General features: G+C 42.1%; 2 protein-coding genes across 2 annotated transcripts; both read left to right on the top strand.

Moving 5' to 3' along the window:
* The first annotated feature begins 36,454 nt into the window (after positions 1-36,454).
* LOC308290583 (uncharacterized protein) lies at positions 36,455-121,661 on the top strand. Its single transcript, XM_080732487.1, has 10 exons — positions 36,455-36,540; positions 38,901-38,957; positions 39,900-39,956; positions 40,394-40,450; positions 108,997-109,059; positions 109,625-109,687; positions 111,588-111,656; positions 111,821-111,892; positions 114,624-114,704; positions 119,554-121,661. The coding sequence occupies exons 3-10, from the start codon at positions 39,902-39,904 to the stop codon at positions 120,267-120,269; spliced, it is 1,176 nt and encodes a 391-aa protein (XP_080588613.1). The 5' UTR covers positions 36,455-36,540; positions 38,901-38,957; positions 39,900-39,901; the 3' UTR covers positions 120,270-121,661.
* Positions 121,662-127,836: 6,175 nt separating this feature from the next.
* LOC308290584 (uncharacterized protein) lies at positions 127,837-144,049 on the top strand. The gene is made up of 8 exons (XM_080732488.1): positions 127,837-128,147; positions 130,448-130,550; positions 130,914-130,982; positions 131,345-131,401; positions 131,537-131,614; positions 131,768-131,836; positions 139,107-139,187; positions 141,752-144,049. Exons 2-8 carry the CDS (start codon positions 130,487-130,489, stop codon positions 142,363-142,365), a joined length of 1,032 nt encoding a protein of 343 aa, XP_080588614.1. The 5' UTR covers positions 127,837-128,147; positions 130,448-130,486; the 3' UTR covers positions 142,366-144,049.
* The last annotated feature ends 130 nt before the right edge of the window (positions 144,050-144,179 follow it).

Raw genomic sequence — 144,179 nt, 5'->3', positions numbered from 1 at the left:
GTTAGGATGTCATCGACATAGCTGTCATTGTGAAGTACTCCTCGCTCCTCTTCGAGGTGGGCAAAGAGAGGTAGGCTGGCTGTTTCTTGCATTGCGAGCTGTGCGATGCAGCCTGCTGGTTTATCACCAATGTTGACTCTGGTGATAGCGTACTCCTCCAACTCCTCTTCCTCTGAGTCTCGCCAGACGAACCTGTGGAGGTGCATCTCACGGTCTTCCAACCAAACAGAGTTGTACATTTTTCTGATGTCCCCTAAGGCAGCGTTGGTTCCCCCTCTGAACCTCAGGAGGACAGCACGTATCTGGTTTAGGACGTCTGGCCCCTTCATCAGCAGGTCGTTCATGCTGATGCCTCTGAACTTTTGACTGCTGTTCCAGACGAGTCTTACTGGGGTTGTTACAGAGTGTGGGTTTGGTGCTATAAGGTGACTCACAAACCATACTGGTCCCTTCCAGGTAATGATCTGCTCTTTAGTCAACTTGATTGCAGCTCCTCTTTTTACCATGTCATGCACTTGAGCTTTGTAGGCAGACTTCCACTCTGGTGCTTTGGCTAGCTGTTTCTCTGTCCTCAGGAATGTTGCTTCCACTGCTCCCCTGTTGTTCGGCAGTGAGGCTGGATCCTCTATCCAGGGATATTTTGCATGCCAATGTGGTTCTCCGCTGTGATCATCGCTCATGACGTAGGTGAGTCCTTCTTTCACCACCTCAAGCTCCCTTTCTTCTGCAAGGGTCATTTCTTTGCCACCGGGCTGGCAGTTTCCGCACCGGCAGCCACCGCATCTGGGCTCGCATGCGGCGCCAATGCTATCCCATTGCCACCACTCCAGGAAACTTTGTTTGCTGGTTGAAGCGGTTGATCCTTGTATTTCGAGTACTTCTTTGCTTGAGATGTCTTGTTCTGGACTGTATGTGAGCTCTTCATATTTCACAGCTGCTGCTCTCATTGATCTTGCAAAGTGCGTCTTTGACATGTGGGCTGTGACCTCAACCTCCTCGAACAGTTTGGGGTGGGTTCCTCCAACTGTTTTCCCGAGTGGTCCGTCCCACAGTACAAGATCCCCCACAACTCTGATTCTCTGAGGAGCTAGCCGGCCTTCTCTGTGGCTAATGAGAAGCTCCACTTCCTTGGGCCTCACAAGCTCATCAAGAGGTACATCTGAGAAGAATGGTTGCAGCTGTCCAGGTGTCACACTTTTGTGGACGTCTGCTATGCTGTCAAGCCCATAGCAAATCAATTGATGTGCTCTCAGTGTGCCCTTGGAGGTGGATACACGGATCTTGAGGAGATAGCGCTTTGTCCTTACTTGGACCTTCATTCCGGCTACTCCATGGACGACGAGCATGATGTCTTCACTCTTCAGATTCAGACGGCTTGCTGCTCTGTGAGTGATGTAATTGGTGTCAGATGCTAAGTCGATGAGTGTTCCGACTTTCTGTCCGGCATTGGCTGTGACAACGAGTAGCATCATGAGCACTGGAAACTCCTGCATTCCGCTTGTTTCAAGTAGACCTTGCTGGTCATTTGAGGTTGTGAAGACTCTGGAGGCAACGTTTGAGAACACCTCCCTGAACTGCTTTGCTAGGTCGGGTGGGAGACTTTTGATGAAATCCTCTTGACCCTCTGTGTACTTCTTTTTGCCTTTATCCTTTTCAGTTCTGTCAGACTTCTTTGACACAGATTTGGGACAGAGGTAGAAGTGATGCTCAGGAGCCTGCTCTTCCCTGCAGTCTTGGTTTTTGCATAGAAAGCCAGGTTTGCAAGATGAATGGTCGTCATGAACCCCAAGGCATCTTGTACACGCTCCCAACTTCTTTACTGAAGCCTTCCTTTCAGCTGCAGTCAGAGCCTTGAATTGCTTGCAGAAGTAGAGCTTTTTCTTGTGTTTAGCATCGCCGCAAACTACACAGCCTTGGTCATCAGCTGACTTTGTAGACTTGGTTCTTGCACTTTTCTGCTCAATTCTGTTTTCTCTCCAGCTTGGTTTACTTGGCTCCTCATCTCGTAGCTGCTCAAGCTCCTCGTAGATAGCCTCTTGCTGCTGGAGGAATGCCAAGAGATAGTCAAACCGTTTGTCTGGTGCTACTCCATTATTTGGGTCGGCTACATAGACAAGCCACTCTTTTTTGAGGGATTCAGGGAGTTTACTCTCGATTGATTTTGTCACAAGGGGATTTTTTATGGCGCCTGTGTCTCCGAGGTCACTCAGGTCCCAGAGTGCTTTCTCCACAGCTTGAATCAACTCCACAATTTTCCTTGGTTGACTACTTTTGACAGATGGCATCTTCTGTAGGTCTTCCACTATTTCAATGGCGATAGCCGTTCGATTGCCATAGCGGTTCTCCAAGACACGAAGAATATCTTCTGCAGTGTTATAGGTGTTAAGGCGAAAGTCTCTTTTGATCTTATCGTCAAGACTGTCGAGTAACTGGATCTTTTTCACTTCTTTGGAGCCGGTTGGTTCTCCTTGTTTTTGGAGCGACTCCCAGTCTCTTTTCCACCTGTGAAAATCACGCTTGTAGCCAGAGAATCTTGGGAGAGCTGTGGGTTTCAGCCTAATGGTTGGGGTAAAGCTGTGATTGCTAGCAGTGTTAGCTGTATTTTCTGGTGGTCCCGTTATGAACTCAGCCTTTCTAGAGACCAGCCTGGTTGACTGGTGTTCCAGCTCTTTCAACCGACTACGGAACTCTCGCTGGTCTTCCACTGGAACCCACTGCTGCCATTTGCAGTGCGCTTTCTTTGCGGACTCCATAAGTGACTTCAGATGAGTGAGCCTAAATTCATAGGCGTCAAGGTTGCTATCGGTATGTACTTTTCCAACACGATCAGCTTCAGCTTCTGCTAATTCTACAGCAGTGCACAGTTCATCTCCAAACTTTGTCCAGAGTGTTTTTCCAAGTAGCTCTCCAACTTCCTTCAGCTTTTCATCACAATCTTTTACGGTCTTTGCTATGTCAGCGTTTTGCTGTTCGGTCAGCTTAACTGACTCTCCTTCGCCCAGCTTTGTCTCCTCTTCTTCAATAACACCTGCCATGACTTCGTCATTGGTTTCCATGACTTTCTCGGCTTCAATGGTGATTTTACTGAAGCTATCTCGGAGCTGGTCTTCTGACATGCTGTCATGAGTTCTGATGATATTATTCCTTAGACGTGTGAAGGATTTCTTGGCTGCTGTCCGCTCACTTTTGAGCTGTTCAATGCTTTTAGCCATGTTGGATTTTTGCTTATATATTGACTGTGTCAATTCTTGTTTGGGTCCACTTGCTGCTGCAGGGTGGTTTTATTTCTTCCAGGTCACTGTTTTCACTGTTCCAGCTTACAGTCCTGGTTTTTCACTGTCAAGCTATCTTGTATTTGTGCAGCTTCCCTGCTTGAAAGGGATTGGTACAGACCATAGGAGGTTTTAACTGGGTTCCACTCATACAATGACCACACCGTTTTCCTTCTTTTACTCTTCTTTACTTTTCTTTTCGTAGGTTTACAGGTACAGGTGAGCAGTAGGTAGGTAGTGTGGGTAAGTAAGGTGTAAGGTGAAAAACCTTTAAAGAAAATAAGAAAGGACTACAGTAAATGCAATGCAGATGAAATAGAAATACATGCTTTTCATATATGCTTTTAAATACTGTTTTTACTTTCTTCATGAATTTGTTTTTAACTGTTTTTTAAATATATGAAGTCGTTTTTAACTTTTTAAATACCATGAATTAGTTGTAATTGTTTTAAAGATAAGCAGTCCCAATTGAAATGTAAATATAATAAACTTTAACTTTAGCAGCATTCAAGTCATCTTTATCAATCGACATATCAACTAAATAGATCCCATTTGTTTTCAAACAATCATGTTACTTGAACATCTAAACATCAAACAACAAACAATTGTCCATGAACTTGACCGCACGTTCCAACGTGCGCTACAACGGTTGCGCAAGAGTTTTACGATCCTTAAACAAACAAAGTCCGTCTCTCACCGGCCGTTTCTCCAGGCTTTTTATGGCTGCACCAGCGCTGCTTCATTCATGTTTTCCAGCGCAACTTTGCTGCTGCTGGACACGCTGTCTGCTTTGTTTGAAAATGGAGGTTACTGAAGGATTCTTCCCTTCTCCTTTCTGTCCTCTGGTGAGGTGACGTGCAATGACGCTGATTTGTCAGGTAACGCTTTGGGAAGGGATTCAGACAGCTGTCACTCACGCTCCCCGTATTAACCCCTTCATTCCCAGCAGGGATTGTCCAAGTTGACTTCACAATGATAATAATATTACATCCATCAACCCCGCTGCCTTCCAGTCACTCACCAGCTTACAGGAACTAAATCTAAAGAACAACCACATACACCAAATTACAGATATCATCACCATCTTAAAACTACCAAGCTTACAGGTGTTGAACATCACAGCTGGCGAGTCTTTTCAGTCAAAAGATCTGCCATTAAACATGACCTCTGAGCTCAGGGAGTTGAAAGTTAGTTCATGGGCGATGAAAAGGTTTAGCATCACTACAGCTGTATTTCCACATCTTACGTCAATCGACCTGTCAGGTTGTTGTTGTTGGTGGGAGTGGGACATACCAGACAAGTATTTTCTAATGAATATAACTACGGTGTCTTTTGGTGGTGGGTTGGTAGTGGTTGGTGGTGATTTTTATGACCAAATCAGAAACATCATACAGGCTCTACAGAACCTGGATTCACTGGAGAACCTACAGTTGCGTTTTATGGAAGATGGGTGGATAGACAGAGATCTCTTAAATATTGTCTGTAAAATACCCACACTGAGGGCACTCAGCCTAGTAGATTCAGAGGCAACCTAAATGAAATACTGTCACCTTGTACTCGGCTTACCAGTCTGGATCTATCAGATAATTCCCTGCATGAACTGTCAAATGGTTCAATAAAACAAATGAATCAACTGAGTCACCTGAATCTTCGTGTCAATTGGCTTTCCAAAGTGCCAGACGATGTTAAGTATCTCTCCTCAAATCCTTGACCTGAGTACCAATCGTATTAAGGATTTAAGCTGTTCAGACTTCTTAAATTTAACCAGACTCACAGACCTTCATCTAGATTACAACAACATCCGTGCACTTAAACCGTGTGTTTTTCAACATCTCAAAGAGCTGAAGGTTCTAACTCTGAATAAAAATTTCATTGAGACACTCAGCAAAGGGGTATTCATGAATCTGAAATCACTCAAGCACTTAGAATTCAGTTACATGGCTGCCTATCATCTATGGAACAGCAACTATTTGGTAGGACTAGATGAACTTGAAATGCTTAGTCTACATTTTAATAGAAAAACCTTAAAAATGACTTCTTCACCTCCCCATGACTTACAATGGCAAAACTATAATACCACTTTACTGCAGAGTCTGCAGAGCTTAACTGTACAATTCGATCCAAAATACTCTGATCCGTTTCATATCCATATCGTATGGGACATGCTCTCAGATATGAAACACTTGGAACATGTGTATGTTGTCCATTGTGAACAACCATACCCAGGCTCATTTAAACATGTACCACAGCTGAAGACTCTTTCCTTGATAAACTGTAAGCTGACGTCCCTGGATTTCCTGGCACAAGCCTATCTGCCTAGACTCTCCTGGCTGGACCTGAGCCACAATGATTTGACGGTGATCGATGTCTTTTTGTTCAGTTTTCTCCCTGCTCTCAAGTATATCAAAATGGATGACAACCCTTTTAATTGTTCTGATTGTGTAAATGCTGACTTTCAGCAGTGGATGCAGAATAAGCAAACACTGGTAGTTGACGCTCACCGCTACATTTGTGGCTTTCCTCCAGCTAAAAAGAGAACCAGATTTCTGGACATTGACTATCATTCCTGTTTGGTGGACACTAGCTTCACCTGCTTCATTTCCTCCACTTGTGTGATTGTGCTGACTCTGCTCACATCCTTCACCTACCACTTCCTGAGGTTGCATCTTCTCTATGCCTACTACCTCTTCCTGGCCTTACTTTATGATGCCAAGGAAAGAAAGAGGGGGTCTCCTCAGCGCTACGATGCCTTTGTCTCCTACAACGTTCACGATGAGCTCTGGGTTTGCAGAGAAATGCTTCCAGTTCTGGAGGGAGAGCAGGGCTGGAGACTCTGTCTGCACCATCGAGACTTCCTACCAGGTACAAACCTCTCTGTCTCTAAGTAATACCGTATTAATAAATGTCTCTTTGTGTCACTAACAGTTGTAAGCAGGTAGCAGTGGGGGGGCTGGAGGGGGCTTTAGCCCCCCCTGGTGAAGGCTTAGCACCCCCTAAGCCCCCCCCCCCCCCCCCCACCCCACCCCACCCCACACACCCAATTGAGATGAAAAACATTTAAAGCTATACTGTGTAAGTTGCTGAACTAGTGGTCCGTAGCGGTATTGCTTTTTTCGGACGTTTTTCGCCCGGAGTCGCCGCGGACCACCGCCGCGGACCACCGGAGCGGCACCGCAAACCACCGCGATCGATACGAATCCGTGGAGGGGTAGAACGTAATTTTCTGGCCAGGATTTGGGGATTAAGAGGTTAAGAATCCTTCACCATGGTACTGTAGCTACTTCCTGAAGAGACGGCAGATACGCTGTGATTGGCCGGTAGTGTATCATGTGTATATGATCCGCGATGTGATTGGCCAAAGTATACACAACGTATACAGATGATGCAGATGACGTAATTTTTCCGCGAAATGCGGTCCCCGGCCAGCATCATAGAAAACATATAAAGAGAAGGCTTTAGAAGCTGAAAATAACGGAGTGGGTGTTCTAAAACTTCGCGATTTAACAGTTAGGACAATTTTAAGATTTGTTTTATAAAAAAAGTTACATGGTATAACTTTAAGGAACAAATAAATTAAATATATATGAATATGTGAAAGACAATTGACTGATTTATATGTAAATCATACTATAAACTGTACTTTTTATGCTGGAAAGCATCTTCAGCCTCACAAAAACCCTATTTGATCACCTACAGTACTCAGACTTGGAGCTGAAAACTGCCACTGATCTGGCCTGTCCAGTTATCAATACTCTAAGCCAGAGAATCTTGTTTGTCGTATTAGTATTATTCATTATTGTTTGTTACCAAAATTCATTAGCCCCCGCTCTAAAAAAGCCAGCTCCCCCATAGCCCCCCCAGTCACCTCTCTCAGTCTGAAAAAAGTTGTCTTTAGTGGCATTAATATTAGTATGTGATCTATTATCTGTCTGTCAATAAGTGAAAAGGTTTTGAACGTGGTGTGAATAATGTTTGTATGTTTTTCTTTTCTCCAGGTAAACCCATCATAGAGAACATTGCAGATGCCATCTATGGCAGCAGAAAGACCATCTGTGTGATCAGCCATCATTACCTGGAGAGTGAATGGTGCTCCAGAGAGTTCCAGATGGCCAGGTGGGGGCGCCATTTATCTGATGTTTCACTGTACAATCCATGAAAACATAATGAGGGCCACATTTACACAACATAATTTGTTTATTATGCAGATTTAACTTATTTATTTATTTTTCTATTTAATGCATGGACAGGAAATATACCCTTTCAAACATTTATGTCACACTATACACTTTATTTAATGCAAATAAAGCATTAATTAATACATTAATAGTAATTTATAAAGCATGTATTGAAAATGAAGTGATTTTTTTTAATGCAAGTAGTAGTTTGTCTCATTGTAAATAAGTGTAAATGAAACTAGACTGAGTGTAACTGTCCTGTGGTCTCCTGTGTGCAGCTACCGTCTGTTTGATGAACAGAAGGATGTATTGATCCTGGTGTTTCTGGAAGACATTCCAGCCCACCAGTTGTCTCCCTACTATCACATGAGGAGGCTGATGAAGAGCCACACTTACCTGAGCTGGTCCCAGGCTGGACAGCAACCTGGACTGTTCTGGCAGAACCTACGCAGAGCTCTGGACACACCTCACACTGACCTGGACTTGAATCAATAATCTGCTATATGTCATTATGTTACGGTGAATGTGAATGAAAGTTGAATCTGGTGGGGAATTATAATTGATTTTTAAGGGGTAAATTGTCCTGACACAGGGATGGAGGAGCATTTGTTTCTTTGTTTGCTGTTAACAACTAACAGACAGACAGTTAGCTGTTACATTCTTTTATTTTTCATTCACAAACTTTTAAAGTGCTTTGTACGACTCGCCTCTTTACGTAATTATTTTGTTGTAGTTTTTTTTCTTTCTTTTTAATCCCTGTCTTTTTTTATTTATTTTTTATTTTATTTTTTTTCTATTGGATTTGATCATTTTGTTGTACTTTGTATTTCCTAGAAAAAGTGGATTAGTTCAAAGGTTGTTCTACTGAATACAACCTCTCACTCTCACTCATTTTATGATTTATTGATGAAATACATTATTGACTGAATTTGAATCATTGGATTAATTGACTGTTATTAAAGTAGCCTATATGTTTTAATCCCTTCTGGGAATGGAAACATATTGTATCATCATCCATCTTATTACTAATATTGTTAAATCATAACAAAACACTATATTAAACCTATTATTAAAATAAAAATTACATTGAAATATAATTTGAGTTTTATTTGAGCCTTTAAATGCTTCATTTATATCGAATTTTACTCTTATTCTGAAGAGATCGGCCACCGGAAGTCCTATTGCGCATAAATTATTCCCAATTCTATGGTTATTCCTGAGGTGTGTTCTTTTGGAAAATATAGAATATCCGGTGTTAGAGTAGGCAAATCTAAGACTTCCGGTTTGATTCATAATAAATGCGCTCGGACCAGTAAGCCAGCAGGCGCCTCTGTATGCGTGATTTGAGCCATTGTGTTCCAGTTGGCACTAAAACAGGCCGATGTGAAAACAACTATGAATGGAATTTACACCTGTGGTGTGGCAGAGGAGGTCTCCCTGAACGTGTGCGTGTGTCAAAAGTGAGACGTCTCCGTCTCCTGTCTCATCTCCACTTGAGTCTGTATAAATGGCACCTTTTTTACGTCTGGCCACACTGGACGGCCAGCAAATATTTACACCTCTGTGGTGTTAGAGGAGGTCTCCCCGAAGGCGTGTGAGTGTCAAAGGTTCCGACACAAAGAGAAATCTGCTGTCCAGCGCCCACTATGTCTGAAAATGGGACTTTTTGTATGTCTCGCTCTGACCGCACTGGACGGCCAGCAAATACTTTTTTTTAACACCTCTTCGGCTTAGCGGTGAGTGTGGTGTGGCAGAGGAGGTCACCCCGAAGGCATGCGTGTGTCAAAGTTCCAACACAAAGAGCCATCTGCTGTCCAGTGCCCACATGAGTCTGAAAATTGGAATTATTGTATGTCTGACCGCACTGGACGGCCAGCAAATATATTTTTTTACACCTCTCTGGCTTAGTGGAGAGTGTGGTGTGTTAGAGGAGGTCTCCCCGAACACGTGCATATGTCAAAAGTGGCGACACGAAGAGCCGTCTCCTGTGTCCAATTTGGCTATGCACTCCAGTGAAAATCTTTGTTATTAAAACTTTATTTTACACAAAAAAACTATTTTCGTTGTATAGCTTTAAATTAAATGCTTAATTTATATTTCTAATGTGCATATCATTATCATCATATCATACAAGTTAATCGTTTTTCAATGGCTTCAGGTGTACTCTAATTCTGAAGAGATTGACCACCGGAAGTCTTATATTTGCTAGCCTAGATTTGCTGACGGGACATAGCCTTAATCCTGATAGCTTCCCAGAGGCTACCAAAGCTAAAGCAACAGCTTAAACATCCACCACGGGTGTTAACGGGAGATAGAGTGAACTTAATACAGAACGTCTGTGTTATAACACTTATATAATTTGACGTGTAATTTGACGTGTACAAACCTCTGTGCAAAGAGCTACCGGCTGGCTCGTGTTGAAAACGGGAGGAATTTACACATCAAGTTCTTTTGTTGGCTAATGCTAATGCTAAACTAGATAAACAGGAGAGAGCCGAGCACTCAAGAACACAACGGAGGAGAGGGCGTGAAATCAAGGTACTTTAATCATGTTTACAAAACCATTTAAAAGACAACGTGTTTCTATTAACTTCATCAGGCCAGGTTTGCTAAGCTAGCTTCAGACTAGAGCAGGGTCTTCGACGTTTTCAGGCCAAGGACTAGCCGCAAATTGCAACACTAGATTTTTTATAATCGGATGAATCTAGGGTTGCAATACCTCCCATAGGGATCCAATGCATCAAAACAGTTTTTTGCTATCTGATTGTATTAAACGACTTCAAACTCAGCAATATTGCGGCTCTATGGAAAGCTTGGAATTTACTCTTGCTATTTGCAAAGTGTTTGTTTCTGAAAAATCCACCGTATAATTGTTATGATTTATTTTCTGTCAAGAAATCCGAGCAGACATGGTTTATTTTCTAAGTGTTGAACTTCGGAAGCGCTCGTCTTCTATAACGCCATGTCCCGCTGCTTCCTGCATAATGTATCATTTAGAACCAGGTGGTCACAGGACCGTTGAGGGATTTTCCACGAGCGCTTCCAAACTCCAGGACTTAGAAATAATTATCACCTGAACCAAATTTCTTGGATAGAAAGTAGCTCCTAACATGTCTACTGTGAATTTTTCTGAAACAAACACTTTGCAGATAGAAAGAGTAAATTCCAAGCTTTCCATAGAGCCACAATATTGCTGAGTTTGAAGTCGTTTAATACAATCAGATAGCAAAAAACTGTTTTGATGCATTGGATCCCTATGGGAGGTATTGCAACCCTAGATTCATCCGATTATAAAACATCTAGTGTTGCAATTTGCGGCTAGCCAAGGACCCCTTGGTTGAGAGAGAGATGAAGCAGGGACCCCCACACAACCTTTTCATAAATTCCATATAGCCCTAGTTTCATTGTTTGACAGCACAATCATCAGTGTATTTTGTATTCATGTCAATTTGTGTTTTCAGATATTTAACCACTTGAACCGTCAACATTTCACGTGACATTTCACTCTGTACTTAGTCTGCTCTTTTCCCCAAACCTCTTTGCCGAAAATAGCTGATCTACAAGCTCGCAAAACCTCGCTGCGTGAGGCGTTGTGAGCTTGTAGATCTGCTATTTTTGGCTATAGTTCTCAGAATTTGGACACTAGGGTTCAAGTGGTTAATATAAAAAGGGAGAAAAAATGTTCTATCACACAAAGATTTGGAGGACCCCTGGCTTGTAGTAACTCTGAGGACCCCTAGGCGGGTTGAAGACCCTTGGACTAGAGAATGAGATCCTTACCCACTTTAGGGTGTTACATTGTGTTTGTGTGCTTTTTATTATTATATGTAGTTAAACAGCCTAAGAGTATTGTGTAACTTGAACGTTGACCTGTAAGATGAGGATCATTTCAGTATTACAATTATGATGAACCAAGAACTGTGGTTACCTGAAAACAAGGGGAAAAAAAGAAAACCGGAACGCTTATTGTCTCCGCCAGGCGCCAGGCCAAAAGGCATAACCAAGTTATTCGGGTTTTCATTCTGAAACAACCCCACTAAAGCCCCGTTTTCACTGAGTCAAACTTCTGGAAGTTTTTTCCAAAATGACGGCAATTTTGAAATTCACGCCATGTGAAAACGGCCGCTTATTTTGTCTTCCGTGAGTTTTGGTGTCCCAAACGTGACGGGAAAATACCTAGTATTTTTTGATGAAAGTACTGGGAGGATAGAGATTTCCCCACAGTGAAAACGGCATACCGTGATTTTTACTTTTTTCGGACAAGCAGGTGCACGCAAGGAGCCAATATTAACAGTTAAAGCATTGTAATTGGGATTGAAAGCTTCAGAATCCATATGGCATTCGAATGTTATGTAAGCCTGCCAAACACAGAAGACAGACGTCTATTTCTTTCAACAATCTCCAGCCTATACGATACGGCCGCGGTGCTGAGAAATGCAAGCTTATTGCTAGATCAATTCATGGTTCAAAATTATTTGTAGGTTATTCTATTAATAGCCTATTTGTAATTAAGCTGTGTGGGTTTTGATACAAGTCCGCTCTGGAGACAGGAGTACAGGACGCGATGCGCTCGTAATGTGATGAAAGCTGGAATCTTTACCAACTCTTTTTACGGTGCTATAGCCTATTTTTTGTCTGATTGGGACGCAATGCGCTCATTTGGCCTATGCTGTGATGAAAGTTGGAAGCTACCAACTCAAAGAGCGGCATCATTAGTTAATAGTTTCTCGTCGTAAAGTGTTTTACTGAGCAGCGAGCGAGTGGATGACCAGCATCCATCGGTGACGCGTGAAGAAAAAAAACAAGCCCACAATCCCACATGTGCAACACGTTGCATAAAGCGATCCTTTCTGGGTTCACATGTGTTGTTTCATGAAGAATATTTCTTGTAACTTGTTAAATCCATTGGTGAGAGAGAAAAGGAGAGACGAACAGACGTGAGTCGCTGCTGCTTTAGCAAGCGACCAAGCGTCCAGACAGTGTGGTGCGCACTGGTTGCCATGTCTGCTAATTATAAGCGACTATGGTCTTGATTTCCGTAAAGTTGCTTGTATATATTGATCGTTTCTGGCTGCGTTTTATTTGTTGTGATCTTTTAGATCGGTAATTATCAAGTAGCTGATGTGGCGATGCTTATAGTTTTAAATTGCTTGTGTGGCCTAGATAATATCACTTTTTGGGGCTTATTTTCGTACACCTGGTTGCTTATTTCTCTCGCAAAGTCTGGCAACACGGACTTATACCGCGACAATGCTGTAGTGAAAACGAGGTATTTTATGGCTATGCCAGCATTTTTGCTCTTGTGAAAACACCCAAAAAACAAAACTCCCGGCAAGTTGAAAATGATTATGCTAATTATTTTGCAGGAAAAATTCCGGAACTGTAGTGAAAACATGCCTTTAGAGCACGTTTTCACAGAACCAAACTTCTGGAAGTTTTTTCAAAAGTTTTGAGCCCCGTTTTCACTGAGTCAAACTTCTGGAAGTTTTTTCCAAAATGACGGCAATTTTGAAATTCACGCCATGTGAAAACGGCCACTTATTTTGTCTTCCGTTAGTTTTGGACTCCAGAATTTGACGGCAAAATACCTAGTAATTTTTGCTGAAAGTACTGGGAGAATAGAAATTTCCCCACAGTGAAAACGGCATACCGTGATTTTTACTTTTTTCGGACAAGCAGGTGCACGCAAGGAGCCAATATTAACAGTTAAAGCATTGTAATTGGGATTGAAAGCTTCAGAATCCATATTGCATTCGAATGTTATGTAAGCCTGCCAAACACAGAAGACAGACGTCTATTTCTTTCTACAATCTCCAGCCTATACGGCCGCGGTGCTGAGAAATGCAAGCTTAATGCCAGATCAATTCATGGTTCAAAATTATTTGTAGGCTATTCTATAGCCTATTTGTAATTAAGCTGTGTGGGTTTTGATACAAGTCCGCTCTGGAGACAGGAGTACGGGACGCGATGCGCTCGTAATGTGATGAAAGCTGGAATCTTTACCAACTCTTTTTACGGTGCTATAGCCTATTTTTTGTCTGATTGGGACGCAATGCGCTCATTTGGCCTATGCTGTGATGAAAGTTGGAAGCTACCAACTCAAAGAGCGGCATCATTAGTTAATAGTTTCTCGTCGTAAAGTGTTTTACTGAGCAGCGAGCGAGTGGATGACCAGCATCCATCGGTGACGTGTGAAGAAAAAAAAACAAGCCCACAATCCCACATGTGCAACACATTGCATAAGCGATCCTTTCTGAACCTTATGTGACACATAAGGTTCACATGTGTTGTTTCATGAAGAATATTTCTTGTTAAATCCATTGGTGAGAGAGAAAAGGAGAGATGAACAGACGTGAGTCGCTGCTGCTTTAGCAAGCGACCAAGCGTCCAGACAGTGTGGTGCGCACTGGTTGCCATGTCTGCTAATTATAAGCGACTATGGTCTTGATTTCCGTAAAGTTGCTTGTATATATTGATCGTTTCTGGCTGCGTTTTATTTGTTGTGATCTTTTAGATCGGTAATTGTCAAGTAGCTGATGTGGCAATGCTTATAGTTTTAAATTGCTTGTGTGGCCTAGATAATTTCACTTTTTGGGGCTTATTTTCGTACACGTGTATTTTATGGCTATGCCAGCATTTTTGCTCATGTGAAAACACCCAAAAAACAAAACTCCCGGCAAGTTGAAAATGATTATGCTAATTATTTTGCAGGAAAAATTCCGGAACTGTAGTGAAAACATGCCTTTAAGGCATGTTTTCACTACAGTTAAATTATATTGATAGTTGCTGGTTGCATTTTATTTGTTGTGAGCTTGTAGATCGGCAATTCTCAAGTGGCTGATGTGGCGATGCGTATACTTTTAAAGTGCTTGTGTGGCCAAGATAATATCACTTTTTGGGGCTTATTTGTGGACACCTGGTTGCTTATTTCTCTTGCAAAATCTGGCAACACTGGTCTTAACTGCTATGACGTTCATGCCGCCACGATGGTTTAGTGAAAACGGTATCTTTACAGCTATACCAGCATTATTGCTGCCAATGAGGGCATGTGAAAACACATAAAATAAAATAAGAAATCCAGTACGTTATTCTGGTTTATGCTAATTTTATTTTGCAGGAAGAATTACGGGAACTGTAGTGAAAACATGCTCTTAGAAACATCCCCCCATTTAGAAACGGGGACTGAGCATTCACCAGTGTCGGCACTCGGCAGGTTAGCATTTCACCAGGTTAGCATTCACCAGGTTAGTTTTACTGAGGTTAGGGTAAGGGTCGATTCATACTCTAATAAGGAGCCAAGTTTATTTCAGCTCTGTAGAAAACATCTAATCTACAAGCTCACATTATAGACGTGCCACCTCTCTTTCTGCATGTATCACAGTCAGGGCCGGACTTACCATTGGGCAAGGGTGGGCACTGGGCACGTGCCCACTGCCCAGGGGCCTCGGGGGAAGAGGCCCCCCCGAAAAAAAAAATGTTTTTTTTTGTTCAAAAAATGTTTTTTTTTGTTCAAAATGTTTGTTTACATTTCAAGAAAACATAATGGCTGCTAGCTCATGAATGCCTGAACGGATTTCCATTCGGATTTTTTTGTTTGAAAGTGTGAACAGTGTGCACACACGTGATGCATATGATCTAGGCATGGGCGTGCATGATCCGTGCACTATGAATTACATGGAAGTCTAAGGAGAGGGAGGCGGTGTGGAACTTGGAAGCCATTTGAAAAGACCCTGAATTAGTTAATTTAACGATGACATTTTTAAATATTGCAATCCAAATAAAGTGATATTTGTGTTTAGTTACTGTACATTTTGTTTTATTATGGTAATAACATTGAGAGCTTCTGCTCTTCTGGCCGCACTGCATGTAGCTGCCCTGAAAGCTTAGTGCAGTCTAAAGCTCGCCCACTCTATGTATCCGGTACTTTCCACACACATAGGCTACACACATGCACACAAACCCCACTTCTGTATCGGCTTTAGACCCTTCCAATGAGCCAATGAGGATACACAGTCAGATTATGCACGGGCCGGTCCGGAGGTGAGGTCACGGTGTGGTCAGGTGGACCGGAGGTAGAATTTTTGCGCGCGCACAAGGGCCTCTTTATTTCCCCTTGCCCAGGGGCCTCATGTCTTATAAATCCGGGCCTGATCACAGTCACAACTCGTCAGGGACGTGACGTTTTGAGCTTGCAGATCGCCTCTAAACCATAGAGGTAATATATAGCTATAAACCTATCAACACAGAACACTAGTAAAGATATTATACTTATATTATTACACTTAAGTTGCTATATTAGTTTAGATAGTTTAATTCGTTTTTTAATGTATTGTGTAAGATAAACACTGTAAAGATGTATTATCAGTTAAACCTGGAACAGCTAAAAACTAATTTCACTACTGGTTCTCAACCAGGGGGTCCCCAGATAAATGATAGTTAGGAACCAAATAGAACTTTATGGGTCTGTAACTCGGTGAACAAATGGAACCAAATGGACCTGTTCGATTTGTACTCTAGTATTTTAACATTTAATATAAATTGGGGTCCCAGTGATATAAATATAATTAAATGGGTGTCTGTAGCCTAGTGTATTTAGAAATCCTAGTTCTAAGTTCAAACATTAGCCAAATTGTCAAATAAATATAAGAAATAGGCAAACATTTTGAAAATAGCCGATCTACAAGCTCACAGCGCTCGAAAACATTGTATTGAGGACTCATAAAACTTTTCTGGGACCCATTTGAATGACCACCTGTGGGTCCCGGGACCCATTACATTGAAAACCTAGTAACATCACTGAAAACACCCATTATTCTGGTGACTCATACTACCCTCCTGATACGTGAGCAGGCCGTGTTTTTTCGATAACATTTTTCATTTATGTTTAATAGTTTTGTTTTGTATTAAATGTTTCTCATTTTCCCAAAGAATTATTAAAAATAAATGAAAAAGGTTATTGAGAAAACAGCCTGCTCACGTATTGGGAGGGTAGTATGAGTCACCAGAAATAATAATGGGAGTTTTTAATGAATCTATCATGGTTAAAATGAAGTTTGAAGTTACAATGGGTGTGTATGTGGAGAGGCCCTGAGCCTTGGGGGGCATGCAGATAACATCAAATATCTAAATATTTAAAGGAGTAGTTCACCACTTTTCAACCTGTCTTCATATAATAGGTCCTCACTAATGTTCATGATAAAATATCACAATTTTTTTCTACTCAGTCCAAGTCTCCTAGGAGAGCTGTGGGAAGTTCAGAATCCATCGTCTTGTGACATCATCATTTTCCCAAAAAAAAATGTAATCAATATTTTTGAAAAAAATATTTAGATTTTTAATATCGCGAGAACAATGGCTTCCACTTTAAAATTGCAACTTTTCAGGAATAGAAAGCCTGCAGTTTCTATAAGCTGGGTTGGTAATCGATGATGTCACAAGACTATGGGTTTTTGACCAGCCCACAGCCCGCCTCTGAGAAAAGAAAAAAAAAGAAAAAAAGAAAAGCTATTTTTGAGTGAGGACCAATTATATGAACATAGGTTGAAAAGTGGTGGAGTGCCCCTTTAATGAAGTAAATTAAAAACTGTTCAGGGTGTTCATAAAAGCCTGATTAGATGATGTGGTGACCAAAGGTTTTTTTGAAAGTGGAATACCCCTTATTTTTTTGTATTTGTCGCATTCCTAAGACAAAAATTGCTTATAGTAAATTTACCCCCATTGATTCCGGATGGGGACCCAAATGCATTCGGGTCTCCATCCAGAATCAATGGGGGTACATTTATTGTAATCAAATTATTGTCTTAAAATATCCATGAATTCAAGTCTCCATGGCATGAGTAATAAATAAAGAGAAAGTCATTTTGGGGGTGAACTACTCCTTTAAGGTTAGGTTTAGGCGACACCTCCATTTAGAATAATGGACGTCAATTTCCACAACATGGACACGATCATGGCTTCCGGGGCTCTTCAAAATAAAGTGTTCAAGTGAATGGCGGCACTCTACAGCCAAATAATTACCAAAATAATTACAGCCCAAGTGTTAAAGGGGAAGTCCAGACCAAAACATACCCCCCCTAAGGCCGGATTTAGACTGCAGTCAAATCCAGACCAAATCCGATTTGGTTCTCAAATCTGATCTTTTGGCCTGACTTTTCACACTGCATTTGCAAGTGACACAGATCTGATCTGTGCGTTCTGACTGATTTTAACAGCGTCAGCCCAAAGCTGCCCTGCGTCTACATATCTGCTTTGGTTACCGTGGTAACGACGTTGGCGTCATGATGACGTCACGTCACAACGCTGACGCTAGTTGATCACGTGTTCAGGAAATGCGACATAACAGACAAGCGACAACAACAAAAACTTTTTCTGTCCTTTTCTTCATTCTTGTGTTTCGCCCTTCTCTCTGGTTGTATCTATTTAGCTCACGTGTTTGCCAGACCCATGAAATGGGTAGGCCTACATAAGCAAATGTCGGTCTGTTCTTTTTCTATATAAAGGGTATATATGATGATGACATGATGATGACATGCCTACAAAAGGCATGATGTCATAAATGATGATGACAGACAGGGGGTCTGGTACAACCAGGTTGACCTGGTCTAGTTTCTCTCTCCTCTCTTGTTTTTCTCATGTGCTCAGCGTGCTGTAATATGCGCTGTAATCAAATAGTAAATAATCGCGCTCTGTAATGACGTCGGCGCTCCGCGCTCGGGTTGCACAGCAAGTGACGCTTGGCCAGTTTGATGTGACTTGCATGTGACCTGCATATAACTCAATGGGGTGGATGTGGTTGCTGCTTTCAGACTGAGTCAGATGTCCTCAGATCCGATATGGATCGGATTTGAAACCACCTCTGGATGTGGTTTTTCACAATCGGATTTCATGTGACCTGCATGTGACCTGTCTAGATTTAGACTATTTAAAAAAAATCTGATTCCACTTTTGATGTGACTCAGATCTGATTCAGGCTAGATTTCAGTGGCAGTGTAAAGCCGGCCTCAATGTGCCTTTTTTTAATAGATGTTCCTACCTGGTTTGGTGGGTTTCTGTTATTGTTGCTCCTCATCTGAGTTTTGACCACCACTCCTCACAGCTAAAATGGGGCTGGTGTGGCTCCAAAGTAATTTTTGAGCGGTGGTCACACCATCTCCATAGCGTGGCCGTGTGTGTAGGTATGTTTGTATGTGGGTGGGTCTGTATGTAGCCTGAAGAATGTGGTGTAGTACCTTTTATGACCACACATGTTAAGGGAGGGGCGCTGTGTTCAGGCCAGGCCAGGCACACACACACACACGCGCACACACACACACACACACACACACACAGGGGGGAAGGGGGGAGGGGTGGTGGGTAAGAGGGTGCTGTTGAGACTAGCCGGGGGGGGGGGGCGGGGGCGGGGGGGAGGTGACAGAATTCATAGATCTAGAACACAGAATATGTACAGTACAGTACAGGGGGGGAGGGTTGGTGGGTAAACCACCGCTCAGTTCACACGGGTGTGATTTTTTTCTTTATGAATCGTATATTTACAAGACCACACGAAGTGTTGACAGTCCACCACATATTGACCCGGATGAGAAACGGGCTGGAAACGATGACGCTGTTTCCAAAGCAAGATCCTAGCCTTTTTTTTTTTTTTACCACGATGCCTTGTGTATATACTGGCTGTAATACTCGAGGACAAAGCCTTCTTTGCACTACAGAAGTTACGCTAAAGCGTAGTAATCGGAAATCTCACGATACGCTAGAATCTCGCCTAAGCTCTCTGGAAAGAGTAAACAGAGCTGTGTTCTCATGGATTACTGCAAGTGGGGGGCTAACAGCACTTTGCTGTGTCTCTTGGAACTATAAATAGACGATTCATAAAGAAAAAACTAACTTTGGAGGGTCAAAAATAAGCGCTTTTGGAAGAGTCGCACAAGCCCCATTTTAGCTGTGAGGAGGGGTCGGGAGATATCAGAATAGGGGCAATTATGACAGAAATCCACAAAACCGGGAACATTTATGAAAACATGCACACATGCACATTCAGGGGGGGATATGTTTTGGTCGGGATTTACCCTTTAGAGGCAGAAATAGCTTTATTGAGCATTACAGATGCCATTTTGCCCAATGGGAAAAAAGGGGCTATGTTCTTTTTTTTTAAGCTAACATCAATGTATAGTGTGGCAAAAAAAAAAGAAAAACGACTTGTATAATATTTAATAATATCATACACCAAAGCTCACACCACATGTTGTGAGCTTGCAGATCGGCTATTAGTTCTTTTAAATTGAAAGAGCTTTTGAAGTGGTCAAACCAGCAATACTGTGGAATACATGTTCAGAAGCATCTTCCCTAACACAAAAATGGTTTCAGAAATGTCATATAAGCAAAAAGTTAAAGGAAAGACCCATTCTGTGATTTCTACAACTGGTTGACTGTAGGTCGAACAACAGCAACATAGGTTTAGAAGGATAATCGCTAAACATCATTACATTTTCAGTCATGAGATGAGATTTTATTTTGCTTCAATCCACAAAGACGCAAGCTGTGGGTTGAAACACATTTGGATTAGCTGTTATTGTACCGTATGTAGACCGCTGCATTCATCATGAATGTGTTTTGTCATTTATAGCTCATGATGTCTTCATGTGATGACCTTGAGGAACCACAACCTCCACAACATGAGATGAGATCCAGTCTGGTCCAGACGGAACAACAACCTCCTCAACAGATAAAAGAGGAACAGGTAGGGGTGGGTGATAAATATCGTTGAGACGATACAATGTCTCCACAATATGCCTTTTCAGAGATATCTTATATATCGTGATACAATTGAGGGAGCCTTGTAAAAAAATCCTGTTTAATCGTTAATACAGAGATTCATTGCAGAATTCAATTTAAACCTGCATTTTGGTCTAAATCAGTAGTTCTCAAACTTTAAAATGTCAAGGTCTCCACTTAACTCTGACGGTATACAAATGAAACGGGTCCATTTGGTTTCATTTGTATTCTGTCAGAGTTAAATACTTGTAAAGTTCAATTTAGACCTCCCAAAAGGAACCCAGAGAGTCTAGTTCTTTTCAAGTGACTTGAAAAATAACCATAAAAACCAATGTGACAAAAGAATCGTGATAAAATCGTGTATCGTGATACAGCTTGGGAAAATATTGTGATATTGTATTTTTCCATATCGCCCACCCCTAGGAACAGGAGGACCTCCGTCAAAGACCAGAGGACGTTGGTGTGTCGGCGTTGAAAAGTGAAGATGGTATTGGTGAAAGCAGAGAGACAACAGAACCACAACCTCCACAGCAGATAAAAGAGGAACAGGAGGACCTCCATCAAAGACCAGAGGATGCTGGTGTGTCGGCGTTGAAAAGTCAAGATGATATTGATGAAAAGAGAGAGACAACAGAACCTCTACCTGGCACCTCAACTGAACACATGAAAACACGAGCTTATATAAAGTACTGGGTTCCATCACAACAGTCGACTGACCAGGTAAGCTACTCCAGTGGCTCTCAACCTGTGGGTCGGGACCCCCAAAGGGGTCACCGAATTATTTTGGGGGGTCCCGAGATGATTAACTCAATTTGCTAAATGATTTCCTCACTCAACTGTAAACAAACCAACGAAGTGTAGTGAGTGCCTAAACCCAACCCTAATCCTAATCCTAACCTCAGTAAAACTATGCCTAAACCCAACCCTAACCAGACCCGGTGCGCATTTCTGAACGCACCCTTTGATACACTCAGACTGAAACACCAGCAGAAAACACTCTCCCGTCAAGTCTGGAAACTATTTATATAACCACTCAATCAATGTGATTTTAAACGTGAGTTCACTCGCTAATCGATGCGTGCCACGAGTCCCTTTAGTTATCTGGGAAGGCGATCCGCTGGGCGGGTGATATATCCCGCAGCGACACAATTTATCTAATTGTCAGAATATTAAAAAAAATGTAAAAAAAAAAAAAAAAGGTTTGCCTGGATGTGTGTGTTTTGCTTACCAGGCTAGTGTTTTGCCACATTGTTGCTGCAAACTGAGGTAGGCTACTGTCTGCTTCAACTTGTGATCTTAGCTTTAATAGTCCTAACATACGATTTTACAATTCTTTGAGGTTTTGGTCAGTGAGACTGGAGTGAGAGTGAGGTTGGTGCGTGACAGCAGAAATACAGTGTGCCGTCATCTCGGTTTGTTCAGAATGCAGTCACGTTTCTATAGTAACCTGACACTGCACACGACGCGATACGTTGTGAGCTTGTAGACGAGCAGATCAAAGCTTGTAGTGTTGCAGACTAAACTGCAAGATTTCATAGATATATTCATGTGTTTTACAGCATTATCATCAGTGCAGTGTTGTGCCAATTAACTCATTTCTATTAATATGTTGAATGTGGACATTTAAAACCCCCAATGCTTAGTAGCCTAAACTTGACCTTTGGCTCTGTTTTTTTCCACTCAATATATCACCAAATATCTTTGCCAAAAATAGCAGATCTACAAACCCATGGTGAGCTACATGTGTATAAGTGTTTTCTCTGTTTAACACACTGCTGCTAAGCACCATGTGGATGTAGTCCACCCAAACCCTTGCTACAACCCTACCATATTTTTAAGATCCGAGTATTTGAATTGGCCAGACTCGGTGGACGGAGAGTGCCTTGAAATTCTAAAGCCACGTCCCATACACAAGATAAACTTGTTTGATAATGTGACGTGGTACCAAAAAAAGCTCATAGCTCATTAATGCGGCATTCCGACTGTCCCTTTACCATTACGGGGCGGCATAAATCATGGGTAGAGAAACCATTATTAGAGCATGAAGGGTTCCCAGTTCGAATCTGGGTTCCCCCTGAGTTAATGTCGAAGAATCCTTGAGCAAGACTCTGAACCCCTAGTTGCTCCCGGTGAGAAGGTTGGTGTCTTGCATGGTTTCCTCTGCCACCAGTGTATGAATGTGTGTGTGAATGGTTGAATGTAATGCGATGAATGTAATGCGATGCACAATCTATGTAAAGCGCCTTGGATAAAAGCGCTATATAAATGCACCATTTACCATTTACAGAGAGACGGGACATGCGCTGGGGGTGCCATAGGGGTGTCATTCGGTCTAGAACGTCCCCTTACTTTTCATGCTATCAACCTATTTTTTCAGCATTTTTTCCCCCCGACCGGTAGGAGTCTAGCGTTAGCCCTGCCCACCCCAACGTTTCCATTATCTTGCTAAATGGCTGCTTGAGGGAGCCCGACCTGGCGCACTACACCGTTTCCCATTGTGATGCGTGATTTTTGTCAAGTCAAGTCAATTTATTTATAAAGCACATTTAAAAACAACCAGGTTGACCAGCTCCGTGATGTAGGATGGTGCTAGTCCATTTAAGGCTTTAAAAACAAATACAAGGATTTGAATATCTTCCGAACCAGCCAATGGTGAGAGGCCAGTACCGGAGTAATGTGGTCCCGTCTACGGGTGCCAGTCAGACGCCTGAATATCCCTTAACATGACTAGGCTAGTTAGTTAATTAAATTCAGAGGACTCGTTAGTCATTGTCAAAAAGAAAATAGCAGTGAACTTCCGGGTTTGATGATTATGTCATGTGCATACCCTCTATTGAGAATGTAGGGCACACCCCCAGGCAGCTTACCCCTCCTCACAAGGAATGGCAGTGCACCAAAGCATTATGGTCATTCTAGTCAGCATTCCAGTCAAACCCTAGTCAAAAATAAAGATGCTGCAATATAGATTTTTCATCTTCGATACGATATATACAATATGAAAGCATCTAATTCGATACGATTCCGATACGGGATATAGCACATAATTTTAAGTCTTTCTATGATGTCTGAACACTTTTATAAATGTACTATTTATTTCTGATTTTGTAGTCTGGAATGTTAAAAAAGGGTATTTGTTTATAATTGTTCCACTAGTTTTACAATCTTTATGAAAATAGCCGATCTACAAGCCCACAACACCTTGTGGCATGACATGTTGAGAGCTTGTAAATCTGCTCCCTTTCCCTTATGACGTTTTTTCTTTCTTTTTTTTTCTCCGCCCCCTGGCCCCTGCTACACATGAAGCACACGCACGCACGCACAGCTGCTGTTGCTGCTAACGCTAACTTGATAGCTCTGCATGAGCGTCCCTGGCAACGTTTGTTGTTGGTCTTGGGAACCAGCGTGTGGTTGCGTCTTTTTTGCAAGTTTTGCACTGAGTTGCTGTTGGGTCTTCTTACTCTGCAAGCTTTGCTTTCTATCAGAGTTCACTCTGTTGTACTGCTGCTGCGGTTGTTGACTTGTGCGTGACCGTGGAGCAGACTCCTGGAATGGAGTGCTTATATCGGAGCGTTCTATCGGATGTTTTAGCTGAATTACGATATGATCCGATATACGTTTTTAGGCTCATATCGTGCCGATATGCGAGATAAATATCGTATCGCAGCATCCCTAGTCAAAAACACAGACTTCATTCTTTTTCTGGCCATAGCAAAATAGTAAAAGTGTTCCTACTGTTATCTACTACAGATACTATCACCATTGAACTGCCCCTTTAAAGGACCTACACCATGAATTTTCACTTTTTCTATTTTAAAACCTTTTTTGGGGGTCCCACTGGCACCTTCTATCATCACAAAGTCCTATTTCTGACCATTGTGTCTTTCTCTGTTTTTGGGAAGGCAGAGGTGAAAAGCTTTCCACGGGTTCTCAGAACAGTGCTCAGAACAGTGCTGTTCTGAGAGTTGATCCGTGTGACGTCACACGGATCCCCCCCCGCCCGTCGGGGTTTTTTTTTTTTTTTTTTAATTCAAAAAACTTTTTTTTTTTCAAAAAACTTTGAAAAAACTCCTCCGGGGAGGAGGGGAGGGGGAGGGGTGGAAAAACACCACTAGATGCGCCCCTGAGCAAACAGAGGCCGTTTTGGTATTGCGGCTGGAGAGCCTCATTATAGCACAGCTAGAGGAAAAAAAAGGAATGGTCAGAGTGTTTGTTGAGGGTTAAAACCTGTCTAAGACTCAATTTTGAGCATATATTTATACAAAAAATAGAGTTTTAAAAGCATGGTGTAGGCCAGTTCACAGCTGCGGTTCACAGCTGCCCAATGTGTCTTTTTTCACATGGAGAAGAAAAAACAACTAGATTAGGTTAGCATGTTCACACTGTCCACCTTTTGAAAAAGGCATCACATGTTCTTTAAAACAAATTTTCTTTTCTTTTCTTTTCTTTTTTTTTGCAGGTCATGGATTCATCTGGTTGTGACTCATCAGAGGGCAGTGTGTCTGAAGTTGATTCAGAAATTGAAGATCTTCCAGTAGATGGAGTAAAATCTTTCCAGTGTAAAGTCTGTAACAAGAATTTCAGCCATTCATCTAAACTGAAGGCACACCAGCGTATCCACACTGAGGAAAAACCTGTCCATTGTAAACTTTGTGACAAGAGTTTCCCTCATTCAACTAACCTGAAGAGGCACCAGCGACGTGTCCACTCTGGTGAAAAACCTTTCCGTTGTAACGATTGTGTAAAGAGTTTCCGTGCGTTAAGTAATCTAAAGGCACATGAGCGTATACACAATGGAGAAAAACCTTTCCACTGTACACTTTGTGACAAGACTTTCAGTCAGTTGGGTCACCTGAAGACACACCAGCTTGGCCACACTGGAGAAAAACCTTTCCTCTGTCAATATTGTGACACCAGTTTCAGACGGGCAGAATACCTGAAGCGCCACCTGCGTGTACACACTGGAGAAAAACCTTTCCACTGTGAACATTGTGACAAGGATTTCAGTTGTTCAGGTCACCTGAAGACGCACCAGCGTGTCCACACTGGAGAAAAACCTTTCCACTGTGAACATTGTGGTAAGAGCTTCAGTCAGTCAGGTCTCTTAAAATCACACCAGCGTGTCCACACTGGTGAAAAACCTTTCCAGTGTGAATATTGTGCGAAGAGTTTCAGTGAGTCAGGTGACCTGAAGAGACACCTACGTGTCCACAGTGGAGAAAAGCCTTTCCACTGTAAACATTGTGACAGGAGATTCGGTGACCTATGTAATCTAAAGGTACATGAGCGTATCCACACCGGAGAAAAACCTTTCAACTGTAAACTTTGTGCAAGGAATTTCAGTCAGTCAGCTAACCTGAAGAAACACATGCTTGTCCACACTGGAGAAAAACCTTTCCGCTGTAAACATTGTGACAAGAGTTTCAGTACGTCAAGTAATCTAAAGGCACATGAGCGTATACACACTGGAGAAAAACCTTTCCAGTGTAAACATTGTGATAAGAGTTTCAGTGATTCAGGTAATCTGAAGAAACACCAGCTTGTCCACACAAGGGAAAACTCAATGTTAACAGTGTGACAAAACTTTCCGTGATTTAAAGGAGGACTTTGCCACTTTTCAACCTATCGTCATATAATAGGACCTCACTAATGTTCATAATAAAATTGCAAAAAAGAAAAAAAATCCACTCTGTCCAAGTCTCTTAGGAGAGCTGTGGGAAGTTCAGAAATCCATAGTCTTGTGACATCATCGTTTGACATATTTTTTGAAACAATATTTTTTCAGGAATAGAAAGCCTGCATTTTCTATTAGCTTGGATTCCCCATTGATGATGTCACAAGACTATGGTCCATGGATGTCTGAACTTCCCACAGCTCTCCTAAGAGACTTTTTTTTTTTGTTTTGTTTTTTTTGCAATTTTATTATGAACATTAGTGAGGACCTATTATATGAAGATAGGTTGAAAAGTGGTGAAGTAATCCTTTAAGTGCTCTGAAATGAGTGCACCAATGGAGAAATAATGTAACAGCTATGTTGGCAGGGAGTTGGATAGACAAACAAACTAACATATTGTAGAGATTTATACTGATCCTGTCAACAGAGGCCCTCCATTAGGACTCTTTTGGAGACATTTACCTGATCCTTTGTTTTCTTCTGATACAACCTTATGTAGTGATGTGCGGAAGCGGGGATTGAACCTGAGGCTCCCACTTGCCAGACCAACACACAACCCATTAGGGCAGTTGTGCACTGGTCTTGGCTGTACTAACTATGGGGGCTACACATATATGCGTAATTTAGTTTTGGGTGTTAATGGTAAATGTTTATAATTTCCTTTTTTTTTTTTACCTAGATATTTCAAATGTTGTTGTTTTCAATCTATCTATACTGTCACCTGTCCATTGAGGTCCAAAATCAAGTTTCCTCACGCGATAAATGACCCTTTAAAGTTTAAACCATATTTCTTTTTTCAATGTATAATGTAAATTATTAAATACCAGTTAACTGAGCAGAAAAATATTGTGCATGTAATGATTATGAATTATGACAGTAATTGTTACACTTAAAGGGATATTTCACTTTCAAAAACACTTCCGGTCATTTTATCGTCTAATAAGGCTTTTGGGAACACCCTGCACAGTTTTTAATTTGCTTGATTCAATGTTTAGATATAATGTTATCAGGCCCTCTACCTCCAGGGCTTCTCCCCATACACACCCATTGTAACTTCAAACTCCATATTAACCATGATAGATTAATTAAAAACACCCATTATTTTTTTTGGTGACTCATACTACCCTCCTAATATGTGAGCAGGCTGTGTTTTTTTGATAACTTATTTCATAAATGTTTAATAATTTAATGTATTTAAAGTGAATAGCAAATTAAAGCCTATTGAACCACTCATAATCACCCATAGAATGCACACATGCCTACGTTACATTATTATGCTATAAATGAATCCTAATCAGGAAGGTGAAAGTTAAGTTAGTCCGGCAGACCCTGAGGTGGGGTGTGAAATTTGGTATGTTATATTCATGCATTCATGAAACCACCTTGTGATCAGCTGTCAGCATTGAGCAATTTCTTTTTTCAATAGGGGGTTTAGTCCAGGTAAACTAGCTCATTTTGGACCTAAAAATCAAAGTAATTATAACAGATTTATTTTTTCTTCACAGACCATTTCTATTAAGTCACCAGAACAACTAGTCGGGAGCCACAGGCCCAAAAGCTCAAAGAAAAGGGTTGAAAAAAAATAATAATAAAATAAAATAAAATAAAAACTCACATATGCTACTTAAAGCAGATTTTCTTTCTTTTTTTTAAATATTTTTCAATGGGAGTCGATGGGACAGTGAATATACAAATGGCCATAACTTTTTTTTTTAATGTTTCCGGCAGAGCAGGCCTCTCATTCTGTGTACCTTATTGACCAAATTAATAGAAAAAACTAAAATAAAAAGTATGTCATGACATCACAGGTCCTCTCAATTTTGCGCCTGTGGCTCCTTGACTAAACATACTAAAAAAAAAAGTATATGTTATCTTAATTCCTCAAAATGTATTTGGAAGTCAATTGAAATCTCAGGAATGAAAATTGGACTCAATATACATTTTTATGGCTTTTTGACAATCTATGGATATGTTGGATTGATGCAAATTAAACATAAATTATTTCTGCTTTCAGACATTCTCTCTGGGCAAGGGGCTTGTAATGAGTGGTCATTTCTGGTCCGTCCCCACGCAAAGCATTGCGTTGTGAGCTTGTAGATCGGCTACTTTTACTACTTCTTAAATGTTTGTTTTCCAATTTATGGAATTTATTTTATTTATGAATGAAATTACTTAGAAAAGTCATTGCTCTTTTTTTTTATTTTATTCATAAAAATCTTATTTTTGGGGGGAATGTTTTTTTTTGTTTTGAAATGCTATCTTTTTTTTTTAATAAATAATCAGTTTTTCAGAAAAAAATCCCCACTCCTCCTATGGGCTCTCCTCTGTTCCAACAAGACTGCCAGCCAAGTTGAGCCAACCTGTTGTACTAGAATGTTTGTGAGAAGTTTTTGATGATTTTTAAGTAGCCTTGCGTTTCGTGGGGGTGGGTATTCCTTATTCCTCATGTTCCTGGAAATCACCAATAAAGCAAAGAAAAAAAACATACCTGGGGTGACAGGGATTATTCAGTTCATGTCCCTGCTAATTCTTTATCTAAGTCTTATCCTTTTAACTATTCTCTAAGGTTTCTTTAGGTTCTCCAGGTTCTTGTGTTTACTTCTTATATTAAGTTTCTTTGGTTTATTGTTTTGATGCAATGCCCATCCTGAATTTACTGTCTTTTTAATAAAACCCAGAAAAAGGCTCACAATTCTTGTTGCTGGTGGTTCTTGGGAGCTGGAAAGAGAGGGGGTCCCACTTGTTGTGTTGCGCCTTAAGGTTCCCCTAGGCCGGGGCGTAACAGAAACAAACAAGAGGACAATATCTGACTACAAGTCTTAGGAAGTTATACTATTCGGCAACTAGCCTGTATTAAATTATAAACTAGAATGATCATAATTGGGGACTCCAGGATTAGTGTTGTTAAAACTATTCTAAGTAGACTGACTGTGTTGTCTGGATGTCACCACTGGAGGGCAGTGAAGCAATGCACTATAGGGGTCTTCAACGTTTTCAGGCCAAGGACCCCTTAGTTGAGAGAAAGAGATGAAGCAACCTTTTCAGAGATTCCAAATAGTTTCGTTTGACTGCACAATCATCAGTGTATTTTGGATTCATTTCAATTTGTTTTCAAATATTTAACCACTTTGAACTGTCAATACTTAATAAACTATAGACCTTTTACTCTGTACTTAGTCTGCTCCTTTTCCCTCTCTACACCAAACCTGCCAAGAATAGCTGATCTACAAGCTCACAATGCCTCACAGTGCGAGGCGTTGTGAGCTTGTAGATCTGCTATTTTTGGCTAGGACGACAACAAGGTAGCATATTATGATGCGTTATTTGAAGATTAACATGAATTAAATTATTGGTAAATTGTAAAGTGTTACCAAATTGTTAATACAATTTATAATCTACATCTGTCGCTGCGGCTGTAGCGTGGTCAAGTAGAGCGTGGTTCTCAACCAGTGGTCCGGGACTCCGGGGACCACCAGTGGTCTTTGAGGGAGTTCCAGGTGGTCCCATGCAGCTAAATGATGGTGAGATGGTAACCAAATGAACCCTTATTGTTATTATTTATTTTGCCAATTTGTTTAAGCTACCTGTGATGGTTATTATAGCCTATGATGCTGTAGGCCAATGCAGAAATATTTTGGGGTTGTTTGTATAATGTGTTGTTGGTATGTATATAGAGGGTATGCGCATGCATAAAGTGAATGGCAAATCGAGTGGCAAAGTGAGTTTAACATCATATAACGTAGTTTAATGCAATCTGATGGGACTTTTCTGTTTGGATGTATATGGGATGTCAATGCCAGAAAGTATGTTTTTTTGCCACTCAGTAGGCATTCCCACATAATTTCCAGCTATGATGATGATGTCATGCGTATACCCTCTATTCTTGCATGCAGCAATAAAACAAGGAGCTGGAGGGTATTCTAATTATAATTGCTGTCATGGTTGATTCTTCTGCTGCACTTTTCTTGACTTGTTTTCTCTTTCTATAATCTAAAATTAAATGTAGGCGAATGCACAGCACTCTGCCCTGTAGTTGCTCTCAATATTCACCGCAGTTAATTGCGACCGTAGGTCACAGTTTACTATCAGAACCGTCACAGCTTGACTATCCGTCCATCCGGATGGGTAACAGATCACTGTGACATCATAGTGATGTCAGATACTCAGAGCAGGGATCTCCATATATGGGCATAAAAGGGATTCTGTTGGGGATCTCCATATATGGGCATAAAAGGGATTGTATCCCAGATGATGCCCTGTTAGGAAAACCACAATAACATAATCTATATACGGCCAAGACAGATGGCCAAGACAGATGCCGCGACCTCGCCCTTTAGGGTGAGGTCGCTTTTCGCCTGTCTTACTGGTATTGGCCTATATGATTGCTGCTCTGTGGATTAATCATTGTAGTGTATGGCTTTTTCGATTGTGGGTCTGACCGACCCGCACCTGCAGGGCCCTTTTGATCTGATCAAATGTTGTCCCTGCCCGGGTTCAATCCTATCATACAGGTGAAAAGCCATTCATAGTGGGCTCAGAAAGTGGGTGGGGTCAGCAATGTGTTTATATATTGACGTTAGCTGGGACTGATCATTATTTCACTGGGTTACTTGCTTGCTTGTAACGTACTGTATGTGTTTAACGTATCATGGCGTTTTATGGCCAGCGTCACTGAGTCCAGAAATGGCCTTTCTCCAAAGTCACTGGCAAGCCTCATGGGACTCTCATTCAATCACAAGATGTCATCCAAGGGAAAGAGGTGGGTTATTACATCAGAACATACTTCTCCATTCATTCGAATATGGCATATTTCACCTAGCTTACAAGGGCAACATATATCACATAAAGGACAAATTGTACAGTAGATTTATCCGAGGCTAAGAGTGTGGGGACGTAGGGAGTAAAATGAAGAACACATTTGCATTTAGTGCTTACATCGAGGCAATGGAAAAAGCAGATCAAAGGTCTAGCTGGTAACCGAAGTGGAGTAGGGAGAAACAGAAGTGCTCAGACGGATCAAAAGTGAACAGCGCAAAAAAGAAAAACAGGCTGCATGAAGACGAGATTCAAACTCTGATGCTACTGAGGAGTATAGAAAGAAAGACACAGAAAGTAAAGTTCTAAAAGGGTTCATTCAATGTATTAAATTTAGACCCCTTAAGATTATAAGTTTTAATGAAGCAGGAGTGAGAATGTGGCACGATCTGAGTAAGCATGCATGGGATGCGATGGGGGGAATGATTAAGAGCAAAATAACACCTAAAATAATGTTGTACTATGAGATTGTTGTAAGTTCATCATCCGCTTCAACACCTGTAGCATTTATGATCAGCGACGTTCATACACAGCATGCTGTGGAGGAGCTCCTCACTGAATTGAGGTCTAGTGAGAGGGACATATTTGGTTGCAATACAACACCTGTTCAGATCAATAGTGACAGGTCCATAGTGCTTTTGCAAGCTGTTATGCATATACTCAATGGTGATAGCATGACAACATATTTGTTGCGCTGTTGGAGAATAGTGACAGGAATGGCAGATGGCAAAGATTTGAAATTCTGTACCATAAGGGCATGTAAGAGTCATTTGATGAAACAGGCTAGTCACATTTGCAGACAACAGTACATTTTTTAGTTTAGTTTATTTGATCACTCACATACATTTATCAGGTCATACATCCACTTATTCATTGTTACAGGTGATCAAAAGGAATAGGCTGAAGCTGAAAGCTTATGAATGCCTATCCTAGTATACATGGAGTAATTACAATGATTGGTTGTTGCAGTGTTTAAAATTTAAGGATACATCAGCCTATAGTAGATATGAGAAAAGAATGAAGAAAGAAAGATAGGAGGTATACATTAGCTATGTTTATCTTTAGCCTTTTACTTAATGCCAAAACACTAGAGCAAGCAAGTAATATACGGTATATATGCAGCGCTTATTGTACTTGGTAGCAAAAGGAACCCTGCAGTGAGGTGAAAGCTAGTCTTCTCAGCGGGGAAATCTCGCTTTTGCGAACGCCCATCATTTTGACCGGAGGGTTAGCGACTCACTCCACGGAGGTTAAGGTTAGGGTGAGGGTTAGAGTCAGGTGTCGAAAAGATGAACGTAGTAACAGCGAAACGCTCCCTTCTCAGCATCCAGTCTGAAACACAGAATCTGCCAGGAGGGAAGGAAGACCATGATCAACCAGACAGTCCACATGACATTGAGGATGATGATGCATTTGACTGTAAGCCCATTCCTTTAAGTACATCTCCCTTCAAAGACCATCAGTGGGCGTCACCCGACTAAACTCGGTTCCTCTGTGCTGCCAAGGAATATTTTAAGAAGGAATGGAAACACGTGACTACCGGGCATGCAACATGTCTGGCTATGAAGCTCACCATGGGTGCCAGAACTCGGACCGGAAGTGCGATAAAATACATGTCAGTGAAGCCACCGCAATTTTCCCAATGACCCTGAGCGCAACGGTGGGGGCCGATGGGCAATAGCCTTCCCACACTCCCCCGCACCCACCGTTATGCTCAGGGTCGTTGGGAAAACTGCGGTCGCGTCAGTGAATGGAGCTGGCTTGATCAGCTCATGAACAAACCTGGAACAAAAACTATTTATGAACGACTGAGACCTTTGTCATATAATCTGTTCAGGATTATAAAAGAAGACATCAAAGATATTTTTACAATCACTTGCTTTTCGATGTGCACAGTACATAACTAGAAGCAGTGCTCTTCCGAGCACAGGTCTCCACCAGGCCACACAAATCGGCCTGTTATAGCGCCACCATTAGGGCCATTTGAAAACTTTGGGGCAGAGGTTCTGAATTGGCATCCAGGGAGTGTGTGTGCTCATTTTGGCAGCGACCGGGCCAACGGCGCCGGAGATTAGCTGTACACAAACTGGGAGGACGAATCGGCCTGTTATAGCGCCACCATGAGGGCCATTTGAAAAATTTGGGGCAGAGGTTCTGAATTGGCATCCAGGGAGTGTGTGTGCTCATTTTGGCAGCGAACGGGCCAACGGCGCCGGAGATTAGCTGTACACAAACTCAGGACGAATGGGCCTGTTATAGCGCCACCATGAGGGCCATTTGAAAAATTTAGGGCAGAGGTTCTAGATTGGCATCCAGGGAATGTGTGTGCTCACTTTGGCAGCGACCGGGCCAACGGCGACTGAGATTAGCTGCACACAAACTGCGAGGACACACACACGGACGGACACACGGACACACGGACGGACGGACGCACGGACGGACGGACGGAGGGGAAAACATACTCTCCCCTCAGCCTTCGGCTGGTGGAGACAATGAAATAACAATAATAACAGTAAATAATAATCGTTTCTGTCTCCGAAGTATCGCGAGATTTGGTTCCCAGACAGGAAACGGTGGATAGTCTCGCGATACTTGGCACGTTTAGAAACATACTTTTTGCTCTTTATATACTGCTATAAAATGACACAGTGCACACATCGAAAATCCACACAGCACAAAAAAATGTGTGACATGCCTTCTTTTATTTTCCTGAGCTGAGTATGTTATAAAGGTCTCACTTTTTCATATTATAGTACTTGTTCATGAACTTCATGAGCTGCTGGGAGGCTGCTCCACAGTCTTCCACCGAACTTCCGGCTGCAGTTTGGCACCCATGGTGCGACGAATCTGCCGGTTGGAACTGCGAGATAGCGAAAGGGGCGTGGATGTCTTTACCTCTTATTTACCTTGGGTGCTGCCGAAATGTTGTGACCTCCCGACTTAATTTCGGTGCTCAGCGGTGTCTTCGGCTGTGAAGCCAAGGAAACAGCGGTCGTTTGGGAGGGAGACAAGCCGACTTCCAAATGCTTGTGTGGCCGTGTTTGAGCGTCGACTAAGACTGGGAGGCGCGCGCGCGACACACACACACACACACACACACACACATACTCACACACACACACACACACACAGCTTTGCTGCGTGACTCGCTAGTCGTTGACCGTTTTAAAGAGAAAAGACGAGCTTAAACACAACTTTGCTAGTGTTCCGTGTTGATAGGTTTATCTATAACCTATATTACCGTTTATAGCCGATCTGCAAGCTCAAAAAGTTGTTGTGACAGTGGTGCATGCAGAAAGAGAGGCGGCACGTGTGGGTTTGTAGATTAAATGTTTTCGACAGAGCTTGCGCGTGTGTGAGAGAGAGACCCTGCTGCTAACTGGACCTCCAGTCATTCAGCGTGCAGGCGCGAGGGCCATTCAGATATGTATCCGCCCTGCAAAGCTCATTTATCAGCCACAAACGTTTTCATGCCATGGACCTCCAACAAGCGACTTCGGCACTAGCCGCTAAGAAAGTATGAATGGACTCCCCCCGAACCTAAATCATTTCGGGTCGGGGAGCCCTCCCGAACCGAAATAAGTTAGGCTCTTTATAAGAGTGTGAATCGACCCTTAGGATGACCCACAGGACATGTGTGCCAAATGTCATTGGCCATTTTGAATTTTGTTGGGCACCCCTTCTAGGATGTTTTAGGATGACCCAAGGGACATCTGTAGCCTACCAAATTTGGTGCTTGTATCCAACGTGTAACGTTTTGGCAATTCTTTTGCCGTTATTTCCCGCCTCCAAGCTGCTTCCCCTGAACTAACTGTACTTGCACAATGTACAGTTGAACAAAACAACATTTAATATTTGTGTTTTACCCGGAAGTGCTATGACGCAAATTACGTCATGGTACGTCCATTATAACCTTCCGGCCGAAACAAGGGCTGCGTCCGAAATCCACCCTAATCTCTAATGTAGTGTACTAAAAGGGGGCTCCGCCATTTTGAACTAGTGTCCAAATGTATAAGCTGTATTCCAATCCGAAGGGTTTGCACTTTGAAGTGCGCATTTGAAGGGCTATGACGTCACTGGTCACAGATCTACAAGCTCACAATGCGTTGCAACGCAAGGCATTGTGAGCTTGTAGATTGCTATTTGGCGCGGCCCAGTGACGTCATAGCCCTTCAAATGTGCACTTCAAAGTGCGAACCCTTCGGATTGGAATACAGCATGATGTGAGGATTTTTGTACCCTAATAGTGTACTGAAGTATCCACAATGCATTTGGATTTGTAGGGTGCATTCGATGGTCACTATTCAAGCCCTACCGCCCCACAATGCACTGCGCTGCGGCCGCTGTCTCGCGCTTTGAGCACGCACATGCGGTTTGCACACGCACACTGCAGGCTTGTCTCTGGGCAGGAGGCGTAGCCACCTGTTGCTGAGCAAACGCAACAGAGCCGTCCGTAGCAGAACCACGGCTAAAGAAAACAACTCGTACAAATGTCTACAGCCTTGTCACCAGAGAACACCCCCACCCGTGCACTTAGATCAACCAACACAGGGATGTTGACAGAACCCTCGCTAAAAACCCCAGGGCAAAAATCCACTCGTCCGAGACAGTTTGCCCTCCTGGCCCCCAAGTTGTGGAATAAACTCCCTGTCGCACAAGAACAACGGACTCCACCTAAACCCTTAGCACTACTGAAAGATCAATGACCATACATGAAGCTAGTTAGCATTTGTTTTTAGGTTTTTAGAAACCTTTTTTTTACGGATTAGGCCTATATAGTTTGTTTTCTAGATAGATATTCATTTACATTGTTATATTGCTGTTGATGTACTGACACTTAATCTTGTTTATTATTGTGATGTTTATTTGCTTATTGTAAGTCGCTTTGGATTAAAAGCATCTGCTAAATGCCTAAACTGTAAACAAACAAATGATGAAAAAAGCTATAAAGTTGTTTATGAAGAGAATACGAGAATAGACGCTGGAGGCTTTTGTTTTTCGATCTTTTCTTCCCAACCTTTCCACAGCTGATAATAATAATCATGATAAATAATGTTATTTAAATTAGCAAGAATAACCTATTTTATCACAAACATGGGTCTGCATGTGAGACGAATGAATGTGGCACAAACATTATTCATTCACCAATGAATTAATTCAAATGTAAAATATAGACTATATAGGCCTATATATTTTTTAACATTATTTTATTGAATTGTGATAAATAAAAACACAATTATATTTGGCCTATTTCTCATAATAACACCGCAACACGTTGGTATGTTATTTACAATCCACAAGTATTGGGGAGTTGATGTACAAGCTCACAACGCGTCGCTTCGCCCCCTGTTGAGAGCTTGTAGATCGGCTATTATTTATTGCTCCAAAAGCCAGTGCTCTGAGCGTTTTAACTGTGCGACAGCGATGACGCAACCAGATGGCGACGGAGTAGTGTCCGAAATGAGCTGATTTGTTCACTACTGTAGTACACTATATCTGGATCCCTCATTTAGGGTTAGGGAGTAGGGAACGTGTTCCGCATTTCCGGACACAGCCACAGACTTCCAAATAGTTCTGCTGTGCAGTGTACGCGTGTACTTATGAGTGTACTGTGTCCCCCGGTGGCAGGGACAGTGTAGTGCAAAAACAGCAGCACCTCTGCACGGACTCGGACTTTCACACAACACTTTCACACACGACAACACATACGGACACCACCGCTGACCGCACAGACTTTCCATGGGACGAAAAAAAGTTACATCACTGGGCCCTAGGACACGCAATGCCCAAAGACTGCGTGTGCTTAGAGCAGCAGCAGCAGCAGCAGCAGCAACAACAGGTAATTAAATTACTCACGTTGTGTCCTTGTGGCTAACAATTGGCTTCTGGGGACTGTCTGTGTGTGTGTGTGTGTGTGTGTGTGTGTGTGTGTGTGTGTGTGTGTGTGTGTGTGGGGGGGGGGGGGGGGGGGTATCTTCTATTGCTGTTATAGCTGTGTCATTGTAATAGAGCTGCATTACTGGGATTATGGCAAAAATCGTATCAAACAAAATCTTCTTAATACATTTTTTTTTATTATTACTAAAAGCTAAAATAAATAAATAAGGTTGCCCCATTCAAACACATAGCAGTACATGCCTGTCTGCATTTCATTGTTTAAGGTGAGAAATGTAACTTATTCAGATTCAGATTACTTTATTAACCATTGTGTAATACACATAGGAATTTGCTTTGGCATACTACATTTTTGCATTCAAACAGAACGCAACACGTAATCACCATGTCATGGTGCCTTTCAATTATATACAAAATCGGGCCCGGATCTAAGCATAGGCAAGGGGCAATGCCCCACTAAATGTCCTGACTGCCCCACCAAACAAGATGGCATAAAAATAATAATAATAATACAAAACTATTTTAAATATTATGCTATAGCTGTCACACCACCAAAACCAACACCATTTCATTATATACATTTTAAAAACTCTGATCGCCATCTCTCTCCCTCTCTGCAGCTCAAAAGAAGTCAAAATAATGCTCCGGCAGCTCCGCCCTGATGCGTAGCTACGAGGAGCGAACAGCAGTCAATCAGTCTCTCGTCTCGAGCGCAAGTTCATTTAGAGCAGAGCAGTCTCACAGAATAGCCTTTCCTCTCATCCTTTGACCTTTTTATTAATCTACAATTTTTTTTAAACCCACCAGTATGCAGTGAAACGCCAGGTAAAAACCCATGATGGAAAAACAATGCGACAGTGAAAAGCAATAGGAGACAAAAAAGAGGGAGAAAACTGAACAAGACAATAAAAGCGAGTAAGATAACTACAGTAAATTAGCCTCCACACTGAAGACAATAATGTTATATGTAGCCTAAACAGTGCATCAAATATGCACTGCAGTCCAGCTGTCTAAGAGTGTATAATGGAGGGAGAGAGAGGGGGAGAGAGAGAGACTCCGGTGCTCATGGTGTTGAAACTTTACCGCTCTGACTCTGACAGACAGCATAGTAGGCCTAATAATAATTATAATCCTTTGGCAGAAAACATCCATGTTTTTTTCCTTTTTTCCAATCAGATCCAAAAGTTTTCAGCAGCTAGATCATCAACAGTTTGACATTGTTATATCAGTTTTTAATGCACAACGCCAGTCGCAAATTCCCTTCTTAATAAGGTCCAAACTATCGGGATTGGCACAATAAGTTAATTGTTTGCACCTGCTGTGCTGCTGGGAGCAGCTGGCGAAGATCTCCGCCAGGCCAGGGTGTCTACCCATTAGGGGTGTAACGATATAGTAACTGTATCAAAATATCATTTTTAACTTAAAAAATCGAAGTATATCGAAACGAAAACAGCTAAAATCGAATCGTATCGTTTTATTTTGTATCGTATCGAATCGGCAGTGCAAAGAATTGATTGTATCGATACTACCTACTTGTCCATTGTATTTAGCATTTTTAAGAAGAAAAATTTAAAAGGGGTGGTTTAATTACTTTTCCTTTCCATATAGCTACACTGGTCTATCGATACATGTGTGTAATCTCTGGGTTCATGTCAAGGTGTGGGTTTGTCAATATACAATGTCCATGTATTTGGCAGATAATCACTGTGTTTACTTATTTATATCCATAATAATACATGTTTCCCTTAAAAACCTGCACTATCCACATCTTTCACACAGATTTAATTTCTTTGCTAAATAGTTACTATATCGATTTTAAATCATTGAATCAAATCGTATCGTATCGCCATGATAAACCAATATTGTCCATGTATCGTATCGTCAACCTTGTATCGTGATATGTATCAAATCGCTATTAAAATGTATCGTTACACCCCTACTATATACCATACACCTGCTGGCCACTGTTCCTCTGCCTTTCCCAGAGAGGGGAACACAGAACAACCTCCTGGGCTCACTGTCTCCCCATAGGGAGCCACTATAACATCTCTGTTAGATGGGGAGACATGGAGCCCCCCCAGGTACCCCCAGGGTCACATATTTCATGGCCGCATGTGCTCAGCTGTGCTACTCACACACACGCGCACACAAACACACACACACAGCGCGCGCGCGCACGCACGCACGCACGCACGCACACACACACACACACACACACACACACACACACCTACGTCTACACCCATGTCAAATCAAAGTCCTTATTATTAAAATAATGATGCTATTCTTTCATTCTGGTACCAGGAAGGACCATTTCTATTAAACTGGAACCTGAAGAACACCTGAGAGAGTATGAAACAAGTAAGTTTAAACATATCCTCCCCTCCAATGTGCCTTTTTTCATACATGTTCCTACCAGGCGCATAGTTCCGCCGATTTAAAACGAATCCAATACGGAACTAAAACTTCCTATGTTTGGCCGCTAGTTGCGCTGTTTTCCTCCCGCGAGGTACCAAAAAGAATTTGTCTACATTGGACCCCATTAGTTTTCCCCTTTGATTTTCTAACCTTAATAAACGTTGTCATAAATACTTTATGGTTCCTGTCGCTAGTGAAAAACTCCCTTTCAGTCACCATGATGTGCGTTTTGTGCAAATATGGTCCCATTTATGTTAAAATTGAAGATACATTTGCGGGGGGAGTGGCCAACTAAACTGATACTAGCCTGCTGTGTTCTTCTTCGTGTGCTTTATTTCGGGAGGCTCAACACCACATTCTCCCATGTATCCCTGCGGTTCCACGTGACCGTTGGCAGCCAATAGCATGCCTTGTGATTCCTGGGGTACCATTAAAACAATGATGGCGACACCCATACAAGGGGGGAAAAAAACTTCATTTTCGCAGCATAGAAACCAACGGCTTCGCATCGTCCATATTTTTTTTACAGTCTATGATTCCTACCTGGTTTGTTGGATTTCTCTTTTTGTTGCTCCTCATCCGAGTTTTGACGACCACTCCTCACAGCTAAAATGGGGCTTGTTAGACTCTCCCAAGGACCTCCTGGGCTCCCTGTCTCCCCATAGGGAGCCTCTATAACATCGCTGTTAGAGGGCAATCCTATGGGGAGACATGGAGCCCCCCAGGTTCCCCCAGGGTCACATATTTCATGGCCGCATGTGCTCAGCTGTGCTGCTCACACACACACACACACACACACACACACACACACCTACATCTACACCCATGTCAAATCAAAGTCCTTATTATTAAAATAACGATTCTATTCTTTCATTCTGGTACCAGGAATGACCATTTCTATTAAACCGGAACCTGAAGAACACCTGAGAGAGTATGAAACAAGTAAGTATAAACATATCCTCCCCCCAATGTGCCTTTTTTCATACATGTTCCTACCTGGTTTGGTGGATTTCTCTTTTTGTTGCTCCTCATCCGAGTTTTGACGACCACTCATCACTGCTAAAATGGGGCTCGTTAGACTCTCCCAAGGACCTCCTGGGCTCCTGGGAACAGCCAAGGACCTCCTGGGCTCCCTGTCTCCCCATAGGGAGCCACTATAACATCGCTGTTAGAGGGCAATCGTATGGGGAGACATGGAGCCCCCCAGGTACCCCCAGGGTCACATTTTTCATGTGCTCAGCTGTGCTACACACACACACACACACACACACACACACACACACACACACACACACACACACACCCCTACATCTACACCCATGTTAAATCAAAGTTCTTATTATTAAAATAATGATTCTAATCTTTCATTCTGGTTCCAGGAAGGACCATTTCTGTTAAACTGGAACCTGAAGAACACCTGAGAGAGTATGAAACAAGTATGTTTAGAAGAAAATCACTTACGCCGGTGTATGAATGTGTGTGTGAATTAGGCCTGTCCTCTAAAAATCGACGAATCGACGCGTCGTTTTAAGCCCCGGGAATCAACGCCAATTGTTTGAGTCGAGGAGTCGAATATATATATGTTTTTATATCACCAGTTAGCCTACTACTGCGGTGCACTGCTGGACTGGTGTCATGTACTTCCAATTGAGAGATGTAGCAATTGGCGAACAGTTATTTATTGTCTCGCACCAGCGTAGGGGTGAAAGTGAGACGGAACGGCCAGAACCGCCGCTTCGTTAAAACATTCGGAGCCGGGACAGTGTTCCGTTAAGAGGAGAAGCACGCTGTCAAAATCCCATATTAAATAACCTTCCACAGCACAAACGCACATCCACGAAGTATAAACAATCTACTAAAGTCAAATTAACATACACAAGAGGGTTTCCTGCAGGAAAAAGTCTTGACCAGGGGGGGATCTTCGCGCGTGCGCCGAATTTTTTTGATAATTAATTAATTAATTCGAGTAATTAATTCACTTAATTTTTAATATTAATTCTTATTTTTGCTCTATAAAAAACACATGAATGTGCCCATGATGACGGAAAACACAACTACATGCTATCATCCACATTTATTCAACATTGAATAACTTATATTGCCGGTTCGCCACCAAAGGGTTAAAAAAATAGTGTGCATGCTGGTGTACGAATTCGTGCACAGATGATGCACTATGCATGTACATGCTTTTCACAGCTTTCAAACAAAAAAATTTGCTTGGAAATCCGTTCAGGCATTCAGGAGATACCAGCCCTTATGTTTTCTTCAAATGTAAACAAACATGGCTGCCATGTTTGAAAGATAGGGTTGGTATGGGGGTTAAACATGCAATTTCGCGATCATGCCTAGTACATTGTTGGAGGTCCAAAAAGTTTTTTTGAAAAAAAAAATTTTTTTTGATTTTTTTTTTATTTTTTTATTTTTTTTATACCCTTGGGGGGGCGGGGGGGTTTTCTGGCCAGGCGGGGCGCCTGGCCTGTAAAGTGCTGCAGGAAACCCTGAGTGTAGGCTACTAGTTACATTTTCTAATTAAAGTGCTTCTGAATTGTTCCAGTGTTGTAAGTAATCCATGATGATGTTTGTTTCGCTGTGTTTGCGTCCATGACTGTCCACACTGAGGGCTCTAGCTGGGAGCTGTGCCTCCCGCTGTTTATGATCCGTTTCTGAAATGAATCCGTTCTCGACACTGACTCATTACTCTGTCAGTGCTCGGTGCCCCGCGACTGCGGACTGGATCCCATCGTTCATTTAAAAGAGCCGTTCAAGAGAGCGGAATCGTTCGCGAATGTCTCATCTCTACTGCACGGCAGTGCACGCTGCCGAGACGGGGCAGAGTTGAACAGCGGAGATGTTTTATTTGTTTTAACGGTGTGTTGTACATTGCTATGCAGATAACGTTTGTGCTCGCGCACCGATATCACCGAAAACACAGTGTATTTAATTAATCTTAATGTATTATTGTGTTGTGTTGATGAGGACGTTTAAAGCAACACTTTTTTTTTAATTTTTTTTATACAAAGTAGACTATAAAACGATTTGTCGACGCGTCGGAATGAACCCCTCGACTCGAGTCGACTTCAAAAATCCCGAGTCGAGGACAGCCCTAGTGTGAATGGGTGAATGTAACGCACATTGTAAAGCGATTGGGATAAAAGCGCTATATAAATGCACCATTTACCGTTTTCTCTCGCTTCTCAGCCAACCCTAATGACAGCAGGCTCTACAGAGAGAGGAAATCTCGCGCATCAAAGACGCCCCCCACCAAAAGTAAGTACTTTTTTTGCTTTTCCAATTATTCCTCTAATGCATTATCGCTCTCTCTCACATTACAATTACTATGTTACACACCCATATCTGAACTGACATCACACTCTTGACATGTATGCTGTCCAATCTAACTTTGCAGAAAGATGCTATGAAGACCATCAATATGGAGCAAACTCTAAGCCACCACGAACTCGAAGAAGAAAACAAAAAGGTAAAAACTTCAGAAGAGCATGTACATCACCACAACAACTCACAGGAATAGTGGACTTTCAAACACCTGCAATGGATTCATGTCAAATATACTCAAAACAAGTCAGCCAGAGTCACTTTTCATGAGTTTTTTAGATTCCATCTACAGGGAGCACATGGCGCAGTGGTTAGCGCTTCGCCTCACAGCTATAAGGTCCTGGGTTCGATTCCCGCCGGGGGACGCTGTGGGCACTGGGGGCGTGTTCCTCCCTCCGCGTCATCAGCGCCCACACCCTAGGTGGGGTTGGCGATAGGGCCTTTCTGTGTGGAGTTTGCATGTTCTCCCTGTGTCTCCTAGGGTTGATACCCTCACAAAAACATGCACGTAAGCCTGGTCTCAATAATGCCTCCCCCTGGCCAGCCGGGGCGCCTGATGGAAGGGAAAGGAACAACGTGTTCCTTCCACGCGCTACGTCCAAACCAGGGAAATCTCCACTGTCAGGTGAGAAGGAACAACTTGGGCTCCTCATGCATAGAAGGAAGCATGAGGTCAGTCCGTTGTCTCCCCAGGCATGGCAGAGGGAGAGCAGAGCCCAGGAGTACATAGGCAATTAATTAATTAGCACTGGGTGAAAAATGGCTTACAAATACAAATTAAAGTTTAATAAAAAGATTCCATCTACAACAGAGAACCAACAACTTTAACACCCTTCTCAGGTCTGGGAAACTTACACAAGAATACTTATATGATCAATGCTCCAAAATAGAAAGTGGCCGGATGAACTACTACAGGAGTAGAGAACTACAGGACAAGTACAGGGCCCACCAGTAATCAGGTCTGTCTGATGCCATAAATACACAGCAAGCACGACCAGGACAGACTGAGACAACCAGGATAGATAATTCTGCCAGCCTCACACTGGTAGCCCCAGATGTGCAAGCACTTTCTAGATGCCCTTGCCATAGCAGCCAGATACAGAAAGTTTGACCTCTTCACCACCATTATGGCAAACTCCAACAGTGACGGTGTACTCAATAACATCCTTCCAGGACAGACCAGACATTGAAAACAAAGTCTTCAAAAGGAGTGTGGAGAGCTCCTTCATTACATAAAGCTGGGAGTCTTTGGGAAGATGAAGGCTAGGAAGTAGGAATAGTATACACACTGTGGAAGGGCAGATGAGAGGACGGAAACAGGCCCACATACTGCTACTCCTATATGAGATTTTGACTGTAGATGATATAGATAAAATGATTAGAGCAGACATACCTGACAAAGAAAATGAGCCAGAGCTGTATGAGCTGGTGTGTCAATCCATGCTACATGGAACCTGTGGCTCAACTTACACCGACAGCCCCTGCATGGTATCTGTACTAAGAAGTTCCCTAAAACCTTCTGTGCCAACACACGACTGCCTCATGATGGTCATGGCTACCTGTAGCCCCTCTCGGGACCCTGTTTACCTTTTTTTGTATTGCGGAAGACGGCTCCTTAGTTCACTCTCCCTGACACACACGCCTACCACTGAACCAAGAACGGCACTAGGCTACCGCAAAAACGTGTGTGATCTGCGCTAATCGGGGTTGCCGTTAAGTAAAATTTAGCAGCTTTTTCCAAACTGTATCTCTCGATTCCCCATTGTGTCACATGTCCCGCCTCCCCGCAGCGTGGTTGGCTAGCAGGTAGTAGCAGCGTATCTCAGCGTGTCTAGATCAGAGGCAGGAATGTACATCCACAGAACAAGTACACCCCCCTGAATATGACACTGATTACTAGTGTCATACAAGTGACTGGTAAGTCACTAGCATGTCTCAGGGACTTAACCCCAATCCAAGCCCTGATCCTGAGTTCCAAGCAGAGAGGCATTGGTGTCCCATTTTTATAGTTTATGGTAATACCTGGCCACTGCCAGGGGATTGAACCCTGGCCTCCGAATCTCAGGCCGGACACCCTAACCACAAGGCAACTGAGTTTGTTTGTTGATTAGGGTACATGCCATTTACCCTAATCAAACTTTGAGTAAGGCAATCATTAAAATGCCTGAATTGTCATTTTATATAAATGTAATAAGCAGGGCATAACAAATATAGTGTACAGTATAACCTTGCTAATTGGTGGATGAACCTAGGTCAATATGAAGAAAGAAATAGTGTGAGATGCTATAAGATTATTTCAGCATCTTGCTGAGGTACATTTTAACACATGCTGTGCAGACTAGGGGTGAACAGAGGACTTTGTAATTCTTTGTAGTTCTACTGCCAGATTTATTATTTATGTATTGGGGCTGGTGCCAGCAAAAAGCAGCTTACCTTTGCAATGTTGTAGAAAAAGATGTATTCGTTATTTCCAATGATTTATTTTTATTTTTATTGGACCTATTAGATGTGTACTTTAGCCAAGCTGGCGGCAGAGGGCAGCCTTATGCAAAGAATGGATGTGAATTGGGCCGCTCCGCTTGCCGTCGTTCAGAGCATAGAAATGCATAATCTAGATCAGCCGGGAAGTGAATTGGACATCATTGATGTTTACGTGTGGTGGAGATTTGAAAGCAGCATTGCGGGAGATGTTTTTACTGTAAACCCGCGCGACCCCTCATCAGCTTACAGTCATCAGACAAGGTAAAAGAACGAGTATTTGTATTGGCAACGAGCTAGGGTCAAAATTGAGGCGAACGGGAACGTCTGAAGCGGTAAAAGAATTAACCATTTAGCTATGGCTGTATGAACCATATAAGCTAGAATGCCTACTGAGTCTCAAAAACCTACTTTCTGGCCTTGACAGCACACACATCCAAACAGAAAAGTTCTATCTAATTGTATTAAACAACGTTAAACTCATTTTGCCACTCACTTTGTCACTCGATTTTGCCATTCAGTTTATGCATGCGCATACCCTCTATAGTTTACCCTATAGAACCCATCTTGCATACTATTTAAAACATGTGTTTTTCATGAAAGATGTTTCTCTCCCCTCATTCTCTGTCCCAGATGGATTTCCTTTCCAACTTCCAGTGAAGAAACCCTGCCACTGTGACCAGTGCGGAAAGTGTTTCAGGTATCCTGCGTGTTTAAAGATTCACAAACGAATTCACACAGGAGAAAAACCCTACAACTGTGACCAGTGTGGTAAAAGGTTCAGACTAAAGCATTATCTAAAAGCACACCAGATGCTAATTCATGCTCGAGTGAAACCCTACCAATGTGATCAGTGTGGCAAAGAATTCGGCATGAAGCACTGTCTCTTAATTCACCAGAGAATTCATACAGGAGAGAAACCATACCAGTGTGATCAATGTGGTAAAATGTTCTGTCAATTGGCCAGTTTCAAGTACCACCTACAAATTCACACGGGAGAAAAACCCTACCTCTGTGACCAATGTGGAAAGTTTTTCAGTACTTCTCCGGACTTGAAGATTCACAACCGAATTCACACTGGAGAAAAACCCTACATCTGTGTCCAGTGTGGAAAACGTTTCACTGTTTATGCTGGCTTAAAGACTCACCGCCGAACTCACACTGGAGTGAAGCCATTTAAATGTGTATGTGGAAAGAGTTTTGGATCTCGTTCAGAATTAAATCTTCATCAGCGTAATCATACAGGAGAGAAACCTTTTGAATGCAAACAGTGTGGAAAAACTTTTAGATGGAAACAAAATTTTAAGTCTCATTTGTGCAACGCAACAGGACAAATCTTACAACCATGAACCATATTGAGAAAAACGTTCATGCAAAGACTTACCTCAAGACAAGGGGATATTTGAAAGAACAAAAATATTACTTTTATTTGGTGATACAAATTACTGAATTTGATCCCTCTTTTCTGTTAGTTTTTGTCCTGTTTTTTTCCCTGTTTTTAGGGGTCGATCAGGCTTTGGAGGTATGGAGGTGCCATACCTTTAGTACCATACTTATAGTGGTGCCTTATCTACTTTTCATTACATGAGAAATAAACATCCACTTAATTCCATGTCATGCCAGGACTGCTGGGTTCTCACCTGCATCACGATACACGTAGCAGCAAATTACTCATTCATTATTGGTACATGGATGAGCTCAATGAAATCATTCATGAACTTTGACAAATACATTACTTGGAATGCTATTAATGTTTAAAATTCCACTGCAAACTTGCAAAACATATTATTACACTTGACGCGAGGACCGCTTGGTTTCCTATCAGCATCACTTGTATCTGTCAACATCAAATGCATAATTTGTACATGGGTATGGTTAAACATTGACTTTACCCAGATTGCTATCAATGTTTACAATGTTAAAATACATCATAAGACTCCAAACCCATCTGTAGGGACTAAGAAAATCCATACCACACTATCATTATGTAGGCATGTAGTTAGTACTGTAGGTATGTTTGTATCTATACCTCCTTCTCCTGATAGTTTTTATGTATAAAAGGTTCAGGCCAAAGAGTTCAGCCGCCCGTGTTCATGCCTACATATGGAGATCTCTGTATCTGTCAGTCTTTGTCCTTTTAATGCCCATACATGGAGATCTTTGACATAGGCATGCCCCATTTGTGCCCATATTGAGATTGTTTTGACTTGAGATTTGTTTCTGCCTGATGCCATGACGACACATCAAGGTTACACAGCACACTCCATATTTGGGTGTAGCTGCATTGTGAACCCCTTATATGGTTATAGCCCGAGTCATAGTGACTTGAGTGTGGAGCAAATAAATTACAGCAAATGTATGGGTATACCAACTAGTGCACATTTTTGTGACCGAAGGTCGCAGTTTACCATGAGAAACGTCACAGCTTGTCTGCGTGTAGACGCTCGTGTTTACGGTCTATGGGCAAACCCATAGACCGTAAAAATGTGTCATCATGATGTCATCGTGTCATCTGATGTCACTGTGATGTCAGGGGAACCACTCTACCAGAATGGGTTTGCCACTCTGACATCACGCTCTGGCTTCACTGTGATGTCACACTAACAGAATCCCTTATGCCCATATATGGAGTTCCCTGATGTCATCAATATTAAGGATGCCCTGTTAGAGAGATCCCTGTGATGCTAGGGGGAACAAATCCATTTATGCCCATATATGGAGATCCCTGATGTCCACACACCCCTGATGTCCACATCACTGTTGCGCAACCTCTCCCTTTGGGGCCCTTTAGGGCGAGGTCGCTTGTCGCCCTGAGGGGTCTTTCTAGTATCTATTTACCAGGGGGTATAAGTATTTTCCAGTGTCTTGTCTTGTTAAATGTGAAGCTATTGACGTGTCACAAAAATAATGTGTGATAATGAATACGTTATGAAATGACTGTTAAATCAGGCAGGTTGTTTATTTATAAAATAAAACCTGATGTCAAGTTGCAATATAGTAGGCCAACTTTATACTTTTTTTTTATCATATAAATTTGTATTATTCTCTCTGTATAATAAAGTTCTTGTTGAATAACTGGGCTGTACTTCTGTATTTATTTTATGCATAAGTGTATTAAAGTTGTCTTATGTGTAGGCTACCTGTAACAGTTTGACGCTAATTACACAATAGTGCTTAGGCTATATGGGCGACATGGTTTATAAAAATGCATTAGACTTGTAACTTGTAAGTGCATCATTAAGACAACATAAACAATATCAAGCTAAAAATGCAGGATGGCAAAGAAACTGATGTAAACTAAAAATTAAGCCGCCAAGACCTCCAACAGAAGGTTGTTGGAGCCTCGAGTGAGTTGTGATGAGGTGCAATTATATTATTATTATGGTATATTGCTTAGTAGTTAATCCATTTGCTAAGCAAAAACAAGATTGAAGATTAACCCGCACACTCTGCTCCAAATGACTGAATTTTATTGACAACGTTTCGAGCACTAGCTCTTCATCTGGTCAAAACTGTTTTGACCAGATGAAGAGCTAGTGCTCGAAACGTTGTCAATAAAATTCAGTCATTTGGAGCAGAGTGTGCGGGTTTCTCTTAAATCTTGCTATTTTTCCACCCAGCACCTCATTAAGAGATGTGCGTATTTTTCTACTTTTGATCATTTCTAAGCAAAAACAACACATTCCTCTCAGAGCTTGTTAAAAAAAATCAAACCTCGGTTCGAAGTGAAGCGGTGAATTTTTATTCTATGTGTTCTAGAGCTATGAAATCAGTGTTCTAGATCTATACATTGAGTGTTCTAGATCTATACTTTCTATGCGCTTTAGTTCTATATTTTTTATGAATTCTGAATTCGAATGATTTTGTCTGGAGGGCCAAATTGTCATGTGAAGCTTGACACCACTTCAAAAACCAAGAACTCCTTATCTTCACATGGCCATAAAACAAAGGGGCCACTGACTTGCTGCCAGCTGTGACCTTCCATTCTCTACTCCCTACCTTCTGACCTTTTCTACAAATGGTTCTCAGGACTCAAACTAGCAAATGTTTACAAACATTGAGACTAAATGCACAGCTGACTGTATCATGTAACAGTCAGCTGTCCAATCCCCAAACCTGTTGTTTTGGGGAGCGCTGGTTTCATTGGCAAATTTTGGTATGGACCCTGCGCACGCATTTAGTTTTATCAGCAGAACAGTGGTGTTTTGTAGAATAACTAAACAGTGATACCAGCACAAATTATAAAATTTACGGCACAATTCAGCACTAAAGAATGACACCATTTTTCATCATATGGGGTGCCAACTTCACAGAGCTGATGCAAGGTAGCCTAGTAAACTGACTCCTCCCATCTTGAAGGCAGGAAGAGTCTGGTTTACGAAGCTAGATGCAAGGAGCTTAGGAGCAGCAAGGACTCGTATTTGTCTATATAGTTATACACACCACACAAGGAGGACTTTAGCCTAGCACAGCTTAACTATCCACCCGTTCATGTTAACACAACTCATGAAGTTAACTAACTGCAGTTAGTGCAGTATAACCCATGGCTACGCCAGGCTAGGACTTACTAGCAGCAGCAATACGTAGGCTAAACAGCATAGTCCCTAATACAAACGTTCTACAACATGGCGAAAAGAAGACGGAAATCATTTACGCTGATTGACGATGCCAAGCGTATGCGCTTGAGTCGCGCTGCAGAGACAGAAGCAGGTAGGCTATTATGTCGTTTTGCTTTGCCAATGTTAAAAGTATGTTTTCTCATGCAATTAAAGCCCTTAGCTAAATTGAGAGAGTGTGTGTGACTCCTGCCCTAACTATAAAAGGATCCCATATGCCATAATAATAATAATACATTATAATTCTCCTCTAAAATGTAAATTTAAAAACACTTTCAAGAATGTATTTATTTTAATACTACTTTCACTTAGGGGATATGCCAGTTAATCTGTGTACTTAGCGTTCACAGGTTATATAACTTAAAATGTTAATTGGAATTTTGTAAAAAATTCCCCTTTTTCAATATTTAAAAAATTAAAAAAACGAATAATGAGTAATTTTTTTCAATGTCTAAACTTTTGCGCAAAATCAAAGGTTGAGAAAATGGAAAAAGGCATTTTGGAGCCCTAATTTGTATTTTTCATTTAGTCTATTTTTCATTTTCTCGTTCTGAACGCTACCGGACGTAAATGCTGTGTTTTTTCAAAAATCCATTCAGAATGGAAAAATGAAAATTAAGGAAAAAGACTCATTTTCCAAATTATGTTTTTGTGTTTTGAATAGAGAATAGAAAACTCGGATTATGACCTGAGAATCACCATGTATTCATTTATCAATATATTTATTTATGTTGACCGCGGTTTTTCATTAGCTGAGACGGGTAGGAATCGCTCGGTTGTGTAATCGTGGACCGCACGGCATGCGGGGGGTCCGCGTCTCTACGGACCCCCGTCTGTCACCCCACCGTTCAGGGGGTCCCTGAGCCGGCAAGCAGGCCCACAGGAGCCTCCTACGCACTACCGGAGCCTCAAGGACACGGACCAATGTACTGTAGGCTATACAAGCTCGCGTCCCCGCACAATGTGCGCTGCCGCCGAGCGTTCCACGGACCACCCGCTTCTCAGGAGGGCTCGTGGGGGTCCCTGGCCTCCGACCTAGCACCGGGGGTCTGGCATGCAGTTCGCGGACCAACGACGCCGTTCCACATTAATGAATGGATAATAGTAGGCCTACCTGAACAAATTACGCGTAAAATGAACCCAAATGAACGCGTACGGTCCATTTGGTTTCATGTACAACTCTACATCATTTAGCTGACTGCGCTAAATGACGCACGTTGTGGCTCTGGCCACAACGCGTAGCAGGCACGGAGTGTCCGTGTGTGTGTGTGTGTGTGTGTGTGTGTGTGTGTGTGTGGCCTATAATCAATCAATCAATCATTCTGTCTGTATCTGTCTGTCTGTCTGTCTGTCTGTCTGTCTGTCTGTCTGTCTGCAGCCTACTTTAATGTTTTCCTGTGTAAATAAGCCGAAAAGCGAATAGATTCTGCGCCAAAAGTTAGAAATTAAAAAAGGGACTCGTTATTCGTTTTTCTGTTTTTTTTTTTTTTTTTTAAATATTGAAAAGGGTCCATTTTTTGAAAATTACAGTTAGGAAAAAAAATGAAAAATAGACTAAATGAAAAATAGGAATTGGGGCTCCAAAATGCCTTTTTCTGTTTTCTCAACCTTTGATTTTGCGCTAGAGGTCTTCATGGGTCCAATTGTAACTACCCGAACCCAAAAGGACCCGGGGAAAATGGAGCCGGACCCATTTGGACCCGTCTATAATTTGGAATTTCAGAACCGTTACCCGTCTCGCCCCGAAACGTGACGGACCCGGTCCGACGGCCCCGTACTATTAATAGGCAAATTAGATCCGATACCTGCGCAGAACGAGAGGTCCGAGACCCGAACCTGTGGCCCCGAAATGAGGGAATACCAACGTTATTATTAAGAGTTGTATGAGACTTCTTTCTTACCTAAACGTCGCCATGGTAATGGTTGCAGCAGCTGCTGCTGCTGCTGTCAGCGCGGCGCTGCGTCTCGTCACAACATGATCTTTTCCCAGACCAGTAAGTCAATCAATGTGGACAGTTTGTAAATACAAATAAATCCATGTCTTCTTTATTCCTTCTTCTTTGGCTAGCCAATGATGCTAATGCTATCATTTTCTGTCGCATGTTGTTGATAATAGTCTGCTTTGAAGTTTCCATTATGCTTTGCAGAGCATGACAAAACGCGATGACAACTCCATTGTGATTGTGAACCACAAACCAACACCTTACGTTAATATCTTTGATAATAATAATATAACTGCCCCAGACACGGCAAACAGTGGTGTCCTCCTCCTGAGGCTGAGTTTCTAAACAACTTTATTTCACTATCTAGACTTAAGATTACCTGCTGTATCATTTAGGGCCATCTTGTGGCGAAATCGTTGTAGTGCACTTGTATGCATCTTTTTTCAATCTCGGCTGACTCGGTTCCCCTCGGGTATCAGGAACCGGCGATTTCACTATCAAATACCCAGGACCCGTGACATACGGCGGCGGCTCCGACCCGGCCCGGACCTCACTGCGCATAAACGGCCCCGTTACCCGGCTCGGGGCGGGTCGGACCCCGGGTAATTTCGGATCTCGGGCAGGTCCGAAGACCTCTATTTTGCGCAAAAGGTTAGAAATTGAAAAAAATGACTCATTATTCGTTTTTTAAATGTTTTAAATATTGAAAAAAGGGACATTTTTACAATATTCCAATTAACATTTTAAGTTATATAACCTGTGAACGCTAAGTACACGGATTCCAGTTGCAAGTTGATGATGTCATTGTGTGGATTGGATGTGAAAAGAATAACAACATAATATTTCCTTTCAGCATCAAATCAATATTTTAAATGTTTTTATTTATTTTTTTCCCATAAATTACAAAAGAATTACAAATTATCAACTTTTGACGCATTTCCCCTCTTGAGTAGAAGATGAACAGTTTCTAAAATAAATAAAATATTGAAGGTGTTTACAAAATATATATTTTAGTTATAGAGGGCAATTATAACGTATTGAGGCATATTTGGCTTATTAGCCACTAGCCAGGGATCATTTTAATGCTTCTCTGTGCAAACTAACACTGTCAGTGTTAACCCATTGTGATCCCATTCCCATCCCCTATGTATTGTCCATTCAGTCACCCAGACCCTAGTCTCTCAAGAACAGCCGAACTGAGCTCGAGTTAAAACTGAGCTCCAGTTAAGTCAAGTGAAAAGGATCGACCTTTTCCTTGACGATGGCTAGCCAGATTGCCCAGACCCTAAAGGCTCATTCATACTCCAGCCAAGGCTTTTGAAACCATAGCAAAGGTTACTGCGTGTGTCTGCCACAGCCTCAATAAGGAACAACACAGACACAACAACACTAATCTTGAGTTCACATAAGTTATTTCCTTGGTCATAGCCATATCTCTATCATATGTGTCCCAGCACAGCTGACGGCTAGTCATAAAAATATATTTATTTAATACCGGACTTCTACTTGTAACAGAGTATATCTAAAGGTGCGTTCGGAAACCCGCACCGGGTGTGTGCTCAGTGTAGTCAGTGCAGTGGGTGTGACGTTGGAGAGTGCGTTCAGTGTGGCTTATTTACGAACGACCAGTTTTAACAGGCAGCTGTGAGCTGTGTGCTTTTTCACTCTGAACTCTGAAGGTATGCTAACGTAACGTTGCTATTAGGAGATGTAGGTCTAATTCACAACATTGGCATACCTACTGTTAATTTACATATTGTTAATGCGTGTGAAACTATCAAGCCCAAACGACCAATTAAGCTGCAAGTGCTGTATTTTGCGGTTATTTCCTCCATTGTTCACAGCTGAGAAGCATTCGAGACACGGCCATGAAAACCAACCAATCAGAACACCGCACCACACCACCACACCGCCAAACCCCATCTTCTGAGTAGGGTTGGTGAGTGCGTGCACTCAACACACCAGTGCGCCGCGCACTGGATTTCCAAACGACAACGCACCAAGTGCACCGAATAAACGAACGACAACATGGCACACCAGTGCGTTGAGTGCGCATTTCCGAACGCACCCTAAATTGCAGTGGGCATATACTTTTACTTAAGTAAATACGATTCTTCCTATAGTGGCACAAAGTTCTATGGGGCACCCGTTTTTGTCAGTCCACGTTGCTCTAAGGGAAGCTACGTGCGCAACACCGTAACTCGTGCCCTATCTAAATTGGTCGGCTAACTGTGCTAACTGTGCTAACTGTGCTTCATGTAACATCATCAGTGTTTGTGTAACTTCAGTCAGAAGGATAATCTGACGGTTCTGACAGACTTAACCGCCTCGCGTTGTGAGCTTGTAGAAGAGCAACAATAGAGTTGGGTCGCCGTTTTATTCCATGTGTAATTGTGTATACCATGCCTGCGTTAGCCTGCAGCTAGCGCTAGCTAGCCGTTAGCCACTCATCAGCCAGTCATCCAGAATAGTCTAATAAGTCAATTTTCCAACGGCGAGTGAGCGAATGCATTCCGTGTCCTTCATGGATTTTTTTCCCTGGCTGTCAATGTTTTTATTGTCCAAAAAGAAAATGCTCTGAACGTTGTAATGTTTGATACTGATCACAGCATAAGCTCTTATTGTGAAGTTTGTGATACACGTTATGAGACACCTTATTGTGACAAGCAATAGACCGGATGTCAGTTGATCCCCGGTACTCCTACAGAGACAGTGAATAAACAAGAACTCCCGCGTTAAGCTGAAAGTTATATCTTGTACCTGTGTCTATTATTATATAGTTGGCTATAGTACACGTTGTATATAGACCATCACAACATGGTATCAGAGTAAAAGTAGCAAGACTACGGACCCGCGAAAAAACTTCTAAAAAAAAAAAAAGAAAAAATCGAGGGAAAATCGAAAATGGATGCTTTTGGAGTACCTACCCCAAAGATGGACTGGGATTCATCTAATCTACCAGATGCCTGGCGGAGATTCAAGCAACATGCTGAACTCATGTTCTCAGGACCGCTAAAAAAGAGAGCAGAAGAGGAAAAATGCAGTTTCTTTCTGCTGTGGATTGGGGACAAAGGGCGGGACATCAGCAACACATGGACGCTAACGGAGGATGATGCTAAGTTGCTAAAAACATACTATGACAAGTTCTCAGCATACCTCACTCCAAAAGCAAACCACATATTTGTAAGGTACAAATTCCATGAGAAGACACAAGGAAGCGGTGAGTCATCTGAGCACTTTGTGACAGAGCTTAAACTGTTAGTCAAAGACTGCAACTACACAAACAGTGATGAGATGGTCAGGGACCGTATTATTTTCGCTACCAACTCACCCAGAGTGCGCGAAAAGTTCATCAGCCAGGGGCCGGAGCTCACGCTGGAACAAGCCATCGATATAGCCCGCTCCCATGAGCTATCACGAGTGCAGCTAAAGGCTATGGCTAGTGACAGCCATGAAGTGCATGCAATTCATCGCAAACCTGGAAAGCCAAATTTCAGGAGAGGTGCTAGCAAGCACTATGAAAGCCCAAAGTCACAGGATAATGCCTGCAGCAAGTGTGGAGGACACCACAACAAATCAGAAGAGTGCCCAGCTAGAGGTAAACAATGTCTAAAATGCCGAAAATTCAATCACTATGCAAAAGTGTGTAAAACTAAGTCCCACACCCCAAGTAGAGCAGTGCACAGAGAGATCCACACAGTTGGAGAAGATAATGATGATAATAATTCTGAGCTGTTTGTGGACACTGTTACTACAGAGATGAGGAAAGTGCATATGCAGACATAGGATTGGGGCCACAGAACAGACAGTTGAGTTTCAAGCTGGACACTGGGGCACAAGCAAATATAATACCTGTCAATGACTTTGATGTGCTCATGCCCGGCACACAGTTAATAACTGCTGACCGCAAGTTAACTGGCTACGGTGGACATGCACTGGAGGTAAAGGGCTACTGTAAAATAACAGGCAGATACAAGGCCAAGTCAACCACAGAAAAGTTCTACATAGTGAACTGCAGAGGCCCACCCATTCTAGGCTACAAAGCATGCAAAGCCCTGGGACTCATCAAGGTGGTGTATGCAGTCAACAGTGACAAAGAGAGCAGCACCCAGTCTAACCACATACTAGAGAGAGAGGCATACGACTAAACCCAGAGAAGTGTCGCATCTGTGTTCCTGAGGTGAGCTACTTCGGTCACAAACTCACAGCCGACGGTTTGAAACCAGACCCACTTAAAGTGAAAGCCATCAGAGACATGCCACCACCAAAAAGTGATGCTGAGCTTGAAACCGTACTAGGCATGGTAAACTACCTGGCGAGATTCGCACCCAATCTGGCCGAGGTGTGTGCGCCACTCAGATGCCTGTTAAGGCAGGAAGCAGAGTTCAAATGGGACACGACACATGAGAATGCATTTCAACAGATGAAAGACATTATCACAGCGGAGCCAGGGCCTGTGTTGGCCTACTTCGACCCTGAAAAGGAAGTGACACTGCAAGTGGATGCGTCAAAAAATGGCCTGGGTGCAACCATCATGCAGGAAGGCAGGCCAGTAGCATATGCATCCAAGCTGCTCAACAGCACGGAGCAAAACTACGCCCAAATTGAGAAGGAGCTATATGCAGTCCTGTACGGGTGTAAGAGGTTATTTCAGATAACGGCCCAGCCTACAGTTCACGAGAATTCAAGCAGTTTGCAGAGTCGTGGGGCTTCGAGCACGTCACTTCGAGCCCGCATTATCCGCAGTGATTCTGAATCAATTGCAAGCATTTGTTTTGCACAAAAAACATTCCTTGGGCTAAAAATGGACCCCATACAACTGTGAAAAGTGATGACTCATCACTAAACCATAGTTTTGTGGGCAATTTTTAGCCCAAAGAATGTTGTTCATGCAAAACAAATGCTTGCAATGGATTCAGAATCATGAGAAACCCCTAGTTAGACCCTTCACATGATACTTAAACTCATTCTGAGCCCGAGACATTAACGGATTATAAAGTCCAGAGTGCCTGTCACTTCTTCCATTAACGGCCACTATCTTATTTTGAAGGCCAGAAGTCCAGACCGGAAACACTTCCGGTCTGACGTCATCGGGTCCTGCGCCGGAACCGATCGTTGTTTATGTGGTGCCATGCTGGATTGCATCGGAGCATTTATACATGTGTTATATAAGCGAGCATCTGCCTCCATCTTCGCTTCTAAAGTGTAGTTTTGAGATAATGGACATTAAAGATGAGATCCCCCGTCCACCTCAATGTTATGGGATGACTATTTTGTGCCCGTGGAGCCGTGATGATGATGAATCAGCGACGGATTTCATCTCCGGACATTCGGCCATTGTACTCGGTATTGTACTCGCCGTTACAGTAATAATATATTACTTTTCACGAGATATCTCGGGAACGGCACTGCGGATACTCGAGTACTTTTCACGAGATATCTCGGGAATGGCACTAAATCGGTTAAGTAAGATTTTTTGGGGGGGGTCTTTTTTTTCCTGTAGCCTATAATAAGTGAATGGAACCAAACTTGAAGCCCCTGAATTGACCTTGATCCGTTAAGCCTGCCTAGCGCGCAATTTGGATTCACACCACAGCTGCAGGCTCATGTGCGTCTCTAACCCTAACCCAGAAACAAGTGGACAATCCTTATTTTGTTCTGCAAAATAATCATCATGCCATGAAAAAGACGAGCACCATTTTCGCGGAAGGACGCTGCCAAGCTTAAATTTGTTTTCCTTTTTTTCCATGTTAAAAAATAAAACATTAAGCTTCAATTGCGGAAAACCTTTTTATTTTTCTATCAACATAAATGTTGCAGAACAATAACAACAATAACAATCAACTCTAATTAAAGTTATACCATGTAACTTTTTTTATAAAACAAATCTTAAAATTGTCCTAACTGTTAAATCGCTAAAGTTTTAGAACACCCACTCCGTTATTTTCAGCTTCTATAAAGCCTTCTCTTTATATGTTTTCTATGATCCTGGCCGGGGTCCGGTTTTCGCGGAAAAATAACGTCATCTGCATCATCTGTATATGTGTCCCAATCTCCCTGAGAGCCAGTCATTGCAATTTTTTTCATTTTCATGTTTTCATTTCATTTGAAAGCTGGGGATCATAGCTACAAAATGATATATTGGTTGTGGAGATTGACCCAACAGTTTTGAAGATATGGCTTATAGAATGATGCCATGCTGAAATAGTAATTTTGAGATATTCAAGTTTTAAATAAATTTCTAACCTGCAATGACCTGACTCCGCCACATGGGGAGCAATCTTCAATTCAATCTTCAATTCAAAGAAGCTTTATTGGCATGAGAACACAAACGTTTACACAGTGGTGGAAAAAGTACCAACATTGTATAATTAAGTAAAAGTATCAATTCTGCAATGTAGAATCACTCTGTTACAAGTAAAAGTCCAGAATAAAAAATGTACTTGAGTAAAAGTACAAAAGTATTGGTATCCAAATGTACTTAAAGTACCAAAAGTAAAAGTACAAAATGTTTGAAAATAGCAGATCTACAAGCTCACAACGCGTCGCACCGCAATGCGTTGTGAGCTTGTTGATCGTCTATTTTCAAATAGCCTTGGTATAACATAGGGCTAAAGTGGTTTATGTATGTTTTAAACTTTAGTTATTGCTCTCTAAAAGGATAATGCCACAACAGCATCTCAAGCATTATTGGGCTAAATGTAAAGACGCTACGCTGCGCCAACCGTGAATTCAACACAATCTGCTGTTGAGCAGTTTAACCAATTTGCTACGTACGTCTACACAAACGGTCAGATTACAAAGATAAATTGCTTAGTGAAGGCTCACAGATGTCACCATAGGGTACGCTCCAGCAGAATGTCGCGTAATGATCGTATTATTTAATTCTGCTTGAGCGTACCATACTGTGACATCTGTGAGACTTCAGTAAGCACTTTATCTTTGAAATATGAAGGTTTTTGTAGACGTACGTAGCAAATAGGTTTAACTGCTCAACACGAGGTTGAAGTGAATTTATTACGTGCGGATGGTCGGGCTAACTGTGCTAAATGTAGCATAATCAGTGTTTGTCAGTGCTTCATGTTACATGAGTGTTTGTGTAACTTCAGTCAGAACAGAAGGATAATCTGACCTGATAATAAAACAATCTACAGGCTTAACCGCCTCGCGTTGTGAGCTTGTAGAAGAGCAACAGAGTTGGGTCACGTTTAGGCCTGGGGCGGTATGGACATTTTGTTACCGCGATTACCGTCTTCCCATTTACCGCCGGTACTGCGGTAATTACCGCACCCCCGTATCTATTAATTAAGGTTCGGCGATAAGCCAAAATATTGCAATCATCTTCCCAAAAGGAGGGGCGACACAGCCTGACTGCCCGAGTTATACTTCTCCGTACAGCACAGCGTGTCTGGCTTTCAAAGGAGCAGATCTACAAGCTCACAACACGTCGCATCCGCGATGCGTTCTGAGCTTTTAGATCTGCACTGTCGGGTTACCATAGTAACGTAGGCAAGCTACGTAGGCTAGCTACTTGGGCTATTCAGACACAAACAGCTGAAGGAAGGGTTGTCAGATCGTGTACAGTGATTCTGTAAACTCACGTCACGTCTCAACTCTCAAATCGCAGTGATTGAGTGCTGCTATATACAGGTTTTAGTTACAAGACTTGACAGAAAAGGTTATAAAATCGCCGACGCGCCGCTGGACGGAGCACAACGTGCGACGGAGAAAGTAAAATAGTTTCTCCACAGTGGAGAGGCGACACAGCCTGACTGCCCGAGTTATACTTCTCCGTACAGCACAGCGTGTCTGGCTTTCAAAGGAGCAGATCTACAAGCTCACAACACGTCGCATCCGCGATGCGTTCTGAGCTTTTAGATCTGCACTGTCGGGTTACCATAGTAACGTAGGCAAGCTACGTAGGCTAGCTACTTGGGCTATTCAGACACAAACAGCTGAAGGAAGGGTTGTCAGATCGTGTACAGTGATTCTGTAAACTCACGTCACGTCACGTCACGTCACGTCACGTCTCAACTCTCAAATCGCAGTGATTGAGTGCTGCTATATACAGGTTTTAGTTACAAGACTTGACAGAAAAGGTTATAAAATCGCCGACGCGCCGCTGGACGGAGCACAACGTGTGACGAGGTGGAGAAAGTAAAATAGTTTCATTTTCGGCTTTAGTCCACGCGGCCCGCGCTCCGCCAGTAATCCGTATGAATAAAAAAAGATATGCCACAACACAAGGTAGCCTATGTATTAACATCCTTGTGTCGAGTGGATTACAGAGAAAGAGTTGTGCTCCGTACTCTATCTATGCCCTGCGTGCAGCCGTGCACTGTGTACACTGCAGGTCTCTGTGTGTGAGTGACGTATGTGGCTTCCAACGTGTGGTACACGGCCCAGAGCAGAGCGGCATGGAGCGCATGCGGTCCTCGCTTCTCCCCCGTTTTAAAACTCGCTTGTTTTCCAATAAAAAATAGACCTTTTTTTTGTCTTTTTACCGCGGTAAGCACAATGACACCGCGGTAGACCTCGGTATACCGCGGTACGGCGGTACGGCGGTTACCGCCTCCAACCCTAGTCACGTTTTATTTGTTTATACGATGCCTGCGTTAGCTTGCAGCTAGCGCTAGCCGTTAGCCACTCATAGCCATTCATCCAGAATGGTCTACTCTAAAGTCAACTTTCCGACGGCGAGTGAACGATTGCATTCCATCCATGTTTTCTTGGCTGTCAATTTATTGTCCAAAAAAACAAACGCTCTGAACGTTAGAATTAGATAGTTTAGGACGACACTGATCTATTCAATGCTAAGCTAACTCAGTGACAAAGGAAGCTTCCGCACCGGAGCTTCACGGAAGACAAACGCATACGTCACAGACGTCTCCAGGCAGGAACGGATCATTTTCACCAGCGTAGAAGAAGAAACAGCGGAAGAACGGCGGAAGAATAATAAATAAAATAATACACTAAATCATACATTACGTGGTTAATAATTGTTCATTTGGAACACACGTGGCATTAAATTAATGGGATAAATACTGTGGGTTGCATCGCTAAGTAATGGAGTCCCGATATTACCGCATTTGGCTACAAACGGCTAACAAAGGCGTATTTTGTTAGCATTAGTTAGCATTTTAGCTAATATCAACTGGGAGGACTAACAGAATTATGTACCGATCTCTCACATTAATTAAAAAAAGTCTTATTTACATGCAGAGTTAAGCTCTGGCGTTTAAGTGAAATGTAGCCTAGATATTATGAGATGCTGTTGTGGCATTATCTTTTTAGAGAGCAAAAAATAAATAAATCATATTGGCTGCAGGGAATAATGACAGTCCCCGAGATGACTAGCTCTCAGGGAGATTGGGACACATATTAGACCCTCCAGAAAAACGCGGGCAAAAATCCTTGATTATGCGGGCTAAAATCCTTGATTTTGCGGGCAAAAATCCTTGATTATGCGGTGAATTATGCTGGGTTTTTGTGTGAATTTATGCGATGACAATGTGAAACTATGCGAAATATGCGGGAACTTGTGAAAGTTGCGATTAAATGCGAAATTATGCAAAATATGCAGGAACTTAAAAAACATATTTATAGCCTATGTACAGTATATATACATATTATAATAAAAATTGATAACTATTAATTAAACCACTTTAATATACAGTACACTGGCTATTTGGAAATAGACAATCTACAAGCTCACAACATCACTAAGTAGTCATCAAAGTAGTCAAAACACGAATTTAAGGGTCCTTGAGTGAATTGAGAAATGCAAAACAGACTTTTTTGACTGCCTTTCATTATTTTCAAGGCAAAAAAGCAAACCTCTGTCAAATATCTGCAATTTAATTACCTTAATGGGCTACATCAAGGCAAAAATAATTACCCTATGGCCTATGTGATTGCTAAGGATACAGCTCACTGCTAAAGCAAAACTCTGGTTTATTTATGTGGTTTTGCTCTCTCTAAAGGGATTTAAGGGATTAAAATGTTATGCATTCAATTGCTGTTCCTATCCATCCATGGAATACTGCGTGCTACTTTTTTTCGGAGAGGTGCTCGTTTGCTTTGAACGGCAACGACACAACGTTTCAAACGGAGTACAATGGAGACCTCAAAACAAGTAGGAAAAACTTTAATTTGTCGTTTCTTGAAGTTTGAGGGCGAGGGCCAACGCTCATACCGTATAGCCTACATTATGCCTGCATCTCTCTCTCTGTCTGCCTGCAGTTCTCACGGTGCAGCGTGCACGCAATCGCACGGCACAAACACACACACACACACACACACACACACACACACACACACACAGAGAGAGAGGACGAGCCACGTGTTTCTCAGCGCATCATTGTTTTGCTTCTGTTTTGTGTCTGAACGTGATTGAACGGTGAAGCATGATTATACTTTTATGCGAAAAAGTGCGGGGATTGTGAAATCAAGCGATGCCCGCATATTTCGCATATTTTCCGCGGAAATATGCGAAATATGCGGTGAATATGCGGGGATTGTGAAATCATGCGAGCCCCCGCATAATCAGCGGCATTTATTGATTATTGCGGGAAATTCTGCGATCGCATAATCGCGTTTTTCTGGAGGGTGTAACATATGTTGTGTATACGTTGGCCAATCACATCGCGGATCATACACACATGATACACTACCGGCCAATCACAGCTTATCTGCCGTGTCTTCAGGAAGTAGCCTCGCTCAGCTACAGTGTTTACCATGGTGAAGGACATCCTGTCCAGAAAATTACGTTCTACCATGCGTTCTACCCCTCCACGGATTTGTATCGGTCGCGGTGGTTTGCGGCGCCGCTCCGGTGGTCCGCGGCGACTCCGGGCGAAAAACGGCCGAAAAAAGCAATACCACTACTGACCACTAGTTTAGCAACTTACACAGTATAGCTTTAATGTTGCCACCTTTCAGAAACTGGAAAAAAAAAATGTTTAAAGTCCCAAACCCCTGAAATACATAGAACACTTATAACTAACACACAACATTTGTGTAAGCTATGTATGTTTTGTAAAATCGGCAATTGTTTCCAAAATATGAAAAATCCAATTGTATGAATATCCTACCTGACCTGACGGAGACCTGTGCTCCGAGGAGCACTTTTTCTATTTTATATATATTTTTGCCGGGTCATTCAAGATTTGTGTTAACTCATTCAGTGCCGCCGGCCACAAGGGGCGCTAGAGTGCCAGAAATTTCTCCATAGACCTTCTTTATAGCTTTCGTCGACCCTCTCCCCACTGGCTTGTGTTTTCACTCCAGTCAATGCTATGGGTGACGAGAGGAGGAAGCTAGCTGACACGTAGCCAAAATGCTAACCCATTTAGAAGCCCGATCTAAAGCTATTTCAGCCACAAAAAAACTTTCTTTTTGGGTCTGGGAACACAATCTGGAGAAAATCCTGTCTAAAGATGTGATTTATTATTGGAGTGGGCGGCGCGATGCGGCCGTTAGCGCGAATACGGCCCGTGGATGGCCGAGTAGAAGTCCCAGCATTGAAGGACGTCTAGACCGGGGCTTCGTTGAGGCCTCCGATTAAATAATTCATTTTATTAAATATCCCGAACATGTTCGGGATAGGCACGCTGGAATACGTCCCGGTACCGGTACCGGTACCGAGGGTTTTTTGGGGGGGCTCTAAACTTTATTTTAAACCATTTTCAATGGAATAAATCGTCGGAGCATCTAGCGTCTCTCGTTGGTGAGCGCTGGGCGAGCCGGGACCACCCACGTTGCTCCAAGCAGCTCGGGGTAAGTAAAATAGCAAATAAAAAATTGTTTTTGATCCCGAATATCCCGAACATGTTCGGGATATTTAATAAAATGAATTATTTAATCGGAGGCCTCAACGAAGCCCCGGTCTAGACGTCCTTCAATGCTGGGACTTCTAAATGTTCAAAAATAAAATGTTCAAATTCAAAAATTCCATACTTGGACGACTGGTTGTCTGCGCTCCGACCCGGGAACGGGTGGAGCAGGATACAGCAGCCCTTATACAGCACGTCATGTGACGCAGCTAGGCCTTACTGTCAACTACAAGAAGAGCTGTCTCATTTCCAGCCAGAAAGTTGTATTTATCGGCTTGGCCCGGCTTGGTCTTCAGAGGAACAAGAAGTTGAGGTTCAACCGGTTTCTCAGGCCATTAATAATAAACTTTAATACTAATAATAATAATAATAATAAACCTTATTTGTATCTTCCATAAAGGCGATAAAGGTGCTCGCCTGGAGCGCCAAGTCTGCCAAGGGTGCCGCGAGGTAGCACCTATTACCAACCTCGCATGGGGGCGCTAAATAGGCCAGCGACCGGCGCTGGGTGCAGTGTGGCAACACAGAGCTGTGAGGGGGCTCTGGACGAGACAAGAAGCGATACAGCACATAAATGTGCTTGAGCTTTGTGCTATTTTTCTGGCACTTATACACTTTCTACCGCGGGTTGAAGGGCAGGCATGTGCTTTTGTGGTCCAAAAACAAGTCAGCTGTCTAGCACATAAACAGTCAAGAGGGCACCAGATCGACTCTGTCGTTACAGGTGGCACGGCAACTCCTCATGTGGGCTTTCCCACACTTTTCCAGCCTGAGGGCTATGTATCTGCCAGGGCCACAGAAATACAGAATGTGGTGGCAGTCTCACCGGGAGCCTCCCTCTGGGGAGTTGAAACTCCACCCAGAGGTAGTAGAGGAGATTTTGCACAGATACGGCTCAGCAGAGGTGGACCTATTTGCCTCTGAGTCCACAACACACTGCCCTCTTTGGTTCTCCCTGATGGAGACATGAAATCCGTTGGGACAGGATGTTCTGTCACACCCATGGCCATGTCAACCCTCACCCTAACCTTAACCTCCGTGGCGTGAGTCACTAACCCTCCGGTCGAAATGATGGGCGTTCGCAAAAGCGAGATTTCCCCCTCCTTGGCACCTCCCCTACAGGAAGGATCTCCTGTCTCAGTTAAAGGCTGTTTATTATGTTTTATTTTGTGTACGTCTGGGGTGAGAGACTGTGCACTTTTATTCCATACATGCATAGTTGCATACGGCACCAGTGTGTTCTGTGTTTTTTAAATCCATTTCAAGAGTTCTATAACTCTTCAACCACTAGATGGCATACATCTGTAGCTAAGTTAAAAGGCAGAGCTCAGTGCTTGAATCAAATACTTTTGTACTTTTACTCAAGTACCAAATCTAGAATATCAGACTTTTACTTGTAACAGAGTTTTCCACATTGCTGTATTGATACTTGTACTTAAGTAAAAGATTTGAGTACTTATCCCACCACTGCAACATCTTCCGTTTCCATCCAAAAATGACAAAATGTTCGGTAAAATAATGTGTATAGCGTAGATGTATTAACAATGATATTTTGTGCAACATGTGAGCATTGCATTATGTTTTGTGTTGTTGAAGAAAAGCATCACTTCCTCCTTCTCTCTATAAGGAGAAGGAGTGAGGGCAAAGGAATATTTTAATGATTTTCCTCTGTCTTTTACTGTCGCCACGGGTAGTTCATGTGTACGTACGTTTTAATTGGTTTTAATACGCTAGGTTGGGTGTTGTCCGCTAGCATACGGACAGGGAGAAAGAACGGACACCAAACGGAAGAAATCTCTCTCCCCCTCCGTTTCTAGTGACCTGCAGTCCTTATGTATTACTATGCATGGTACTTGCATTGGCATCCGTGCCTGGAACGCCTGCAGCTGTGTGTATGTCCCCTGAGGGGTCGGACCTGCTCCTGAGTCTTTGCGACCAGACGGTCCAAACCGTTTAGATGCTAGAGCACCTTCCACCAGGGCACTCTGTGCCAACAGGTGGAAAATATTCTCACAATGGTGTCCCTGAGAGTTGCTCTGTGCCGGTTATACTGCGCTTCCTGCAATCGCTACTGTAGAAGAAGTCTGTTTCAACACTCAGGGCGGCTTGCACCAACACGGTTTAAGCCTTAAACTGGTTTAAATCAAGATTTATCTTTTAATCAGCTTGCATCAAACCTTAAATCTAGTTTTCATTAATCAGGTTTAGTTTTAAACCATCCTTTTAATCTTGGTTTTAATTTTCACTGTAAACCTGGATTACTGTTAATCCTGTTGCACCACTACTTTAAACTTTGATTTAAACATCAGTAAGGGATTAATTTTAAACTTGCTGTAGAGGTGGTTTAAATGCAAACATGCCATTGATATGAATGGGGGTCCCCCTGTGAGGGAAACCTCACAGCAAGCCATGCAGTCTTGCAACTGTAAACTGTGGACAGCGTTTCACAGCTGAAAACAAACATCTCATCATATTGTTGTCTTCAATACATCCTTGTAGTACTGTACATCGGCTATTTTAAATTAGCGAACATTTAAATATTTACAGGGACATAATACAGACATTTGTCATGGAAGCTTGTGGACTTCCCAAGCAACATGGAGACGTTTTAATTTTCGAAATCGCTTCATAATTGACTCAAATGTGAATGTGATCAAAACTGTGGTCTTTTCTTGCTTCCTAGATAGCCGTGCATCGCATCGCCGTGCCGCACCGCACTGTGTAGCGTCCGAGCGACACCGTCGTATGACGGAGCGTTATATATATTTTTTTTGTTTTGGCTGCAGGTGCTCTTCTTAACCTGCCCACATTCTCCTAGAAGTGAATAAAAGAGTAACGCTAATGATATTAGGCTCAAGAGAATAGCATATTCCAGTTTGTTTATTTCGAAATCCAAGATGGAGGACATTTAAACCATGAATTAATCACAGTTTATGGTTTTAATCACAGGTTAAGGGTTTAATCACAGATTTGTTAAGCAATGCTTAAATTTATGTGGTGCAACGCACCTCGATTTAAAATAAAACCTAGATCAACAAACCCTTGATTAACCCTAAACTAAGATTTATTTAATCCCTCTTGGTGCAAGCCGCCCTCAGGGTCTATGTGGCTGCAATGCTGCAATCTCGGCCAGGCATAACAGGGTAAATAACCAGACTGTTGGGTCTCACAGTGCACACTCTGATGACCCGGTTTCTTCAGGGAGCCCAGCGGCGGAACCCCCCGTGGGTTGTGAAACATCCCTCCTGGATGCCCTTCTTCGTCTCCCACCCTTTGAGCCTCTAGGGCAATCAGAGCTGAAGTGGGCTTCAGCTAAATTGTCTTTTCTTCTGGCAATGGCATCAGCGAAGCATGTGAGCGAGCTGCATGCCTTATCAGTGATTACTGCATGTATTTGCTGGAACTCAGATGGCACAGTTGGCTTCAGGCCACACTAACCAGGTTATTCAATTGGCAGCTATATATATGACCCCTCATGTTCACAGTGTGACACTGCTTCAGCAGAGCTCCTTAGCCCAGTAAGCGCTTTGAGGCATTATATGGGGACTGATCATAATTCTGACCTCTCAATAGTCCGACCAGGTTAACATTCACCAAGTTAGCATTCACAAGCGTCGGCAGGTAATCCTTCACCAGGTTAGCATTCACCAGCGTCGGCAGGTTAGCATTTCATCAGAGGGGCACGCCTTGTCATCAATCGGGTGATGATGTCATCATCACCATAAAAGCCAATGAGGGACCAATATATTTGGTGATGACACCATCAATAAGTGTGAATAAGTGTGCCAGATGGGCATAAACGGGCTTATGTCCGATAAGCTTTAAGATTGGTGGATTGATGAGCTTCACCTGACACTTTGACCAGCATATACTGTAAGTGGGCCAATTTCCATGATTGGTCAGGTTTCACTTCAACGGGCGGAGCGGGCGCAAACCTCTAGCAGCAGCAGCACCTCGTGTGCAGCTGCACCATGTACTTTTGCCCGATTCTACAGGGTTAACGTAACTGCAACCAATGCGGTTGCTATTCTGGGGGTCTCTTCGGCTGTTCCTGGCAATGTAGGATTCCTTGCTGTGCTGCTGCACAACTTGAGACAGTTTTGTGTGTGTGTGTGTGTGTGTGTGTGTGTGTGTGTGTGTGTGTGTGTGTGTGTGTGTGTGTGTGTGTGTGTGTGTGTGTGTGTGTGTGTGTGTGTGTGTGTGTGTGGGGGGGGGTGGCTGGCTGCTGTGGCATGTGCATGCGCTGGTCGAGCAGAGCGGAGGACATCGTTGAAACAGTCCACAGACACTTTTGTATATCCTAATAATAATAATATATAGACGTTGTGTGAACGTTGTAGCTTTAATAGCCTGTACGCCACCTGCCTGATTTAGCGGTGGCCGTCAGCTGTTTTCTCCAGCAAGGCTCCGGTGTTTATTTGTTCCATTATTAGGACGGTGCTTGCTACAATGTCTTTTACAGTATAAGTATATAGAGAGACTGTTGGAAACAGTGTTGTTTTTGACAGCAAATTTTGATTTAGTTTTAATCATAGTCTTTTGAATAACATTTATTTAGTTTTAGTCATAATTTAGTCACCTGAAAAGTATTAGTTTTAGTCTATTTTTAGTCGACTAAATATCATACGATTTTAGGCGACTAAATCTACGGTTGATTTAGTCAACTGAAATGTATTTTGGCAGGCATTGGTGGTATCGTAATGACTGATTTGTGTGCTGAAAATAGCAGATCTACAAGCTCACAAAGTGTCGCACTGTGACGCGTTGTGAGCTTGTAGATCTTCTATTTTCAGCACGCATACAAGAGGATCTGTGGATGTATTTTCTTGTTTTTGTGTTTTAGTTTTTTCTCAGCATCTGTAACCTGCATAGGCTACGTGTATGTTCGAAATGAATACTGACCTACCTACTGCCCCAAAGATGTCGTGAAAAGGGGGCTGCTTTTCAAAGTAAAATGAAAAAGAAAAAAATAATATTTCGTCATAAGTTTTAGTCGACGAAATCAACACTGGTTGGAAAGAACAAATCACTAAATGAGAAAAAGGGCTGCTGCAGCAATTAAGCTTGTTAATAATGTCGGGCTGCGGGCTGTGTCGGTCTCCAATTGTCAATTATGTATCGGGCTTTGGGTCGGTCCTGGGCTGACGTTCTGCCGGGTTGGGCCGGGCTCACATATTTAGGCCCGATTAAAGCTCTGTTGGTACAGTGTTAAGCACGGCCCTGGCAGTCAGGACGCATGAAATAGAACGTAAAGTTATGTATGCAACTGTGGTTCTATGAATTCTGGATGACTGCAAGATTTGTCTGTCACCCGGAATCTCATGAGTTATTTATTTTTTTTTTTATTTTTTTTTGCCCATTTTCTAAAATGGCAACAATAGAAACTAGAACTGCACTCTGTCAAGGTGCCAACTTGCGTCTACGTTCAAACAGGCCACACACGGCCTACTTGGTGCGCAAGCAGAGCGCACCATGAGGTGTGTGCTGCTGGCCTCATGTCCCTAATGTCTTCGCCCGTTAATGAAGGCATAACCGAGAGCACTCTTATATACCAAACTCTGCTAACATCATCACCAGGACATACAGTACATACATACATTACAAGTAGCTACTACACAATTAGCCCCATATAGAACCTCACCCTCCGCTGCATACTGTTGTGCTCCGAGATGAGGTCCTACCAGGGTATCCCAGGGCTGGGGTAAAACGCCTCCATGATGAGGTAGAAAACACTTTAACAGAAATTGTATCCAAAAAGTCAAGGTAGTTCCACGCTCCCAGACTATGGTTTTCCATCCCACGGTACATAAAACATGCACTACAGTGTTGGGAAATCCCCTTATTTAATTTGGAAAAGCCCCCGGTGGCAGGTGCCAGTACCGCATCCTTCCCATTGTAGTAGAATAAGGAGCAGTACTGGCAACTGCCACCGGGGGAGTTCCGCTTGAATGGGAAAACATTACAAAACTAGCGGTTGTTTCATGCCGTGATGTACCGTGGGATGGAAAACCATAGTCTGGGAGCGTGGAACTACCTTTTCTTTTTGGATACAATTTCGTGAAAAGTGTTTTCTACCTCACCGTGGAGGCGTTCCACACCAGCCCTGGGATACCCCGGAAGGACCTCATCTCGGAGCACAACAGTATGCAGCGGAGGGTGAGGTTCTATATGGGGCTACAACACAATTACACAATCCATCCATCCATCCATCTTCAACCGCTTATCCGGAATCGGGTCGCGGGGGTAACAGTTCCAACTGAGACCTCCAGATTTCCTTATCCCGAGCAACTTCCTCCACTCCCTCTGGGAGTATACCGAGGCGTTCCCAAGCCAGTTTGGAGATATAATCCCTCCATCTGGTCTTTAAGGTATAAGGCTCGGTGAGCTAAGGGTTGCTTCACTGCTTTTTGCAGATGACGTGGTCCTGATGGCACCATCGGTCCGAGAAACTTCAGCTCTCACTGGATCGGTTCGCAGCCGAGTGTACAGCGGCCGGAATGAGGATCAGCATCTCTAAATCTGAGGCCATGGTTCTCAGCAGGGAACCGATGGATTGTGCAGTCCAAGTAGGGAATGAGGCTTTACTCCAGGTGAAGGAGTTTAAGTATCTCGGGGTCTTGTTCGCGAATGAGAGAAAGGGGAAGACGGAGAAGGAGATCAGCCGGAGAATCGGAGCAGCAGGAGCGGTTTTGCAGTCGCTAAATCGCACTGTGGTGAAGAAAAAAAGAGTTGAGCCGGAAGGCAAAACTCTCTGTCTACTGAGCAATCTTCGTTCCTACTCTCACCTATGGTCATGAAGTGTGGGTCATGACCGAAAGTATAAGGACGTGGGTGCAAGCGGACGAAATGGGTTTCCTCAGACGGGTGGCTGGGATCTCCCTTGGAGATAGGGTGAGAAGTTCAGTCACCCGAGAGAGACTTGGAGTAGAACTGCTGCTCCTACACTTGGAAAGGAGTCAGCTTAGGTGGTTCGGGCATCTAGTACGGATGCCCCCCGAGCGCCTTCCTAGGAAGGTCCTCGATGCGCGTCCCACTGGGAGGAGACCCCGTGGCAGACCAAAGACCAATTACACAATGCCAATGATAATACAAGCAACTAAGTATGTTTGTTTTATATACCATAGTTGTTAGCACTTAGCTGTGTGTGTGTGTGTGTGTGTGTGTGTGTGTGTGTGTGTGTGTACAATAAATAAAATCACACAACAACCCAATAATAAAGATACACTTGCCATCTAACTTTCCAGCTAAGCACATCCGCCGGGAGAAAGAACGCCTCAGAAAGAGACTGGCCAAGTCAATGAAACAGCCTGTGGCCACAGGTAACTATGCACGTTATGCTATTAACCCATAAGGCAAAAAAATATGTGTCTGTGACACATATTTTAATGTACTCCCTCAATACAAATATCACATTGTCAGACATAATAGACCCTATATATTACATATATACAGTATATCATCATCTGTACTTCACAACATACATTACAACTACCTTCTCTTCTCAGCTCAGCACCATGAGGCCACCGACTCATTGGAAACGCCTCTGGCCACAGGTAACTACTTGTGTTTTCCCATTAACCCTGTAATGCATTGTAGCGACTAAACTCATTCACCACATGAACACAAACATGTCATATTATGCTAACATTTGACAACTAACTCCCTCCATCACTCTATGTCCTATCTAACTTTGTAAAACCACAATCACGAAAGACTAGAAAAAAACAGCACACTTCAGAAAAAGTCTAGACACATCCACACAAACTAAACTGTATAACTAAATATACAGTAGATTCATTTAAGATAACTAAGATGGACTCTGTCTGCATTTGATCATGCCATTCTGCCCAGGGGAGGCTCTCTCCATTCCGACATGTCGCCACTCCGAAATTGACTTCTTATTGTCGGAGTGACGACACTCCCATGGGCCTAAGGTTTAGGGTTAGGGTTAGAGATAGGGTTAGTGTCGGCATGGAGACATGTCGGAAAGGAGACATGTCGGAGTGGAGAGATGCACTCGCTGCCCAGATGTTCATCTGGGAGGCGTCAAAAGGTAGCCTGAGTACCAGCCTGCTATGCTATGTTCAGTGGATTGGTTTTGTAACTTTGCTTCTCAGCCTGGCCAGGCTCCTATCTCCAAGGGAGGCGGTCTGTGGTGCGGGCGGAACAAATACACCAGTGTGTATTGGCTGGCTGATGACGTAGCTACCCTAACCCTATTCTGATTTGTTGGAACAACATTCAGTCATCAACGACATCACCTACGTAACAGGTGATGTTTGGAGTCAAATGGCTTGCCAGACTGAGAAGCGAAGTGACAATACCAATCCACTGAGTGTAGCGCAGCAGGCTGGTACCAAAGGTGCTGTTGATAATAAACCGTTCTGTGCCTGTTGCAGTTATGGCAACATCTAACTCAAACCATTCATGGACCCCCTCCTGTGCTGACCTAACATGTCTGTTTGAGAGAAACTACACAGTCAAGGAAATTTGTTGACAACATCAAAGAGTACAATGGCTTGGTTTCTATGGCTTCTAGCCTAGGAATGTGTCTGGCACAATACTGGACTTCAAAGGACATGGACCAAAGCCATTCAAAATGAGTGGCCAGATGTACCTCCTCACCCCAGCCCTCTTTCCTGACAGCACAAACAAACATACACAAAAGTCCATTGAGTTCACTGGAGGAGTGGTGCAAGCTTTGAGTTGGTGCTCCATGTAGAAGCGTATATTTAGGCGCTTTCTATTGGGTCTTTAGGATTTCCTGTGCTATCAGTGAGTGGCCATAGTGATCCAGTCATGGGGACTCAGTGCTGCTGAATGAGTCCTTTATCAATAGTATACATTCTAACCCTGTTCTCTGCCTCAAAGCAGCAGGAACAGAGCATGCAGCAGCGTGGTCAGAGCTGGAGACGCTGTCTCTCATTGAGCTGTGGGCAGCAGACAACGTGCAGCACGGCCTCAAGACGTGCGTCCGGAACGGACACATCTTCGCTGACATAGCGGACAAGATGACTGCCAAGGGCCACCCACGGACAGCCAAGCAGTGCTACTGCAAGATCACTAGACTGAGGGAGTTATACAGATGCTGCTGTTACAGCCAGAGGTGTGATAGTTTGATTGATTTATTGATTGATTGGACACACACACACACACACACACACACACACACACACACACACACACACACACACACACACACACACAGTATGTATAATTTGTTGTTTTTTCCCTAGTACTAAAAGTGCAATGTTGCTCACTGTTGTTAGTTACCATTTGTGCTGTTGTCCAGAAGTGGAAGAGAGCCCATGAAGTTCAGCTACTACCAGGTGCTACACCCTGTTCTTGGAGATCTCTACACCGATGTAGATGATACAAAGCCATGTGGAGACACCCTGTACACCGACGTGTGTAAGTCCTTCAAACACTTTTTTTTAAGGAATTCAAGATTGATTTGGTCTGAATTGGCGGTGTGTTGTGGATGATGTAAAACTGAGAATCTGAACATAATTGGCTTGAATTGACTATTCACTCCACTACTTAAAGGCTGCTTTCAAGTGACTATTTGTCAACCTGCTGGAATCAGCTTTCATGCTAATATTGAGTTTTTAGGGGCGCCCGCTGGCCTGGTGGTCAAGGCGCATACCACATACTAGGCTATGATGCCTGCTGGCGTCGCCGGTTCGATTCCCGATCCGGACGACCTTTGCCACATGTCATTCCCCATCTCTCTCCCCATTTCCTGTCAGTCTACTGTCCTATCAATAAAGGCACAAAAAGCCCCAAAAAAAAAATCTTTAAAAGAAATATTGAGTTTTTAGAAGATTATACTTTCAGTCATGGACGAGCACAGATAGACTGTAGGTGGTGCTAGAGCAACTCTATGTACTAGAGCACCTGCCGACTTTGGCTTCTCTAATCAGTGTGACTACTGCGCTAACCAGTTAACTTTCTTTAATTGATTTTTTTCTTTTTTTTCGTAGCAATTTTAGTAACAGTAGAATTCCCAATATGAATGAAAATGGCATGTTCAAAAAAGTTTGTCCGTAAAAGAAAGGTTGACAGAAAATCATCTTGTTATTATTATTATTAATTTTTTTAACAATTTTTATCCCACGATTTTGTAACCTATTTTTTCACCCAATAATAATAATAATAATACATTTTATTTATAACGCACTTTATATTTGAAACAAATCTCAAAGTGCTACATTGAAATAAATTTAAAAAAATAACAAAGCAGAAGCAAAACAAGGCCAACAAAAGATTAAGAAGCAGGACTAACAAGGTAAAAACTGTTAAATCCGTAACTTAACCGATTTAGTGCCAATCCCGAGAATACTCGTGAAAAGTACTCGAAAAGTACATGGTGCCGATCCCGAGTATACTCGTGAAAAGTAATATATTACTGTAACGGCGAGTACAATACCGAGTAGAATGGCGGAAGCTCCGGAGACGAAATCCGTCGCTGATTTGTCATCATCACGGCTCCACGAGCACAAAATAGTCATCCCATAACATTGAGGTGGACGGGGGATCTCATCTTTAATGTCCATTATCTCAAAACTACACTTTAGAAGCGAAGATGGAGGCAGATGCTCGCTTATATAACACATGTATAAATGCTCCGATGCAATCCAGCATGGCACCACGTAAACAACGATCAGTTCCCGCGCAGGATGCGATGACGTCAGACCGGAAGTGTTCGCGCTGTGGACTTCTGGCCTTCAAAATAAGATAACGGGAGTGAATGGGAGCCTGAAGGTGGCATCGTGGACTTTATAATCCGTTAAAGTCAGAGGCTTTAAATGGGTTAAGAACAGTGCACCTATTAAACACATCTCATGGAAGATTTAAAAGCACATTTGTTCAACAATAAAAAAAGAAGGGTTAAAAGCACAAAGGGCATCTAAAAGGTCCTTCTAGGCAAATGCCTTGTTAAAAAGAAAGGTCTTAAGTCCCCTTTTAAAAGCGTCAACTGACTGTGGTGCTCTAAGATGGTCAGGGAGGGCATTCCACCGCAGAGCAAAAAGCCCGGTCCCCCATAGTACGTAGGTTAGTCTTTTTTCTTTTTAGTGAATTGTTGTGTCCAGAGCGGAGGGAGCGTGTGGAGGTTGGGGGTTCAATAAGTTCTTTGAGATATGAGGGGGCGTTGCCGTGGATGCATTGGTGGGTGAGGAGGCAGACCTTGAATTCTATCCTGGAGAAGATGGGGAGCCAGTGAAGGGAATGAAGTATGGGTGTGATATGGTCAATTGCCTAAGCTATGTAATGCTGGGCTCTGCTCTCCCTCTGCAACACCTGGGGAGACAACGGACTGACCTCATGCTTCCTTCAATGCATGACGGGGGGGGATTTCCCCGGTATGGACGTAGCGAGTGGTAGGAACACGTTATTCCAACCAGTTCCTCTCCTCTCCATCAGGCGCCCCGGCTGGCCAGGGGGAAGCATTATTGAGACCAGGATTACTGCATATTTTTGTGAGGGTATCAACCCTAGGAGACACGAGGAGAACATGCAAACTCCACACAGAAAGGCCCTTTCGCCAACCCCACCTAGGGGAAAATCATCTTAGAAGAATGGACTTAGAAATATGCATTGGTTCTATTATGTCAAGATACATACTGTATCTCTGGTGAAGAGGCAGTGACCACATTTGAATTGATGCCAAACAAAAAGACACATTGACAGGTGAGGCAGGTCTAGCCAGTAGGCTAGAACTTAAACCCTGGTGGTTGCTGCTGCTGCTGCTTCTGATGGTGATAAAAACATCCACAGTGCATTTTAGCTGTGACAGTGGATGAGTCCTCTGACTTGACATCACTGATAATGCTTAATGCTCAGTTAAAGGTGGTATTTCAATATTGAGTAAAGGTACATAAGAATAGTAGCCTACTTATTTATGTTGTATTGCAATCTTCGTTCCCACTTTCACCTATGGTCATGAAGTGTGGGTCATGACCGAAAGTATAAGGTCTCGGGTACAAGCGGCCGAAATGAGTTTTCTCAGAAGGGTGGCTGGTATCTCCCTTAGAGATAGGGTGAGAAGTTCAATCACCCGAGAGAGACTTGGAGTAGAACCGCTGCTCCTTCACTTGGAAAGGAGTCAGCTTAGGTGGTTCGGGCATCTAGTACGGATGCCCCCGAGCGCCTTCCTAGGAAGGTCCTCGATGCACGTCCCACTGGGAGGAGACCCCGTGGCAGACCTAAGACCAGATGGAAGGATTATATCTCCAGACTGGCCTGGGAACGCCTTGGTATACTCCCAGAGGGAGTGGAGGAAGTTGCGCAGGATAAGGAAATCTGGAAGTCTCAGTTGGAACTGTTACTCCCGCGACCGATTCCGGATAAGCGGTTGAAGATGGATGGATGGATGGATGGATGGATGAATTGTTAATTTAGCAGAAACCGACCTTATAATAATGCAGATTGTTGACTACTTAAAGGCTGCTTTCAACTGGCTAACTGTCAACCTGCTATCAGCTTTCATACTAATAGTGAGGTTTTAGAAGATTATGCTTTCAGTCATGGACGTGCACAGATAGACTGTAGGTCAGGGGTCTCAAACTCAATTTACCTTGGGGCCGCCTCAGGCAGAGTCTGGCTGAGGCTGGGCCGCAGCCTCAGCGCACATGCACGCGTGCACAGCGTGTGCATGTGCGCGTGCACATGCACTAATAAAACAAATTAGTGCCTGTGCACTAATTTGTTTGATTATTATACTGTAGTTTCATACCAGTCTAACAACTACTGTATCTATCTCCCCATCAGTCTTCTCAAATGTATTTCTTTTTTTTTTAACACAAAATAAGATGAACAAGGACCCTGGTGTAAACAAGTTGTGTTTAACTTATGGAACATGTACTGTACTGTTAACTGTACTGTATTATTAACTGTTTTGAGGTTCATATAAAACTTGAGGGCCGCACCAACATTAAACTTTCATATTAAGGTGGGGGCCACAAAATATCGTCTCGCGGGCCGCAAATGGCCCCCGGGCTGCCAGTTTGAGACCCCTGCTGTAGGTGGTGCAAAAAGACAAATCAGACTGCATATATGGCTATAAAGGGTATGGCATGCATAAAGTGAATGGCATAGAGTAACAAAGTCATGATGTCACTCGCTCATCCCCCGGTTTGCAGAAGTAATTTGGGTGTACAGAAAGTAGTGTTTTTCCACTCAGGCATTCCTGCATAACTTCCGGGTATGATGATGAAGTCACTCGCATACCCTCCACTGGAATAAATACATATGCAATAATGAGGTACAAGATGTGCCTGTAATAAATCTCACACTAAGGCAGTCGGCGGTTCCTCATGCCACACAAGGTGCCCTTTTTTCACTTGAGCACCCCCTCCTCAAAATGACTTACGTGGCAATTAAATTGCTTCATGTTCGATATTTTTAGCATACATTATTTAATCTTTTGTACTTTTGGAAACTCTTAGTAACTCTAGAACCATGCACAGTTTTAGAAATGAGGCCCCCTGGTCTCTATTCTGTTGAACATATAACTTCTCTATTCTCTATAATATAATCAGTAACTAAGCATACCAAATATGTGTAACTAAATGGAGGCGCTAGGCACTCCTATATATTTCTACGCCACTCTCAATTATATGGTGAGAGACCCGAGTTGTTTATATGAAGTTTCCCAGCTTGGCACAAATCACTACATATGATTATATTCAAATGCAATCAAAGGCTACAGCTTATAATGCAAGCATTATTTGGAATTGCGACCATATACTATGACCATGCATACATGCACTTGGACTTTTCTCGTTTCAATATGATGTTTCTTTCGCTTATAAAATGGAAGATGCGCTCAAAAATAAATTTGATGAGTTAGAATAGCCAGTTTAAGCATCGCAACGGCAACGGCAGATGACAACGGTAACCGGAAATGATCCGTGCTCGATAGATAAACCTGCCGTCGCCCCAGCCGTCTCTACTACGGCAGAAGGTCCCTTCCCACGTAGCGCCTACTCCGTCTGCTGCGTGTACGCGTCGCCATGGGAACCAAAGCGTTCAGTGAAAGGGGTGGGAACCCGTCGCCGCCGAGGCTTTGCTTAACCATTTTGATTGCTACGGCGATTACGTCATAGAAGCCGTAGTCCGCATGGCGTTGCCGTCCTGAAAATCATCGAGCTTAAACTCGCTAATATCTCTCTACCACTGCAGGGATGAGAAAAACGTTATTTTTTATTGTTACTATTATATTTTAATATAACTTAAAGTAACTAGTTACTTTTTAAAATCTACAACCCATTTCAAAGTCCTTTTTCTATTCCAGACCAGTCTGCAGAGTCCAGCAAGCAGGTGAAGATGAGTTCTCCAGTGACAGTTATGGCTGTTTCTCTTAAACAGGAACCTGAAGTTGAAATTGAAGACCTCAGTAAGACTTTCTTTCTTTCTTTCTTTCTTTCTTTCTTTCTTTCTTTCTAGAATTTCTACAATCTACCGATAAAAAAGCCAATTCATATACAGTATTTGTATCTAATCTATCTAGTGTTTCTGTTGCATGAGGTGACTTGATGTACAAAAGTACACCCCCTGAATAGAATATGACACTAATTACTAGTCTCATACTAGTGAAAAGTCACTAGCATGTCTCAGGGACTGAACCCCAATCCAACCTCTGATCCTGAGTTCCAAGCAGAGAGGTATTGGTGTCCCATCTTTATAGTTTTTGGCATTACCTGGCCAGGGTATTGAACCCTGGCCTCCGAATCTCAGGCCGCACACCCTAACCACAAGGCAACTGAGCTTGTTTGTTGATTAGGGTACATGCCATGTATCCTAATCAATACTTACTTTGATTAAGGCCATCAGTAAAATGCTGAATTGTCATTTTAAAAATGTAATAAGCAGGACATAACAAATATAGTGTATAACCTTGCTAACTGGTGGATGAACCTAGGTCAATATGAAGCAAGAAGTAGCAGTGAGATGCTATACAATATTTGAGCATCTTGCTGAGGAACATTTCAACACATGCTGTAGAGACTAGGGGTGAACTGGGGACTTTGTAATTCCCAGACAACTTCTCTCTAACTATTTAGCTATGGCTGTATAAACCATATAAGCTTACTAGTTTACCCTATAGAACCCAGCTTGCATGTTATTTAAAACGTGTTTTTCATGAAAGATTTCTCTCCCCTCATTCTCTGTCCCAGATGGATTTCCTTCCCAACTTCCAGTGAAGAAACCCTGCCACTGTGACCAGTGTGGAAAGTGTTTCATTTATCCTAGGCACTTAGAGATTCACAAACGAATTCACACAGGAGAAAAACCCTACAACTGTGACCAGTGTGGTAAAAGGTTCAGACTAAAGGATTATCTAAAAAAACACCAGGTGCAAATTCATGCAGATGTGAACCCCCACCTATGTGATCATTGTGGCAAAGGATTCCGCATTAAGTCCTCTCTAAAAATTCACCAGAGAATTCATACAGGAGAGAAACCGTACCAGTGTGATCAATGTGGTAAAATGTTCTGTGAATTGGGCAGTTTCAAGTCACACCTACAAATTCACACGGGAGAAAAACCCTACCACTGTGACCAATGTGGAAAGCGTTTCATTAAACCTTCGTTCTTGAAGATTCACAACCGAATTCACACTGGAGAAAAACCCTACAGGTGTGTCCTGTGTGGAAAACGTTTCAATGTTTATGCTGACTTAGGCCGTCACCGCCGCCGAACTCACACTGGAGCGAAGCCATTTAAATGTGTGTGTGGAAAGAGTTTTGGATGTCGTTCAGAATTAAAACTTCATCAGCGTAACCATACAGGAGAGAAACCTTTTGAATGTAAACAATGTGGAAAAACCTTTAGATGGAAACAAAATTGTAGGTCTCATCGCTGCAACTAAACAGGACAACTAAAAACTTTCATGCAAAGACTTACCTCAAGACAAGGGGAAATCTGAAAGAAAAAGATTACTAGTTGTAGGGGTTGATCAGGCTTTGGAGGTATGGAGGTACCATATATTTAGTACCATACCTATAGTGGTGCCTTATCTACTCATTACATGAGAAAAAAACGTCCACTTAATTCCATTTCATGCCAGGACTGCTGGCTTCTCACCTGCATCACATTACACGTAGCAGCGAATTACTCATTCATTATTGGTACATGGTTGAGCTCAAACATTGAAATCATTCATGAACTTTGATAAATACATTACCTGGACTGCTATTAATGTTTTAAAATACCACTGCAAACTTGCAAAACATATAATTACACTTCATGCAAGGACTGCTCGGTTTCCTATCAGTCTCACAATCGCATATATCTGTCAACATCAAATGCATAATTTGTACGGTTAAACATTGACTTTACCCAGATTGCTATCAATGTTTAAATGTTAAAATATATCATTAGACTCCAAACCCATCTCCAAACCCATCTGTAGGGACTAAGAAAATCCATACCCTACAACATCATTATGACATATCAATGTTTGTATGATTATCTCTGTATAATAAAGCTCTTGTTGAATAAGTGGGCTGTATTTCTGTATTTATTTTATGCATAAGTGTATTAAAGTGTCTTATGTGTAGGCTACCTGTAACAGTATGACGCTAATTATTACACAATAATGCTTATAGGCCTATGGGCGACATGGTTTATAAAAATGCATTAGACTATTAACTTGTAAGTGCATCATTAAGACAACATAAAAGATATCAAGATAAAAACACAGGATGGCAAAGATACTGATGAAGCCGCCAAGACTTGCAAGTAACAGAAGGCCGCGACCTCGAGTTGTGGAGTGGGCCAGCAGGTGTCAACCAGGCAGCTCAAAGCTAGAGCGCAGAGCGCACCTGCCAGAGGGATGGAGCACAGTAGCGTCCAAAGAGTGTGTGTGTGTGTAAGATCCCAGTAAACACTAGCCGTCATTTAGCCCTATGGTTATGGTTAGCCCTCATTTGAACCGTCTATCGTCAGTCTGTCCATAGACCGATTGTAGCTGATTACATTTAATCCATTATTCCATACTTGTTGATTAAAAAAACAGCTTTAATATCCACACCTGGTTTTCAAATATTGGACTAAAGTAATTTTAAGAGCCAATTTCACTATATAGTCTAGTTTAGTTGTAGCCGTCATCTGAACGCTTCCATTTAAATGATATATCACCGTTTAGGACAAACGTGTGTTAGACCATCTTTTTTTTATATACATTTTTATCAAGTTGTTCATTATCGGATGCTAACAGTATCTCCCGGTTCTACCTTAATAGTTGTAGTTTAATTGCATCCACTGAGCAGTTTTCTGGCCATTGCACATCTTTTAGGCGTCTAAAAGACGTGCTGGGCAATACTTTTGAAAAATTCTAAAAGTGTAATAAATAATGGCATAATGCCGTGGTGCTGCTCATGACAGCATACTATTACTTCTCTGAGTTACATAATTCATTCTGACACCAACAGACACAAACACACAAGACTGCATGTCTCCCCGGCCACATCCCCACCCCCACCATACGATTATGATTAAATACAATTGTTTTATAGCTATCCATCAATATAAAGTTAGTTTGTGTTGTCAAACAAAATGCACCGACCGAAAACGAACAGCGGGAGGCGATATGTCAACTACTAATAGCTGCTGGAACGCATGTAAGGTACAAGCTGTTCCGTGGTCCAGCGGTAACGCACAGGTTTCATTGACCGAAGTTCCGGAGTTCGAACCCCGTCGACTCTCTGTGTCAAATTATAACAGTGCAAGAATGCATTACAAATATGATCAGCTGAGGTGGTTCAGGTAGCATACGGCTCTCAGAACCAAGGATTAGTGATTTTAAACCCTGCTGGCTGCCATCATTTTCACTACTTTCGGCGGCCGCTAGCGGCCGCTAACGCCGTTAAAATGACGGTGATACAATGTCTAGTCTATGTATAGCCGTTGAAAAAAACTTTAAAATTTAAACTCGTCACAGACCGGATCTAGCTAGACGTCCGGTTACGGCGAAGACGTCATCTGAACGCGTTTTAACACCCAAATTGCTTAGTGGGATTATTTTTTATTTTATGCAGTGGTGGAAAAGGTACTCACATATTTATCACTATAGACTCCCACTAAGCAATTTGGGTGTTAAAACGCGTTCAAATGACGTCTTCGCCGTAACCGGACGTCTAGCTAGATCCGGTCTGTGACGAGTTTAAATTTTAAAGTTTTTTCAACGGCTATACATAGACTAGACATTGTATCACCGTCATTTTAACGGCGTTAGCGGCCGCTAGCGGACGCCGAAAGTAGTGAAAATGATGGCAGCCAGCAGGGTTTAAAATCACTAATCCTTGGTTCTGAGAGCCGTATGCTACCTGAACCACCGCAGCTGATTGTATTTGTAATGCATTCTTGCACTGTTATTATTTGACACAGGGAGTCGACGGGGTTTGAACTCCAGAACTTCTGTCAATGAAACCTGTGCGTTACCGCTGAACCACGGAACAGCTTGTAACTTACATGTGTTCCAGCAGCTATTAGTAGTTGACATATCGCCTCCCGCTGTTCGTTTTCGGTCGGTGCATTTTGTTTGACAACTCAAACTAACTTTATATTGATGGATAGCTATAAAACGATTTTATTTAATCATAATCGTATGGTGGGGGTGGGGATGTGGCCGGGGAGACATTCAGTCTTGTGTGTTTGTGTCTGTTAGTGTCAGAATGAATTATGTAACTCAGAGAAGTAATAGTATGCTGTCATGAGCAGCACCACGGCATTATGCCATTATTTATTACACTTTTAGAATTTTTCAAAGGTATTGCCCAGCACGTCTTTTAGACGCCTAAAAGATATGCAATGGCCAGAAAACTGCTCAGTGGATGCAATTAAACTACAACTATTAAGGTAGAACCGGGAGATACTGTTAGCATCCGATAATGAACAACTTGATAAAAATGTATAAAAAAAAAAAAAGATGGTCTAACACACGTTTGTCCTAAACGGTGATATATCGTTTAAATGGAAGCGTTCAGATGACGGCTACAACTAAACTAGACTATATAGTGAAATTGGCTCTTAAAATTACTTTAGTCCAATATTTGAAAACCAGGTGTGGATATTAAAGCTGTTTTTTTAATCAACAAGTATGGAATAATTTTAAATGTAATCAGCTACAATCGGTCTATGGACAGACTGACGATAGACGGTTCAAATGAGGGCTAACCATAACCATAGGGCTAAATGACGGCTAGTGTTTACTCTGTTACGAGTAAAAGTCTGGAATACAAAGTTTACTTGAGTAAAAGTACAAAGGTATTGCCATCAATAAGTAAAAGTACCAAAAGTAAAAGTATAAAAAGATGTGAAGAGGTTCCTACTTTTATTTCTTTTGTATTTTTATTTTTGCATTATCTTGGACTGACTGTATATATATTTGTACCTGTTGTTGTGCTGCACTGTACCACCCATTACCACTTTTTGTATTAAGAAGAAAAAATAAAAAAAACATTTGAATTATAAAAAAAAAAACACGTTGCATCGCGATGCGTTGTGAGCTTGTAGATCGGCTATTTTCAAATGGCTATTAAGGACGGTATAAAATAGGGCTAAAGTTGTTTTATAATATTATGTGTGGAGGGGGCTGCGCTACGGGGGATGGGATAATTTGATTCAGAGATTTCAGACGAAACTCTTATTCTGAAGAGATCGGCGCCGGAAGCTTTATTTCTGCTAACGCTAACAACACAAAGACCTTCACAACAACACGCACGGACACCACCGCACATACTTTCCATGGGACCAAAAAAATCATCACTGGGCATTAGGACACGCAATGCCAAAACACAGCGTCTGCGTAGAGCAGCAGCAGCAGCAGCAGCAGCAGCAGCAGCAGGTAATTCGTCACTTTGTGTCATTATTTACTTTCTGGCTAACAAATTGGCTTCTTGGGAGTGTGTATGTGTGTGTGTGTGTGTGTGTGTGTGTGTAAAAGTTATTTTTTTTTCTTCTTTTATGTGTGTGTGTGTGTGTGTGTGTGTGTGTGTGTGTGTGTGTGTGTATGTGTGTGTGTGTAAAAGTTTTTTTTTTCTTCTTTTTTTTTGTGTGTGTGTGTGTGTGTGTGTGTGTGTAAAAGTATCTCTGTATCTCCGCCCCCCGAATTTCGTCTCTCAATTATATGGTGAGAGACCCGAGTTGTTTATATGAAGTTTCCCAGCTTGGCACAAATCACTACATATGATTATATTCAAATGCAATCAAAGGCTACAGCTTATAATGCAAGCATTATCTGGAATTGCGACCATAATATTATGGCTATGCATACATGCACTTGGACTTTTCTCGTTTCAATATGATGTTTCTTTTACTTTTAAAATGGAAGATGAGCTCAAAAATAAATGTGATGAGTTAGAATATCTCTCTACCACTGCAGGGATGAGAAAAACTATTACTATATTACTATTATATTTTAATATAACTTAAAGCAACTAGTTACTTTTATAATTCAGTAACTAGTCAAGTAACTAGTTACTTTTTCAAATCTACAACCCATGTCAAAGTCCTTTTTCTATTCCAGACCAGTCCGCAGAGTCCAGCAAGCAGGTGAAGATGAGTTCTCCAGTGACAGTTATGGCTGTTTCTGTTAAAGAGGAACCTGAAGTTGTAGTTGAAATTGAAGACCTCAGTAAGACTTTCTTTCTTTCTTTCTTTCTTTCTTTCTTTCTACAATCTACCAAATAAAAAAGCCAATTCATATACAGTATGTTTATCTAATCTATCTAGTGTTTCTGTTGCATGAGGTGGCTTGATGAATCCCCTGAATAGAATATGACACTAATTACTAGTGTCATACTAGTGAAAAGTCACTAGCATGTCTCAGAGACTGAACCCCAATCCAACCTCTGATCCTGAGTTCCAAGCCCCCCCCCCCCCCCCCCCCCCCCCCCCCCCCGAATTTCGTCACCTAGCTCCGCGCAACCAATCACAAGCTTCCACTGCCGTAACCCAGGCGACCAAGTATTTCCCGGTGAACCTAAGCGCAAAGGTGGGGGCCGATGGGCAAGGAGGGTTGCGAGCTTATGAGAAACAACTCAAATAAGACCTTAAAACCTGGCGAAAACAGTTGCGTGCATTAGCGCAAGATGACGATAAAGGAAACCGTTAAATGGAGAACATTAAATTAACTTCTGAAAAGGCTTCTAACTTCTAAGCCTACACTATAGCCTACTAAAAACTAGTGAACCGCGATCTTGCCACACGTGAATAATTGTGGTTGTAAACAATAACACAGACAATATAAATCCTTAGTCTAGTTGTGGGAAGAAAAGGATATCATCGGCCGAAATAACTTTTAAATATCTTGCAATTGGCGACGAGTCTCTTACTAAATCGGCAAGAGTGCCTCTCATTCTCAATACATAAAGGCTAAGCTATATAATTAACCTCTCCGACTCCATCATCAGCAATAGTCAGTGGTGCGTGTTCCCCACACTCCCAAGCCCCCACCGTTGCGCTTAGGTTCACCGGGAAATACTTGGTCGCCCCAGGGCGAGTAACCCAGATCTTTGCTTTTTGGAGCTGTGTGGAACACAAGCTCCCTATACGTGGCCGTGTGTGTGTCCGTCCGTGTCTGTCTGTCTGTCTGTCTGTCTGTCTGTCTGTCTGTCTGTCTGTATGTAGCCTCAAAGTTTGGCACGCTACTCCTCCCACAGTTTTTGCACCACACACTCGCGCCATATGTCAAATCGACCGGCTTACTCGGGAATCGTCTGCTAGTAACTTGCTAAGAGAAAGGTTCTATAGTTTAATTGATATTAATTTATTAGTGAATTAATTTTCCCCATTGACTTATAATGGGAATTGCAAAAACTCACATTCAAGTATTTTTCTCTCGTAAACCATAGGAGCTACAGTTTCAAACCTCGGAGAGGAGATTCATAATGATTTTAAGAATGAATCCAAAAAAAATTACATCACTCGGCCTCATGGTGGCGCTATAACGGCCCACTTTGCGTTTTGCCCCGTAACTCTTGAACCGTAGATCGGAAAATTAAAATTCCTTTTTCCCTGGATTCCTTGGGTCAAGACGCATCTCCCCATATAGGCCACGCCCATTTGCGCCAGGATAGATTTTCCGCCATCTTGAATTTTCTCCAAAACACACTTTTTGCACCTTTTCCTACATATTTTCTTCAAATGTCACAAAAATCGGTACACATGATCCTGGGTGACCAGAGAGGTGCTACACACACACACACACACACACACACACACACACACACACACACAGCTCCACTTCGAACAGAGGTTCGATTTTTTGATACACACGTCACGGACGGAAAGACGTGCAAAAAACATTCTCCCAGGACTTTAACTCCCTTCTGGACGCAACGCACACTCGCACAGGCTTTCATGCCAGTTTATTGTCCTAACAATCTACTGGTGGTCAGCTGCTCGAATCTACAATCATATGGTGGACATCACGGACACTCGGACAGTCAGACACAACGTCAGCTTTTACAGCCGATGTCCCTCCATGGGACCCAAAAAATCATCACTGGGCAGAAGGACACGCAATGCCAACCGCATGCGTCGTCGAGCAGCAGCAACAAAAAGTAATTAGTTCATGTTGTGTCCATATTTACGTTCTGGCTAACAAATATAGGCTGCTGGTTGTGTGTGTGTGTGTGTGCGTGTGTGTGTGTGTGTGTGTGTGAGTGCGTGCGTGCGTCCCGTGCGTGCGTGCGTGCGACGTCCGAGCATTAATCATGAAAAAGCGTCCGACCCGAGCCGAGGCCCGAACCTTATGTTTTCAACGCTTTTTCGCCTTGTTTCTTTTTCTTTGAGGAAGCCACTGATTTACACTCACTAGCAAACGTGTTATAATGTGCAGTGAGTGCATGCAGCGTGCCTGCTTGTTACCCTTAATAATATTAAGCCACATTGTGGCTTGTGAAAGTGTTTTAGATAATTACATAAGTAGGAAGCCACTGATTTAGTGGCTTCCATTAAAAAACACCCAGCATAGAAGATAAATAAAATGAGAGGCCTTTCACAGTACAAAGTGTCAAGTTTATTTTGAGCACAGCACAAAGTGTCAAGTGCAGGCTTTAAGAGTAGCCTAACAGTAGGGGCGTCTCTATAGAGTATAGGGGCGTCTCCACTGCCCGTAGCCGGATGCTTTTTTGATACACGCCCTTCTGCATCGCGGGCAGTGACTGGGGGGTGTGAACTTTGGCAACAACCCAATCCGATTCCACTCCTCGCCTCTTAACAGATCTCAAGGCCATTATGGGACTGTTCAGGCCCTAGGCCTATACCGTCCTGCTGGCCACTGTTCCTCTGCCTTTCCCAGAGAGGGGAACACAGAACAACCTCCTGGGCTCCCTGTCTCCCCATAGGGAGCCACTATAACATCTCTGTTAGATGGGGAGACATGGAGCCCCCCAGGTACCCCCAGGGTCACATATTTCATGGCCGCATGTGCTCAGCTGTGCTGCTCTCTCTCTCACACACACACACACACACACACACACACACACACACACACACACACACGTCTACACTCATGTCAAATCAAAGTCCTTATTATTAAAATAATGATGCTATTCTTTCATTCTAGTTCCAGGAAGGACCATTTCTATTAAACCGGAACCTGAAGAACACCTGAGAGAGTATGAAACAAGTAAGTATAAACATATCCTCCCCCCCAATGTGCCTTTTTTGTTCCTACCTGGTTTGGTGGATTTCTCTTTTTGTTGCTCCTCATCCGAGTTTTGACGACCACTCCTCACAGCTAAAATGGATCTGGTTAGACTCTCCCAAGGACCTCCTGGGCTCCCTGTCTCCCCATAGGGATCTTTGTTAGAGGGCAATCCTATGGGGAGACATGGAGCCCCCCAGGTACCCCCAGGGTCACATTTTTCATGGCTGCATGTACTCAGCTTTGCTGCTCACACACACACAACACACACACACACACACACACACACACTAGGCTTGTCACGATACTGGATTTCTAACTTCGATACAATATTTTTAAAAAATGTCGATACTGTTTATTTTTATTTAAAGAAGAATACAGAATTCATTGAGGTAGATGTTAGTGCACTTTTTTATGGCCTGCCTTTGATGTTTTCACATTCCTTTAAAATAACTAGGAATAAGCCAAAGTAGGAAGGATACACATAAAAGTAACGTTGGTGTAAAGTAACCAACGAGAGAGACAAAAACTGAGTATTGATATTATCAATATGAAAATCGATACTATATTGAAAATCAATACTTTTTCGATAAATCAATATTTTTGACAACACACACACACACACACACACACACACACACACACACACACACACAGACACACACACATCTACACCCATGTCAAATCAAAGTCATTATTAAAATAATGATTCTATTCTTTCATTCTAGTACCAGGAACGACCATTTCTATTAAACCGGAACCTGAAGAACACCTGAGAGAGTATGAAACAAGTACGTAAAAAAAAAATCAAACCTCGGTTCGAAGTGAAGCGGTGAATTTTTATTCTGTGTTCTAGAGCTATGAAATCTGTGTCCTAGATCTATACTTTCTATGTGCTTTAGTTCTATATTGTTATGAATTCTGAATGAATGAATGATTTTATCTGGAGGGCCAAATTGTCATGTGACGCTTGACCAATCCTCAATCCTGGATGCACGGGACACACAAAGCCACTCCTTGGAAGCGGCTTTCACCGCTTCAAAGAATAGACATGCAAACAGCCCCAAGGTGAAAAAGGTGACACATTTTTATGGGGATAAAATTATAAATTGAAATTTTTGACCATTGTTTTACTGAATTTGCACGTTTCTAACTCGGTTAAACAGTGACTTACTCATACATATCATACATATGCAGCAAAATTGGACTTGTTGCCTACCACCAATTGTTCTAGATATAATAAAGAAAATTAAATCTACAATAATATAGCCTACAGATATACCGGTAGTTATAGGAATATCCTAATATTTAGGGACTTGTCTTTAATAAACAGGCATAGACAGAGACAATGTGCACTGTGAGCTTGTAGATCGGCTATTTTAACTACTTCTTAAATAGGCCTATTTATTTTCTAAGATAATTTCTTAGATCATTTTGTAATTTATTTATTCATGAAATTAGAAAAGTAATTTACTTATTTTTTTTTTATCATGAAATGTTTAGCTTTTTTGGGGAGGGAATGTTTTTTGTAAATGTTTTGAAATAATTAAAAACGAAATGTAGGAAACCAAAAATGAAGGGACCCATATAAATGTGTCCACGACCCACACATGGGTCCCGACCCAGTGTTTGGGAACCAGTTGTAAATCACAGATGATTCATTTAGTGGATTCTCCTGGCTGACTTTTTGCAATCTAGCTAGCCATCATCGTCAAAGAAAAGGTTGATCCTTTTCACTTGTAACTCGAGCTCAGTTAGTCCGTTCTTAAGTTGAGAGACCAGACTTTTTGTAACTTATCTCAGCATCCTCCCTATGTAGGAAGAAGTCACGGTGACTAGTGTTAGCATGTGGCTAAGCTAGCGAATCATCGTAAAATCAACAAGGCTATAACCGATAATATCACATCACGCATCGATGCAGAATAGCGCACGACCGCGATGCAAGCGAATCAAACAGCCAACAGTCCACAGTAACACCAAAACTACAGCAACTTTGCGCTCTGCTCTGTACAGTGGTGGCTCGCAGTGCACTGAGTGCAGTCAGTGTTGACTTTGAGCGCTGCCAGCTGAAGGGACTCAGGGAGCGCTTGATTTGTAAAAAATAAAACGACCCACTTCCCCATCTACCTTCAACACCATTGTACTGACAAAACGGACGGCGCCGAGAATAAGAAATAAACGCTCCTCTTCTCACTGCTGCTCTGACGACACGACACCCCCCCACCCCCCTAAAACAATTTTTTAACGAATCTGCACGATTCACACAAATGACCAATTTGGATTCAAAACGGCGATTTTCGCCGAAAAGCTACACGTTTGCATGCCTGAAAGAATCACTTACACCACCGGTGTATTAATGTGTGTGTGTGAATGGGTGAATGTAATGCACATTGTAAAGCGCTTTGGATAAAAGCGCTATAAATGCAGCATTTATCATTTATTTTTATTACATCTACACAAAGGATTACAATTACTATGTTACGCACCCATATCTGAACTGACATCACACTCTTGAATTGATACTTCATGCATGCTGTCCAATCTAACTTTGCAGGAAGATGCTATGAGGACCTTCAATATGGAGCAAACTCTAAGCCACCACGAACTCGAAGAAGAAAACAAAAAGGTAAAAACTTAAGAAGTGCACGTACATCGCCACAACAACTCACAGAAATAGTGGACACTGGGGGCGTGTTCCTCCCTCCGCGTCATCAGTGCCCACACCCTAGGAGGGATTGGCGATAGGGCCTTTCTGTGTGGAGTTTGCATGTTCTCCCTGTGTCTCCTAGGTTTGATACCCTCACATTTATTTTTATTACATCTACACAAAAGATTACAATTACTATGTTACACACCCATATCTGAACTGACATCACACTCTTGAATTGATACTTCATGTATGCTGTCCAATCTAAATTTGCAGATGGATGGATGGATGGATGAATGGATGGATAGATAGATACCTTTATATTATCCCAAAGGGGAAATTCAGTTGTTCAGTTGTAGGCTTGTAGCACAGCAGTGTACAGTTATTTACAAAGTTACAGAGAAGTAAGAAAAAAATCACACCCGTGTGAACTGAGCGGTGGTTCCCCCCCCCCCCCCACCCCCCCCCTTCCCCCCTGTGTGTGTGTGTGTGTGTGTGTGTGTGTGTGTGCCTGGTCTGGCCTGGCCTGAACAACAGCGCCCCTCCCTTAACATGTGTGGTCAGAAAAGGTTACTGCAGGCTACAGACAGACAGACAGACACGCAGACAGACAGACAGACAGACAGACAGACAGACAGACCCACACACACGGCCACGTATAGGAGCGTTGTGACCACCGCTCAAAAAGATGGATAGGAGGAAAAACAAGAGCAGTACAGTACCAATAAAGAGAAGGTGCATCAAGAGAGGGGGCGAATAATATATAAATATACATAAAGTGTCTTACAAAAAGAGACCATAGCAGTCAATGCTAGTTAGTGCAACAAGTATCTCACTGTCATTGTTAAACAAAGCAAAATACTCAGAAACTACCAACACAACCTAATAGTGCAATATCAAAAATATGTGCGAAAGAAACAAAACAACAGCTCAGAGAAGAAGAAACTAGGAAGCGTGTCACTGCAAGACGCACATGAGCACCCTCCCTGGAAGGACCTTAGAGGTCAAAGTCAATACAGCAATAGTTCCGTCAGTCTAAGTTAGGAAGGAAGTCCTTTTCAATCGTCCGTTATGAGTCTCGTTGTACAGCTTAAGGGCAGCCGGTACAAAAGACTTTCCTAATCTCTCGCATCTTCGTCCTGGGTAGGCAAAGAGGTCGTTTCCCCTGAGGACCATCAATATGGAGCAAACTCTAAGCCACCACGAAGAAGAAAACAAAAAGGTAAAAACTTCAGAAGAGCATGTACATCGCCATAACAATTCACAGAAATAGTGGACTTTCAAACACCTGCAATGGATTCCATCTGCATGTCATGTCAAATATACACAAAACAAGTCAGCCAGAGGCACTCTTCATGAGTTTTTTAGATTCCATCTACAGGGGGCACGGTGGCGCAGTGGTTAACGCTTCGCCTCACAGCTAGAAGGTCCTGGGTTCGATTTCCGCCAGGGGATGCTGAGGGCACTGGGGGCGTGTTCCGCCCTCCGCGTCATCAGCGCCCACACCCTAGGTGGGGTTGGCGATAGGGCCTTTCTGTGTGGAGTTTGCATGTTCTCCCTGTGTCTCCTAGGGTTGATACCCTTACAAAAACATGCAGTAATCCTGGTCTCAATAATGCCTCCCCCTGGCCAGCCGGGGCGCCTGATGGAAGGGAAAGGAACTGGTTGGAATAACGTGTTCCTTCCACGTGCTACGTCCAAACCAGGGAAATCTCCACTGTCAGGTGAAAAGAAGCAACTTGGGCTCCTCATGCATAGAAGGAAGCATGAGGTCAGTCTGTCGTCTCCCCAGGCGTGGCAGAGGGAGAGCAGAGCCCAGGATTACATAGGCAATTGTGAAAAATGGGTTACAAAATCGTGGGATAAAAATTCAAGTTTAAAAAGATTTAAGAAGATTCCATCTACAACAGAGAACCAACTACTTTAACACCCTTCTCAGGTCTGGGAAACTTGCACAAGAATACTTATATGATCAATACTCCAAAATAGAAAGTGGCGAATGAACTACTACAGGAGTAGGGAACTACAGGACAAGTACAGGGCCCACCAGTATTCAGTTCTTTCTGATGCCATAAATACCCAGCAAGCAGGACAGACTGAGACAACCAGGATAGATAATTCTGCCAGCCTCACACACTGGTAGCCCCAGATATCTCTACAAGCACTTTCTTGATGCCCTTGCCATAGCAGCCAGATACAGAAAGTTTGACCTCTTCACCACCATTACGGCAAACTCCAACAGTGAAGGTGTACTAAATAACATCCTTCCAGTACAGAAGCCCTTTGACAGACCAGACATTGATAACAAAGTCTTCAAAAGGAGTGCGGAGAGCTCCTTCATTACATGAAGCTGGGAGTCTTTGGAAGATGAAGGCTAGGAAGTAGGAATAGGATACACACTGTGGAAGGACAGATGAGAGGACGGAAACAGGCCCACATACTGCTACTCCTACATGAGATTTTGACTGTAGATATAGATAAAATTATTAGAGCAGACATACCTGACAAAGAAAATGAGCCAGAGCTGTATGAGCTGGTGTGTCAATCCATGCCACATGGAACCTGTGGCTCAACTTACACCGACAGCCCCTGCATGGTATCTGTACTAAGAAGTTCCCTAAAACTTTCTGTGCCAACACACAAAGCCTCATGATGGTCATGGCTACCTGTAGCCCCTCTCGGGACCCTGTTTACCTTTTTTTGTATTGCGGAAGACGGTAACCAGGGTCCCTTGCTCCTTAGTTCACTCTCCCTGATATGCACGCCTACCACTGTCTGGTCTTGGACAAATATAACATCGCTCAGATGTTGTAGAAAATCTTCAAAGAAACCAAGAACTGCACTAGGCTACCGCGAAAACTTGTGCGAATCTGCGCTAATTGGGGTTGCCGTTAAGCAGGCTTATCAATGCTCCTGGATTTCCCAGGAGTCTCCTGGATTTTGACCCCATCTCCTGGGAATCTCCTGGATTGCCAAATCTCCTGGATTTCTCCTGGATGTTGTATCAAACTCCCAAAATTCACCAGAACACAGGAAATTACATCTACTATGTTAAAATTTTCTGGGGGAGGACCCCCAGACCCACGCCTGAACACTTTCCTTTGTGTCATGAACAGGAACAGGATGAAGTTAGCTATCGGCTACCAAGCATTTTAGAAGCCCTATTTTCAGCGATTTAGCCGTGATTAAACCTTGCGCACCTCATGGATATGCATGGAACCGAGAAAATGAGCTCTAAAGATCCTGGATTGCATTATGTGCGACGCTCTCGCGGGCCGATGTAAACGGATCGCGGCAGGCGGCCAGCTCGAAAATTTAGCCCGGTGCTTCGGTAAGGCCTCTGGGTGTTTTTTAAATGTTATATAAAAAGCCGGACTAGTTCGGGATCGGCACCCCGAACGATAAAAAGGCCGAAATAAAGCCGAACTAGTTCGGGATCCGCACTGTAAGAGTTAAGGCTGAAATTGTACACATGCTAGTAAAGTAAGCCTGACAAATGTATCAAACATGGGGAGTAAATCTCCTGGATTCCAACAGTCCAATGTTGACAACCCTGCCATTAAGTAGTAGTAGCAGCAGCAGCGTGTCTCAGCGTGTCTAGATCAGAGGCAGGAATGTACATCCACAGAACAAGCCCACCCCCCTGAATATGACACTAATTACTAGTGTCATACTAGTGACTAGTAAGTCACTAGCATTTCTCAGGGACCCCAATCCAACCCCTGATCCTGAGTTCCAAGCAGAGAGGCATCGGTGTCTCATTTTTGAGCGGTGGTCACACCGTCTCCATAGCGTGGCCGTGTGTGTGTGTGTGTGTGTGTGTGTGTGTGTGTGTCTGTCTGTCTGTATGTAGCCTCTGGTGTGTGTCTGTCTGTATGTAGCCTGCCTGTGGTGTAGTACCTTTTATGACCACACATGTTAAGGGAGGGGCGCTGTTTTCAGGCCAGGCACACACACACACGCACACACAGTCACACACACACACACGGGGGGGGGGGGGGGGGGGGGGGATGGGTAAACCACCGCTCAGTTCACACGGGTGTGATTTTTATAGTTTATTGCAGACCTGGGCATTGTGCGGCCCGGGGGCCGTATCTGACCGGCCCTTGTAGGGTTATGGCAAATTACAAAATAAACACATTTTCAAATTTTACCTCATGCATGGACTAAAGCTAAATTTATTTTATTTTGAAGTGTTTTATTCACGTACATCAGCACGTGTGTGATCATTGGATCGTTGTCTCAATAACAAGCAGGTGGTCAGACTGGTCACGCGTCAAGGCGACCTGCCTTACCTTACCCATCAAAAATGGCTAAAGTGGCTAAAAAAGAAAAGTCGATGCCGAATGCCGGGTTTTCAACAACAAATGGACTGCTAAGTATTTATTTACTGAAGTCGGAAGTAAAGCTGTGTGTTTAGTTTGCAGGGAGCACATCTTGCATGGAGAACTGCCTTTTGGCCCGGCCCTACGCAATATGTTCTGTTGTTCATGTGGCCCCATGGAAAAAATAATTGCCCATCCCTGGTTTATTGCGACCGTCAGGTCGCACTTACTATCAAAACCTCCACCAGCTGTCCGTCAGTCAGTCAGTCAGTCAGTCAGTCCGTCCGTCCGTCCGTCCGTCCGTCCGTCCGTCCGTCCGTCCGCCGGTCTGTCTGTCACACGTCGCACTTTTGCCCTGCTCATATCTCCACAACCGTTGCCACGATCCATGCCAAAATTTGCATACACACTCCTTGCCTACCAAACCACAACCTCCACTCAATCAATTCTCACATGACCCTCTTCTAGCGCTACTTGCAAAACACATTTATGCACACAGCTCCTACAATATTTGCCCTAAAATCACACAAATCGGTACACAGTATGTCTACACTCAAGTCATTAACATGCATCTGTCCCATATAGCGCCACCATCAGGCCGATTTTTTTCAAACACATTTTTGGACACTGTTCCTACAGATTTCGCCCTAAAATCACACAAATCGGTACACAATATGTCTACACTCATGTCAGCAACATGGATCTCTCCATATAGCGTCACCATCAGGCCAATTCTGTCATATTTCAACACCTATGTAAAGGCCTCTCCATACTTCGACCGAAATGTTCGGCGAGTTGTGTTTTCCGAAGTGCAAATTTCCGAACTCTCGTTCGGTCCAATGCTTTTCAGAAGTCCCGAGGGATATAATTTTATGGTAGAAAAGGACCTTTTGACCGAAAACTGCGGTTTTGGTCAAATTATGGACAGACCTTTAAACATTTGCACCACCTACATAATAACATATGTCCTACGAACACAGCTAAACCTCTCATTCTCTGGGCCAACCTCAACAATATATTTGCCACACACATGCCCCTACACCCAGGAACTAATGACACTTACAGCCCTCTTTGTGTATACATGTGACCTGACAGTCGCTTATCTCCCGATTAGGGAGTCTTGCTGGTGGTAATACCTGGCCAGGGGATTGAACCCTGGCCTCCGAATTTCAGGCCGAACACCCTAACCACAAGGCAACTGAGCTTGTTTGTTGATTAGGGTACATGCCATTTACCCTAATCAAACTTTGAGTAAGGCAATCATTAAAATGCCTGAAATATAGAACCTTGCTAATTGGTGGATGAACCTAGATCAATATGAAGAAAGAAGTAGTGTGAGATGCTATACAATTATTTCAGCATCTTGCTGAGGTACATTTCAACACAAGCTGTGCAGACTAGGGGTGAACTGGGGACTTTGTAATTCCCAGACAACTTCTCTCTAACCATTCAACTATGGCTGTATGAACCATATAAGCTTACTATAGAGGGTATGCTGGTGACATCATCATCATCATACCCGGAAGTTATGCGGGAACGCCTACTGAGTCGCAAATACCTACTTTCTGGCCTTGACAGCCCATACATCCAAACAGAAAAGCTCTATCTGTATTAAACAACGTTAGACAACGTTAAACTCATTTTGCCACTCACTTTGCCCCTCAATTTGCCATTCAGTTTATGCATGCGCATACCCTCTATAGTTTACCCTATAGAACCCAGCTTGCATACTATTTAAAACATGTGTTTTTCATGAAAGATGTTTCTCTCCCCTCATTCTCTATCCCAGATGGATTTCCTTTCCAACTTCCAGTGAAGAAACCCTGCCACTGTGACCAGTGCGGAAAGTGTTTCAGGAATCCTGTGTGTTTAAAGCTTCACAAACGAATTCACACAGGAGAAAAACCCTACAACTGTGACCAGTGTGGTAAAAGGTTCAGACAAAAGATGCATCTAAAAAGACACCAGATGCTAATTCATGCTCGAGTGAGACCCTACCAATGTGGGTGTGGCAAAGAATTCGGCATGAAGTCCTCTCTCAAAATTCACCAGAGAATTCATACAGGAGAGAAACCATACCAGTGTGATCAATGTGGTAAAATGTTCAATCAAATAGGCAGTTTCAAGTCACACCTACGAATTCACACAGGAGAGAAACCGTACCAATGTGACCAATGTGGAAAGTCTTACAATACTTCTGCGGAGTTGAAGATTCACAACCGAATTCACACTGGAGAAAAACCCTACATCTGTGTCCAGTGTGGAAAACGTTTCACTATTTATGCTGGCTTAAAGACTCACCGCCAAACTCACACTGGAGTGAAGCCATTTAAATGTGTATGTGGAAAGAGTTTTGGATCTCGTTCAGAATTAAATCTTCATCAGCGTAACCATACAGGAGAGAAACCTTTTGAATGCAAACAGTGTGGAAAAACTTTTAGATGGAAACAAAATTTTAGGTCTCATTTGTGCAACGCAACAGGACAAATCTTACAACCATGAACCATATTGAGAAAAACTTTCATGCAAAGACTTACCTCAAGACAAGGGGAAATTTGAAAGAACAAAAATATTACTTTTATTTGTTGATACAAATGACTGAATTTGATCCCTCTTTTCTGTTCGTTTTTGTCCTGTTTTCTTCCCTGTTTTTAGGGGTCGATCAGGCTTTGGAGGTATGGAGGTGCCATACCTTTAGTACCATACTTATAGTGGTGCCTTATCTACTTTTCATTACATGAGAAAAAACATCCACTTAATTCCATTTCATGCCAGGACTGCTGGGTTCTCACCTGCATCACGATACACGTAGCAGCAAATTACTCATTCATTATTGGTACATGGATGAGCTCAATGAAATCATTTGTGAACTTGGATAAATACATTACCTGGAATGCTATTAATGTTTAAAATACCACTGCAAACTTGCAAAACATATTATTACACTTGATGCGAGGACCGCTTGGTTTCCTATCAGCATCACTCTGTCAACATCAAATGCATAATTTGTACATGTGTATGGTTAAACATTGACTTTACCCAGATTGCTATCAATGTTTACAATGTTAAAATACATCATAACCCATCTGTAGGGACTAAGAAAATCCATACTCTACAATATCATTATGTAGGCATGTAGTTAGTACTGTAGGTATGTTTGTATCTATACCTCCTTCTCTTGAGAGTTTTATGTATAAAAGGTTCAGGCCAAAGAGTTCAGCCGTGTTCATGCCTACATAATGGAGATCTCTGTATCTGTCAGTCTTTGTCCTCTTAATGCCCATACATGGAGATCTTTGACATAGGCATGCCCCATTTGTGCCCATATTGAGATTGTTTTGACTTGAGATTTGTTTCTGCCTGATGCCATGACGACACATCAAGGTTAGACAGCACACTCCATATTTGGGTGTAGCTGCATTGTGAACCCCTTATATGGTTATAGCGGAGTCATAGTGACTTCAGTGTGGAGCAAATAAATTACAGCAAATGTATGGGAATACCAACAGTTTCAGGAAGGGAATGTTTACTAATCATGGTGACTTAGTAAATAGCCTACATTGGATTACTATATAAAATCTATCTTGGATAATGTAGCAGGGTACTAGATGGGCTAGTGCACATTTTTGTGACCGAAGGTCGCAGTTTACCATGAGAAACGTCACAGCTTGTCTGCGTGTAGACAGTCGTGTATACGGTCTATGGGCAAACCCATAGACTGTAAAAATGTGTCATCATGATGTCATTGTGCTCTGATGTCACTGTGATGTCACACTAACAGAATCCCTTTTATGCCCATATATGGAGTTCACTGTGGCGCAACCTCACCCTTTAGGGCCCTTTAGGGCGAGGTCGCTTGTCACCCTGAGGCGTCTTTCTAGTATCTATTTACCAGGGGGTGTAAGTATTTTCCAAAGTCTTGTCTTGTTAAATGTGAAACTATTGATGTGTCACAAAAAGACTGTGTGATAATGATTACGTTATAAAATTACTGTTAAATCAGGCAGGTCGTTTATTTATAAAATAAAACCTGATGTCAACTTGCAGTACAGTAGGCCAACTTTATACTTTTTTATCATATCAATTTGTATTATTCTCTCTGTATAATAAAGTTCTTGTTGAATAACTGGGCTGTACTTGTGTATTTATTTTATGCATACGTGTATTAAAGTTTCTTATGTGTAGGCTACCTGTAACAGTATGACGCTAATTACACAATATTGCTTAGGCTATATGGGCGACATGGTTTATAAAAATGCATTAGACTTGTAACTTGTAAGTGCATCATTAAAACAACATAAACGATATCAAGCTAAAAATGCAGGATGGCAAAGAAACTGATGTAAACTAAAATTTAAGCCGCCAAGACCTCCAACAGAAGGCTGTGACCTCGAGTGAGTTGTGATGAGGTGCAATTATATTATTATGGTATATTTCTTATAGCTGAGGCCAAAATGGTCAAAATCAATTTGTTGCACTTGGTGAAGAGTTTCTGATTGTTGGTATGGTGTTAGGTAAAAACCATTGCAAACAAGTTGGGCTCGCCCCCTAGTGGTCCGTTTGCAATGAATCAAATATTAGATACGTCAGTATATGGTTCAAACCCCAAATAATTGATGAAAGAGATTTATCAATGGATTCTGTTACTATTGGGTATTATAAACAACATACTAAACATTCTGGAAAATAATAACTACCGGAAAGGCACCATTTTCAAGATGGCCTCCATGATGGATGCTGGGAGCTGAAAATGCCTATAAACTGGGGTTTAATGTGTAAAAATTCATAATAAATCTGCACTTGGTGAAGAGTTTTTGATTTTTTTGGCATGGTGTTATGTATGGGTATAAGGTTTTCAAAAACTATCGCAAACAAGTTGGGCTCACCCCCTAGTGGTCTAAAATATACTGACCTATTTAATATCTGATTCATTGCAAACAGACCACTAGGGGGCGAGCCCAACTTTTTTGCGATGTTTCTTGAAAACCTTATACCCATACCTAACACCATGCCAAAATTCACAAACTCTTCACCAAGTGCATATTTTTAATGAATTTTTACAATTTAAAACCCAGTTCATAGGCATTTTAAGCTCCTGGCAGCCATCGCGGACGCCATCTTGAAAATTAAGCCTTTCCGGTAGTTATTTTTTCCTGAATTTTTAGTATGTTGTTTATCATACCCAATAGTAACAGAATCCATTGAGAAATCTCTTTCATCTATTATTTGGGGTTTGAACCATATACTGACATATCTAATATTTGATTCATTGCAAACAGACCACTAGGGGGCGAGCCCAACTTGTTTGCGATGGTTTTTGAAAACCTTATAACTAGTGTTGTAGTCGAGTCCACCTAAAGCGAGTCCAAGTCAAGTCCAAGTCATATGAGGTTCGAGTCCGAGTCGAGTCCGAGTCATGACCCCCTGGGAGGAGTCCGAGTCGAGTCCGAGACCGACGGGAGTCGAGTCCGAGTCTGACGGGAGGCGAGACTGAATCGAGTCCCCAAAACCCGTTTTTCTTTTTTCTTTTTCTTTTTTTTTTTAGGTAGGCTACAGAAAACAACCTTTTTTGTTGTTGTTTTTGTTTAGTTGTTTTGGGGGAATGAGGGTTCTTTGTTCTTTATTAAAACAATAATAGGTCTCCTCAAATTACCTTTGGTTGCTGTGGTATAGACCAGATGGAGGGATTATATCTCCAAACTGGCTTGGGAACGCCTCGGTATACTCCCTGAGGGAGTGGAGGAAGTTGCTCGAGATAAGGAAATCTGGAGGTCTCAGTTGGAACTGTTACCCCCGCGACCCGATTCCGGCTAAGCGTTTGATGCCGGTTCACAGCCAAAATATCCAGCTCCATGTAGCTGGCACCTTAGGTTTGAGGGCATTTTACAGTAGGCTACTCCATTGCTGAATGTGATGTTGTGAGCCAAATGCAATTGTAAATTTCTGCTCGTTTTTACATAATGACATCAATCACATATGGTGAATGATGGATTCATTTATGTTCAGTCTCTCTCTAAATTAGTACCAGGGTTGGGAAGGTTACTTTTAAAAAGTATTCCTGCCGCTACCATTTTTCCCAAACAGACATTAGAGTTGCTCCAATGAAAATGTTTCCCCCAGGCAGAGAACACGTAGGCCTACTTTTGAGTGCCAATATAATAGTACAAATAAGACTTTATACTGTAGTACAATATCCCAAATCACAGGCGATGATTATCCAGTCTAATGTCATGATATTAAAAAAATAATATTAATTACAAAATAATTATACTAATGTAGTCTAGGCTATAACATTTTAAACATTGCTGTTTTAGCTCTGTCGTTGTAATAGAGCTGCATGATTATGGCAAAACTTATTAAACAAAATGTTATCTTAATGAAAAACTATTTTATTTTGACCAAAAATAAATTATTAGTTTCCCCATTCAAACACATTACATGCCTGTTTGCATTTCATTATTTAAGGTGATAAATACCTTATGTCATTTTAGTCTGATGCCTGTCAAACAATGCAAAAAAATACCCCATGTCACTGTTGTTTTGATTTGTCTCAACCTCTCTAGGGGGACTTAAAACGTTACACTTCTCTCTGTTAATCAGTGTAGCCTACTTTGTTAAACTTTCAGACGAGGCTTGCTTAACGAGTATTAATAGTTTACAGCTGGAAAGAAAACAAGACGTTGCATCTTAATCCAGCAGTGCGCGTGGATGATTTAAACTACACACAATGTCGTGTTTGGAAGCTGTTTACTACACTATGGAATTATTTATTTGGAACACAACACAAGGATATACTGCAGGTAGGAGAAAAGAAAAGTAAAGTGGACTGTGTTCAGTGTTGTCTGCTGGCTGCCGCTGCAGGGGCTCAGTGTGTGTGTGTGTGTGTGTGCGTGTGTGTGTGTGTGTGTGTGTGTGTGTGTGCGTGCGTGCTACAGTAGTGCGTGTGCTTATCAGATGCGCGTCAGATAGCCTATGCTGCATTACTTAACGCTCTTAATGTTAACGTTAATGGGCTCCTCAACATATGGATATACATTTCTTCCTTTGCATTGTACTGACTTGACTTGACTCGAGTGGACTCGGCGGGGGCGAGTCCCGAGTCAAATGGTCCGAGACCGAGACGAGTCCAAGTCAAATTGAGGGCGAGACCGAGACGAGACCGAGTCAATGAAAAATTGGACTCGAGTCCTGACTCGAGACGAGTCATTGACTCGAGTACTACAACACTACTTATAACCATACCTAACACCATACCAATTAAAGCAGCAAGCAGCGATGACTGGGCCCTCGCAGCTCTACCCACGTCACAAGGGGCAGCTGCCAATCAGAAGAGGGGGCGGGGCTAAGATACACCAATCAATTAACACATCTGGCGCCAACCCGAGTTTCCTGAGTTTGTATTGCTAGGTCCCTGTGCCAACCCCGAGTTTCCCAAGTTTGGGTCCGTTTTTGAAGACATTTTTATTTTTTATTTTTTTCAAAAAATCGTTTTTTCATGGACCTCCAGAAATGTATTAGGCATGATCGCGATCGCGAAATTGCATGTTTAACCCCCATACCAACCCATTCTTTCAAACATGGCAGCCATGTTTGTTTACATCTGAAGAAAACATAATGGCTGCTAAATCATGAATGCCTGAAAGGATTTCCAAGCGGATTTCTTTATTTTATTTGAAAGCTGTGAACAGCCTCCACACACGTGGTGCATAATCTAGGCATGGGCGTGCACGATCCGTGCACTATGAATTACATGGAAGTCTATGGAGACCATGGCATCCAGACCTTCAAAGAGAAAAAATCATTGCAACTTAAACACTTAAAGACTTAAAGACTCTGAAACAAGTCAAATGACTCCACCCACACGTCTGTACGACAAACGGTTCATGAGATATAGAGGCACTTCCTGTTTGTCGTCAGACGGCTCGCTGCGTCGGCACTTTGAACACACACACGCGTTCGGGGAGACCTCCTCTACCACACCACACTCTCCGCTAAGCCAAAGAGGTGTAAACATTTTTTTTATGGCCTTCCAGTGTGGCTAGACATAGAAAAAGTACCTTTTTCAGACATTTTCAAACTCTAGTTGGCACTGGAGAGCAGACGGCTTGCTGCGTCGGCACTTTGAACACACGCACACGTTCAGGGAAACCTCCTCTACCACACCACACTCTCCGCTAAGCGGGAGAGGTGTAAAATCTATTTCTGTTGGCTTTCCAGTTCAGCCACCCGCTCAAAAAAGTGACATTTTCAGACATTTTCAAACTCTAGTTGGCGCTGGAGAGCAGACGGCTCGCTGCGTCGGCACTTTGAACACACGCACGCGTTTGGGAAGACCTCCTCTACCACAGCACACTCTCTGCTAAGCGGGAGAGGTGTAAAATAAAAAATTGATGGCCTTCCAGTGTGGCTAGACATAGAAAAAGTACCATTTTCAGACATTTTCAAACTCTAGTTGGCGCTGGAGAGCAGACGGCTCGCTGCGTCGGCACTTTGAACACGCGCACGCGTTCAGGGAGACCTCCTCTACCACACCACACTCTCCGCTAAGCGGGAGAGGTGTAAAATAAAAAAGTTGATGGCCTTCCAGTGTGGCTAGACATAGAAAAAGTACAATTTTCAGACATTTTCAAACTCTAGTTGGCGCTGGAGAGCAGACGGCTCGCTGCGTCGGCACTTTGAACACACACACGCGTTCGGGGAGACCTCCTGTTGCCTCTAGACCACACCACACTCTCCGCTAAGCGGGAGAGGTGTAAAATAAAAATTTGATGGCCTTCCAGTGTGGCTAGACATAGAAAAAGTACCATTTTCAGACATTTTCAAACTCTAGTTGGCACTGGAGAGCAGACGGCTCGCTGCGTCGGCACTTTGAACACATGCACGCGTTCGGGGAGACCTCCTCTACCACACCACACTCTCCGCTAAGCGGGAGAGGTGTAACATCTATTTCTGTTGGCTTTCCAGTGCAGCCACCCGCTCAAAAAAGTGACATTTTCAGATTTTTTTTTTTGCCTGGATTTTTGAGAGGTGTGCCATGCAACTTCAAAGCTTCAAAGTGTCCATGATGTGTGAATGACCCACTCATTAGATAATGATTAGATTGCTCATTAGATAATGGGTGGGTGGGGGTCAGGCCTGAAATGTCGTCATTTTAGGGGCGGGTCCATGCTCAAGTTCCCTCAGCCCTATGTTCCCTCAATGTTAACCACTATGCCAAACCTAACCCTAACCCTAACCTTAACCTCAGTGAGGGAACATAGGGTTGAGGGAACATAGGCATGTCCCCTTAGGGGGTAAGGACACTTGGCCTTTGGTGTTGTCCATTGTTTGAGGGCACAAAGGCCAAATGCCAGGGCAGGAAGGCCATCAAGTAAAACTCAATTTTAGTCCAAGAATGTGTTGAATTTAAGGGTTAGGGATGATAATCTAATCTGCAGTGAAATAGTTAAATTATGGAATTTACATGTTGATCGATGCTCAGCCCTGCCAGCAATCAAAGTCACTGGATTGGTTTAAAGGTGGGAGTCTGAAAATGGTACTTTTTCTATGTCTAGCCACACTGGAAGGCCATCACATTTTTATTTTACACCTCTCCCGCTTAGCGGAGAGTGTGGTGTGGTAGAGGAGGTCTCCCCGAACGCGTGCGTGTGTTCAAAGTGCCGACGCAGAGAGCGGCCTCCCGTCCAGCGCCCACTAGAGTCTGAAAATGGTACTTTTTTCTATGTCTAGCCACACTGGAAGGCCATCAAATTTTTATTTTACACCTCTCTGGCTTAGCGGAGAGTGTGGTGTGGTAGAGGAGGTCTCCCCGAACGCGTGCGTGTGTTCAAAGTGCCGACGCAAAGAGCCGTCTACTGTCCAGTGTCCAATTTGTAAAGGCTATGCACTCCAGTGAACAGCATGTATCTATTTAGATATATTTTTTGTTATTAAAACGTTTTCTTTTACACATAAACATATTTTTTGTTATATGGCTTTGTTCAAATGCCTAATTTATATTTTTAATGATCATATAATTTGCAAATTCAACGTTTTTCAATGGAATTAATTACGAGCATTTTTATTTTGAAGGCGAATGCTTCAAACCGGAAGTCGTATATTTTCTCCCGCTGACACCGGAAATTCTATATTTGCTCAGTTCACGGACCTGACTTCTAGCTACTTCTGGGAGAGCCACTAGCTACTTCCGTTACTGGGGAGTTGGCAACACTGCCTCCATGGGACCCAAAAAAGCATCACTGGGCAGAAGGACACGCGATGCCAACCGCTGCCGCAAGCGTCGTCGAGCAGCAGCAACAACAAGCCTAATTAGTTCATGTTGTGTCTATTTACGTTCTGGCTAACTGTTAGCCGCTAACAAATAGGCTTCGTGTGTGTGTGTGTGTGTGTGAGTGTGAGTGTGTGTGTTTTCGTCACCTCCGCGCAGCCAATCACAAGCTTCCACTGCCGTAACCCAGAACGTAGCTTTTTTGATACACACGGACAGAAAGACGTGCAAAAACATTCTCCCAGGACTTTAACTCCCTTCTCTGGACGCAACGCACACTCGCACAGGCTTTCATGCCAGTTTATTGTCCTACCAATCTACTGGTGGTCAGCTTCTGCTCGAATCTACAATCATATGGTGGACATCACGGTCACGGACAGTCAGACACAACGTCAGCTTTTACAGCCGATGTCCCTCCATGTCCATGGGACCCAAAAAAGCATCACTGGGCAGAAGGACACGCAATGCCAACCGCATGCGTCGTCAAGCAGCAGCAACAAGAAGTAATTATTAATGTTGTGTCCATATTTACGTACTGGCTAACAAATATAGGCTTCGTGTGTGTGTGTGTGTGTGTGTGTGTGTGTGTGTGTGTGTGTGTGTGTGTGTGTGTGTGTGTGCGCGCGCGTGTGCCGCCAAACTTTTTTAACTTTTACAATGTTAATTATTTATTTTCGTCACCTTATTTCCTTTGCCTGCTAAGAAATTGGTTTTCTGGTGTGTGTGTGTGTGTGTGTGTGTGTGTGTGTGTGTGTGTGTGTGTGTGTGTGTGTGTGTGTGTGTGTGTGTGTGTGTGAGTGCGGCGCGCGCGCGCGCGCTCCCTCACATCTGGCTGTGTGTGTGCCTACTTGTTCTATCATGGTTAAAATTAAGTTTGAAGTTACAATGGGTGTGTATGGGGAGGGCGACAACATTTACATCAATTATCTATCTATTGAATCAAGCAACTTAAAAACTGTTCAGGGTGTCCAAAAATTATTTTGAAAGTGAAATATCCTTTTAACTGGTACAAGGTCAACTATTTTTTTTCCTTTTAACCTCATAACATAGAATGACGCAGTACTATGCAGAAGAAGAAAATAATTGGTATATTGTGTGTTTGTATTTGCATAAGAAGTGTTTAATGTTTTATTTAGTGTAGCGAAAATAGAGTTTTTATGTAGCAACATTTTCATAAAAAAATTATATACCAAAAAAGCATCTCGCTACGGGCAGTGGAGACGCCCCTCTCGTTCCGCTTGCCTCTGATTTGCCCATTGCCTTGTCAACAACCAGGGTTGCCAGATCAGAATGACAGTTTCCAGCCCAAGCACAACTTAAAACCAGCCCAATTCAATAAAAAACAGCCCAAATCGACCAAACCCATGTTAAACCGCAAAATCGAACCGCAAAACCGAGTTTGAAACACAATAGATAGGCCTACAGATACAATATTTTCCTCCCTTACCGGCATTAAACTGGTGACAGTGACACACTACATGCAGCTTCACCCTTAGATGGATCAGTATCCATCTCCCGCCCCATGTACTCACAACATGGCCGTTATTGGATCAAATAAATGTCCGGTCTAGTGTGGATACAGAAACAGTGAATGCATTTATGGGTGTTAAAGGACAACTTTAGTTTTTTACAACAAGGGTTCATATTTTAGATTGTAATCAAAGAATATAAATGATGAGTGTTAAATAGATTTCATTTACTTCTTTCTATTGTTTTAGAGATTCTTATTTCAGTGGTTGGGGGCATGCGTACAAGTGGCTAAATATGTCACTTTACACAGAATAAGCCCATTCCCAAGATACAACGCAACCTTTCATGGTTGGATGTGACTTATGGGGGCTAGAAGTGTTACTGCATAGCAATAAAGAAACTGCTGGCTTATTGTGTCTAAAAATACATATTTAGCCACTTGTACGCATGCCCCACATTTTAGCACAGTAAACGCGATAAAACAATAGAACGAAGCAAATGAAAATATTTTAACACTCACTTTTTGTTTTCTCTAATTACAATCTAAAATATGAACCCTTGTTGTAAAAAAACAAAGTTGTCCTTTAAGGACTGGATATAGTGAGTAGGTTGTTTCTAGACCGGATTAGAGCACTGAGCAGTAGAAAGAAACCATGTTTTACACACTATAATGCATGAAAAGCTGGTGTCTTGAGGCTAATAAAACCAGCCAGATATGTTAAAAACAAGCCCAAATTTTAGGTCCCCCGCCCAATGTTATTTTTGCCTGCCCAATGGGTTTTAAAATAGCCCAATTGGGCGGAAGACCGCCAATCTGGCAACACTGTCAACAACTAGTTATAAAACCCGACGCATTATAAGTTATCTTGAGTATGACAGTAGTTCGGGTTTTAATGTTAAAGTAAAGGCGAATTTGAAGCTTTATGGAAATGCAACTAGTGAGTATGAATGTTAATTCACATTTCATGGTTCCCTTAATTGTTTCCTACAGCCCCTGTTTTACAAATGTATTACATTTGTGGCTGTTGTAAATAAACGGTTATGTGTCTGCATTTCCTAGTAATGAACAAAAAAAGACTTTATCTTAAAGATTTATCTAAAGATTTTATCTTTTCAAAACGTGTGTTGTGAGCTGTTTTCATAATTCTAATTTATCTTTTGAACCATGCCAATCCATTAAAAAACACACAGCATAGAAGATAAATAAAATGAGAGGCCTTTCACAGTACAAAGTACTGTGAAAGGCCAAACTTAACTCTGATTTTATAGCAGCTAAAACATCAGTGAAATATCTGGGTTGTATCTTGGAAGGTAACTTAGATGGCCAAAATATGGCAAACAAGGTCTTGAGCAAAGTCTCTGGCCTGACTAAATTCTTAGCAAGGACAGCAAGATATTTAGATAAGGAAACTAGTCTGACGGTGGCAAACTCATTGATTTTGTGCCATTTTGACTATGCATGTACATCCTGGTTCGAGGGCCTATTAAAGTCCCAAAAGATAAAGCTACAGTCAGCACAAAATAGACTGATCAGGATCATACTAGGGCTAGAGCCCAGATCCCATATAGGGAGAAATCAATTTAGGGAAATCAACTGGCTACCTGTAGAAACCAGGGTTACCATGTCAAGATTGACCATGATTCATAAAATTAATGAATATCTAAAGAGATGTTTTACGCGAGTAAGTGATGTGCACACGCACTTTACCAGAGCTAGCATAGCAGACATGAGCCACCCAACTTTTAAAGGGAAAGTAGGTAAGGGTTCTTTTATCTACCTAGGAGCCACACAGTGGAACAAACTAGAATTGAATGTTAAATTGACAACCAATGTAAGGGTTTTTAAACAGACGATAAAAGCAGGTCTTTTAGAAAGGGTACCACAATAGTCTAAGGAAGACAAGGGAGTATGGGTTTATGTTTTTATCATTTGTTTGTACTGTATAGGTATGTCTGTACTGTAATTTGTTTTGTTTATAAACTGTTAATTGTATGAGGACCTCAGCGGAAATAAGTCTCGCGACTTTTCTGCGTAATCCTCGATTTGCTGTATTGTATTTACTGCTTTTCAAATCAAATCAAATCAAGTGTCAAGTTTATTTTGAGCACAGCACAAAGTGTCAAGTGCAGGCTTTAACAGTAGCCTAACAGTAGGGGCGTCTCTATAGAGTATAGGGTAGAGGTCTTCACGGGTCCAATTTGAACTACCCGAACCCAAAAGGACCCGGGGGGACACCGCATCTTTAGTGCCATCGTGTGGCGTTATCTATTTGGTGTAGTTGTTGCATTCTCTTTCATTCAATATCGGCCTGACTCGGCTCCACTTGGGTAACAGGAACCGGCGACTTCACTATCAGATACCTGGGAAGCGGGGCAGACGGCCCCGGCCCGCCCCGCGGTAAATGCTCGGAAATGGCCCCGTTACCCGGCTCGGGGCGGGTCGGATCACGGGTAGTTTCGGATCTCGGGCAGGTCCGAAGACCTCTAGTATAGGGGCGTCTCCACTCCCCTTAGCCGGATGCTTTTTTGATACACGCCCTTCTGCATCGCGGGCAGTGACTGGGGGGTGTGAACTTTGGCAACAACCCAATCCGATTCCACTCCTCGCCTATTAACAGATCTCAAGGCCATTATGGGACTGTTCAGGCCCTAGGCCTATACCGTCCTGCTGGCCACTGTTCCTCTGCCTTTCCCAGAGAGGGGAACACAGAACAGCCAAGGACCTCCTGGGCTCCCTGTCTCCCCCCTGTCTCTCCCTGGAGCCACTATAACATCTCTGCTAGATGGGGAGACATGGAGCCCCCCAGATACCCCCAGGGTCACATTTTTCATGGCCGCATGTGCTCAGCTGTGCTGCTCTCTCTCTCACGCACACGCACACACACACACACACACACACACACACACACACACACACACACACACACACACACACACACCCCCATGTAAAATCAAAGTCCTTATTATTAAAATAATGATGCTATTCTTTCATTCTAGTACCAGGAAGGACAATTTCTATTAAACCGGAACCTGAAGAACACCTGAGAGAGTATGAAACAAGTAAGTATAAACATATCCTCCCCCCCAATGTGCCTTTTTTGTTCCTACCTGGTTTGGTGAATTTCTCTTTTTGTTGCTCCTCATCCGAGTTTTGACCACTCATCACAGCTAAAATGAAGCATGGAGCCCCCCAGGTACCCCCAGGGTCACAATTGTCATGGCTGCATGTGCTCAGCTGTGCTGCTCACACTCACTCACTCACACACACACACACACACACACACACACACACACACACACACACACACACACACACACACACACACACACACACACACACACCTACGTCTACACCCATGTCAAATCAAAGTCCTTATTATTAAAATAATGATGCTATTCTTTCATTCTAGTACCAGGAATGACCATTTCTATTAAACCGGAACCTGAAGAACACCTGAGAGAGTATGAAACAAGTAAGTATAAACATATTTTTCATGGCCGCATGTGCTCAGCTGTGTGCTGCACACACACACACACACACACACACACACACACACACACACACACACACACACTAGGCTTGTCACGATACTGGATTTCTAACTTCGATACAATATTTTGAAAAAATGTCGATACTCTATACCATTTTCGATACCACGCAACCACTGCGATTGTAATACAAAAATGTTTATTTTTATTTAAAGAAAAATACAGAACTTATTGAGGTAGATGTTAGTGCACTTTTTTATGGCCTGCCTTTGATGTTTTCACATTCTAAGTACAAATAGGCCTTTAAAATAACTAGGAATAAGCCAAAGTAGGTAAGATACACATAAAAGTAACGTTGGTGTAAACCAACGAGAGAGATAAAAACTGAGTATTGATATTATCGATATGAAAATCGATACTTTTTCGATAAATCGATATAACACTAACACACACACACACACACACACACATACAGACACACACACATCTACACCCATGTCAAATCAAAGTCCTTATTATTAAAATAATGATTCTATTCTTTCATTCTAGTACCAGGAACGACTATTTCTATTAAACTGGAACCTGAAGAACACCTGAGAGAGTATGAAACAAGTACGTAAAAAAAAATCTAACCTTGGTTCAAAGTGAAGCGGTGAATTTTTATTCTGTGTTCTAGAGCTATGAAATCTGTGTTCTAGATCTATACATCCTGTGTCCTAGATCTATACTTTCTATGTGCTTTAGTTCTATATTGTTATGAATTCTGAATGAATGAAGGATTTTATCTGGAGGGCCAAATTGTCATGTGACGCTTGACCAATCCTCAATCCTGGACGCACGGGACACACAAAGCCACTCCTTGGAAGCGGCTTTCACCGCTTCAAAGAATCACTTACGCCACCGGCGTATTAATGTGTGTGAATAATAATAATAATAAAACTTTATTTGTATAGCACCTTTCAAGACATGAAATGCAGCTCAAAGTGCTTTACAGAGCATAAAATGAAGCACAAGTGCTTAACGGAGATAAAGTAAAATAAAATAAAAAATACATAAAAAAGAAATAATTAAAATGATTACAATAAAGCAAGAAAGAATAAAAGCATAGAACATTGAAGAACAATTTCAGAGCAGTGCGGACGTCAATAGCAGCACAGGGATTAAAAAATTCAGCTAAAAGCAAGAGTACTGTGCTTTAAAGCTATCCAGCGAGGCTGCCTGTCTTAGGTATAGTGGGAGTTTATTCCAAGCTGTCGGTCTAGAAGCAGAAAGCTGCTTCACCATATTTTTTACATGTCATTGTTGGCGCCTCAAGTAGGTCTGCACTAGAGGACCTGAGTGGGCGGGTTGGAACATATCTATGCAGGCAGTCATAGAGGTACGAAGGTGCCAGACCATTTAGAGCTTTATAAACAAGTAAAATAATTTTAAAATCAATCCTAAAAACAACCGGGAGCCAGTGTAGCGACGCTAAAACTGGTGTAATATGTTCTCTTATCTTAGTTTTTGTTAAAACTCTGGCTGCTGCATTTTGAACAAGTTGTAAATTGTCAGTTGTTTCCTTTGGCAGACCAGAGAGAAGTGCGTTGCAGTAATCAAGCCGAGAGAAAACAAAAGCGTGGATCAGCGTTTTTGCATCGTTCAGCGACAGATAGGCTCTAATTTGCGCAATATTTCTAAGGTGAAAGAAGGAATCTTCGTGACATGATTAATGTGTGTATTAAAATTTAATTCAGCATCAATGATCACCCCCAGGTTCTTTACAGAGGTGTTACTTTCTTTAGCCAGGTTACCAAGTCTATTTATTATTGATTCTCTCTGGGCAGTAGAACCTATTATGAGAACTTCTGTCTTGTCCTCATTTAGCTTGAGAAAGTTCTCACTCATCCAGCATTTTATGCTAGACACACACGTCAGCAATGGGTCTAGAGCACAGGGGTCATCCAGAGACACCGAAAGGTACAACTGGGTGTCATCAGCATAGAAATGGAAATTCACACCGTGAGCGGAAATAAGTTCTCCCAGCGGCAGTATATAGAGGGAGAATAATAAAGGACCAAGAATCGAGCCCTGTGGAATACCAGAGCAGATGTTGTGTTTGTTTGACTCGAAGTCAGCTAGATTAACAGAGTAGCTTCTGCCTGTTAGGTAAGAGCAAAACCAGGACAGAGCTGTCCCTGACAGTCCTACCCAGTGTTCGAGACGTTGTATTAGAATTGTATGGTCAATTGTGTCAAAAGCCGCCGTTAGGTCCAGCAGTAGGAGAACGGACACATCTTTGTTGTCAGCAGCCACCCTAAGATCATTAATAACTTTTAAAAGTGCAGTTTCTGTGCTGTGTCCTTTCCTGAAGCCGGATTGGAATTTGTTGTGCACCTTATTGTTCTGCAGAAACACATCCAATTGATGAAAGATAATTTTTTTCTATGGGTGAATGTAATGCACATTGTAAAGCGCTTTGGATAAAAGCGCTATATAAATGCACCATTTACCATTTTCTCTCGCTTCTCAGCCAACCCCAATGACGGCAGGCTCTACAGAGAGAGGAAATCTCGCGCATCAAAGACGCCCCCCACCAAAAGTAAGTACTTTTTTGCTTTTCCAATTATTCTTCTAATTCATTATCATTTATTTTTATTACATCTACACAAAAGATTACAATTACTATGTTACGCACCCATATCTGAACTGACATCACACTCTTGAATTGATACTTCATGCATGCTGTCCAATCTAACTTTGCAGAAAGATGCTATGAGGACCTTCAATATGGAGCAAACTCTAAGCCACCACGAACTCGAAGAAGAAAACAAAAAGGTAAAAACTTAAGAAGAGCATGTACATAGCCACAACAACTCACAGATATAGTGGACTTTCAAACACCTGCAATGGATTCCATCTGCATGTCATGTCAAATATACTCAAAACAAGTCAGCCAGAGGCACTCTTCATGAGTTTTTTAGATTCCATCTACAGGGGGCACGGTGGCGCAGTGGTTAGCACTTCGCCTCACAGCTAGAAGGTCCTGGGTGACGCTGTGGGCACTGGGGGGCATGTTCCTCCCTCCGCGTCATCAGCGCCCACACCCTAGGTGGGGTTGGCGATAGGGCCTTTCTGTGTGGAGTTTGCATGTTCTCCCTGTGTCTCCTAGGGTTGATACCCTCACATTTATTTTTATTACATCTACACAAAAGAATGCAATTACTATGTTACACACCCTTATCTGAACTGACATCACACTCTTGAATTGATACTTCATGTATGCTGTCCAATCTAACTTTGCAGATGGATGGATGGATGGATGGATGGATGGATGGATAGATAGATAGATACCTTCCTTTATTATCCCAAGGGGGAAATTCAGTTGTTCAGTTGTAGGCTTGTAGCACAGCAGTATACAGTTATTTACAAAGTTACAGAGAAGTAAGAAAAAAGGATGGATAGGAGGAAAAACAAGAGCAGTACCGTACCAATAAAGAGAAGGTGCATCAAGAGAGGGGGCGAATAATATATAAATATATATACATTAAGTGTCTTACAAAAAGAGACCATAGCAGTCAATGCTAGTTAGTGCAACAAGTATCACACTGTCATTGTTAAACAAAGCAAAATACTCAGAAACTACCAACACAACCTAATAGTGCAATATCAAAAATCTGTGCGAAAGAAACAAAAAAACAGCTCAGAGAAGAAGAAACTAGGAAGCGTGTCACTGCAAGACTCACATGAGCACCCTCCCTGGAAGGTCCTTAGAGGTCAAAGTCAATACAGCAATAGTTCCGTCAGTCTAAGTTAGGAAGGAAGTCCTTTTCAATCGTCCGTTATGTGTCTCGTTGTACAGCTTAAAGTGATAGTTCGCCTATTTCTTAACTACAGCTGTATCGAGTACTCACCTATAATGGACTTGTTCCGAGGGCATTATTTGGTCAACTGAATGCAGTGGTCAGAGATGTGGTCAGTTTTCTGCTGAATTAAAAGCAGTTCCATTGAGTTGCCCGACCCGTTTTTTTGTAATAAACTAATCCACAAAACCGCTGTCATTATTATTGTTGACATATTTCTACTTCTACGAGTAATGCTCGTTCAACTTTGACCCCTCTGTAACATGGTACTATTTCTTCTCTCGAGTAGATCACTGCACCGCACTATAACTCTATGGTGCCGCATCACTCACGATGTATGCTCTGTGCTGCTGTGAGCTGCTGCTACAGCACACGCTCTATTTTTGTTGTGTGGTCGCTGCTGATCGCTCCTACTAGCCTTGAATAGCAGCTTAGCTAACCTTTATCTGCCATTGCTAACACAAGGGAGATATATCCACGCATTTCTGGGTAAAAGAAAAAAACGTCTTCACCATTTCCCCAAGGATATAGACACCAGACAACTTTGACTTGTTAGAGCCAGCGAGTTTTCCCCTCTGGTCCCGTATCTAACACTACGCTATGCCACAGGTGAGCACTTGCGCTCAGAGCCGCGGCAGCCCAGGCTGCTCAGCCTCTCGTCTGTAGTAAAAAATAAAATATACACTTTCACTACTCACCAAAAAAAAGGCGGTTCTAAGATGTAGAAAGCCTACTGTCCTTTGTGGCAACACTCGTAGCCCCCCGCCTCAAGTCTAAAATACACATTTGGTCCAGAAAAGAAAATATTTTACTGGAAGTTTTAGCTACTCCACACCGCCCTCTACAGATCTTGTCAATAGAAAAGTCCATTGACCAGATTTTGCCTTCGGGTGAAATATCTTTTCTTTTATGGCAAAAAGTGCATTTTAGACATGACATTTAGACAGATTGCCCCCACTTCTGAAAGTAGGCTTTTTACTTTATTTACTTTGTTTTGGTGAGAAGCGAAACTGTACTTTGTATTTTTACTACTGAGGAGAGGGTGCGCAGGCTTTCCTAAAGCGCAAGGCCTCATCGGTGACATAGCGCTACGCTATGGACCAGAGCTACCGATTGCCGAGGGTAAAACAACACTGGACTAATAAAATATATCGTCTGTACCATTGGTTCTCAAAGTGGGATCCGGGGACCCCCAGGGCAGGGTCTTTGAGGGAATATAAGGGGGTCCCCAGCTAATAGTTAGGACCGAAGGCGAGATTTCAGCTTTCAGGAGCGACAAGGCAGCTATCAGTGCAGACTGTTTTGGGGGTGTGCTGCGGCTGCCGCGGGATGTGCCCGTTGAGTTGAATGCGGCGCAGTGATCTACTCGAGAGAAGAAATAGTACCATGTTACAGAGGGGTCAAAGTTGAACGAGCATTACTTGTAGAAGTAGAGATATGTCAACAATAATAATGACGGTGGTTTTGTGGATTAGTTTATTACAAAAAAAAACGGTTCGGGCAACTCAATGGAACTACTTTTAATTCAGCAGAAAACTGACCACATCTCTGACCACTGCATTCAGTTGACCAAATAATGCCCTCGGAACAAGTCCATTATAGGTGAGTACTCCATACAGCTGTGGTTACAAAATAGGCGAACTATCACTTTAAGGGCAGCCGGTACAAAAGACTTTCCTAATCTCTCGCATCTCCGTCCTGGGTAGGCAAAGCGGTCGTTTCCCCTGAGGACCATCAATATGGAGCAAACTCTAAGCCACCACGAACTCGAAGAAGAAAACAAAAAGGTAATAACTTCAGAAGAGCATGTACATCGCCACAACAACTCACAGAAATAGTGGACTTTCAAACACCTGCAATGGATTCCATCTGCATGTCATATCAAATATCCACAAAACAAGTCAGCCAGAGGCACTCTTCATGAGTTTTTTAGATTCCATCTACAGGGGGCACGGTGGCGCAGTGGTTAACGCTTCGCCTCACAGCTAGAAGGTCCTGGGTTCGATTTCCGCCGGGGGACGCTGTGGGCACTGCGGGTGTGTTCCTCCCTCCGCGTCATCAGCGCCCACACCCTGGGTGGGGTTGGCGATAGGGCCTTTCTGTGTGGAGTTTGCATGTTCTCCCTGTGTCTCCTAGGCAGGGTGTCCGCGGATCTTGAAAAGTATTGAATTTAGTTTTGCTAATTCAAGGCCTTAAAATGTCTTAAAAAGTATGGAATAGTGTGAGTGGGGGTATTGAATTTTATCTGGGGCAGAATGAATAAACGTGTCGCAAACAGACTTGTTGCGTTTATTTCACTCCGTAGTTTTTTCTTCCTGGTTCTGAGCCGTCCGACGTAATCCAATAAAAGTAATGTAATGATTGCTGTGATGCGACCAAAACGGCCGGTCAAGTGGACCGAAACGAACGCTCCCTGCTGTTGCACGAGCCGACTCAGCGCCGTCCGAGTTACATCTACTGGGGGACAGAATAGTAAATAATGTTTGGGGGGGAAAGCGTCACTCAAAGTGCCTCTGGCAAACCACAGTGCGTCTTTTACGGGACTTGCCTGACTGTCGCTATCTTTCACTAAAACGCGTCCCCTCTGAGCTTCAGTAGCCCTAGATAGATGCTAATCTAATAGCATGTAGCGTGTTGGTTGACACAACAGCGATGCGGGGGCATCGCGGATCGCCGACGTTCCAGCGCTTTGTCATTGCTGTGCCGCTTGTCAGAAAGCAGCCTACTTTATTAGAAGTATCTGTAAGTTGAGAAACAAACCAGCTGCACGCCTTTACCACGGAGACTGGGAGGAAGATAGACTATTTCTCTCTGTATGTGAGACGGTTGTCTCTGTGTGTGAACGAGAAGACTGAGAGAGGCGGGGCTGTGTGTGTGTGTGTGTGTGTGTGTGTGTGTGTGTGTGTGTGTGTGTGTGTGTGTGTGTGCGTGTGCGTGTGTGTGTGTGTGTGCAACACTGATCAGTGTGCATTGTCCACATTTGAAGTGAGTAGGCTCTTGTAATGTAAATATAATGGCATAGCCTACACACCCTCATAAACCATGTTATATTTACATTGCAATTATTTTATAGCTACAAATGTGAATTATATAATCCATATGAAGGTTAACAAAAAAACACATGAATATGTGATTGGAATCAATGGAGGGGTCTCATCTGGAAATATTTTATGTGGGTTACTTTCTGACGACATGGATGGCTAGACTATACAGTTTAAATTCTGGACCAGGTGATTTCATAAAGCCCCAGAGGTGGCCTACCATGCATTTGTAAGGCTCCTTTCACCATTTGATGTTATATTGTTTTTTATTCATGGGTCATGAATTGGGCCAAATTGGACAGGTAATGGTCCTGGGCAGTATTGCTGTGAGTACTGGGATTGTACTAAAATTAATTGGGAGAGATGTTTTCCTTTTGGATTTAAAAGGTTAAAGACAAAGTTACAATGAAGGTCAATATTTGCCCACATAATTGTTGAAGAGACCGGTATAAGAATATTGGTTGGCCAGGTTTGCATGTGCATTTGATTATTCCTACTGTATGTGGTAGCTTTTTACTGACACACTGCTTTGCCACTGACAAACACTGCTTTGTCTCTGATTTATGAATGTGGCCTTACATTTGTTGATTCCTTTGCCGCGGTAATGGTATTGAATTTGTCATTAAAAAGCCTTAAAAAGTATTGAATTTGTACTTGGGAAATATGCAGATACCCTGCTCCTAGGGTTGATACCCTCACAAAAACATGCAGTAATCAACACTGTGGGCACTGGGGGCGTGTTCCTCCCTCCGCGTCATCAGCACCCACACCCAAGGAGGGATTGGCGATAGGACCTTCTGTGCCAACACACGACTGCCTCATGTCATGATGGTCATGGCTACCTGTAGCCCCTCTCGGGACCCTGTTTACCTTTTTTTGTATTGCAGAAGACGGTAATAACTCCTTAGTTCACTCTCCCTGATACGCACGCCTACAACTGTCTGGTCTCGGACAAATATAACATCGCTCTGATGTTGTAGACTGTAGAGAATCTTCAAAGAAACCAAGAACTGCACTAGGCTACCGCGAAAACGTGTCCAAATCTGCGCTAATTGGGGTTGCCGCCAAGTAAAATTTAGCAGCTTTTTCCAAACTGTATCTCTCGATTCCCCATTGTGTACACACACATGTCCCGCCTCCCCGCAGCGTGGTTGGCTAGCAGGTAGTAGCAGCGTGTCTCAGCGTGTCTAGATCAGAGGCAGGAATGTACATCCACAGAACAAGTACACCCCCCTGAATATGACACTAATTGTGGGCTCGCCTGTAAGGCGAGCACACTTTAGATATTGTCATTATTTCTATACTATACTATACTATACTATACTATACTATACTATACTATATCAACTTCTCCTCAATACTTTGGCACCTTTCAACTCCTACATACTTAGTGAGAAAATGAAAATAAAAACATCAATGTGTTCAGCTTACAGTGGCGATGTGTGCTATTACTTTATACAGCAATCGGCCAAATGGTGGCGCTGTAGGAAGCCTTCGAAAGTGCAAACTTTGAACAGATATAGCTCATGCTGTGTTTGAGGTACAGCCATGAAACCCGTATACACGTATGCGTCTCCTCATGCCGAACAACTTTTACGCTCTGACTTTTGACCTTTGACCTTTAGATCCCCCAGGATTTTGAATTATATGAAAAACAGTAAAAATCTTATCTCCTCCTGGTTTTTTTTCGTTACGCGCACGAAACCTTTTTCACATGAACTTTGGACCAATACGGTCAGATTGATCAACCAGATTTTTTTTAAAGTGAAATATAATTTTTTAATAATTCAATCAATATTGCGGTTTTATGCAAATTATTCTTCGGCCTCTAAATCATACATGCAAAGTTACACGTTCATGGCATTTGGCAAAGATGTAGAGGGTTAGTCAAAATATCACTGAAACCAATCTTATTCCAATTGGCCAAAGGGGGGCGCTATACGAAGCGTTTGAAAAATCAAACTTCAAACGGGCATAAGTCATGACTCGTTTCGTTTGAAGACATGCAACTTGTTACACGCATGCTTTGACTCAAGCGGAAGGCATCTGTGTCGTTGTTAAGTAAGCTCCGCCCTTCGATTTTCCGCCATTTTGAGCAGTTTGTAAAACGCGTAAACCCGCTTTTATTCTGGAATATTCGCGTCACGTGCACAAAACTTTTTTACGTGAACTTTGGACCAATATCTAAAGATCTGTCAGATCGGATTTCTTTAAAATTGAAACATGCTTTTTTTAATAATTCAATGAATATTGCAGTTTTATGCAAATTATTCTTCTGCCTCTAAGTCATACATGCAAAGTAACATGTTCATGGCATTTGGCAAAGATGTAGAGTGTTAGTCCAAATATCACTAAATCCAATCTTACCCCAATTGGCCAAAGGGGGGCGCTATATCATTTTGAGCAGTTTGTGAAACACTTAAACCCGCAAGGATTTTTTTCGCAATCTGCATGAAACATTCTACACACAATCTAAGGACCTTTATCTAATATGCCTATGAAGTGCACACACGTAATAATAATAATAATAATAATAATAAATATAGCTGCAAGCAGCGATAAAGTGGCCAAAGCCAAAAACACCTCAAATCATGAACACAGCCTGCAATGTGTGTGAAATCTTGCAAGCACATTCCCAATAGGTCAAGGAACAGATACCACCCTTCTTACATTGGCCTGTTATAGCGCCACCAGTGGGTCAACTTTTGCACAACACATTTTTGGAACAAAATGGACCAATCTTTGACGTCAGTAACGTCAAAGAGAGCACTGCCTGCGATCTTGACATTTTGTACTTTTATAGCCATTGTTTTCTGGCTTGAAGCGAGCCCACAATTGTTTTGAAGGAACAATATTTTCTAGTTACTAGTGTCATACTAGTGACTAGTAAGTCACTAGCATGTCTCAGGGACCCCAATCCAACCCCTGATCCTGAGTTCCAAGCAGAGAGGCATTGGTGTCCCATTTTTATAGTTTATGGTAATACCTGGCCAGGGGATTGAACCCTGGCCTCTGAATCTCAGGCCGGACACCCTAACCACAAGGCAACTGAGCTTGTTTGTTGATTAGGGTACATGCCATTTACCCTAATCAAACTGAGTAAGGCAATCATTAAAATGCATGAACTGTCATTTTATAAATGTAATAAGCAGACATAACAAATATAGTGTACCGTATAACCTTGCTAATTGGTGGATGAACCTAGATCAATATGAAGAAAGAAGGACTTTGTAATTTGTAACTTCTCTCTAACCATTCAACTATGGCTGTATGAACCATATAAGCTTACTATAGAGGGTATGTGTGTGGCATCATCATACCCGGCAGTTATGCAGGAACGCCTACTGAGTAGCAAATACCTACTTTCTGGCCTTGACAGCCCATACATCCAAACAGAAAGGTTCTATCTAATTGTATTAAAACAACGTTAGACAACGTTAAACTCATTTTGCCACTCACTTTGCCCCTCGATTTGCCATTCAGTTTATGCATGCGCATACCCTCTATAGTTTACCCTATAGAACCCAGCTTGCATACTATTTAAAACATGTGTTTTTCATGAAAGATGTTTCTCTCCCCTCATTCTCTATCCCAGATGGATTTCCTTTCCAACTTCCAGTGAAGAAACCCTGCCACTGTGACCAGTGCGGAAAGTGTTTCAGGTATCCTGTGTGTTTAAAGCTTCACAAACGAATTCACACAGGAGAAAAACCCTACAACTGTGACCAGTGTGGTAAAAGGTTCAGACTAAAGCTTTATCTAAAAAGACACCAGATGCTAATTCATGCTCGAGTGAAACCCTACCAATGTGATCAGTGTGGCAAAGAATTCGGCATGAAGTCCTCTCTCAAAATTCACCAGAGAATTCATACAGGAGAGAAACCATACCAGTGTGATCAATGTGGTAAAATGTTCAATCAAATAGGCAGTTTCAAGTCACACCTACGAATTCACACAGGAGAGAAACCCTACCCATGTGACCAATGTGGAAAGTGTTTCAGTACTTCTCCGGACTTGAAGATTCACAACCGAATTCACACTGGAGAAAAACCCTTCATCTGTGTCCAGTGTGGGAAAAGTTTCTCTGTTTATGGCAGCTTAAAGACTCACCGCCGAACTCACACTGGAGTGAAGCCATTTAAATGTCTATGTGGAAAGAGTTTTGGATCTTGTTCAGAATTAAAACTTCATCAGCGTAACCATACAGGAGAGAAACCTTTTGAATGCAAACAGTGTGGAAAAACTTTTAGATGGAAACAAAATTTTAAGTCTCATTTGTGCAACACAACAGGACAAATCTTACAACCATGAACCATATTGAGAAAAACGTTCATGCAAAGACTTACCTCAAGACAAGGGGAAATTTGAAAGAACAAAAATATTACTTTTATTTGTTGATACAAATGACTGAATTTGATGCTTCTTTTCTGTTCGTTTTTGTTTTGGAAAATACAGCTTAACATTTCAGGTTAAGTCCATGACTGTCTGTACAATTTACAATTTAGGCATTTAGCAGACGCTCTGAAGAGGCGAGTCTTGAGACCATGGCGGAAGCTAAGGAGTGAGTCTGTTCTAAGTGCGCCAGGAGGGTGAATTGTCTATGTTTAGGACTAGTGGATTTTTGTCCTGGGTTTTTTAAGAGAGGGTTCTGTCTGTAGAGGTCGATCAGGCTTTGGAGGTATGGAGGTGGCATACCTTTAGTACCATACCTATAGTGGTGCCTTATCTACTTTTAATTACATGAGAAAAAAACTTCCATTTAATTCCATTTCATGCCAGGACTGCTGAGGTCTCAACTGCATCATGTTATTTACTCATTTATTGGTACATGGATGATTGGTAAATACATTATTTGTTCGTGGGTATGGTTAAACATTGACTTTACCCAGATTGCTATCAATGTTTACAATTAGTTACAAGACCCGCTAATACATCATAAGACTCCAAACCCATCTGTAGGGACTAAGAAAATCCATACCCTAAAACATCATTATGTAGGCATGTAGTTATGTACTGTAGTATGTTTGTATCGATACCTCCTTCTCTTGATAGTGTTATGTATAAAAGGTTCAGGGAAAGAGTTCATGCCTACATAATTATGGAGATCTCTGTATCTGTCAGCCTTTGTCCCTTTAATGCCCATACAGGCAAACCCATAGACTGTAAAAATGTGTCATCATGATGTGAGCGTGCTATGATGTCACTGTGATGTCAGGGGAACCACTTTACCAGAATGGGTTTGCCTCTTTGACATCACGCTCTGGCTTCACTGTGATGTCACACTAACAGAATCCCTTATGCCCATATATGGAGTTCCCTGATGTCATCAATATTAATGATGCCCTGTTAGAGAGATCCCTGTGATGCCAGGGGGAACAAATCCCTTTTATGCCCATATATGGAGATATGGAGATCCCTGTGATGCCAGGGGAATACATCCCTGTTATGCCCTTATATGGGGATCCCTGATGTCCACAAACCCTGATATCCACATCGCTGATGTCCAAATCACTGTGGCGTGACCTCGCCCTTTAGGGCCCTTTACTAGTATCTATTTACCAGGAGGTATAAGTATTTCCCAATGTCTTGTTAAATGTGAAGCTATTGATGTATCACAAAAAGAATGTGTGATAATGGTATTACATTATGAAATGACTGTTAAAACAGGCAGGTTGTTTATTTAAAAAATGTCAAGTTGCAGTACAGTAGGCCAACTTTATACTTTTTTATCATAGCAATTTGTAGTATTCTCTCTGTATAATAAAGTTCTTGTTGAATAACTGGGCTGCATACATGTATTAAAGTTGTCTTATATGTAGGCTACCTGTAACAGTATGACACTAATTACACAATATTGCTTATATGGGCGACATGGTTTATAAAAATGCATTAGACTTAGAAGCCGCCAAGACCTCCAACAGAAGGCTGTGACCTCGAGTGAGTTGTGGAGTGGGCTGGCAGGTGAATGCAACCAGGCTGCGCCTCAAAGCTAGAGGGATGGAGCACAGCACAATGCAAGCACCCATTGGCCATTTCCCTATGAATACTGCAAAAACGGCTTGGCGGATTCTTAAAAAATATACAGATCCATCTAAAAAAAATAGAATATATAAAAGTTCATTTTCATATATATATATATATATATATATATATAATGTCGTCGGGCGGAAACCTCGTATCTCCAAGTTTCAAATTGATGCGTTCTTTTGCAAAGCAAAGCCCTGCTTCATCATACAAGGCCGTCGCAAAAGTAGTGAAAACAGCAGATCTACAAACACACAACGCCTCGCAGTGCGAGCGAGGCGTTGTGTGCTTGTAGATCGTCTGTTTTCACCAGTTTAAATCATTTTTAAAATGATAAATGCAAAACGAACGGTTTTGGATATACGGATATTGTTTTAGATTCAGTAAGATTGAGAACAGGAGTGCTCGTTTTTGGGCACAAATTGGAGCAACCGCTCCTTCGGGGAACTAGGAATCTGAGGTTAGGATTAAGGCTAGGTTTAGGCATAGTTTTACTGAGATTAGGGTTAGGATTAGGGTTAGGTTCAGGCATAGTAGCATTCACCAGGTTAGCATTCACCAGTGTGGGACCAATGCAGTCAAACGCTCTACCACTGTGACATGGGCTTCTTCCAGGAACGGCCCATAAGGTGAACTAAAACAAGCGCTCCTTTTCCAATCTGACTGGTTTTTCTATTGTCGGGTGGAAACCCTGTATGTCCAAATCGTTTGTTTTGTATTTATAATTGTTTTAATTATTTAAACTAGTGAATATAGTTATAATAGCCGAGCTATAAGCACACAACGCCTCGCGGGCCTTGTAGATCAGCTGTTTTCACTACTTTTGTGCAATGGTCTTGTATGATGAAGCAGTGCTTTACTTTGCGAAAAGAATTTACAAATTTTAAACTTGGAGATAAGGTTTCTGCCCGACAGTGACGGTATATTGTTTTACTTTTTTATGGCATACAACTCATGAAAATCAAAAATCCATTTATCCAAAAAATATTAGAATATTTCATCAAAAGAAGGATTTATAATACAAAAATGTCATACTTATGAAAGCTTATGTTAATTTATGCACTCAGTACTTTTGAACAAATGTCTTCAATGGGGCGTGGCATGAAGGTGATCAGCCTGTTGTGCTGCTGAAGTGTTGAAACCCAGGATGTGCCTTTAAAGGCCCCACAGACGAAACGCGATGTTGGGTCGGATCAGATCTCGTGCCCGGGGGTTTATCGGTGTTCATTTCAAACGACAGTAATCCTCGGTCTTGAATTCGGGCCCGGTATATCCCGCTGTGCCAAGTGAAATATCTGAGACCATTACAAATGAGCCAGATATCCTGGATGACCACCCCTAGCGATCTCGGGCCAGAGTTGATTGGGGAAAAAGTTTTATTTTATTTTTTCTGGCAGTTGATTGAATAAAGAAACAAGGCTCCAGCCTCGGTTCTCAAACTATGTGTCCCGACCCAACGTGGGGTCGCGGAAGGTGCCATGGGCTCGCACATTGACGACCATACAGTGTGTATAACGTCTATTTGCCCTTCAACTATAAAATATATATTGTTTTTTATGAGACACGCATTGTAATTAGGCTATGCTCCCAAATCCATTTATTACCTTCTGTTTGCATATGCAATGAGTCCTGCAGTGCTGCCAATCTGTTGAAGGTGAAAATCATGGAGGTTTTTTAGCGAGGTGAAACGCCATCAAAAGCCACCTCGAAGATGCAGGTTGGAACTCACTTATATGGAGCTCAAATTAATCATTACATCATTGCGCGAAACTAGGCCAGATAAATAATTAGCGCATCAGTTCCAGGTGGTGGTCCGCTCTCAAAAGTGGCCAAGCTTCTTCTCATCATTGAGAATGCTTGCAGGTGTGCATGTTCAATATAGGAAATTGCCCATTACATCAAAGTGAGCCTTTCTCTGCACAAAAAAAGAAAGAGAGGTTTAAACTTGAACTCAGTCTGTGACTGTCCCACCTTAAGCGCCTTCAACCAACACTGTCAGAGTAGCACTTGTATAGGTCGATTTAGAACCCTTTTAATTTATTAATATATTAGGCTGAGTCGTGAACCTTTTTCATGTAATAGGCCTATCCATCTTCGCGTTCGTTGATAGCCAAAAGCAGATACAAGCTCACAATGCACTGTGCCATAGCTGCGTCTACAGAGAACAGATCTGTTATTTTGGGAACATAGCCTAACCATGCTGCGCATTTTGATGACCAAATAATCCTGTGTGCACTGTAATATTACGTGGGAATGATATACCTTTGTGGGAATGATATACCTTTTTGAACAATAGCCTAAATTGCGTGGTGTTAATGAGTTGTGGTCATACAACACCAAACAAAACAAGAAAAAAGACCGCACGTAGTAAAAAAGAAAAAAAGAATCCCAAGGAATGTATGTCTCTCTGACTTTGAGTATGATGACATTAGGCTATAATAATGTGGCATATAGCATCAACCAGCATTTTAACGGCAACCAGCCAGACATTGGGCTTTGCAGGCATGGGCTTTGCCGACCAAAATAAATAAATAATGAATATATTGTTGTAACCAACAGCGTGAAGCGAACGACGCGTCCTCTCCCTTTCCACACATTCCCCAGCTTATGGAGATGGCAACCAAATGGACCCTATTAATCTTCTTGAGGGCGTAAAATGAAACCGCCGTAGGCCTATGGCTCCATTTGGTTTCATAATCATGCGTGTTGAAATATTAGCGCTACAAGCTCACGACATTTTGATCTTGTGTTGAATGTCTCACTTTATAGATAGGCCTATTATAATTATATATTCAGTTATTTTTTGGCAAGCGAGACATCTGGCTCTGCATGACTACTAGATATTAAGTTAACTATAAAAATAAGAACAGATATTGCATCTGTGATAAAGTGGAAAGGATCCCAGCGCGCGTCTCGCTCCTCTGGTAGGTGTAGCCTAAATTGTTTTACGCATAGTTAAGAAGGGCATACTAATAATGCAGTCGTCCAGTATGATTTCATTCACTATACATATTTTAAAAGATTACAGTCTCCATCACTGCCACTCTTCTGGAATGTTTGTACCCAAACTTTCGCAGTGTGCAATGTGATGCGCATCCAAGACACGGCTGAGAGTGTCGCATCTCCAATATCATTGATTTAATAAAATCCATTGCCTCATCCAAGCCTTCAACCAACTGTCCAAAAAAGGATGATGATAGCCCAATATATTATTATCTTTTATAAATATAAAAAATATATTATATAGCCTATATATGGGGAAAGGCTTTCGTGAGGTGATAGAATAGGCCTACACTGCCTTGTCGCCAAATGACTGCGCAGAAGAAAAAAAGGGGGAAAAAAAGAACGCTATAGGCTATAACGTTTTTGAACAAGTGATTACAACATTTTAGGGAGAAAGAAGGCTAAAGTAAAAAGTAGAGCCTAAGTAGGCTAATAATAATAATAAAAGTGTAGGCTGTTCTATTGTGAGGTGACAGAATAGCCTACACTCTGCGCAGCCTAAAAAAAGGGAGGAGCTGGCTTCATATAATCTCAAGCAATCCCGTGAGCTCATTCAGACGACAATAATTGTAAAGGATTCCTACCCGATGACCCGAGAATATCAAGCTTTTTTGATATTATCGGGAGCGCTCCCGACGAGTCCCGAGGTCATAAAAAGCCAATTAACATAATCCGATCGTGTCGGGGTACTGTTCAAGCCCAAGACCGATTCCGGGGCCGACCAAACGATTTTCCCGGGGGGTCATCCCGAAATCTGATCGGGGAGCCTCGGCTCCGGGATCGGCTCAATGTGTACGGGCCTTAAGTCACAGAATATTTATCTCCTATATGATCAATCCCCCAATCGTTTATTTTTTCTTCCTTTTTCAACCTTTTATCGAGTCACCATACTTTCCACGTCGGAGGAAATCCTGGTATTCGTTCAAATACTAGCCCTGCATGTGTTCCAGTTTAGAAAAAAAGGGGGAAAAAAGAAAAGGAAAGTCCAATATCTTCATCACTAGAGTCTAGACTCTAGACCAGGGGTCTTCAACGTTTTCAGGCCAAGGACCCCTTAGTTGAGACTTGAGAGGGAGATGAAGCAGGGACCCCCACAACCTTTTCATAGATTCCATTACTGTTTGACAGCACAATCTTCAGTGTATTTTGGATTCATGTCAATTTGTGTTTTCAGATATTTAACCACTTGAGCCGTCATTACCTAATAACCACTTGAGCCGTCATTACCTAATAAACTTGACCTTTTACTCTGTACTTGTCTACTTTACCCTCTAAACCAAACCTCTTTGCCGAAAATAGCCAGCGCCTTACAGCGCGAGGCGTTGTGAGCTTGTAGATCTGCTATTTTTGGCTACAGCTCTAGGAATATACAGAATATGGACACTAGGGATCAATTTGTTAATATAAAAAGGATTGGAAGATTTGGAGGCCATCAGGCTGAGACAGTGAGTCACTCTATATACATACAGTATACAACCAGGCTGCTTTTACTTAACCAAATGTGTACACTCAAAACCAAATAAAAACCACAAAGAGCCCCAACCCTCCCAAGGTGTGAGTGCTCGAGAACAAATCATGGGTCATTTAAATAGGCTAGTCAGTGTTCGAGCACTCCGCGGTTCCGTTCTGGGTGAACCCATGGTGAGTATTCCTATTCACATCGGCGACCTTCTTTCCGGCGACTCTACCGGTTACCCTGCCAAGTAGTGCTGCCCCCCATTACACACGTTGTGGATCATCCCCAGGATTTATCTTACTTCAATCTTTTCAAAAACTTGCAATTTATCTTTGAAAAAAGTTCAATATTAGGGCGTCTAATAGCCGAGTATGGCCATTTATAACCCAGTTTTAGCCTTAGTCTAATAGCCTGAAAAATGCTCAGTGGGTATATAAACCATTAATAGTAGGCCTACTTAATTATAGGTTAGGATTAGGGTTACCAGACTATTGTTCTAGTCCGGAACATATCGAATCAGGAAGCAGCAAAAAAAGGGGGAAAAAAAAGAAAAAAAAAACATAGCGTAAACATGTCGAATCAGGAAGCAGCAAAATTATTTCGGTCAACATAGCCAATCAGGAGGCAGCAAAATGATTACGGTCAACATAGCCAATCAGGAAGCAGCATTCTCGGTGACGTCACCACTATCCAGGCAATAAATATGCAACCACACTTGCAATTTCCAATTGCATCTTTTCTAGTTGTGGGCTCGTCTGAAAGACGTGACCAGTACCAACACTTTATAGGTCAAGTTTATTCTCCTCAAAAATATGACAGACAGTACAAAGGCAGGGAATGAGTGAGCAGCGTGCCCACACTGTTTTGTAGGAACAGTATTTCTAGTTTAGTTTACCGTTAGCCTTGGATGAAGATCATGTATTCTATCGAGTCAGACTTTATGAATTATGCCTTTCTTGTTCCAAGGTAATTTGTTTACATACACTGTGAAATGCATGGTAGGCCTACGACATTCATTGGGAGCTTGTTTTTGTTTGTTGAAAATAATGTTTCCTGAATGACTTACATTTTTGGTACTTCTAGTTCTACGGGGAACCCCGGAGCAGTGTACTGTGTTTCGACCCGGACAAGATAGAGGGAAGGACTGGGACCGTTTCCGTCCTCTCTCTCGTCCGGGTTGAAACACAACTTACAGCAACACAACACGGTCGAACTGGACATAACTTTCAAATCAATGTTCATTTTTGGTATTAGGCACAACTATACTTGATTGGTAGATTGAATAGCCTGAGAGAGAGAGAGAGAGAGAGAGAGAGAGAGAGGGGGGGGGGGGGGGGGGGGGGGGGGGAGAAAGAGTGAGAATCGTATTTCAGAGAGAGAGAGAGAAAGAGAGAGAATCGCGTTTCAGAGAGAGAGAGAGAGAGTTCTGACGTTAATTCTGGAGAACAGATCTGCAAGCTCACAACGCCTCGCGCAAGACGCACATCGAGGTGTTGTCTGCGTGAAGATCTGCTGTTTAGACCTGGGCCGGAATGTGAAGGTAGTAACACAACATATCGTTACCCATCGAATTCCGTCCCTGGATCCATGACGCCAGGCCCCACACACAGTAATGGAGTAACACATTTGCTCGGACATCATCTCATGCAGTGCTGCCTCCTGAACGTATTTTGCAAAGCTCCCTATGTTTCCCTCATTTCATTCTGGTAGGTAAAGTACCATCTTAATTCACGCTCTACCTCATAACAACTGGCTTTAATAAATGCACAATGTCATGATGTTGTCTAATCTAGGAGCACACATAATTCACGCTGTCGCTGACGTTAAAATAACGTGTAATAAAGTTCAATTGATTCGAGTAACTGTCTGTAAAGCAGACAGTACTGTGTGCACTACGTTTGCCTCCAAATTGTATATGGGTGTACTTTGACTACACTAGAATTATTTGAAAACTGGAACTCCAATTGGGAACTGGAATTGGGAACTCCACCACTTTTTATGTTCATATAATTGGTCCTCACTCCAAAATAGTAAATAAATATTCTTTTTTTTTTTTTCATCTTGTGACACCATCGACGGAACTTCCCACAGCTTTCCTAGGAGACTTGGACTGAGTAGAAAAAAATTGTGATATTTTTTCATGAACATTAGGACCTATATGAAGACAGGTTGAAAAGTGGTGAACTACTCCTTTCCTTAAGTGTACTTTGCTAATATAAATGATTATATTATTATAATATATATTTGTCCACTTTTATAGCCTTATTTTTTACCTACAGTAGCCTATTTGAAAATTAAAAATGGATTAAGAGTCTGCTAACTGCCAGAATTGAAAATTGTAAAATAGCCACCTACAAGCTCACACAAATTAAGTATGATACTTTTGACCCTTTATCCAAGCACATTTTGAATTCATGGCTCTTGAAAAAACATTTTTTTGATGCTGCTGCGTTTGATACTTTACTTACTATTTTTACCTACTACCTGCTCGCACTGTCCTGCCCTGCCAATACATAGGCCTATATTGCATTTTTGTCAAATCTTTATAACACGCCAGAGTATATTCCTTAACTCTTGCCCCATTACCCTCCCCCTATTCATTGTTGGTGTACTCTATGGGGAAACCACTGTTTGTTTACTCTCTCCCTCCCCCGTGCAGCTGGGCATTGTGTGTCTGTTGTAAAAATTCCTACCCCCAAGCCAGGGTATACTGCACTTCACTATCCTAGCACAGTAAACAATCCACCCATGTTAAAACAACTACACTGCAGTTAGTTAGCTGCATTAGTATACAGATCCTTCTCGAAAAATTAGAATATTGTGTGAAAAAGCATTGCAGATGCCATAGCACCCCAAATCATAACTGACTTTGAAAACTTCCCAAGCAACTCTGACTTCAGAAGGTTGACATTTCTTTAGTATACATCCTTGTTTTGAGCGGTCTCAAAATTTTAACAAAAAAAGGTTTTGGAATAATTCACTGAATGTCCAATGTATCTAGAATGTATGAAAGTTTCGAGAAATATACAGTGATGTCATTACGTGCGCATCCCGCATCAAAAACTCATTCAAGTCGCCCAGGGACTCATTCATGTCATGGTCCTGGGGTCCCGGGGATGCGCCTCCATTGGAGTCCATGTTAAAATAATTTACTTCTTCTACTTAAGTTGCTATATTGTTAGTTTAATTCGTTTTTTAATGTATTGTGTAAGATAAACACTGTAAATATTTATTATCAGTTAAACCTGGAACAGCTAAAAACTATTTTCACTAGTGGTTCTCAAAGTGGGGTCCTGGGTCCTTGAGGGAGTTCCAGGGGGTCCCCAGATAAATGATAGTTAGGAACCAAATAGAGCTTTATGGGTCTGTAACTCGGTGAACAAATGGAACCAAATGGACCTGTTCCATTTGTACTCTAGTATTTTAACATTTAACATAAATTGGGGTCCCAGTGATATAAATATAATTAAATGGGTGTCTGTAGCCTAGTGTATTTAGAAATCCTAGTTCTAAGTTCAAACATTAGCCAAATTGTAAAATAAATATAAGAAATAGGCAAACATTTTGAAAATAGCCGATCTACAAGCTCACAGCGCTCGAAAACATTTTATTGAGGACTCATAAAACTTTTCTGGGACCCATTTGAATGACCACCTGTGGGTCCCGGGACCCATTACATTGAAAACCTAGTAACATCACTGAATATATGAAAGTTTCAAGAAAATTTACTTTTACACAATATTCTAATTTTTCGAGAAGGATCTGTATAGTCTGGCCAAGCCAGGCTAATACAGCACTGTATGTAAGGCATCCCACAACATGTATATTGCACTGTATGTAATATACATTAAACAATACATTTACTGCAATGCCATTCAGACTGATCAACTTAACTAAGGACTTGTGTGCCCCCTCCCAAATTACAATGTCTCACTCTACTCTAATACTGTTTTTTCTTCCAACAACATGTTTTCCCATTGCACATCACATCACCTCCTCGACACAGACAACAACACCTTTTGCAACGTCATATACCACGACTGTCATGAAACGGAAAAGGGCTTTATTGTGTGCAAGACGCAAGCGTCCACGCTTGCCACAAACATCAGGTAATGCACTACTCGATTTCTCTCTACATATGTTTGAGTCTCTGCGCTCATCTTTTGCACTTCCTCTGTTGTTGGATGCATTCAACGCCACAGAACCATGTGCATCAATACATTTTATGGCACTTGCAAAATATTAACACACATTATTTTCTGTTTTACACAAAGAAGCCCAATCCACTACATGACTATGTGATTGTCTTCACCTTAGTTTAGCTCATGCATAGCAGCTGTACTGTAACAGATTATTTGCATCTTTTAACACAATCACATTAAACAACACAGCCAGACACAGCTTTAGGTCAGACTGAGCACATTTATCCAGCTATTAACGTCATATACTGTACATGTCACTTCACTTCTCAGCTGAACACCATGATGTTGCTGCACAATCCATGGCACAGAACCCTTCATTGCAGCTGCCTGACAGAATGGGTAATGACATATGTTGTTCTCTCAACCTTCAGGCATTGTGTCCACTAAACTCGCAACAAAAACTTGCATAAAGAAGTATTGTGTGTGTGTGTGTGTGTGTGTGTGTGTGTGTGTGTGTGTGTGTGTGTGTGTGTGTGTGTGTGTGTGTGTGTGTGTGTGTGTGTGTGTGTGCAGCAGGCTGGAGAAAAACACCACCCATTACTTCTTACATGTCATTTACTACACTGATATATTCACATTTCACCATCAAAACAAACGGACCACCACGCATTAGTTCTGACATATACGGTATTACATAATATATTACATTATGTCATTACTTCGCATTAACTACCTCATATCCAACTTTCTTCATTTTACAGCTCCACGTTGTGCAAAGAGGCGCCTGACACGTGAGCGGACACGGTATAATAACTCAGGTACAATAACTACTCATGTTTTTTTATATAATTTCAATAGTGGATATGCAGCTTCACGTGCATTACATTCTGACTGAATACATTTATTCTGTTATTAACGTGATATACAATTATACCTGCCACATCACTTCTCAGCTAAACATCTTCAAAACAAGGAGAAAAAAAACCAGAAAGCGAGACAGTGTCGCCAATTGGAGACTCCAGAGGAGAAAGGTAATGATGCCTTCCCTGTAATACCTTATAGTCACTACAATCACGTATTCGCAATTACTACATCAATACAAACAAAGCACCACACATAATTTTTTAGATATATTAATTTCATATGTCATTACTTTTCATTATCTATCCTCATATCCTTCTCAGCTCAACGTTGTGCAAAGAGGCGCCTGACACGTAAGCGGACATGGTCATTAGAAACACCTCACACCTCAGGTACAATAACTACTCATGCTTTTCTATTTATGTTGCATTGAATATAAAAACACAATGCTCATTTATGACATAAATTACAGATCTACCTCGACTGTCTTTATTTCTTAGCTGGACTTTTATATACTTAGCTGAATAAAAAAAAACACATTGCTCATTTATGATAAATTACATACCGTTGTCTCTGGTTGACTTTGTCACATTTCACTCAGGTTTTTTCATCTCACACACTTATGTCTTGCAATGTAGTTTCAAATACAGCCACGGGGTGGTGCTTAGGAGTCAGCAGGATATAGAATATATGGAATGGAAAGTAAATAAAAATGTTAATCAGAAACAGTTTGGTTTGTTCTTTCCCCACTACAGTCATGCAATTTAGCTAAATTATGTTTTAATTAAGATTTTAAAACATATTGTCTTAAAATGTCAAACCTTCTTATGTTCAATCACAATCAGAATGGGTTTCTTACCTATATATAAGACTACATTTTAGGCTACTGATTATAGAGTTGCTAAATGGACCCTTATAGATCTTAACGGTAAGCCTAAGTATTGTGTGACAGGAAATGGGGGAGAGATGGGGAATGACATGGAGCAAAGGTTATCTGGATCAGAAATCGAACCAGGGACACCATCAGGCATCAATGCCTACGTGGTATGTGCCTAGACCAGTAGGCCAGCAGGCACCCCATAAACTGTGTAGAAGTACTATGTTAAGTAGAAGTCAGCCACCCCTCAGTACATACTGCTTCCTTCTGGCCTTCATGCACCTGAAAGTTCCAGGGGCCACAACAAACAGGCATGAGTTCTGTTTTGTTCCTGCATCTATACAGGCTTTAAATGCCGATGAGAGGATGTAATCTGTTGCTTCTTGTGCGATTTAACTAATACGTTTTGAATTGTTATGAATTTCAATGTTACTTGTGAATTGTAATGCTACTATAGACAACATGCCTGGCCACGCCCCCTACTTCCGACCGGAAGCCCTTTTTTGGGCTTGATCGTAGCGCGATTTCCTGTTTACGTTCATCTGATCTGATTCTCCTCTTAACTAATGAGACGGGATTGTTTTACTTTGTAATTTTACTTTGTAACTTATGTTAACAATGTCACTTAATGGCAACACTCATCCACTCTGCTGATAAATAAATGAGTTGTGACGATACACACCTGTTCTGCCATCATTCAATGTTATGAGTTGGAGGGAAAAAAAAGAGATCTCAATTGAAACAATTGCCATAGGCTTTCTTGGGCGTATGCTTTTAGTTGACCTTGTACTAGTGTACTGTCATGAAACTACCTTTTTTCATATGCAAACTTCTTAAAAAATAACGCTATTTAAATTGTTTCAAAAGCTTTATACCCTGTATATATATATATAAAATGTCACAATGCGACATAGCTTTTTACACAATGCTGTACTCCCTCCAACTGCATGTCATATTATATGTTCGCCATTTTAAACTGTTTTTATTTTATTTGACACTTGCTTTGGCAATATAAACATGTCTTCTCATGCCAATAAAGCTCCTTTGAATTGAATTGATATAGGCCTACAAATAAACAGATTTGTGTATTTGAAAGCAAGCATTGAACCTAATCAGTATTTCATGGAAGCGAATGTTGTATGATTTCTAGCTAGCAAACCTTTTCCCTTCAGAACGCTGGTTGATCATGTCAAACGTTGTCATCTCCATTCTCCTCTGTTCTGGGATGAAGTCACAGTTGGCTTGTGTTGTGTGATATGCATTAATGTTTTTACAAATAGGCCTGTCAACAACTCAACCCACTCCAGAATAGACATAATACACATTAGCCCACCTATTATGTGCATCCTATGCTGTGTTCATTTCACTATATCACTGTAAATCATCGATTTAATCCTAATCAAGGCAATATAAATATCCATTCATATTTAATGCTCATTTAATCATTAAATCCTAAACTGTCACGTCAAAACAATGAATACATTTGGCTTTAATAGATACAAAAACAAACTGGATTAATTGAAAATGACAAGTGTTTAAAAGCATTCCTTCAAAGCATCATTGGGAACATTCCTTATCTCAATAACACAATATACAGTACAACATTTGAAACCCTCAACAGTAAAAAAAAAAAAAGGCATGGACAAGTCAAAGAAAAGTGTGTATAAATATTTTATTGCAATAAATATGATGAGGAGACCCTCACATCTGGCTTCATTGGTCCTGGACGTACAGTACAGGTCTGAAAGACAGAAAACAATTGCATTCACAGATACAACACAACAGCGAAGAGCTTGTATTTCAATTATAATCAATGTTGTGTTGTCACAAGTGAAAATAACTTGTACTTAGTTGTAACAAGAGTAGTCCCCATACAGTAAAAGATCGTAGCTAACAAGGCTAATTAGCTAGCATGAGAGTTTTACCTTGTTGTTGTTGTTGTTGTTGTTGTGAGTCGTGCTGCTTCTCTGGGGAGTTTGCTGAGTTTAGGATATGTTAAGGATGTCATCAATACTATTAACTGGTGTAGATAGAATAAAAACATCGAAGATAGCGGTGCGCTTGCATATCAAGAGACCATGACCGCAGTCACCGCACCATCTGACAGCTGGAAAAAAAAACCTCCGTTGGTTTAACCCTTTCAGTTCATTGTCATAATCTTTTACTGCAGCGCTGGGCAGTGTTGCCAAAATTTGTGAGAGAAATAAGCCAAACAAGCCAACTCTTGCAATATAAATAAGCAAAAAAAACAAGATAGTTTAGGTAAATAAATTGACTTGGCAACACGTTTATATGCATGCCTGACAGAGAGAACCCGGAAGTTCCCTTTCGACTTGGGGGCGGGGCGTCCCTCCTGCAATCGGCCAGGAATGTTGTCTATAGGCCCTGCCTGGCCAATTAGATCACTGCTATTTTACTTAGCTAGGCATTGCTTGGGTTAACTGCAGAACTGCTATCCTGATTTTACCGTTCTGTTTTTATGTCTTCCATGTCTTGTTTTCGCCACTAGGGGGACAAGTCTTATTTGACTGGGTTCCCCAATTTATATGTAATAAAGTGCTGTGCTTATCTATAAAATCACCTTAGGCCAATTTATAAATATGCCCCTCTGCTTTACCCGGAATGCCCGTTGCCACATTTTTACAAAATTAAAACATCTATTTATTGCCAACACTCATTGCCCCATATTTACACACACACTTTTTTCAATAAGATTTTCACTCCTTCAATACTTTGTCCTTAACCTGACTGCGCCAGATGGTGGCAGCAGTGCTTATGCCTGGCTGCATACCGCTCTGCTTACCATCATCTGGGATTGCTCGGGCAGACCCGATGTAAGGGGCGGGCCATTTTTTCAAATTCTTTAGCAGGTGATTGGATGGGGCCGTCTCTCTATCACAGTCTGGGAGTGCCAACTCCAACCACTCACATTGGCCTGTCTGCATGACGTTACACCCAGACGGGTTTCCACGTGGTCTGCAATCAGACTCTATTGGCTCAGAGCCTGCCCGTAGCTGCCGCTGATTCGTCCGGCCCGGGACTTAACGAGTGTTATCAACTCTCCCCGCCCTACTGCCACCATCTGGCGCAGTCAGGTTACTTTGTCCTAGAAAGACCTGTGGAAAAGAACACAGTAACACACCACACTGATATTTTCGATTAAAGTAAAATTATCCTACTTCTAAGCTGGTGATGTCACCAAGCAGTGTTTCAAATTGCATAAAGATAGCGGATTAGTAGGTAGGTGGTGTTATGAGTAAACATACTGTTTGAACTACTTCAAACATTTCCCATACTAGTCAATAAAATGTTCAGAAATACATTGGTTTCTTCTGTTTAAAAACAAATCCACAAGCTGCTAATCATTGCCCAATTACCACAGTAAATGAAGAAACACATCTGGTTCGGGTTAAAATTTTATTTTTGCATTTTTTTTAGAACATGTAGCAAAAAAAGTATGCATGTCATTTGGCCTACTTCGTGTAAGGCACCATCTTAGAAGAAGAAGTTACTCATTCAAAGCCAACTTTGTTTTGCAATACATTTAATTTAACTTAAACTAGAAAAATAAATACATCTTGCATTGTTAATTTAGTTTGTAATTTTAACTAAGATTACATTTAAAACATAACATGTTACCTCCACGTTCCTTTACATATGTTGAAATAATGTATTTCTTTAATATTTAGCCTATAGCCTACATCCCAGTCTCCACCCTTTGCAGGTTCTGTTTCAAGGCAAAAGAGATCACATAAGAAAACAAAAGCATCTGGGGACCTTTATCAGAAAACAAATGGATGAGCTGAGACTGCAACTCAAAGGACCAGGAGAATCAGCAACTGCTAGAAGAAAATGTGCGCCTAAAAGCGCTTAACGTCACGCTGCCTTTGACAGACGAGTCTGTGCCCCTAAGCTAGATGTGGAATAGATATTCCAAGACCCAAATCTAGAGTGAACATTTTTAACTCAAATCTTTGCTTCTGGGGGGTCCCTGGAACAAAATATTTTGCAATGGGGGTCTGCGGCCACATACCGGCGGACTCCCATCTCAAAATATTTAGTTCCAGGGGCCCCCAGAAAGCAAAGATTTGAGTTAAAAATGTTCACTCTAGAGTTGGGTTGTGGAATATCTATTCTGCATCTAGCTTAGGGGCCCCCCAAACATTAATCACCAATGCACCACTGAATGTTACAAAGAAAAATCATATGTAAAGTATAGGCATATAGGCTTATTTAAACAAAAATCATTTAAGCAAGCATGTAAAAGAATAGATATGGTAGACATAAAAAAGAAAAAAAGAACTGTAGGCTTGTAGTCTATTGCCTCTTTCTGTGACTTTTCCTCTGTACGGAGGTACTCGTTCACCTTATCGATAACTTTCTTTGTATTGGCCTTCTGGTCGCCTGGAAATTCCAGCTCCACCTGCATGAGAATAAAATCCTTCAGGTTCTGTGGGAGCTCCATCTTCATTTTGGAACCATCCCAGTTTACAATGGAGGTCCATTTCCTATAAAGCCCGTATCAGAGTCGGGTCCGCGAGTGCCGTGTAGTCTTTTTGAGTCATAAAACTACAACGTTAACGCTCAAAAAGACTACACGGCACTACACCTAGCCTTCCACCGCGGACCCGACTCTGATACGGGCTTAAGTCTGTACAGACACAGCATGTATAAATAAGTTATTCCCAAATGTGCCCGCATCGTTCTTGCTTTTTTTGCAAGTCTGCTCGTCTGCCCCTGCACCGCGTTCACGTGTCTCGTCGGACAGCGTGACATTTAGCGCTCTTAGGCGCATGTTTTCTTAAACAGTTCTTTTAACTCCAGTAGCTGAACATTGGCTGGCTGCTTCACACCTCGAGCTATTTCTGTACCCTGAAATACAGAACAGAAAATGGTCAGTGATGTCCCTAGTGTAGAATACACAAATAAAAATGCCTTATAGTAGCCAGCTTTAGAGGTGGGACGTTTGTGAACGAATCGAGTCTTTTGAACGGCTCTTTGAAATGAACGATAGGATTCGGTTCACAGTAGGGAGCCGTTCCTTTCTAATGAACAGTGGTGGGAAAAGTACTCAATTTCTTTACTTAAGTAAAAATATCAATACTGCAATCAAGTAGAAGTTTGGAATGTTAATGTAATTACTTGAGTAAAAGTAAAAAAGTATTGGCATCAAAATGTACTCTGTTGCAATATTAGAACGTACTGCAGAATGTAGAAAAATCATTTGAAAATAGCCGATCTACAAGCTCACAATGCGTCGCAACGTGACACGTTGTGAGCTTGTAGATCGGCTATTTTCAAATGGCAGGTATGTAACCTATGTATGTCAGAAATAAATGTATATACGGTTGAAGTTATTAGCTTTCATATTTATCATTAAACTCACCGCTCGTTTCTGAACCAGTCGCTTGCGTGCTGGGGCCTTGGGGACTTCTGGCAAAGTGGCTGTTGAAGGTGAAGCCACTGGCCTACCCTGAAATACAGAACAGAACAGATATAAAATAAATAGACTAAACCCATACATACCTCCCCTGTTCCACTGTAAATATCTGCTATTTCTTTCTATTTTATTTACCTGTTATGTCTCCTTTATGACTGATTTGGTTATTGATGATATCCTATGCAAAGTACTGTGATGTCGTCTGTCTTTCAATGTTATGAGATAGGCTACATAAAGTGGTCCCTGTGTAAATATGCTGAAAAGCTGAACTAGGATCTCCTTTTAGTTGACCTTGTACCAGGGATTTGTACCGTCATGAAACTGCACTTTTTGCTATGCAACCTTCCATAAATAAATATTTCACTTTAAAAAAAAACGTTGGTCATTTTATCGTCTAATCAGGCTTTTGGGAACACCCAGGACCCCTATAACTTCAAACTCCATTTTAACCACGATAGATTCAATGAAAACAACTGTAATTTTTTCTGGTGATTCCCAACACCCTCCAAATACTCACGTATTTGGAGGCCGTTTTTTCAATAACCTTTTTCATTTATTTTTTATAATCTTTTATTGTATTTCATAAGTTTCATTTGACCAAAAGATTAATAGAATGAAAAATGTTATCGGCGGGTTTCAGGAGTTACCAGAAAAAGGACAGGTGTTTTCTATGAATCTATCATAGTTAAAATGGAGTTTGAAGTAATAATGGGTTTGTATAGGAAGGTCCTGGAACTGGAAGGGGGGAAAAGGCATGGGGGGAAATGAATATCAAATATCTAAATACTGAATGAAGAAATTCAAACACTGTCCTGGGTGTTCCCAAAAGCCCGATTAGACGATTAAGTGAAGTATCCCTTTAAGTAAAAGTATTAATACTGCATTATAGAAATACTATATCCAGAGTAACAGTATGAAAGTGTTGGTATCAAAATGTACTTAAAGTACCAAAAGTATAGGCTAAATGTTTGAAAATAGCTGACGCATTGTGAGCTTGTAGATCGGCCATTTTCAAGGAATAGAGCTAATTTAAAGGTGGTTAATGTGTGTTTTATAATATTCTAATTTATATCTGAAAAGTATCTAGTAAAGTGTTCAAACGCATGTTGTGCAGTAAAAGTACAGTATTTGGAGTATTGGAAATACTCAAGTAAAGTAAATGTACTTGTAATAGACTTTGAAAGTGAAATATCCCTTTAAATACTGTAGTGCTGTCTGCGGAGATGCGGTCTCCTTTCGCCTAGCCTGGCTTGGCCAGACTATATTATACTAATGCAGCTAAAACTGCATCCCCGCCTTGTTTTAACATGACTTTCCTAATCTCTCGCATCTCCGTCCTGGGTAGGCAAAGCGGACGTTTCCTCTGAGGACCATCAATATGGAGCAAACTCTAAGCCACCACAAACTCAAAGAAGAAAACAAAAAGGTAAAAACTTCAGAAGAGCATGTACATCGCCACAACAACTCACAGAAATAGTGGACTTTCAAACACCTGCAATGGATTCATGTCAAATATACTCAAAACAAGTCAGCCAGAGGCACTCTTCATGAGTTTTTTAGATTCCATCTACAGGGGGCACGGTGGCGCAGTGGTTAGCGCTTCGCCTCACAGCTAGAAGGTCCTGGGTTCGATTTCCGCCGGGGGACGCTGTGGGCACTGGGGGCGTGTTCCTCCCTCCGCATCATCAGCGCCCACACCCTAGGTGGGGTATGTCTCCTAGGGTTGAATAACGTGTTCCTTCCATGCGCTACGTCCAAACCAGGGAAATCTCCACTGTCAGGTGAAAAGAAGCAACTTGGGCTCCTCATGCATAGAAGGAAGCATGAGGTCAGTCCGTTGTCTCCCCAGGCGCGTAAGAGGGAGAGCAGAGCCCAGGATTACATAGGCAATTGTGAAAAATGGGTTACAAAATCATGGGATAAAAATTAAAGTAAAAAAAAAATGATTCCATCTACAACAGAGAACCAACAACTTTAACACCCTTCTCAGGTCTGGGAAACTTGCACAAGAATACTTATATGATCAATACTCCAAAATAGAAAGTGGCCGGATGAACTACTACAGGAGTAGGGAACTACAGGACAAGTACAGGGCCCACCAGTATTCAGGTCTGTCTGATCATGCCATAAATACACAGCAAGCACGACCAGGACAGACTGAGACAACCAGGATAGATAATTCTGCCAGCCTCACACACTGGTAGCCCCAGATGGGCAAGCACTTTCTAGATGCCCTTGCCATAGCAGCCAGATACAGAAAGTTTGACCTCTTCACCACCATTACGGCAAACTCCAACAGTGAAGGTGTACTCATTAACATCTTTCCAGGACAGAAGCCCTTTGACAGACCAGACATTGATAACAAAGTCTTCAAAAGGAGTGTGGAGAGCTCCTTCATTACATAAAGCTGGGAGTCTTTGGGAAGATGAAGGCTAGGAAGTAGGAATAGGATACACACTGTGGAAGGGCAGATGAGGACGGAAACAGGCCCACATACTGCTACTCCTACATGAGATTTTGACTGTAGATATAGATAAAATTATTAGAGCAGACATACATGACAAAGAAAATGAGCCAGAGCTGTATGAGCTGGTGTGTCAATCCATGCTACATGGAACCTGTGGCTCAACTTACACCGACTGCCCCTGCATGGTATCTGTACTAAGAAGTTCCCTAAAACTTGCTGTGCCAACACACGACTGCCTCATGATGGTCATGGCTACCTGTAGCCCCTCTCGGGACCCTGTTTACCTTTTTTTGTATTGCGGAAGACAGTAACATGTGTCCCTTGCTCCTTAGTTCACTCTCCCTGATACGCACGCCTACCACTGTCTGGTCTCGGACAAATATAACATCGCTCAGATGTAGAGAATCTTCAAAGAAACCAAGAACTGCACTAGGCTACCGCGAAAACATGTGCGAATCTGCGCTAATTGGGGTTGCCGTTAAGTGAAATTTAGCAGCTTTTTCCAAACTGTATCTCTCGATTCCCCATTGTGTCACATGTCCCACCTCCCCGCAGCGTGGTTGGCTAGCAGGTAGTAGCAGCGTGTCTCAGCGTGTCTCTGATAGATCAGAGGCAGGAATGTACATCCACAGAACAAGTACACCCCCACTAGTGGCTTACTAGTGACTAGTAAGCCACTAGCATGTCTCAGGGACCCCAATCCAACCCCTGATCCTGAGTTCCAAGCAGAGAGGCATTGGTGTCCCATTTTTATAGTTTATGGTAATACCTGGCCAGGGGATTGAACCCTGGCCTCCGAATATCAGGCCGGACACCCTAACCACAAGGCAACTGAGCTTGTTTGTTGATTAGGGCACATGCCATTTACCCTAATCAAACTTTGAGTAAGACAATCATTAAAATGCCTGAATTGTCATTTTATAAATGTAATAAGCAGACATACAAATATAGTGTACAGTATAACCTTGCTAATTGGTGGATGAACCTAGATCAATATGAAGAAAGAGGGACTTTGTAATTCCCAGACAACTTCTCTCTAACCATTCAACTATGGCTGTATGAACCATATAAGCTTACTATAGAGGGTATGCGTGTGACATCATCATCATACCCGGAAGTTATGCGGGAACGCCTACTGAGTCGCAAATACCTACTTTCTGGCCTTGACAACCCATACATCCAAACAGAAAAGTTCTATCTAATTGTATTAAACAACATTAGACAACGTTTTTCATCTATTAATTTTGAATCTGTGTTGTACTGCCTGCTTTGCTGATTCTTGTTTGATTTTGCTGATTCTTCTGTCAAGCACTTTGTGACTCTGTTCTTAAAAAGCGCTATACATATAAAGTTTATTATTATTATTATTAAACTCATTTTGCCACTCACTTTGCCCCTCGATTTGCCATTCAGTTTATGCATGCGCATACCCTCTATAGTTTACCCTATAGAACACAGCTTGCATACTATTTAAAACGTGTTTTTCATGAAAGATGTTTCTCTCCCCTCATTCTCTATCCCAGATGGATTTCCTTTCCAACTTCCAGTGAAGAAACCCTGCCACTGTGACCAGTGCGGAAAGTGTTTCAGGTATCCTGTGTGTTTAAAGCTTCACAAACGAATTCACACAGGAGAAAAACCCTACAACTGTGACCAGTGTGGTAAAAGGTTCAGACTAAAGCATTATCTAAAAGCACACCAGATGCTAATTCATGCTCGAGTGAGACCCTACCAATGTGATCAGTGTGGCAAAGAATTCGGCATGAAGCGCTATCTCATAATTCACCAGAGAATTCATACAGGAGAGAAACCATACCAGTGTGATCAATGTGGTAAAATGTTCAGTCATTCGGGCAGTTTCAAGTCACACCTACGAATTCACACGGGAGAAAAGCCCTACCAATGTGACCAATGTGGAAAGTGTTTCAATACTTCTCCGGACTTGAAGAGTCACAACCGAGTTCACACTGGAGAAAAACCCTACGTCTGTGTCCTGTGTGGAAAACGTTTCACTCTTTATGCTGGCTTAAAGACTCACCGCCGAACTCACACTGGAGTGAAGCCATTTAAATGTGTATGTGGAAAGAGTTTTGGATCTCGTTCAGAATTAAAACTTCATCAGCGTAACCATACATGAGAGAAACCTTTTGAATGCAAACAGTGTGGAAAAACGTTTAGAAAATTTTAAGTCTCATTTGTGCAACGCAACAGGACGAATCTTACAACCATGAACCATATTGAGAAAAACATTCATGCAAAGACTTACCTCAAGACAAGGGGAAATTTGAAAGAACAAAAATATTACTTTTATTTGGTGATACAAATGACTGAATTTGATCCCTCTTTTCTGTTCGTTTTTGTCCTGTTTTCTTCCCTGTTTTTAGGGGTCGATCAGGCTTTGGAGGTATGGAGGTGCCATACCTTTAGTACCATACTTATAGCGGTGCCTTATCTACTTTTCATTACATGAGGAAAAACATCCACTTAATTCCATTTCATGCCAGGAATGCTGGGTTCTCACCTGCATCACGATACACGTAGCAGCAAATTACTCATTCATTATTGGTACATGGATGAGCTCAATGAAATCATTCGTGAACTTGGATAAATACATTACCTGGAATGCTATTAATGTTTAAAATACCACTGCAAACTTGCAAAACATATTATTATACTTGATGCGGGGACCGTTTGGTTTCCTATCAGCATCACTTGTATCTGTCAACATCAAATGCATAATTTGTACATGGGTATGGTTAAACATTGACTTAACCCAGATTGCTATCAATGTTTACAATGTTAAAATACATCATAACCCATCTGTAGGATTAAGAAAATCCATACTCTACAATATCCTTATGTAGGCATGTAGTTAGTACTGTAGGTATGTTTGTATCTATACCTCCTTCTCTTGAGAGTTTTATGTATAAAAGGTTCAGGCCAAAGAGTTCAGCAGCCCGCGTTCATGCCTACATATGGAGATCTCTGTATCTGTCAGTCTTTGTCCTCTTAATGCCCATACATGGAGATCTTTGACATATATAGGCATACCCCCTTTGTGCCAATATTGAGATTGTTTTGTCTTGAGATTTGTTTCTGCCTGATGCCATGACGACACATCAAGGTTAGACGGCACACTCCATATGTGGGTGTAGCTGCATTGTGTACCCCTTATATGGTTATAGTTGAGTCATAGTGACTTCAGTGTGGAGCAAATAAATTACAGCAAAGTTGGGAATGTGTACTAATCATGGTGACTTAAAATAGCCTACATTGGATTACTATATAAAATCTTGGATATGTAACAGGGTACTAGATGGGCTAGTGCACATTTTTGTGACCGAAGGTCGCAGTTTACCATGAGAAACGTCACAGCTTGTCTGCGTGTAGACTGTCGTGTATACGGTCTAAGGGCAAACCCATAGACCGTAAAAATGTTCCCTGATGTCATCAATATTAATGATGCCCTGTTAGAGAGATCCCTGTGATGCCAGGGGAACAAATCCCTGTTATGCCCATATATGGGGATCCCTGATGTCCACAAACCCTGATATCCACATCCCTGATGTCCACATCACTGTGGCGTGACCTCGCCCTTTAGGGCCCTTTAGGGCGAGGTCGCTTGTCGCCCTGAGGCGTCTTACTAGTAACTATTTACCAGGGGGTATGAGTATTTTCCAATGTCTTGTCTTGTTAAATGTGAAGCTATTGACGTATCACAAAAAGAATGTGTGATAATGATATTACATTATGAAATGACTGTTAAATCAGGCAGGTTGTTTATTTAAAAAATAAAACCTGGTGTCAAGTTGCAGTACAGTAGGCCAAGTTTATACTCTTTTTATCATATCAATTTGTATTATTCTCTCTGTATAATAAAGTTCTTGTTGAATAACTGGGCTGTACTTCTGTATTTATTTTATGCATAAGTGTATTAAAGTTGTTTTATGT

This window comes from Nannobrachium achirus (genome assembly GCF_963921795.1).
Source record: "Nannobrachium achirus genome assembly, chromosome: 9".
Classification (NCBI taxonomy): domain Eukaryota; kingdom Metazoa; phylum Chordata; class Actinopteri; order Myctophiformes; family Myctophidae; genus Nannobrachium; species Nannobrachium achirus.
Note: the sequence above shows the minus strand (reverse complement) of the source record. Positions and strands in the feature narration are given on the sequence as shown.

What these genes read in the sequence shown, in the direction of transcription:
- LOC308290583 (XM_080732487.1), top strand. Translation starts at nt 39,902, where the DNA reads ATGACCATTTCTATTAAACCGGAACCTGAAGAACACCTGAGAGAGTAT. An exon ending in TCGAAGAAGAAAACAAAAAG is followed by an intron (nt 111,893 to 114,623) that starts GTAAAAACTTAA and finishes CGTCCTGGGTAG; the next exon opens with GCAAAGCGGTCGTTTCCCCT. An exon ending in TCGAAGAAGAAAACAAAAAG is followed by an intron (nt 114,705 to 119,553) that starts GTAATAACTTCA and finishes TCTCTATCCCAG; the next exon opens with ATGGATTTCCTTTCCAACTT.
- LOC308290584 (XM_080732488.1), top strand. Translation starts at nt 130,487, where the DNA reads ATGAAACGGAAAAGGGCTTTATTGTGTGCAAGACGCAAGCGTCCACGC. An exon ending in AGAAACACCTCACACCTCAG is followed by an intron (nt 131,837 to 139,106) that starts GTACAATAACTA and finishes CGTCCTGGGTAG; the next exon opens with GCAAAGCGGACGTTTCCTCT. An exon ending in TCAAAGAAGAAAACAAAAAG is followed by an intron (nt 139,188 to 141,751) that starts GTAAAAACTTCA and finishes TCTCTATCCCAG; the next exon opens with ATGGATTTCCTTTCCAACTT.